Source organism: Mytilus edulis, chromosome 5 (assembly GCF_963676685.1).
Source record: "Mytilus edulis chromosome 5, xbMytEdul2.2, whole genome shotgun sequence".
Taxonomy (NCBI): domain Eukaryota; kingdom Metazoa; phylum Mollusca; class Bivalvia; order Mytilida; family Mytilidae; genus Mytilus; species Mytilus edulis.
Window position 1 is genome coordinate 34478809 of NC_092348.1, and position 144179 is coordinate 34622987.

Here is a 144179-nt window from a genome sequence, read left to right on the forward strand (position 1 = left end):
TACGGTATGATCACACTTCATGGACAATTCAATATAAAAAACTTGATACGGTATGATCATACTTCATGGACAATTCAGTTAAGAAAGTTTGTCCCGGGTCTCTAACACTTCATTAACAATTCAACGACGATAGATTGACCCGGTATTATCACACTTCATGGACAATTCAATAAAGAAAGTTTGACCCGGACAATTCAACAAAGGAAGCTTGACCCGGTATGATCACACTTCATAGACAATTCAAAAAAGAAAGTTTGACCCGGACAATTCAATAAAGGAAGCTTGACCCGGTATGATCACTTCATAGACAATTCAATAAAGAAAGTTTGACCCGGACAATTCAATAAAGGAAGTTTGACCCGTTATGATCACACTTCATGGACAATTTAATAAAGAAAGTGTGAACCGGACAATTCAATAAAGGAAGCTTGACCCGTTATGATCACACTTCATGGACAATTCAATAAAGAAAGTTTGACCCGGTATGATCAAACTTCATCGACAATTCACGAACGAAAGCTTGACCCGGTATGATCACGCTTCATGGAAAATTCAATAAAGAAAGTTTGACCCGGTATGATCAAACTTCATCGACAATTCACGAACGAAAGCTTGATCCGGTATGATCACGCTTCATGGAAAATTCAATAAAGAAAATTTGAACTGGACAATTCAATAAAGGAAGCTTGACCCGTTCTGATCACACTTCATGGACAACTCAATAAAGATAGCTTGACCCGGTATGATCACAATTCATGGACACTTTAATAAAGAAAGCTTGAACCGGACAATTCAATAAAAGAAGCCTGACCCATTATAATTTACACTTCATGGACAATTCAATAAAGAAAGTTTGACCCGGTATGATCAAACTTCATCGACAATTCAAAAAAGAAAACTTGACCCGGTATGATCACACTTCATGGAAAATTCAGTAAAGAAAGTTTGAACTAGACAATTCAATAAAGGAAGCTTGACCCGGTATGATCACACTTCATAAACAATTCAATATAGAAAGCTTGTTACGGTATGATCACACTTCATGGACAATTCAATATAGAAAGCTTGTTACAGTATGATCACACTTCATAAACAATTCAATATAGAAAGCTTGTTACAGTATGATCACACTTCATAAACAATTCAATATAGAAAGCTTGTTACAGTATGATCACACTTCATAAACAATTCAATATAGAAAGCTTGTTACGGTATGATCACACTTCATAAGCAATTCAATATAGAAAGCTTGTTACAGTATGATCACACTTCATAAACAATTCAATATAGAAAGCTTGTTACGGTATGATCACACTTCATAAGCAATTCAATTTAGAAAGCTTGTTACAGTATGATCACACTTCATAAACAATTCAATATAGAAAGCTTGTTACGGTATGATCACACTTCATAAGCAATTCAATGTAGAAAGCTTGTTACAGTATGATCACACTTCATAAACAATTCAATATAGAAAGCTTGATACGGCATGATCACACTTCATAAACAATTCAATATAGAAAGCTTGATACGGTATGATCACACTTCATAAACAATTCAATATAGAAAGCTTGATACGGTATGATCACACTTCATTAACAATTCAATATAGAAAGCTTGATACGGTATGATCACACTTCATAAACAATTCAATATAGAAAGCTTGATACGGTATGATCACACTTCATGGACAATTCAATTAAGAAAATTTGACCCGGTATGATCACACTTTATGGCAATTCAATAAGCCAATCATCGTCTCTTAGAGTCGTACACTGTCTTTGATTGAAGAAAACTAACATACTTGATTGTTTTTCTTGTGGCAATCTCTCTATCATTCTCCGAAACAATTCTGTAGTGATACATGGTTAAAACTCTGAAAGGTAACATTTTTTTATATATATTTGATGGATATTTACAACGTTTTATATAATTTCACAAACTAGTTCCATGCATGTGCACAAACTTTATTATCTTTTTTACTAAGAATTAAAGATGTCATCTAGAAAGTAAGAAACGTCAGAATGTCGGAATAAACTGAATTATATCTATTGAAAAGTAGATGAAATTCTTTAAAATAACTTTAGCGAATAAAAGACCATGGGGTTACTTGTATTATATTAGTATTTTTCATTGCAAGTAAAACCTAGTGAGCGGTAGTAAATAAAGGCAACAGTAGTATACCGCTGTTCAAAACTCATAAATCCATGGACAAAAAACAAAATCGGGATAACAAACTAAAACCGAGGGAAACGCATTAAATATAAGAGGAGAACAACGACATAACACTAAAATGTAACACACATAGACAAAATCCCACGAGAATAACAAATATAACATATATATATAACATCAAAACCAAATACATGAATTTGGGATAGACAAGTACCGTGACACGTCTATCGCAATGTGAATTTACACTCAAAAATAAGAGAAAACAAACGACACAACGTTATAATGTAATACACACAGAAACGAACTATAATATAACAATGACCATATTCCTGACTTGGTACAGGGAATGCATTCTCGACGTCTGCTCGAGATATCAGGGTCTTATCTCTTTGGTAACTTTAAATATTTTTAAACGTTTTCTATATTTTCATTAGATAATGAAGTATATTTATGTGATATTTATTGACGAAATGACATTATTGCCTAAGGACCTAAAGCATCATGTATAACATGATGTTGAAATACTTCCTTCTGCGATACAAGAACAAATGAGGTACAAGTAAAATTATGAATTAAATAATCATGATACAAGGATTAAAAATTAGTATACCAAACCTGTGTTTCGTCTATAAAAAGTAACACTAATGGCGCTCAAATCAAAAAATGAAATAGATCAAATAAAGTACAAAATTGAAGAGCATTGCTAATCCTAAATTTCAGAAGATTTTGCCAATGTGACTAATTACATATATTCCTGAGTTTTTTTTGTAATTATTTTATTTTTGATGATGAAACATGTGAAAATACATACTACAGTATTCGATACACATTTTAAAAATAAAGTAATACTTGATAAATCAATTAAGTCATATGGATATAATAAGATATAGATATAAATATTACAAAAAGATTTTGTTAATTAATCAAATAAATTAAATAAAAGCTGCTTCTAACAAATGCCATTTCTGATCCATTTTTACTTTTTGTACAGGGGTTAAGAAACATACAGAGTATTTTTCTATATTAATCAAATATTTTAAATATTCTACCCCACCACATTTTGTGGGGGATATGTTCTTACATCTACATTTGTATATATAATATTTGAAATACAACAAAATATTGTTAACTATTTTACTGTTGACAAAATCCTCAGACACACCTAAAATGACTTCTTTTGCACTGAAAGGCAGGAGAATGCCATAATTTTTAATCCAATCTATAACGGATAGCCAGAAGTTTTGTGATACATTACATTCCCAAAAAATGTGAAAAATATTTTCTTTAATTTCTGAACAAAAAGTACAAAGTTCAGTTTCTTTTAATTTACATTTCAATAAAAATGAATTACATGGTAGAATCCTATGAACAATCTTAAATTGGAAGTTTTGCAAAAAAGAGTTTCTGGTTATGATGAAGGGCATGGAATAAATAGCATTCCAATCCTCAATCTGCATATTTAAATCTCTATCCCATTTTTCACGGGAAGATAAAGATAACACTTTATTATCCTCCAAAAATAATGTATAGAAAAATTTACAAGATTTTGGTTCCTTTTTAACTTTATCTATTAATTTATTTTCAATATTTTCCAGTTTTGAACTACCTTCTATTATACTTTTCCATCTCTTTGGAATCGCACTTAAAATACTATAAAATTCTACAAAATTAGTATTGATATCATACTTTTTTTTAAATTCATCATATGAGAATAATGTATTATTATCTGACATAAGATCATTAATGAAGAATATACCATTTTCAACATATTTGAACCTCAAAATCATCTTGCCATCTATTTTGATGTTTGGATTCAGCCATATGGACTGGGTCAAAATTTCAGTATTGTTTTCAGCTTTAAGCTTATTTTTTAACTTGGAAAAATTTACCAGGATATCATGCCAAAATGGATTAACTTTTTCTGCTAAATAAAGTAGACCTTCCTGACTTAAGTGTAAAATCTTGTCCCCCCCAAATTTTTGTATATAACTAAGTAGCAAGACTTTCCAAGGAGAGTAGTTTTGGGGATCTAATAATTTATACAGCCAAGACATTTTTACACTATAGCAAAAATAATAAATATTGGGCATCTTAAGACCACCATCACAGTGTTCGGACATTATCACTGCCCTTTTCACTTTATCAGGTTTTCCTTTCCATAAAAAGTTAAAAAATATATTCTGAATCTCCCTCAAAACCCCTTCTGGGGGGTTAGGAAGGACAGTCAGAACTTGGACCAAAATGGGAAGTGCTAAAGTCTTAATAACTACAACCCTCCCAATATATGTCAGTTCTCTATAAGCCCAAGTATTGAGTAATGACTTGATACTGTTTATCTTGGCTGTAAAATTACATAGAGTTTTATCCATTTTAGCAAGTTCAAACCATATACCTAGTAGTTTAAACCTCCCAGAATGGTTCCAAACAAGATTTTTTTCTGGCAAAAGTTTTTCCATACTACCCTTTTTTGACCCAATCCATACGGCTTCGGTTTTGTCAACATTACACCTAAGTCCAGCACATTCTGAAAATTTATCAAACAAGTATAAACACTGATTTAGGGATTTTTGGTTACCATCCAGGACTACGGAAGAATCATCAGCGTATTGACTCAACAGAAATTCAGAGTCATTAATTGTTACACCTGCAACCTCAGGGTCATTTTTAATAGCTGCACTTAGTAATTCTAGCACTAAAATAAATAGGTAAGGAGACAGAGGATCCCCTTGACGGACCCCCCTTTTTAATGAAAAAAATTCTGAAATATAACCATTATTCAACACAGCACTAGAAGCATCACAGTAGCAAGCCTTAATCCAATTTATAAATGTATGGTCAAATCCATAAAACTGCAAAGCCTCATATATGAAAGACCATTCGACTGTGTCGAAAGCTTTTTCAAAATCGACTAAAAGTAAAAGTCCAGGAATGTCGTCTTCTTCCATCTTTTCCATTAGATCATAAATAAATCTAGTACATTCGCCAATATACCTACCTTTAAGAAAACCTTTTTGTGTTTGACTAATTATATTTACCAAGACCTTTTTAAATCTATTTGCTAGACTGGCTGTAGCTATCTTATAGTCTACACACAGCAGTGTGATAGGTCGCCAGTTCTTAAGATAAAACTTTGACTTACCCTCCTTTGGTATACAGGTAATGAATCCCTGTCTTTGAGTGATAGAGAACTTTCCATACTCTAAAGCCTCATTTAAACATCTTACTAGTGGAAATTTAATATCATTCCAGAAAAATTTATAAAACTCAACAGTGAATCCATCTATACCAGGTGATTTAAAGTTCTTCATATGTTTAAGAGAAGACAGACATTCCTGTACTGATAAAGGTCCTTCACATGATTTCACCTCTTCCTCAATAGGTTTTGTAATAAAAGGATTGTCATGCTGAAGAAATGTGCTCCTGTGAGTCTCAAGTAACAATGGGTTAGAACTAGTATACAATTTTTTATAAAATTGTTTTTGTTCATTTCTAATAATACATGGATCCGTTATAGTGCGGTGACTGAAGGCAGATTTTTTGGAACTTAATCTCCCCACCGAACACACACCTACATAATATATCATTGGAAAGAGGAAATCGTGTAATATAATAATATGCCTGTCGTCAGGACTTGATATGGTCAAATTTTTTTTAAATTGTGGTCAAAGGTCATATGTAAAAATTTGTGAAAATTTGGGTGTGTTTCAATTTTGACATTTTTTTCTATTTCTAAGCTCTACCTAAATACAAATGATACTGTTTTGGCTTTAGTAATGTTTGTTATTATACATAAACCTTAATCATTGAGATTTTTTTATCAAAAAAAATCATAAAACGACGTTATATAAACAAAACTTCAGAAATCAAGTTTTAAACCTATAAAATGTTAAGAGCACCCTAACCTTATGAAAAATATCAATTTCAGGTAAAAATCAAGTGTCATGCAGGACAATACTTTAAAATTATTTTTTAAACTATCATATTGGGTGAGGTATCAAACCAAAGCCATAGAACACTACAGTCAAATATGACCTCAAATTGAATTTGCGGATACTTCAAGTTTTTTATAGACTACTCGTTGCTTTTTGTTTTTGTTTCACAATTATTACTGCTACCACATAGTATTATCTTTTGTTGTGTATTTAACTCTGGTTAATATCTATTACATTATAGGTTTTGTAACTTTATCCCCCCTTTTTTCCCTTGCAACGTACCACAAACTTCAAAAGTATTCCATATAAAAAAAAGAAGATGTGATATGATTGTAAATGAGACAACTCTCCAAATGAGACCAAATGAGACACAAAACAATTATAGGTCCCGTACGGGTTTCAACAATGAGTAAAAGTCATACTGCAAAGTCTTCAATTCCCGAAACGAATAATGTAAAACAAACAAAAAATCTAACGGCCTGATTAATGTACAAAATAAATAATAAAGAAACTAATATAGTATATAGAAACAAACGACAAACACTCCATTACCGTCTCGTAACTTAAAACTGACACATACAGATAGTGGCGGGGTTTAACTGTTTTAAGGGCAACAATTCCCTAACCACGGGACTGGATTCGTGTGTACCAGTGCAACAAGTTTTATACCAAATCAACCCTTATCTCCATCATGTTCATTTTCATCAACTGTCACAATAACAATAACGGTACCATTATTTCTGCACCAGATGCGCATTTCGACAACACATGTCTCATCAGTGATGCTCGTGGCCAAAATATGTGAAATCCAAAGCTTATATTAAAGATGAAGAGCTATAATCCAAAAGTTCCAAAAAGTATAGCCAAATCCGTGAAATGAATCAGAGCTTTGCATGAGGGAGATACATTCCTTAATTTATAATAATTTCTAACATTTTGACATGTTTTAATATTTCTACACATTTCACTCATGGCCACAGGTCTGCACATGAAAGGTTCTGCTCAAAACAAACACGTTATTTTGAGTTTTTCTTTACAAGTACAGACAAGGTATTGTAGGAAGTCCGAAGACATTTGTTCCTAAAAAATACCAGCTTCAAACCATCCCTATCAATTCATCCAAGATTTAACAGAGATCTATAAGGGGGTTTAGGAAGGTGTGATGACATGCACATGCTTGTCTGCAAAGATGTTGGGGAAACATCATACGAGAAGTACACACTATCTTGAATTCGCTCAATTTCATGGTTGGTAACACATTATATAGCGTCGCACTTTATTTTAAGAAGCATAACATCCATTGGCATTCAATGTTTCAACAAGGTGTTTTGAACCAAACTCACGGTACATTTGTAAAGCCAATCCTAAATGAAAAGGAGTAAAACAAAAATGATTGCCTCAACAATTGCTTAGCATTTCCACAATTTCTCTGGTGCCATTTCCTGAGAATAGTCTTGGCTGTATGCAGTTTCATTGAGTAACCATAGAATGAATTGCAATAAATACGAAGGCATTGACTGAATTAAGAAGGAAGAAACAATTTATCCAAAGTTGGGTAGTCTTCTTTAGAGTTTCGATGTCTTTTCTAAGTAAACTTGCAGCGGAATTAAATATCTGTCCGTTTTTTGTGTCTATTACAGTTGACATTGAGATTTTGGGGTCAGTTTTCAATTGACTAAAAGCTTATATGGCATCTAAAATAGTTAATTTACTACTAAATAATATGTTATATTTGCCTTGAACTTGTTAAAGTTGTTAGACAACTGAATTTCTATAGAAATAAATGAGTTTAGACTGCATTTTACATGTAGACTATTTTAAATTAGAATCAGCCTGAAGAAATGATCTATATTTATCAAGTAACGGTGCCATGAGGAATGACCATTAAATCGTTGTCAATAGCCAAAATAGAATTAGTAAAAGCAGTATCGTGTTCCGAAATATCTGCTTCCACGGGTTTGGATTTATTTTTTTTCGTGTTTAGCAAATATTTTTTAATGCAACCAAAATGACAGAGTGCTTGAAGTTTAAAAGATGGACGGGAAACTATTTCAACTTTAACTTTATCTGACACGGATAAAACATTTTTAATGCGCTCATCTGATTCAAACTTGAGTATTTTTTTATCTTTCTAAAATGTTTTGTTGCAACAAAATATACAAGCGCTCCAGATGAACGACTGCATTCTAGAACGTGTACACTGAATACCGGAAACTGAGGGACAACAGTCAGATAATTGTATGTCGTCAAACTTCCTGCACGGAGTTCTTCAAATTAACAGCTATCGCATGAAACATCTTGATGTTCCCCTCATCCAATCTTTTATGCAATGCAGGTACAAAAGTCGACTTCCCTAAACTGGTAAATTGACTCAAAATTACAATCGAGGTTATTTTAAGCATATTTTTTATTCACTGAGTAAAATTTAAAGACTTTTGTCTGTTCTTTGGACTTAATCGAGCAAGTTGAAAAGGACTTGACATATCACGGAATATTTACTGAAACTATCCGTCAATTATTTTGATTTTACAATAAGACTTTTCTGACAAAGTATATTTGATGTTTTATAACGAAAAAACATAGAATATAAACATATACAAACAAAGTATGTGGCATATATCAGTGCACTTTGATTGAAAATATGTGTATATAATAGCGAAAAAGGTAGTAATTTCATATATCATTTGAGAGCAAATTATTGACTAATACACAAAATGGGACGGAAGGCAAGTGATTGAGTTCCGTGTTGAAATTGAAGATTTTTACTCCATTCTTTTTCCATTGATTTCTTAAGGTTTTTTTCATATTTTGGTTCCGAAATTTTTATCACTTATTAGTTTTATTAAATACTATATTCTTAAAATATTATTGGATAATTTTTATTACTACTATGAAGAAGAAACTAAAGTTTGAGTCTGAATTTGCAATTAAAATTACCTCAATTTTAAATAGTCTAAACTTTACAAATTTTATAGATTAGAAGAAAATAAAATACTGAATAGCATATTTTGACATGTAAAAATAGCTTCAGGAAAAACTATTTCAATTAAATGTAAGCAAACATACCCATTTTTTTCATTTTGAAAAAGGGGGGTTGAAACTCTCCAATATACTACCAGTCATTAAAACGACTTTTTAGAAAAAAGTGACCGTACGAAATTCTGACGACAGGGCAAAAACTAAAGAAGACATATTTGTCTTTAAATTAAGACCATTTTTAGCCGTGTGTTATTTGGGGAGATTAAACTCGCGATCTAGACGACTTTTTACACTTCTGTCACCGCACTATTATCTCAGATTCGTCCTCCAGAATAAGTTTGGGAATAATTTTTTCTGTATAATGTTTTTTTTCCAAATTACAAAAATAGTTACTTCCCTTTTCCCCCTCTACTTGCCATCTTGCCTTTGCTCTTGTAATTATCCCTTTAACATTTTTTTCTCTTATTACTTTTAATTCTAGTTCCAACCCTTCCCTTTCTTGTTGTACTGATGGCAAGTTATTCTCTATGAGTTTTTTATCTAATAATGATATCTTGTATAATAATTCTTTTTCTTTATTATTTTGTTCCTTCTTCCGGAAAGACGAAAATGAGATTGCAGATCCACGAACTTTCAACTTAATCATATCCCATAAAAGCTGATAGCTTATATTAAACTGTTTGTCCTCTGTCTCAATATCAATAGATGGATCAGACTCATATTCTTCAATGACAGTTTTGATATCCCCTTTAACTTTTTCAATAAACTCAGTTTCCTTCAAAAGACTGTTATTAAATTTCCATGTACCCTTCCCTCTAATTTGGCTTGATATATTCCTGAGTTAAAATTAAATATTCCAAGTGTTACGAAAAATTCTTAGTTTTGTAATTAACTAATGATTTATGATTACGACCAAGATAATTAATGTTAACGGCGGGTGCCACATGTGGAGCAGGATCTGCTTACCCTTCCGGAGCACCTGAGATTATCCCATGTTTTTAATTGGGTTCGTGTTGCTTAGTCTTAGGTTTTCTATGTTGTGTCTTCTGTAATATTATTTGTCTTTTTGTCTTTCTATTTTTAGCCATGGCGTTGTCAGTTTGTTTTCTATCTATGAGTTTGACTCTCCCTCTGGTATCTTTTGTCCCTCTTTTAACACTGTAGTACTGAGTATTGGGATGCACTCGATGAGAAAATCTCCATCAACAGTGCTACTGGCCAAGTTGTTGTAAATAAACTACTGATAAATACCAGGATTAAAATTCTATAAGCCATATTCTAGACAACCATTATTTATTTCCCACTTAGAACAAGTTATAAACGTAAACCAATATATTATGTTTGCATTTCTGGCATGGTTTGATTTTTGTTTAAATGTGACTGAATTCTTTTATTTAATACACACACACACACACAAAAAGGTCATCGGCAACTTTATAGGGGATAATTATTTGTTAATGTGATGTGCAGGTAAGTCGATTCAATTAAAAAGTTTATACAGTAAGAATATAAGAAAATATACAACTAAATTAGATAAGGTAATTATTATGAGGATAGGCATACCTTTTTAAGCTCAACTGGCCAAATGAACCAATTATCATTACCATTACATGACCAGAAATTAAGAAACAATCTTGGTAAAATTATCAATTTTTATAAAACTTATTCTAAAAGGTTGTCAATTCAACACTTTAATTAAATCTTTGAATATTTATTTATCGGTTTTATTAATGATTTTGTTTTCAGTAAATTAATAGCTAACTTTATATTATTATATACTGTCATGGATCTACAATTTGTCGATACCTCTATCTTGGCATTGCACAACGTCAAGTTTTTCTCTTCACTGTTTACGACGATTTATACTATCCAATCGATGTTGGATGTGTAATGATTGACAATTTTGTCGTAGATGCATGATTTGTTTTATTGGTTGTTATTGGCTTTGAACTAGTTGTCATTTATTGCAAGTACTCACAGATATGTACTTATTGTCTTTTTTAATGATAGGATGTACAAGTATCCGGACACGTCCACTCTGTGATTGTTAGATGTAATTCATATGTATCCATAAAAGTTCAGCCTTTTTCAAGTGATTCTATAGTTCGTTCTTATGTTGTAATAGTTCTGTTACACCACTGTCCCAGGTTATGGGGACCGTTGGGATCCCTCTAACATTGTTTAACCCCGTCACATTCTGTACCTATGTGCCTGTTTCCTATATGGAGCCTGTTATTCAGTGAGTGTCATTTGTTGCTGTGTTGCAAATTTGTTTTCTTTCAATTTTTTGTACATTAGTTAGGCCGGTACATGTAGTTTTCTCGTCTGAATTGTTTAACATTAGTCATTTGAGAGTCCTTTAAAGGTGGCTATGTGGTACGGGCTTTGCCAATTAATGAAGGCCGTACGGTAACTTATGGTTGTTCATTTATGTGTCATTTTGTCCTTTTTATATCTAAAAATATATATTGTACATACTATGGATAAATTTGAACATAAATAAACTTTTTCATACGTTCGTTCCAATAAAAAAAAATCTGAAATATATTAATCAAAGGGTTCAAGCAAAATCTACCTTAAAAACACTGTAAAATTCAGATGTCAACCAAAGACAGGAATAAATATAACTAAACAAACAAGCATTAATCGATAAACCTGCAATGACAACAAAAGTTTGCGCTGCAGAAACACCCTCCAAACTTTGATATTATATTTTTTTCAAAGAACCAGCATTAATCTTAACACTGAATTTGCACTACATCAGTTGCAAGTATTACACGGTAAGTTGCTTCAGATTTTTTTGTGTTAGTGTTTTTGTATGTATAGTTTAGCATGATAGGTCCAAGTCGATATTTTACGTATTCACGTATCATTGGTGTCCTTTTCTTTGTTCTTTATCTAATGTGAAGTTATTATTCAGATAAGGTGATTTTTTCAGTTCATGTTTTCAAATTATTTCTATTTGAACAAACAAGGGTATATTTGTACACTCATTATGATTTCTCTGATAGCAAGAAACTATAGCATGACATGCATATGATAGGTGAACTTTTATCCGTACAGAGCCCGTATTGAATCTTTCAAAGGCAGTATTTAATCTCCCTGACAACGCGCTGCCACATCTTATACACACATTTTTAGCATTTTATCTTTTTCTGAAACTAATCGTGCCGGCATTATTTCCTTCATACCTGAAAGTTTTCTTTTACAAAATTTCTATGCTTTGCGGATAGATGGTTAGTTCATAGAAAATGAATTGAATAATTATTGGCAGTACCAGATTTAAAAAGAGACTCTGAAGCTTTTTAAAAATGCAATGGTGTTAGGGTAAGTAGTAATTTCCTGAACTTCAAAACTATCATTTATCAGGTCTAACCAGCAGTCTAAACCCATCGCTCCTCAATGCCTATGATGTTTCAATGTTTGCGGAACAGTAACCATTGTGAAATTTCACCTTTATTTTTGTTTTTATGTTAACTTTTATTTGAGAAAAGGTTAGAAACTTGTCTTGTGCTTACAATACTATGCTTATAAATGTTATTTTCTAACATGTTGTATGTACAATGAGTAGCTGGTATACCAATCCTGGAATAAACAGGGTTGGTATACATTTTATCGACCTGAATGTTGATAATATTAGGACTAACATTTCTCAATATGTTTATTTCCTCCAGTAATTTTCTTAACTGAGCCAAATCCTTTTCATTGTACTCTTCAATAATTTCAGAAACAACATGAACACAGTGTTGCATACTTGAAGTAGAAGAAGCTGGTAAATTAGAACCAAGAAATAATTTCTGTATACCAGTTGTGCTGATAGCTATGTGATTTGTGCGACTTGTATGGATAGATTGATAGCTGCTGTTCAACGACCACGTTTCTTAGCGACCACCTCATTGTAATGGTTGAACATTTAAGAATAGTAAGAACGCTTACTGCAGCGAATCTGTTCTCTCCAGACAGCTCCTCTTTGCTGCTCTGTACTTGAATCCCATGCTATAAACCCAGTGCATATGGAGGTTATTTTTCTGTGTTTTATGCAAACTGCTTTCAACATCTGTTCCATGCCTTGACAACGATCCGAAGGAGTTGGCATTTTTTATTCTCTGATCTGAAGTTGATAAATGTTGCCAAAATTGAAACGAATTATTTTTTCTTTGTCAAGAAACAAATGTTTGGAAAATGTGAAAATTTTCCATTTTGAATTAACTCCTTTACTATAGTTTTTTCCTTAAATAAGCTTTTTGACGAAACCTACTTAGTTTAAGAATATCATTTTCTTTTTCCGTGTTTTTATATATTTAATATATAAAAACTGTACTCAGTTAAACTGGTAAAAATGTAATGGTCTAGAATTTCGAAAATAAGTATAATCCTAGCTTGCATTTTCTTCAGATGTTACATTTTAAGAATTGTATAGACGCATGCCCATTTCACAATAGATGTTAGAAAAGAGTTTTTTTTTAGCAATTTTAACTATTTTTGAAAGCTTAATAACAAAAAAAGTATTCTTACCCTGTTTTTGTTTCATTTTTAGCACATGTTTCAACTTCTGTTTCACTCGGAGGCTTTGGCCAAAGCACAAGAGCTGCCTTGTAGAGACAGACATTATTTGAACATTCTTTTTATGAAAAGATTAAATCCCGATGTAAAACAAGTCTTTTGGTTGTCTCACAAATTTGCCTTTTTCAAGCAGGTTAAGTCTTATTTCTGTATTTTAGTTTCTTATTGTATGGCTTGTTTTCTTTTTGAAATTTGTATTTACTTAGATGCCATGGGATTGCACCTATTTTTATTGTAAGAGTTGTTTGAAATGCACTTTATTCCAGTATTGTGACATTTAAACATCAAATATAGGACCCTACAACTAAACAATCATGATAAGTTATTTTGTTTATATCTAATGGAACTGAAGGTGACATCAGATGTAAGATTTTTTTTATATATAAATCATATAAAAATCATCATGATGGCTATTCACATTTTTTTTGTTATTTGACAAGTTCATTTAGTTTGACATCTCATCATTTTTTTTTATCTATGATACCTGGCTTGTTCGCTTAAACATAAACAGAAAGGAAATATAAGGTGTATTTGTATGTTAAAGAGATATTTTTTAAGCTCATACGACAAAGGTAAACTATAGCTATTTAATCAAAGCACATAAAAACACAAACATATAATGAGTTTGTGGGGTAGACAAAACAAATCATATATATATATATTGAATACTAAAAAAGCCTAATGAAAAGAAAACAAGACACTTTGCCGCAAACAGGGTGTATTTACTAACAGTACCATTGTTACTTGGTATTTTCTAATACTCACACAAATACCAAAAAGGATATAAGAATATTTTGACCCTAAAAGGGTTTTTAAATTCAGTATATGTTGCACTTTGTAAATCACCTTTTTTTGGGACAAATTTAATATACATATCAATGCTGCTTCTCTTTACATGGTTGATGCCATCAATGCAAAACTATTTTGTTTTTCATTAAGACATGATTAGAGAATTAAAAGGATAGATATAAAAATGTTGGTTTTTTTAAACTGATTTTTCAGGGGGACATGAAGACATTTTGGTGTTGAGTCAAATTTAATGGAAACATTAATTGCGATTGGCACTGTTTATAAACGAAGTTCAGTAAAACTTTAAAATAGGCTGAAATATGTTTGTATTGGTGCAAAAGAAGTAGTGCATGTTTCTTTTCCAGGAAAATATAGTATTCTCCTCAAAACATCATGAATGTATAAAACTGAATATGCATAGACAGTTTCAACGGGACATTGCATTGCTGCTTTTACACGTGTACAAGTACAACATTAAACGGCAAGAATGACCCTAGACTTGTTAGTACAAAGGACATTTTTAATTGGATTTTCCCGTCTGTTATTGTTACCTTAGAAAATCAATTGGCTTACGGTTGGACTTTTATTTCTTTTTATGAGTAGGTGTGATATCGGTTTCGACACAAAATAGTTGGCGACATTTCATTTGATCCGGTTAGTAGATCGTTAGAACCTTGATTTCTTCTGCATTTTTGTATTAGGTCAATAGATAATTTTTTTCCTTCCAAAAAAACAAAAGGTACAAGAACGTGCTTAAATACAACTGTGTTTGTTTTGAATCAACAAAAAAACAAAAAAAAAACAACGTCAAACAATTATACAATAAATTTAAAAGAGCAGTCCTCAGAGTAAATGCTGATATTCTTATAAGTCTTATTATTTACCATTTATTTGTATTGTAGTCCTGTCATTTTAGTGTTATATCTAACATTGCCATAAAAGCGGGAGATTTGGCTAAAACCAGGTTCAATCCACAATTTTGTTCTTAAAATGTCCTCTACCAAGTCATAAAAATGGCCATTGTTATATTATAGTTCGTTTTTATGCGTGTTACATTTCAGTGTTGTGTCAATCGATTTATGAATTTATAAATTTTCTGTTTACAAAACTTTGAATTTCGAAAAACTAAGGATTTTCTTATCCCAGGCATAGATTACCTTAGCCGTATTTGGCACAACTTTTTGGAATTTTGGATCCTTAATGCTCTTCAACTTTGTACTTGTTTGGCTTTATCAATATTTTGAAATGAGCGTCACTGATGGGTCTTATGTAGACGAAACGCGCGTCTGTCGTACTAAATTATAATCCTGGTAGCTTTGATAACTATTATACGCTAGAAACAAAATGTGTCAAGAAACAAACACCTGCTATATGTTTGTATCTTTTATGTTACTTTCTAATGAAATATGTATATTAATGTGAAAACCAAAAGATCGCATACATGTTTTGTGTACATGCACACAGCGAACTATTTACCATATGCATATATTTCAAAAATGAAGTCTAAAATCTAAAGTTTAAATCAAATGATACAGGATATATCTATCTTTTTAAACTACACACGCACCCGTAAATTGTTTTAAAATAGAGGCAGTCATCGCTACAATTCTTATCCAGTTTTGATCTCTGTGTTGTATTTCTTCACAGTCATTAATATCCAAAGGAATGTCAACCTGATATTCAGGTTCATACACAAACGATCAACTTTAATCACATATACCGTTGAGCAATGCTCTTATCTTTCCGTTCTCATTTTAACAATGTGTTTGTTTTTCTTTTTCAACGTTTCCATATCCATAATTGTTTCACCGATCTAGAACACAATTTTAGTTCAACCTTCGTGTTATTATTAGCAACCGATAAACACGAGTCAGATCCTTTCAGTTGAATTCTGTTATCCTATAAAGTAAAATAAAAAAAATATTGTCGAAACGCACATCTGGTGCAGAAAAATTATGTTATTACTACCACTGGGTCGATGTCTTTTCTGGTGGACTGTTCGTCCCCGATGGTATCACAAGCTAAAACCCAGCAGCCAGTACCGTAATGAAAATACGGATATTTTTTTTGTAATTCAATTTTGCTTCAAAAAGATGTTAGACATTATTTTAAATACAGGAATGTATTTCTCTCATGCAAAGCTCTGATACCTTGACCTGCTTTGGCTATACTTTTTGTACCTTTTTGGATTACAGCTCTTTATCTTTTTGATAAGCTTTTGATTATCAAATATTTTGGCTTCGAGTATCACTGAAGAGATGTTTATTGTCAAAATGCGCTTCTGGTGCAGAAAAATGGTCTGATCTTGATGAAAGCTGATATTTGTGATTTATTTTTTTAGATTTTGTTTTACAACTTCACTGATCATGAAATTCAACTGTATACGGAAATGGTCAATCTAATCTAAGCAGCTCTTAAACGACTGAACTTTGCGTTATATCCAGGCTTTATTAAACTTCAATACTTCTGGTAAAGTCAGTACTATCCAGACAATTCGCTTGAGGGCATTAAATTTTTTTTAGTCTATTTTCAAAGTTTTCGGTAGCTGTCAATTCAATAGAAATGAACTAAATAAGAGCAACATGTCTTGTACTGTTCACCAACAAAAACTTTAAAACTAACTGAATATTTTTAAGAGGAAAAGTATTATTCTCTAGATCAAACAATGAAGTTTTTATTCAGTGTTGTGTAAATATTATCTAGTACATCAAAATACCTTAAAATGTCTTAATCATCGCCGATATCCGACAATATGAATAATTACAAAGTACCTAACTATGGTGATAATGATATAAAAATGTATATAAAGGTCAACAATAAAATATATAGAGAATAATACATGGCAAAATCCGTATCATATGTCGTATCAGCCCGAGACATCAATATCAGCCCAAGGGCCTTTAGGCCCGAGGGATGATATTGGTCGAGGGTGATACGGCATGTGATACGGATTTTGCCATGTATTATACACTTTATCATGTATTTCAACAGAAGAGTATTATATTATATGAACTGATTTCTGATCCATAGCACTGAGTTACCTTCAGTTCTACTTTTGTCTTGTTTCAAAGGCCTTAAAAGAACTGCTCAATTACTTATCAGAAGCACCTGGGTTACCTTACAATTTGCGTGCTGTTGTTTTAAAAATATTTTGTTTATTATTGTATTAATTTGTGTGTTTTGTATTTTTCATAGTTGCATTTAGTGTGCCAAAAAATATGAAAACTTGACGTTCGTGACGTCACATACAATATGCAAACTCGACGTTCGTGACGTCACATACCAAACAATGACGTCATTCAAAACATTTACCTATTTTGAGGAAAATTTTTCTTAAGCAAAAAAAAAACCAAAACTGACTTTATGTAAAAAAAAAAAAAAAAAAAAAAAGTAGGGGTGTGATAAAGGGTATGCGATAAAGGGTAGGGGTGTGATAAAGGGTATGCGATAGAGGGTGCGCATCAAAGTTGCGCGATATGGATTAAACAGCAGGCTATTTATCACATATACAAAACTACTGTATTTACTACTAAACATATGATAAAATATAATAAACTCTGTATCCTTTCATGTCTTTTTGTGTTTTTGCTTTCAGTTCATTTAAAATTTTCAAAATCAGCATGGACAAAATTGATAAACAAAATACAAAAACAATGTACTGATCATCACATATATTGCAAAATCACCGACAACATGTTACTTGAACTGTTGAAACACCACTCATACCTGTTGACAAATAGAACAACTACATTTGTGAAATATTCTTACTTTTAAATAATCCCATTGGACACGTTTCTTAGGGCTGCAATTTTCGAACTTTGCTCTCTTAACAACACACACATAGTTGCGACGTAGCTCGTAATCCTTTGTTAATTCCCAATACTACAATTGTGAGCAAATATTTATTAAACTAACAAAGTGAATTATTGGTTTAGGTTTTGTCAGCTTAAAAAGGACACTAACGGGGCGCGGCCATTATTGTTTAGGGGAGGGATGGACTCCCCTTTTCAAATTTCAATGAATTCCTCAAATTTTTTAAAAAGCTTTCGATATCCTGTCATTTGTTATGTTTTGCATTGTACAATGCCATGTTTCCTGACTGTGAACGACAGGTGGACCACAAATTTGCTGATGTGCATGTATAATCATAGACAGTTAAATAAATGATGTTACGAACTAACTGTAACAGCAGCTCTTGCGTCGGTACTTTTTGTGTGGTTTGTTTTTTGTTATCTTTTGTTCTTGATGCTAATCTGATGAGCCTAACACTTTCCGGCTAAATCAAATGTTTTAAAATGATTTTGTTGCAGCGTTGTTCATGGTTAGGAATAAGAGTCAGAAACCTGTTTTACTCCATCCTTTTTAACGCAAGGAGAGTCTCATCTTGACAATTATTTTAAGAATCCCTTTTAAAAGATCATGAAAATTATTATGTTTATTGTGTTGTTTTAGTTTTTGCATTTAATTACATTACTAATATAAGAAAACAAATCTTAAGTGTGACTGTAAAGACGTTTTACTTTTAGATAAGCAAACATATCATTTTCAGTATGAATGACAATAAGTAACTTCGTAGTATAATTCAGTTGTACCTGATTTCCTCCCTGAGAATGGCAACGATACAGACCACCCGTACCACCATTATCAAGACACACGTCTGGCGCATTCATTGGCCTGATCTAAAATTAAAATACGATCAATTAAACATTGAAAAGTTTATCAATTCACAGAATCATTATTTATTTCAGTAATTCAAATAGATTATAAGAATACATCGTTAATGTTAAACTTCAAAATAAACCAAATATTGATAATTGATTTTATACGTCTTCAAATTGCATGGAACGCATGCTTGACAGGAGACTCTTATCCTGTCATTTCAATTAGTCTCTGTTGTTTGTTTTTTTTGCGTTTATTCGATGTTTCCAATTTGAGCATTTGTAAACTATTGTTTCCTTAATTGATTAATCACTCCAAATATGTGAATGTTCTGGCAGACGAAACAATAGCAAACCCTTCCGCCTCTCATAATAAACTTGTAAGCGTTACATATTCTTAAGCTTACAAATGTATATTGTTATATTAGAGTTGTCTGACAATGTACCGAAAGTTACGTATGATAGACGAATCATGCATAAGATTGTTTGAAGGATCCCTTATTTCTTTTAAATTTGTTTTATGTATAAACTATGACATTTCTGTAAACTTATTCAATGCTGACACAGGACAGAGATGGATTTTGGTCTAAATGTTTGTCTAACAAGGACTTTTACATTGCATGCAAAAACACATCAAATTTGTACATTTTTTTAATTTCAAATTCGAATTACTTGATTAACAAGCTAAACAAATACTACCATCAGAAAGAAAGGAGGATTTGACAAAAAATGGTAATCCAAAGGTCGTCTCCAGAAGAATAAAGAGCTCCATAAATCCCTAACAGATTTTGGTTCAATAACCAATTACAACACCCCCTCTAATTATGTTTTGTTTTTTTCAACTGTTTTTGCCTTTGTTTGGTTCTATAAACACATATACGATGCTTGATTTTCAAAAATGTATCAATATATACTGAATACACTAAGTTAGTGTTAGTGTTTTCAGTATTAAATACAAATACGACACATATCTCGTCTCGTACCTGTGGGGAACTTTTTGCCTTTCCCCAATCTACTAAGCCCCAAAATAATTATTAGAAATTTTTATTTTAACTTCTTATCTTTGAAACCCCCCAAAAAGTTAAAAAGGAAAACAAACCAGCCAAAATATATTACGGAGTAAGTTTAATAACGTTTTATAGATTTTCACGGCCATCCCTGGGTGTTTATACTTGTCGTTTTGTTGTTATCCCTAACAACCAAGTTATACACGGTTATCTAACCTAATCTATTAACACCATATATATATTGCAAACATTAAAATAACAAAAATACCAAACTCCGAGGTAAATTGTATACGGATAGTTTATAGCTAAATCAAAGCTCAAACACATCAAACGTATGGATAACAAATGTCCTATTTGTGTCTTGCTACATACATTTTCTCATGTAGTAAATGGTGAATTAAACCTGGTTTACTAGCTAGCTGAACCTCTCATTGGTATAAAAGAGGGACGAAAGATACCAAAGGGACAGTCAAACTCATAAATCTAAAACAAACTGACAACGCCATGGCTAAAAATAAAAAAGACAAACAGAAAAACAATAGTACACACCACACAACATAGAAAACCAAAGAATAAACAACACGAACCCCACCAAAAACTAGGGGTGATCTCAGGTGCTCCGGAAGGGTAAGCAGATCCTGCTCCACATGTGGCACCCGTCGTGTTGCTTAAGTGATTACAAATCCGGTAAATAGTCTAATTCGGTAAGTCATATTCATGAAAGGGAAGGGGATTGTAGTTACGACGTAAGGAACATATCCGATATCATCTGTGAAACGGTTATTCCATAACGGTCAACCAACTCGTGATGGCGTCCGTAAAATTTACGAAGGGATGATTTCAACTTCACCATTTGGAACTCTTGGTTTAATAGCTTCCTTGTGAGCAGCAAACCTCTATCAAGAAAATCATGATAGGAAATGCAAGCACGGGAATATCGTATCAATTGGGAGATATATACCCCGTATGCAGGTGCTGCTGGAATGTTGCTACTTAAAAATGGAAAGTTCACAATTGGAAAGCTGAAATCATCTCTTTTGTCGTAAAGTTTTGTTTTCAACCGACCCTCATTGTCAATTTCTAGATGTAAGTCGAGAAATGAAACCGACTTAACTGTATCTGTAGTATCCTTTATCTCCAATTCGATCGGATAGATGCGTTCCACATAGTCACCAAATTTTGAATTGTTTAGTGAAAGAACATCATCTATATAGCGGAAAGTAGAGTTAAAGGATATTGCTAACTTCTTATCTTTCTTCCTAAGAAGTTCCTGCATGAAGTCAGCCTCATGATAATAAAGAAACAAGTCGGCGAGTAAAGGGACACAGTTTGTTCCCATTGGAATGCCGACAGTCTGTTGAAAAACACATCTTCCGAACGTAACAAATATGTTGTCAATCAAGAAATCAAGCATCTTGATAATATCAGTTTCAGAGAATTTTTTGTTTGAATCAGAGTGATTCTTTACAAAGTAGGATTTATCCCTCCCTAAGACAAGATACTTGTATCTACGTTGGCCATTCTTTTTTATGAAGCAAAGTAATATCAACTCTTTCAATTTGTCTTTTAGTTTGGAATGTGGAATACTTGTGTACAGGGTAGAAAAGTCAAATGTTTTAATACTGTTACAAGATGAAAGAGAGTTAGATTGTATGTACTCTAAAAGATCTTTTGAATTTTTAAGTATCCACATCTGATTAACGCCACCCCTAGAATAGGCAGTTTCACAATAACTTTGAAGCCCGTCTTTGATTGCTGATAAAATAGATGTTAATAATTTAGAAAGAGGTTTCGTGGAGCACTTGGAAGACCCAGCAATATACCGTTGTTTGTAAGGACACTTATGTAGTTTAGGTATCCAATACAGTGATGGGAGATCCAGTTCTTCATCTTTGGTTGAAATTCCAAAGGAACATAGAACAGACCTATGATTATCCAGGATTTCCTCTTTGGTAAGTGTCGCGAGGGTATATGTTGAGTTTCCAAGTGAATTGTCAATACCTAATTCGTTTATCAAGCAGTTGATGTAGTGACTTTTACACACAAAAACGATGTTATTTGGGGCTTTATCTGCGGGGACAACAACATATTTGTCATGGAGGTCGGATAGGTGTTTTGCAACATTTGGGTCTTTAAAGATTGACGTAGCATGGGCATTGATGGACCCATTCAGTTTCTTCATTCTGATTTGTATCAACGACCTCACTGCCTTAATCCATTCGGAAAGAGTGTCTACGTCTTCCTTCTCGCGCTTAGCCCATTGCCTGGCATAATCCTCGACTGAATCCATCAAAATTTTAAAGTTGTATTTCCAATTGATGGATTTAGGCTCACGATATTTGGGACCTATCGATAACACATTTCGTAGAGAAGTGTTATTAACAATGTTAAGGTCACCGGTAATAACGTGGCCAGCAGGATTATATGTAAATTTGGAACTAGCACAAGTGCAATCAGGAGGTTTAGACTTGAAGTCGTCAATATCGAGATCCTGCAAAACGCGTTTGTAATTGAAAATTTTAGTTGCAATAGGTTTGGTATAGGTATAAGAAATTATTGGTACAGACTGGTCTTTGAAATAAGGAGGTATTTTAGATTGCACTAATTTATGATGAAGGATATTGCCTAGGTTAACGCCATCGAGACCTTTGTTGGCAAAGGAAAGATTAAGAAAAGATCTTTTCTCTTTTTCATCTTTTCCAATGTGAACTGGCTTGAAAAGTCTGTGACTTGCAATATCCGAAATTATAGCTTCAAGTTTGTATTGGTTTGAATGAGGGTTTGTAACAGTGGATTCCAAACATAAATTGAACAGAGAATGAAGTTTTGAAAGGGGTAATGAATAAAGTTTCGTGCGAATGTGATGAATACCTAACGGCTTTTGTATGAATGGCAGCAAGTCATTAATAGAGACATCATGCAGAGAAGGTGATGTATAATGACGATGACCATGACTGCGTCTACGTCGAGGAGTCGAGTTGAAAATATTCATCACATTCACCGAGTTACACGAAGGACTAGATAGAATACCTATACCATCAATTATGTCATTGCAGCCATAAGGTGTTGCAGTTCCCAATTGTCTAATCCAGTAGTCTTCTTTTTGTCTACGGAGAGTCGTTGACAGATTAGGATTGTTAGAGCTATGGTATATCTTTTCGATAATGCGAACTGTCATAGAAACGATGGAATGATCGGGATGATTGAAATGCTGGTATAGAATGTCGTTAGCATTAAGGTTAATGTCTGATCTATGACCGCACATACGTTTGTTAAGCCTTCCTTTCGTTTCACCGACGTATACCAATCCGCAAAGGTTGCACTCTAATCCGTAGACGACATTTATCGATTTACAATTCATAAATATAATGGTGGCATATAATACCATTATTTGGACAACAATGTGTGAACATAACAACAAACAAAATTGGTTAAAAGGTTAAAAATATGTGTACTGCCGTAAACATTGTTTTATAATCCCTATCGCTATAAAAACAAACAACTATTTCAGCAAATAAAAACAAAAAGGTATATCGACAAAGAATATTAGCTAAAACGAAAGACAAAACGACACAAATTAAATTTACATAACACAACCAATGACGAGATGTATAAGTACCGTACCATATCAAATAGAAACTTCCAACAGTAGACTAAACAGTAAATGTTATAACATGTATAATGTACATAAATATACAAGATATGTAGGTTGCACTTTGTAAATACAGGTGTTTCTCAAACCACGCCTCTTTTATGGAGATATAGAATATTCATAAATAATTTATTTTGTTAACATACTGGTTCCCAGGTATGATCTCTTTGTTGCATCTCATAGAGACATAACTTGGGAATGTTACCAGTTAATATACATGACTTGTGTATATTGGTTATATTGAAATCGTTGGTAACGCTTCAGTGGAGATAGCGGAAGTTTAGAAATTTAGTGTAACTTTAAACCCTTAGAAGTTCACATGTAAACGTCGAAAATATGCCGCACAGCCCTATAGTTTGACCTTTGAAAAAAATAGTATAGTGCATATGAACTTTCAATTTTGGATAAGATTTTCATAACTTCATAGTAAATGTGCTACAGTTTTAGCTGTTAAAGGAGTTCCTATGGGAAATTGCATTGTCAATATTTACAGAAATGTAACCTATATTGGGTGATAATAAGAGAAAAGGCGTTTTTAGAGAGTTTTCTGTTGAACAAATGTTTGTATAGGTTGCACTTTGTTTATACAGCTGTTTCTCAAACCACTCCTCTTTTGGGGATGATATATATAGAATATAGAATATTCATAGATAATAATTTTGTTTAAATACTGGTTCCCAGTTATGATCTGTACGTTGCATCTCATAGAAACATAACTTGAGAATGTTACAAGTTAATATACATGTGTATATTGTTTATATTGAAATTTGTGGTAACCCTACAGTCGAGGTAGGGGGGTTTAGAAATTTATTGTTACTTTAAACTCATAAACATTCGGGCATATAAACGTTGAAAATATGCTGCACAGCCCTATATTTGACCTTTGAAAAAAATAGTAGTGCATATGAACTTTCAATTCTAGGATTTGATTTTTTTCAAACCTTCATAGTAAAAGTGGTACAGTTTTAGCCTTTAAAGGAGTTCCTATTGAAAATTGCATTGTCAATATGTTCAGAAATGCAACTTGTAAGATTGTGCATATGATTTTGTTGTGTCTATATAAATGAATAAAACAATAAAAACATAATTAGCTGATTTTTAGTTAAAGCTACATGTAAAGGCGGGATAAAAGGCGTGATTCGCAACCGTGTGTCTCTTTTGCAGACATCAGGAGTCATAGCAATCTCTGAATTTGTCTTCTATATGCACAGCTAAGCAATAGAAACAGACGGTTGAAGTTACCACTTAACATAACATAATTTTCCGGATTGTTCAGTTAATTTGATGCTGTTGTTCTGTTATATTAACATTTTATATTTACGCCAGACGCGCGTTTCGTCTACAAAAGACTCACCAGTGACGCTAGAATAAAAAAATATTTAAAAGGCCAAACAAAGTACGAAGTTGAGGAGCATTGAGGACCAAAAGTTCCTAAAAGTTTTGCCAAATGCAGCGAAGGTAATCTATTCATTAGGTAGAAAAGCCTACGTTTTTAAAAAATGCAATGTTTTGTTAACAGTTAATTAATAATTATGAACATATATATCAATGATAACTCAAGTCAACACAGAAGTCTGACTGCTGGGCTGGTGATACCCGCGGGAAAATAAATCTCCACCAGCAGTGGCATCGACCCAATGGTTGCAAATAAACTTATCATAGATACCAGGATTAAAATTTTATATTTACGCCAGGTATGATTGCCAATGAGACACCTCTTCACAAGAGACCAAATGACACAGGAATTAACAACTATATGTCACCGGCCAGCCTTCAACAATGAGCAAAGCCAATACCGCATAGACAGAGCTTGTTGTATATTATGGACCACTTCTACATAACGTTCATATCGAACACTTTGGGTATAGATGCTGATTAACAATGATTTGTTGGTTAGTTGTTGTCTCGTGAACATGTACCCTGTACCTTATTACACTTTTATACATCAAATATGCTGACGCGTGTGTCTGTTATTTTTGTCCTTAAATTTGCAATTAATTTCACATACTCGCTCGTGTTAAATTCCGTAAATACCAAATGCACCACTGATCTATCCACAACTATAATATGATTTTAAAAACAAATAGCCCACTTTTTAAGAATGCGGCCCAATCAGTTTTTCATCTTGCATGTATTGAAGATAAAACAAATCATGACATTACTTGTGGGAGACGTGAACAAAGAAGAAAAGGAATGCATTATTCTGTTTCACGTTGTCTCAAACCAAGTGTTGAATTATTGTTTGTTAACGGTGACCTTTCAAATTAATGAAAAAAACATTATCATTTTTTGTCTTTCCCGGTTTGCTTTTTCAAGGTATCGTCTTTTCAGGAAAATCGTGATAACTCACCTTGACAATTTGAAAATGGAATTGTCATTAAACATGTTAAAAGATGTGATTTATGTCTTTTAATCTTTTATTGAAACGATACCGGTTGAAACATTTCGAAAATGCATGCTTCATTACATTCCGCGCATATGTGTGTCATCTTGGTTGACATAAGCATCATTTGGGACGTAAAACCATTTTTTTAAATTTTCAGATATAACATAAATAAATTAATGCAAAATGCTTTAATTTTCACAGATATAATTAATGCAGAAAAGATTGCCGTTTTACATGATAAAATATAGAATATGTATTTCGTCATTTAAATGTAGTGAGGATACAATATAGAATATCAGTGTCGTCATTTAAATGTAATGAGGATACAATATAGAATATCAGTGTCATCATGGAAATGTAATGAATGTACCCTTTCCCTTGGTTCGATCCTTTTGTCAAAATATAAGAAAACTTTCTCAAAACAGTGATGTTTATATAGTTGTTCTACATGATATCATGTGTAAGCTTAAAAACGATAAAAAGAAAAAAAAAACATCTTGTGTAAACAAAACACTCGGAATAGACTAAATAAATGAAATAATTGTACAATATACACATTTAAAGATCTGTAAATTTTAACTAAATCCTTACCATTCCACGTACTCTGGAGTCACCAGGAATATAGTAACCATCTATCAATGCATTGGCTATCTTGATATAATATTTAAACGGTCTACAGTTATTAACTTCCCTAATACGTTTCCTAGCAGCTACATCTCCTGTCTTCAGCAGCTGTAAAAATCAAGTTAACTACACGTATATACCTATATGGAGTTATTTTCTTTCAGAACGACAGGTCATTCTTTTTCAGAAACAACCCGGACGATACCATGTTTCAATGATATATGCTCCAAGGCATAAAATAATGACCTAAGTGAGGTCATTATTTTCTTTGATAAACATGCAATCTATGATTTACTTCAAAACTATTCGTCTTATCACTGCTAATAGTTTTTGTTGCCGATTTGGAAATTATCTTTTAAAGTTCAATCGATGATAGGTGTAAAAGAAACCGTCATTGTAGTCCCTTGTTTTAATTTTAGAAACATATAACGTGAAGTTTTGTTAATTTATCGCTACAATAAAGAAACATTATCATATATGTCAGATGAATTTTAATGTTGACTTTCATAAAATAAATCCAGATGTAAAATATTCGTGTGTAAGATTTTGAAAATCTTATTGATTCAAACTGAATAGGTTGATTGATTTTTGGTTGCTTGCTTAACGTCAAGTGGCAAATATTGCATGCATGTTCAGAACGATAAACACTGAATAGGAAATCATACAGTGACCTACATGTATTTATATTCGTCTTCGTGTCAGTTCTTAACTTTTTAAAATTTATGTAGACCTTTTACTCTATCAAATGATCAACTAATAAGATAATCTTATATTCTATTCAATGTCATTAACGTAACTCACGAATGGGTCGGGGCGGGAGGGTATATTTTTATATCCTGATTATCTTTTAATGAAATGTATTGCTATTCAAAAAACAATCTTTCTGAATTTTTCATTCGAATCAAGTAAAATTGTTAAAAACAATAACCACTTATATAAGTCAGATAATGCATATCTTAAGGGTTTTCTTGTCGTAGAACACACCTCGGGGTGTCAGGATTGTTCAAAGAAAGACCTCGCTCCGCTCGGTCTTTCATTTGATCAATCCTGACACCTCTCGTTTCTATGTTTTATTAAGCATTTTCTTATCCAATGCATATATTATCTGAGCCATTTTTGACTGACATATTTGGAATGTTGGGTCCTCAATGCTCTTCATCTTTGTTCTTGTTTGGCTGAGCGTCACTGATGAGTCTAATGTAGACGGAACGCGCATCTAGCGTATCAAGTTATAAGCCTGGTACTTTTGATAACTTATTGTCATTGCTTTATCGTTCATATTTATATTGATATAGTAAGACCGTTAATTTCATCATTTCAATAGTTTTACATTTGAATTTTATTTAGGGACATTTACACCATGTTATTCGGTAAGGGTTTTGTTCATTGTTGACGACCATGCAGTGACCTATAGTTGTTAATTTCATGGTCATTTTGGTTTCTTATGGAAAGATGCCTCATTGTCAATCATACCACACCTTTTGTTTTGTATTCCTTAAACATGATAAAGAAATTTACATTTATTTTTCAAAGTACGGCTGGTGCAAAGCGGGCAGATTAGCTTAGTGGCCCCGCGTCGACTCTGTTGCCTTCTCTCTCCTCGCTTCACAGTGCTTACATTTGGCCATCGAGGAGTCCGTCGCCCGTAAGACGCAGGCGAGCTGCCGCGGGTCTATCTGATACTTAACAAATGGCCTGGCGCTATACATATTTTCAATTCAATAAATTCATCCTATTCAATTTTCAGGTACTATATTTTGATGATTTTGAAATATCTGATATTGAAATGTCCTATTGAACTTTACATGAAACATTACGTGTCATAGTAAAGACAAATATTATTCTTGTTTGACATTGATATCAATAAGCTGTGGATTCATATAATTTGGTGAATATCAATTTTTTTGAATTTTAGTATAGTTATGGAGGTTTTGGGCATATACATGTTAGAGGTATGCCGCACAGCCGTATGGTAGTAACTAAAATATAATGAATTTGTGCATATTTCATGAAGGTTGAGAAAATTCTGGACCTTAACTATGATGTCTCAGTCAGCATAAAAACACATGGTTTAACCTGAAGCCCAGTTTGCAAAGTAAACTCTTAATTCATGCATACTTAAACTATTAGCAAATTTTTATTTTTCGCAGCCATTGAAACTGATAGATCTTTGATAAATGAAATATTGTTGTTGAACATCAGAATTGTTTAGCAAATGGGATGCCCCAGTTGCAAGAAAGACTAAAACAAACAAGAATGTGTCTATAGTACACGGATGCCCCATCAGCACTATCATTTTCTATGTTCAGTGAACTGTGAAAATGGTATTTTTTTTTAATTCGGCATTAAAACTAGAAAGATCATATCATAGGGAGCATGTTTACTAAGTTCCAAGTTGATTGAACTTCAACTTCTCCAAAAACTACTTCGACCAAAAACTTTAACCTGAAGCGGGACAGACGGACGAGTGAACGGACGGACGAACGGTCGAACGAACGGACGAACGAACGAACAGACGGACCCAGAGACCAGACCAGAAAACATAATGCCCATAAATGGGACATAAAAACTATATCTCTTACCCCTGGGTCATAAAAAAAGATATTTAAAGTCTATGATCTTAATAGCATATAGGTTTTTTGTATAGGATACCATCATTGTGCTTTAAAGTATGCCAACCGACTTTAGCAGTCAGTTCTATATTTTTTTAGTGAATTCAAATATTCACTGGTTTATTATTACATACAACTTTTTAAATATGGCATTGTTCAAACATTTATAGTTCACATACAGTTTTAGCAAACTGAATGTCTTACTTGGATGTTTGAGGCCGAAATTGTGATCTTTTATAGATAAATAAACATACAGTCAGAAGAGGACTGGAGACAGAGGCAGGTTCGGATACTTAATATAATCTTGAATATTGGAATGATTAACTACGTAACTTTACATTTATGATACTCTGAAAAACTTTCAATTTTCATCAGAATAGTTTTGTACAGGTTCTATGTATTTCATGTAATACAAAAGGCACTTAGTATAGACTGACATTTGATATCTTGATTTAAAATTAAATATAATTAAAGCAGTTGGGATATCATATATAAATAAATGTAAAATAAAAGATATAGTATATGTGCAACAATTTCTTTAAACTATGATTCTTAAATGTAAGTTCTGTTGTGATAAATAGTGTTTGCATATGTTCATTATTTGAATAAATGGTAGTATAGGTTGCACTTTGTAAATATAGCTATTTCAACAACCACGTCTCTTTTGGGGAGACATAAAATAATCATAGATATTTTGTATTGTTAACCATCTGGCTCCAAAATATAATATCTAAGTTTAAATTGATAACAGCATAACTTGGGAGAGTCACCAGTATATATAAACAAACATAGTAAACGGGTAAATTGAATTCTGAAAAACCTATTCAAAAGTAGGCCATAACACCTAAATTTGTTTTTGTGACCGCGGCATATACAAAAAATTAGCCAAAGAAAAACAATAGACTAGATATATAAATGGTTTGTTCTATTTTTAAAATGTACTAATATTCAAATAAACATCAGAATTATTTAGCAAATGAGAAGCCCTTATGGCAAAAAGTAAGAAAGAACTTCAGGGTCATAAAACAGATAAATTAACCTGTCAAGGCTATGATGTTTTTTTGTTATGAAAACAATAAGTGTACTTTCAAGTTATTCGTAAAAATATTAATGTTTATTTCAAAGCTATCAACATCAAATATAGTGAAGCAACCTTTAATATTGTAAACTTTAGATCACATTTAGATATTCAAAATCTACACAAGGAGTTCGTATTAAAACTCATAGCTTATGATAACTTGGTGATTCTAACGAAGTTCAAATGATGATGAAAATGAAATTCTATATTATCATTTCCCCTCCGTTGAATAATTTGTTAACTATTTAAAATCGACAAACAATAAAAACTCGATTCACATGAATTCAATATGCTATTTAGGGTTTATCGAATGTTAAGCTTACCTTGCCATCCCCCTTCTGCCTCAAAAAAATATTTTTATATTCATCAAGCCATACTTCAGCAACACGATACTCGTTTGACACGTTTTTTTCGTTGAGATGCCACGGAAGTACTCTATAGAGATGTGCGACTTTTGAACATGGTAAGGCATATATACCAGCCCCGCATAAAATATACTGCAAACAAAACACATTTTTGTTAGGAAAATGGTGACGTACAAGAAGTTTTTACAGAAAGAATTTTGGCATGTGCATTATTTATCTTGAAGTAAAAAATGTAAGTTTCTTGTTTTAAGTGATAATACCTACCATCTACACATACATATTATATTATTAAACGTTATATCATTTGACACCTTTACAACGTAAACACTTATATTATATCAGATATACAATTATAACATCAAAAACTACAAATTGCTCGCGTCGCATCCTACTTTACAATTAGTTTTGTGCTTCAAAAGACTACAGAAAGCTTCATACTTGTGTTCTAATTGTTTGAACTAGTTTAATAAGGTACATGAGACAAACATTGTACATTGCATTACCCAAAATGCCAATAAAATTTTCAAAGTTACACAGCACGGTGTAATGTCTTGTTTAAACCGAATAGATATCTATGTACGGCTTTTTATATTGTATTGAATACTGATTTGATAATATACAATTCTAGCCTTTGTGTGAGGTCTTTATAAGGATATATTACATATGGTGTAGCATTCTACTGTATTCATTGGATATTACGATCACGTGTTTAAAAAGGATATTTTACGTATCCGAAACCTTGTTGCTATTAAAGATATATTGACGCTTTGTTTCTATTTATATGGAACTTGGCGGTCAATATAAAGCAAAACCTTCTAAATTTAGATTAATGATGTCATGACGTCACACTAATGCTTAGAATATAAGAAAGCTAATGCAACAAGCTATAAAGTTGTTCAGAAAATGTAGATATTTTCAATAACATGTTAAAATTCTTGCAAAGTACAATTTAAAAATACACAGAAAGAATTGTGAACGTCTTTTTCTTAATACTTAATTTACATATTATGTAATATATAGATAAAAGACTTTCACTCAGTCAATACGTAATATATGGACCTGTTAGAGTGGATAGTTGTCTCATTGGCTATCATACCACATCTTCTTTTTTTATACTGTTAGTCTATGTATGTATATGTCAATATAATCTGGACAGGTTCATATATTACGTATTGACCTCAATAAAAGTCTATAAATGATAAATATTGACCTGAAAGACGAAGGTTGACTGAGGTCGATTTTTTGGGTCGATGTATCATGTATTGACCTCGTACAAATGCTATAATTGTTATATTATTAGCTTTCGACTCTATTTGTATCAAAATCATCAGTGCCATATATTCCTATTTTTATCGATATTTTAGTTTTGTTAATATCTGTTCGATATCATATAGACTCTTTGACAATAACAATATCATGAACATATTAGTTGTTATTTCAAATTTAAATTATGTTTTTATGTTATAAGTAAAAATCAAATCAATCGATCATAAATATACACTTTTTGAAAACTAAACAATATCATGCAATTCATTAGATGACGTCACAAAGTATATCAGTTCTTATATAGTCTAGAGATTACACTATTTTATATCACTTTTTATCTACCGTTTTCAATGGGCGTTTAAAGATATAGTTTAACATGTGACTATTCTTGACATCAGCTAAAACCGAATAATTTTCATAACAGTGTGGACAACAGCAATACTTAGGTTGACAATACAACTGAATGTTTTACCTTTAACTTATTTGCCATCGGCAATCGATAACATTGATTTTATGCTCATACAGTATGTCAGAGTCCTTCCAATCGGGCTTTAAAATTAATAAAATAGTACATGCAGTTCAACGAGAGAAAATAAGAAAGTTTAAAAGAGGGTCGAAAAATACCAAAGGGATATTTAAACTCATAAATTAAAAATAAAATGACAACGCAGAACAAGGTTACTTGTTGTATTCACAAATTAGGAGAATATACGACATTTGCATTTCACCAAACACTGGTCTGTTTAACTTTGAAAAACTCTCTATTAAAGCAAAAAGGAAATTCTTTTTATTGAGTTGCTGCGAAATGTCAAACAACAGTTACCATATTTAGCATTTTTTCCAGGTCATGACTGGGACATTTTGAATACTCATAAAGGAGACTCGTTCTCTTTAGACGCATTGGTTATTAATCCTTTTATTTATCTCATCAGTTTTGGTTTTTGTATTCAAAATCGAATTGTAACGTATCTGAATATTGGTTAATAAATGTTGTTGATTAGCAACCCTAGGAAACTCCAAAGAGGAATTACTTCACCTCAATAAAAGATAGTTATGTTGGTCAATTGTTTATATCATTTGTATATGTGTATATAAAAAGAAGATGTGGTATGATTGCCCTTGAGACAACTGTCCACAAGAGAGCAAAATGACACAGCCATCAACAACTATAGGTCACCGTACGGCCTTCAGCAATGAGCAAAGCCCATACCGCATAGTTAGCTATAAAAGTCCCCGATATGACAATGTAAAACAATTCAAACGAGAAAACTAACGGCCTTATTTATATACATGTATGTATTATCAATATCAATAGTATTGTTTACATACCAATATTTTCACGATAAGCACGGGATGAATTAAAATTATCAAAAAGTTTACCTTAATGGATAACTCCATCTGTTCAGCTCCCCAAATTTCCATTCCTGTATCAAATCCACCCAATTCATTAAAGAAAGTCTTGTTGGCAGCAAACATATTACCTATTATACTGGGTATTCTACAAGAGGATATGTCAGTGTTTAGTTATTATTCCAAATCACGTGATCGAAAGACGGGTAAAGTAATGCACGTCTTTAAAAAATCTTTTAAAATGCACAATATAGATTGACGAATTATACATAAAATGTCCTTTAATGAGAGATTCACATTAAACATAGTTTTCTATCAGTTTGTAATCACATTACCTATATTATAGTTTGATATTTGAGGTCAAATCTGTCCGAATATCAATTGCAAATTACATGCATTTTAATGGGTATTACGTAAATTTCATTACTACGTCGGTAAAAATTCTAGTGTTGCTTGTCTTAATGCATATGTGTTATTCGTTGAATGATTCGTTCAGAGAAAATGAATAACGACGAAAATCAAATATATGCATAATCCGAGTCAAGTTTGATCTTACTACCTTTTAACAATCTTTTCAATGTAAAATGTTGGATTCCAAGTTTATTAGAGTAGGCGTATTTTTTGCTCATACACAAAATGTTTACTACATGTAATTTGATGTCATCAACTAAATCAAACCAAATTCCAAAAAGAACAAAATTCTTATTATGTCTATTTTTTTCAATAAACAATTGATATCCTTCATTTTTTTCGAATTCATTTTTTCGATGCAATGTTATCTTTGACATTAATGTTGAGACGTTTGACTGTAGACGATAGCGTCCTGTTGATCTGGTTATTAGATATAGGAAGATGTGGTGTCAGTGCCAATGAGACAACTCTCTATCAAAATAACAATTTATAAAAGTAGACCATTATAGGTCAATGTGCGGCCTTCAACACGGAGCCTTGGCTCACACCGAACAATAAGCTATAAAGGGCCCAAAAAATACTAGTGTAAAACCATTCAAACGGGAAAACCAACGGCCTAATCTATATAAAAAACAAAACGAGAAACACGTATAAACTACATAAACAAACGACAACTACTGTACATCAGATTCCTGACTTAGGACAGGTGCAAACATTTGCAGCGGAATTAAACGTTTTAATGGTACCAAACCTTCTATGTCCTGAAATATTTTTGCTGCTCTTTCATTGTTATATTATAAACATTTGAGATAAGAAATAAAAAAAAAAGCATCTACAAAATAATTTTCTACTTCTACTTTTTACCTGATTGGAGAAGCCCAAAATTTTTCTCTGCTTTCTAAATATTCTCTTTTAAGCGGTAGGATGTATTGATCCAAATTGAAGTCAAACGTAAAAACATCAAAGTTTGTCTTATTAAAATCTTTCATATGGATATGGAAATCTTCACGACTAATTATACCAACATCTGGAACTACGAGTGCTCGTGGATTCTTTTTTAGGTGGTCAATTAGGGGTTCCAACCATACTACAAATACAATTTGTTTTTGTTATATTCTACTGTAACGAAGAGAACTTATTGTAAAAATATTTAAAAAAAAGACATAACATAATAAACATTTACAAAACAGGATTGTAGAACAGATAAAAAATACTTTTTTTTATCGACGAGTTTCCTATGCAATGAATCTTGTGACAAAGTACACGTGAAAACAGTTTAAAATAAATTCTCAAATTAGCAAAACAATGTAAACCATTAACAATGTAAAGACACATCTGCCATTTAATCAAATCAGAGGAAATATATATTGTAAAAAATCCTTCGGTTAGAGAAACGTTTTTGCTGCTGTCATCTGTCATATCATAATGTCACCTAAACCTTTAAGAATGAATTTCGCTTTGCAAATATGTAATATAGCCATGGACAAATGATAAGTAGATCGAAAATGTATTATTACAATTAGTTTTCCATGGGGAAAAAGGTATAACAAAGAATACTGAACTCCAATGGAAATCAAAAACGGAAAGCCCTTAAATAGTTATCAAAGGTACCAGGATTATAATTAGATACGCCATACGCATAAGACACATCAGTGATGATCAAATCAAATTAGTAATAGAAACAAACAAGTGAAAAAATGAAGAGCAATGAAGACCTTAATTCCCAAAAGTTGTGTCAAATACGGCTAAGGTAATTTATGCCTGGTATAGGAAAATCCTTAGCTTTTCGAAAAAATCAAAGTTTTGTAAACAGAAAACTGACAAAACCCAACGCTATCAATCATCGGATCAAGTGGAACAACGGAAAAGAACTGTTATATTCCTGACTATGTACAGACATTTTCTTAAAGAAAATGGTTTGGTAAACCTGTTTTATAATAGGCTTTGAATTTTTGGAAATAGTTTGCCTATATATTCCCCTTTACCACTAGCAGTGACTCTTTCCACGATCTTTACCTTTTATTTCATTTATTTTAGGATTAAACACATTTTTTAAGAGGTTATTGATGAATAAACTAGAGCGATTAACTCATAAATTGAATACAAGTTACTTCTTTGTTAAGTTTGTGATAAAGAGCCCCGGTTAACACATCAATAACCTTTAGAAAAAAAGTGTTTTATCTTTATAATTCTTAATGATGTTCGTTGGTCATGTTTTAGATTTTTTGTCTGATTTTCGGAATCCTCTGGGTTTATCAATTTGAATGCCTTCAAAATAAAATGCCATTGACCCCCATTTTTCTTTTTATAAATCTTTGACATTTATTATAATAAGCCATCTTTTGAAGTCTTTTTTTTAAGTGTTTGTTTTAATAGTTTTTGAGAACTTAAACTTGTCAATAATAAAGTTATGAAAATCAAGAGAGAACATTTTTCCGCCAACATCGCACATTGACCTATATCATTTTTTGGCTCTTTTGTTTCCTTTTATAATCCCCTATCAATATATACTAATGTTATGAACGCTTGTTATTTGAAACTGAGTAGCAAACCTCTTAAGCGAAAAATAATAACCATCAAATTCAAAATTAACAAATCATAATTAAGGTGTTGGCCAATATACATTGTATAGACTTTCTTAAATCAATAAATGTTCGATAGATGAAACATAATCTAAAATGAAATAGCACATACCTCAAAAATTTCATTTTTTATAGATTTTATCCCAATTAGAAGCATACAAGTAACGAAATAGTATTTCCTTTGAAATTTTTTATTCTTATGCCGTCGTCGTTTTTCCATGACGTAAATTGAAATACCCGTTTCATAGACGTATCGGATATGTTCCTTATGTCGTAACTAAAATGCCCTTCCCTTTTCACGAATGTGACCTACCGTATTAGACTATTTACCGGATTGTAATAACATAAGCAACACGACGGGAGCCACATGTGTAGAAGAAACCCGGTGATAGGTCTAATTCGGTAAGCCAAGAGAATGAAACATGTTCATATATCAAATATAAATACCATTTGCTACTTCATGATGAGAATCCATGACAACTATGATATCAGTGTGTGATTGGTCAATCCCATGCTGCTTTGCTATCATTAGTCCTGTTGATTTTTTCCTTCGCACAATACGTACTTTTCTAAGATAAGAAACATAAATGTCAAGTTTTCCTTTTAATGACTCTGAAATGGAAAATGTAGTCAAATAGCAATATCTTAAAATTTAACAAATTTCAGAAAATTTAAACAATTTCAGAAATAACATTTGTTCCTAAATCAAAAAGGTATGCCATTAAGACAAATCAGTGTTTAGGTACTAATTAACCTTTCCCAGAATCATCGCCAATTCGAATGGAGGTTCCCTCAAGAACAACAAATAATAGCACGTCTAGTAAATTAAAAACAAAAGTATCAAAATCAGTCAATGATTACCTAGTGCAGTTTGTTAATCAAAGAACTGGATAGTTTACATGCAAACACCTACAGCATGAAGGGCTCCTCAATCATATATTCGGTCCATAGAGAAAACAAACTATTTTTATGAGAAGATAGTTCGAAACGGAGAGAATATAAATGATTTAAAGAGAACATGAAAGTTCAAAGTCTTGTGAATACAGTGGCAAAGACATAACGATTGCAGTTGCTTGAACATAAATCCTTTCCATCAGTATACATGGTAAAATGGTTGTTTTTCTACCTAACGCACAATTGTAAAGCGTTAACTAACAAGAACAGATTTATTTTCAATAAGAATTTTAAGTTAAAACAGTTTACTAGTACTTTGGAAGTCGAACAAAAAAGCATCGAGCATTTTAGTTAGTGGATAGTTCTTGCACAGATCGGGATTATCGTCGTTCAAAATATTGAGGAATAATTGATTCATCAAGTACAGAACTGAATTGGTATACTGTTAAACATGGTTATTGCTGCAGGAGATGCATTCACTTTTTATTCCCAATTTTAAATGAGATTTATTGGGCAAACAAGTAAATAGAATATGCAACTGTTAAAAGTATCCTATTTGATTTCAAAATAAAATAAAAGTTGGTCGTTGACAGAAGGTTAAGCAATATAAGTTAAATGCATTATCTAGATTATAATCATAAGATATGCAGCACCATACCGTGCCATGAAGGCCGTACGGTAACCTATACTGGTTAATATCTGTGTAACTTCGGTCTCCAGTCGAGAGTTGTCTCATTGGCAATCATGCCATATCTTCTTTTTTTATATTTTAGAAATGCAAAGAAAAAGTAAAAAAGAAAGCCAACGGCGTGTTTCATAAACAAAACAATAGACCAAAACTAAATCAATCAATCAGATAGCAATCGATGACATTTACTGAAGTTCTGGTTATAAACGTAGAATGACACATGCAAAATATAGCTGTGTTCAACAAGTTTTTCCGAAAGTCTACGTATGCCGTCTTTCGTCGGTTAATTCTATATAAAGATCTAATTACCATCATCAGATGCATCATCAACCAAAATTATCTCGCTTAAAAGATGCGGCGGAGTTCTGTTCAAAATACTATGAATAGTTCGGAGAAGAACGCTCCAATATTCATTTTTGAAGGCAATGATAACACTCACTTGATCGGACACGGTGTATGTCAGTTGTCTACATCTGAAAAATAAAGTAATGAAAATTATATGTTTTCGACATCATTTCACTATGTGGGGATGAATATAAATAACAATAATTACCTTTAAATTTACTCGCATACATTGTTTTTTTTATCTAGACTTCGTGGATATATGATTTCTTTTGTAAAGCAAAGTATTACCGTTTGTGTGCTTAGTTTGCAGAGCCAACCTTTTTTTCAAATGAAAAAAATATAAATACATTCCAAACAAAATTGTCTGGTTAGTATCATAATACTTTGACCAACGGTCTGATTTACGTAGGACTTCAATAGTGATTTGACAGAAAATTTGGACACAACATTGTTCATTAAACATGGCTTACCAAGGATCACACGTTCGTACAACTATTTATTACGATCCATCATATCATTGACAGAAATATACAGGACTGGTGTCACTTTTACACCTATATATTGATTAACAGATAATATTGTATAGCATATGACCTAATGTTAATTTGTTATCACTAGAAAGTTTCAAACACTCAATATCTCTAGCACACCTTTAATACATATGCATTTTACTCAATATGACTACAAAACGTATGGATAGCTTTGCTTAATTTCGAAACAAGCGAGATATAAATTACAAAAGCTCCTTGTTTCATTTTGTGTTTTTCACAGTCATCTTATCATAAGGAGTATCAAACCTTTTGGAGTATCAAAGCTTTTTTCCACGGATAAGAAGTAAAACATTATTACAGGATTAAATATTGAATGCAATAGTTACTTAACTGTTCGTGAAGAAGAATTCCTGGTGTTCTGTGTGGAGATATCAGATCACTGACAAATGCATTGAAACCATATTTTTCCCTGAGGCTTTTGTATAAAATTCGTTCGTCATATGATAACTGATCTGGATTGATAACAATTCTTGTTCCATGATCGCCTTGTAGAATAAAACAAAATCATAAATGTAGTAGAAACACAATGGTGTTGTTACATCTGTCTAATTGGAACATGGGCTTTTCTGATAAAACTCTTTTTCATAGATCTTTTCTTGAGATCGAATCTGTGTTAATATCGTATGAAATTGAGAACTAAACAGCGAATCAAGTAGTCTAGGTCACTGAATACTGCGAAGGTTTGGACATTTGGAAACATTTGCTACCATAAATGTTAAAAAATCTAACTATTTATTAGATTTACGACAAATATAATATAATGTATGGTTTGAGACCTGTATATTGCAAGGTTATTAGACAAAGAAAGTATGTTTTTGCGTGTGTAAATAAGTTCATCATACACATTAACTCGCAGTTTTCATGCTAATATAAGCGTCGACATAATTTTACGTTAATAGAAAATAGAACAAAAGGATGTAGAAACATTAAATGTTAGTATACATGTAGTTGTAATATAGCCCACTCTTCCTGAGTATGTATACCTGCCGTTACACTCGCTTTATCAATTAGAAAGGTCGGATGGATCAGTATTTAAATTTTCGTGTACTGTTTTGCAGACGGTTGTCTTTTCTTTTTTCTTTGCAATGCGTGGTCGTTTTTCGTCGATTTATTTATTTTGAATGTTCCCTTGGTATCTTTACACACTTTCTGTATTTCTTACCTGGTCCCATGGATATGTTGATTTTAAATCCCTGGTCCTTTATCTTATTGAATGGACAATACATATAAACTATATAGATCAAAATGATCAATAAAACATAAAATGAAACTATGGCATACTTCATTGTGAGTTTCATTGTAGACGAGAATAATTTTTTCTTCTTCAAAAATATATTTGTCAACACACAATCATCAAGGTATTCATTTACATTACCATCCTAAACTAATCATTTTAAGTCAGAACAAAGTTATCTCGCCAATGGCTCTCTCATGTTGAATCTAAAATATGAAAAAAAGTTACATTATACATATATGTTTCTTAGTACATCTCAATGTCAAAATATTTCCGTAGGAAGTTTTCAAACATGTTAAATATTCGTGTATAACAAGAGGCCTATACAAGTGTGTTCATACCGTACGCATTTTCTATTCATTTCCGATTACAAGTACCTTCAGAACGATTGAACACATGCAAATGTCACGTCGAAATGTCGTTTTTCAAATAAATCGTATTCATTTCGAGTCGACATTTCTGCGTAGATAAATAAATAGAAAATCTAGATCCAGTTCATGTTTATACTGTACAATATAATTAGTGTTACTTGCACTTTTTCGATGATGCTGAATATTATTTTTTTCTATTAAATTTGTAAATTTTGCAAGACCTGAAAGAATTTATCTAATGTTCCTTCCCAATACGAAATATTTTGAAACATTTCCATCATTTCTTTTTAGACAAATATGGTTAATATAATACCACAAACACCTTTACATATATTTATTTCCGTGTTTGTCTTGTCTGTATTTCATTTATAATTATAACAAAACATCTAAGATTTTTCTTCATTTAGGAAATAATATGTATTTATGTTCTCAAACACATAGTTACCTTTGATCTGTAATGGTGTTGACATCACTCTTATGGACTTTGCTAATTTCTGGTTTTATGTGTTATGCCATCATTAGGTCCAGATCATCTTGATTCTTGATTCGATGTTTTGGATTGCGGGATGTTACCAGTAAATATGCTTGATTTGTATTAACAATAGTAACTGGTTGATTGCCCTGCTCTACATATGGCACACGTTGTGTATATAATGTTATTACAAACCCGTAAAAAAGTCTTATTCGGTAGGTCGCATTCTTGAAAAGGGAACGGGGTTGTAGTTAAGACATAACGAACATATCCGATATCATCTTTGAAACGGATATTCAATAATGGTCAACTAACTCGTGCTGGCGTTCGTAAAATTTTAGTAAGGAAGGAATGACTTCAACTTCACCATTCTGAACACTTCAGCAGCAAACCTCTATCAAGGAAATCATGATACGAAATACAAGACCGGGAATATTGTATTAATCGGGAAATATAGATTTCGTAGGCAGGCGCTGATGGAAGGTTGCAACATACAATGAAGAAATGGAAAGTTCACAATTGGGAAGCTGCAATCATCTCTTCAACCGACCCTAATTGTAAATTTCTAGATGTAAATCAAAATACGAGGCTGACTTAACAGTATCTGTTGTATCCCTTATCTCTATTTTGATGGGATAGATGTGTTAAACATATATTCACCACATTTTGAATTATTTGAAGAAAGAATTTGTACTGTACTTATAATTTAGATAATTGCTATAAACATAATTCCTTATATGTTTGTTCTCAGTTGAAAGTAGGTAGCAACCTTGGTCAAGTTGTTCAAAAGTGTGGTTAAGCTAACGAATAGTTAAGCCTAACAACTCGATAAATTTTAACATTGTTGTTAGTTAATTTCTGTGTTAAATTATGTTGTTCAAAAATATTTAACGACTGCGTTAACAAACAACTTGTTTTAAAAATTTAACAACTGATAAATTTAACATTTTTCCATGATTCCCCAAATTCCTCCACTTCCTGTTTAACAATGGCTGAACAACAAACCCCCAACAAGAAACTACCAAGAACTAGAGGGACTAACTTCATAAGTATTGAGGTAAATTTGATCAGTAGAAGAGTGATGGAGGAGCTACGGTTATTGAGAGGAAAATTTGGCCCTGACATAACTGCAGATGCAACAAACAAGATGTGGGCCAAGATAACAGACGAGGTGAATGCTCTGGGGGTCAGTTACAGGAAACTTTCAACTGTTAAAACCAAATTCAGGAATCTAACCCGAGATGCCAAGGAAAAGTTTACATACGAGAGAAACGAGAGAAATAAAACGGGGGGAGGACCAGCACCAAAATCCATAAGTATGGCAGAGGAAAACCTCATCAATGCCATGAAAGATACATCCTCCTTCAAGGGAATAGACGGTGGCATGGAGACCTCTGTAGGTTGGTATTTGAGAAATAGTAATATTACGGAATTGTCATTCCTTTGTTTCGCCTAAATTTGTCTGTTTTTATTGTTTTCTTTATTAAAGTTACAAAGAAAACCCCAAAACTAAAGCAGTCGTCTGCTATGACAATAGGATATCCCTTCTGAAGAAATTCCCTGCAGACGTCGCCAATGTTCTAAAAATAGATACATGTGTTTTGCGATTAATTAGTATGACATTCATGTTACCTTTCATTTATATAATTTATTTATGTCATATTGTTGAAAGAACCACCATCTACAAATCAAATTGTGGTTCAAGATGGATAAGATGGTATTTAAATGCTGAAGTTTGCTAGCCATGGCTTTATTATTGCGGTCAATTTTGCAATGCCCCTTAACTCATTTGCCCCATTGAAATTTTTTTTTTAACATAAAGTGCGGTAAAAATTCCATACATAATTTATTTACTTCCAGATATAATAACTATCAAATTAATATTAATTTGTTAATACCATCTTCAAGGCACTTGCAATGATTAATTTTCCACGTATATTTGACATGTCTATAGTCCTTTTCAAAATAGCGTGCAGTATAAAAACATAATTGAGTTATCTTTCTTTGTGCCTTATCATCTTAAAAGTTATGATTTTTTTAGGGATTTCTCACCAAGACACCTGTAACAGCAGACACTCACAAGGTGTGTATATATATTACATATTTTATACATATGACTATAAATTACTTAAGAAATTGTGTTTCATAGATATTAAGTAGATTTGGTCTGAATGCCTATGAGACCTTATTATTATTCATGAAATTCAAGTTTCTTCAAATTTAAGAAGTGCAATCAATTTGTCAACTGATTTAATATATTAAGCCTTGAAATAGTAACTTATAAACAGTTCCATATGCATGGTTTTTATAATTGTACAGCAAACATGCCAAATTATGTCTGATCAGTTCATAATGAAGGTTTATAGAAAGCAAGGATTGTTTAGCAAATTTCAATCACTATGTTATTTTACAATTATTCCAGATCTATAAACTGAACTGTCAAATAAATGTTTTATATATTGATATGCAAATTTGGGAAGAGAGAAACAATTGTAATAATTGTATAATTTGTTCTTTTATGAAGAGTATAATCTATCAATTCACTTCTTCAAATGAAATAAGTCTTTTTTACATTTCAGACAGCATAACATCTGACCAAATGTTTACAGCTGTAGCCATCTCGCCAGTTCCAGCTCTGAATGCTTTTCCAACATGCCAGACTGTTGATGGTATTTATTACTTAGATAATTTCATTAATGGTATAGTACTTTTTTTTATTCTGCATTTTATATTAAGTTGCAATGATAAAGCATAAATTTTGATAGAAATAAGTTGACAGAAATATATTATGTTGTGTCAAAAAATCTAAATAAGAAAAATCAGTCTTTTATTTTTATGTAACAGCATGTTTCAAGTTAATCCATCTGATTTTCATATATTTATAATTATTGTTCTATTTGTCACATTTATTGATAGAATTATAACTTTTATATATATTCAGCAATTCATTTTTACAATACCCTTCCCCAATCTATGTTGTTCAATTTATGTGTTTGTCAATTTATTTTGAATCTTGTACAATAGTATTTTTGAAGAGGCTTTGTGAATGAAGTGTTAGGAATGGGCATGTAAATAGTATTTGAATGAACCAAACATAAGGCTCCATACAGGGATCTATCTATATATATCTCTGTGTATTATAAACAACACATTAAAATGCAAATATGAATTAACTTTTAACTAGATACATACTAAACACATATGATAGTATACACTGATTTGAGCAAAATCTTTATGTAAAACAATTGCCAACTTTTTGATTTACCATCTTCAGTGGAGAGTATCTGGATAAAAAGACTGGAACAGGTTCACCAGAGAAATGAGGAGTTAGCACTTTCTACAGCCTACCTGTACCTGTACCTGTACCTGCACAAAAACAGACTTGCACTCAGCAACCACCACAACCCAGGTATGTGTTTCATATGTTAAAATACAGCACTGTCTATGATGTATTTACATAAGTTGTTTAGCGAGTCTGATGAGACTAACTTTTACCTACAGATTACAAGTTTGTTTTAAGACATTTTTTTGTAGGGATTCACTGAATCATGACTGGATTTGGCACCCCTTATGTCAGACAGTCAGCCCCCCTCCCCCACTTCTCCATCCCCTGAAGTTCTGGATCTGCCACTGATGACCATGATTAGAATGGGACAATTGAGTTCTCACAAGCACATTTACTATTTTCCGATTTTGTTAGTTCCTGTCCCAATTAAGGAGACTGTAAAACAGTATATAACTCGGGTTGTTGTTTGTTAAATTTTTGTTTTTAGCATGTGTCATTGATCATTTGTTTTTCAATTGTTCCACATTTGTGTTGTCATGTCAGTTATTTTAATAAGAACTAAACAGTATTGGAGTTTCCTCATTGTTAAAGGCTGGGAATAATGATATTATTATAATAAAATCTGTGTCATTTTGGCTCTTTGAATAATTGTCTCATTGGCAATGATATAATATTAACACATCTACTAAATATTTAGTTATATTTTAAAAGAAATATACCAACTAATATTTCAGTGAAAGGATGCAGAAGAAGAAAGCAAAGAGGACTGCAGATGATATGTATGAGCTGCAGTGTCTTGTTTTAGAAAGTCACCTGAAAAGAAATGAAATCCAGATGAAACTTTTCCAAAGACAAATGCAATTTTAAAACATGATGACCCAGAAGAAAGCTATTGAAAGTGAAAACATGATTTTATATGCTCTTCTAAATACAGAAGCTTAGTCAAAATTAATTTTTATTTATTTATTTTTCTGTGTTGATGAGTCTTGTTCTCTTATTCCATTGTTATTAATAAAAAAGTATTAAAAGATGTTGTCATGATTTATTTCTGATTTTAAATGATTACAAAATGTTGTGGAAATATGATATCTAACAGCTCTTCCATCTTGATGACCATTGAAATGTTCCCCAAGATCACCATCATTGCCTACAATTACTCCATCATCTTCAATGTCTGGTTCATTCAACAAAATGCATATATTGTGGAGAATAGCACAAACAATTATTATTTTGCATGCCTTGCCTGGTTTCATTCTTATCTGAAATTTTAAAAAAATCTTACTTTATTTATTACATTTAATAATTCTTCTCTTATCAGCATTTTGCTAAAGTTACCCTATGTACCTTTCTTTCGGGGTATTAAACCTTTTGGTAAAACATATGAATGCAAATATAAAAAAGAAGATGAGGTATGATTGTCAATGAGACAACTCTTCACAAGAGACCAAAATTACACAGAAATTGACAACTGTAGGTCACCATACGGCTTTCAACAATTAGTCACATTAAAAAAATAGTTTTCTTCTACTGAATACACCAACATTAATGGTCCCAAATATATCCAATTAGCCTAACCCCTGAAAAGATTTTTTTATCAGTGATAATTATATAAAAATTATTCTATTATACTTTACCTCTGAGTGTAATATATGGAACCGTCTCTTCAGCCTCCCAAATGTTCCCTCTATCACACTTCTGGTTGAACAGTGGCATTTGTTGTACTTTTTTGATGATCTAGTACAGGATTCTGGAATAGGGTCATCAGAAATGGTCGACATGGATAACCACTATCCCCAAACAATACACCATTTGCCCATCCACCGTTATCTCCATGTAGGTACAAACCTATAAATAAAGGTTTATATTTCTTTTTACAACAAATATTTTGTTAAAACTGCCATTTGTATAATGAAATTGATATATTCAGCTTTACAGAGGAGTTACACTAGAAAACCTGGCCAGTTTGCATTTATGTTTGTGAACTTACCTGCAAAATATAAAAGATTATATATATAAATTAAGCCATTAGTTTTCTAGTTTTAATTGTTTTACCTTGTCATTCCAGGGCCTTTTATAGTTGATAGGCTGTAGGGGCTTTGTTCATTGTTGAAGGCAGTATGGTGACCTATAATTGTTAATATCTGTGTCATTTGGTCTCTTGTTGAGAACTGTCTCATTCTTTTTTATATGTATAGACTCACAAATTATGACTCAACTATATTGTTTCAAACTAGGAAAAATGATATCAAAAGTTGTAATGCATGTTGCATAATGCATAAATGTGCTGATCCACATCAGAGCAACATCAAATTATAAATTGTACAGTAGGGTACCCTAGGTTAATCTTTCTTTCTTTTGGATTGAAAGAGGGGATTTAAGAAATGTATCTGAAACAGCAGTGGTGGAGACAGGGTAGGGAAACCTCCCTTTTTAGGATTATCAGTGTATTTGAATGGGGACATATGGTTAGAGCTCCCTATTCAGGATTTATCTTATGTCGGGAACCCCCTTTTTGGAAATGGCTGGCCCCTGAACAGAAATTTTTTCTCAGTAAAGAAAAAAATGACTAATATCTTCTTTTAATATTTGACTTACCAATATTTTAAGTTATCTTTAGTAGGTAAACCATATAAAACCCTAATCATGTCCTAGATGAACTGAGTGAAAGTGAAAGTGAAAGTAAAATTTTCTTTTGTGAGAAACAGACTTTAGGGGTCCCAGTCATACTGAAAAGTTGATTCCAGTTTATTATTTTACGAAGGTCAATGTCATATTAGATGAGAAATGTTTTACCTCTGGCATCACAAAGAACCTGCACATTTACAGAGTGTACCCCTTTCCTGTTAACAAATGATGCTTCATCTTCTTATGGAGCCTGGATACGGACGTGTGTCCCATCTATTGCCCCTATGATATTCGGGAAACCACTTAGACGGTAAAAGTCTCCTCTTGTTTCGTCCACATTTCTCGGCCACTTAATGAACTCATCCCGTTTGTAACATAGTAATGTCAACACATCAGTGACAATACGTGAGACAGTTCCCTTGTGCAAACCTGTAAACAGACCAAAAACATACAAATTTGGAGATCGTTTAAGAACAAAAATAAAATGTGTATTTACCGGCGTTTGTTTACATATTATTCGAAAATTAACAAATTGAAATTATCATTCAAACATCAGTCAAAGATCATTATAGCAGTTGATTATCACCATTTTACTAATGTTTACTTAATTTAAAATGATATATGATAAATATATTAATGAAATCTTACCTATTGTGTCTCCAACTACTTGCAAAAAACTGCCTGTAGCTAGAAATCTTAGGGTTACCATGACCATCTGCGGTACAGTGAGAGCATGGTTTTTCTTTGTTTTTCTTGTAATATCATCACTGACCAGGTTGGAAACGAAAGTAATTCCCTCTCTTCCAAATCGATACCGTTCTCGCAACTCCTCATTTGACAAATTCAAAGAAAGGTCATCTTTCAGTCGAAAATGCCTTTCTTTTCTGTGAGGTGGAACATGTACTTGCATGAAGGCAGCCATATTTAACAATAACTTAAATATTTAATCGACCTCCCAGAAGTTGTTAAAGTTAACGACTCGGTATTAACCTTTTTGTCGTTAAATTTTTTGAACAACAGTTAACGAATTAGTTAAATTTAATGACACTCTAACGACACTTTAACAACTGCGTTAGCTTAACAACACTTTTGAACAACTGGGCCCTGGCCTGTTTATAAAACCATAATCTTATTACTGCTTGATCAAGCTCAAGTGTCACTAATCAAGCCCATGAAAATATGGAAATAAAAACTTTATTCAAGGCCGTGAGTTCTACAGAAAGTCAAATAGTAGAAAATCACACCCTTTCAACAAAGTCATCTCAATCGAGTTCCTCTCCTGAATATTGGAACGTTTCTCCTTTTGACTACCCAAACTAAAAAAATGGCACATATTTTTTCATATCGACTTCTTATTTTAATATTTGTAGAATCCTTATATTAAGAAAGATGAAATTTGTTAAATGAAACTTTTTAATTTAAAATGGAAATCAGCGATTAAAGATTGTGTCAGCTGTAACTATAACACTTATATAATAATTATTGTATACATTAGTCCAAATCAAATGAATTCATTCGATATTTAAGTGAAACCAGGTTGTTTATATGCCTTTAAGTATCAATAAGTTTTATCAGCTTTTTAACACAATGTAGGTCATCTTAAAATTGAGCAATAGTATGCTTTTAAATCGATAACAGTCACAAGTTATGTTTCTATGAGATGAAACATAGTGATTAACTGGGAACCAGTTTGTCAACAATTCAAATTATCTTTGAATATCATATATCTCCGAAAAGAAGCATGATATAAGAAACAGCTGTATTTTCAAACTGCAACCTATAACATGTATAATGCATTTATCTCTTTATCTCAAACAATATTTCTGAATTAACTCTTTTAAAATGTGTGAATATTTTTTTAAAGAAAACATATAAAATCGTCGAGAAACGTTCTTTAATTTGTCTTATGATATTCAATTTTTAAATTTTAAAATTTGCTGTAATAAAATGTTTTAATTTAAGAAATAATGTAAAGCTCTGATCACGTAGTGAGAATTAGCTATATTTTATGTTGGGTTTTTGATATTTTGATATTTTGGCCTCGAGGTGTAATACCACCATTGATTTTCCCCTATTAGTCTTTGTTAAATTGGCACTTTTAACAAAATTGTACAGTATTTACCTTTATTTCAACCAAAGAAATACTTTGCATGGATAAAGTTTAATCCTTTCCAGTGCTACAGTGAAAATTTCACACTACATTTCATTGCATATAAGAAAATGAGGAGAAAGAGTAATAAAAAATACCTCAAAATGGTTAAAAAAAAAAGCGTTATGTCCCTTTGAATGCTGGTAAAAAAACAAATTTGGTAAGAATTATAAAATTTAAGTATGTGAGACTGGATTGATTATGATGTGTATAAATCCAAGGCAACTGTTTAAATGATGTTTAGTCGGTGCAAAATACAGACGGCACAATGGCAAATTGTGAACTTTTGCGGCCAAAACAAAAAGAAAACATGACATTAGTTGATACAAACCTCAATGCTAAAGTGTCATCTGCAGACCAATTCGCATATAAGATTTTTCAACAGAATGCTCGTCAGATCATGGTTAACACTGAAATGAAAAAAATCACATGTTGTATAAACAAAACTGTAAGGGTGATTTAAAATTTGACACAGAGGCTCACGTAAAATGGGGATTAGCATGGCAAGCTATAAGAAAGGTCTCAATGTAATATATGTATGTGGATTCAAACGTGTATTTCATATATTATATCATATGAAGAAAAAATAAGACTTCTCTTTAAAACCATTATTGTTTTACCGTTCTAAATCAAACAGTCTTGGTAGGGTTTGTGTTTTCGACACCTTGTTGGGTGTGTACCACTACAAACTTGGCGGTCTTGGTTGATATGAGACGGCTCGAAAGACAAGTGCTCAGGGTTGATGCATCTCTTCTAATGACACAGATGAGACACATCAAATTCCTCTGATAGGTCCAATTTCTCAGTCTGCAACATGTATGCAAATCTGTGACCATACAATGTTCTTTTTTTCTGTCCCAAAGAACCCTAACACTATACACTGAATACAGCTTTGTCTGTCCACCCATTTGACTTAGCAAACACCCGTAAACCCCCATGTCAAGGCAATTTTCCCTCAAACGTGCTTTCTGTGTCTCAATCCATTCCGAATAGTCCATTTTTACAACGTATGAACTAGTTTAGTAATAATTTTTAAAAATGAAAGTACAATAAGGTCCTTTCCAGTGCTACAGTGAAAATTTCACACTACATTTCATTGCATATAAGAAAGTAACCAACACCGGAAGTAAACAACCCAATTTTTACACTGTTATTTACTGGTTACCTGCTTTGGTAACTATGTAACCTTAACTTTCCAAAATATTTTATAAGACCATCAAATAAAAAAAGAATGATGCTTTCAGACACCCAACATACATGTTTATGACTCAGAAAAATTTATATGCATTGAAATGCAGGGTTGATTTTCTACAACTGTCAAATTCAAGGGAATATGTTTTTAGAACTACTTTCGTATGCAACCGGATGTGACGTACCATGATTTGGTGGTATTACACCTAAAGAACACCTAAATGTCAAATAAACTTAATGTAATTTTTTTCCCTCCAATTGCAAGTTATTTCAAGCATAACTGCCAAGTTTTGTCTCAGTCAGATCTATAGTTTCAGAGAAAATCACTATAATGTAAGGCCATATCCTACGGCGATTTCAGTCTAATTTCTTCGAAAAATCCTAATTTCAGTGTATCATTATAAAATGCAGTGTTGACTAATATCTGATCATATACTCATGATCTAAGCATTCAAACAATTAAATAGGATACAAAAGACAACTTTAAGATGATATACAATTTTATTGCACCTTTTAGAGTTCATTTGAAGGTCTGTTTTGGTCCATTTTTCCTTCTTCCTTCTTTTTCATCAAAACTTGATATCTTTTGCCTAAAAAATAAAACAAATGTAATTATTTTCCCAAAAAGATGAAAGAAATGCAATGTTAAATCAATAATTAAAGTGTTTTAGCTGAAAGAACTGTCTCTATAAATGTCAACAGTCTCCACCGAAGTTTCTATAAGCCCTTATGTGTAACTTGAGTTTTTGGTCTGTTCCCCGAGTGTGACAAACAAAGGTTCTCTTTCAGTCAATCATTTATTGTTTCTGATATTAAAGTCACTTCATTTATTTATTGCAGTATATTTCTAATAGATAAACACAAAAAAAGTCCACTTTATTGTATTTTACATTAGAAAATGAGGAGAAAGAGTAATAAAAAATACCTAAAAATGGTTAGAAAAAAGGGTTATGTCCCTTTGAATGCTGGTAAAAAACAAATTTGGTAAGAATTATAAAATTTAAGTATGTGAGAGTGGATTGATTCTGGTGTGTATAAATCCAAGGCAATTGTTTAAATGATGTTTTGTCGGTGCAAAATACAAACGGCACAATGACAAATTGTAAACTTTTGCGGCCAAAACAAAAAGAAAACATGACATTAGTTGATACATACCTCAATGCTAAAGTGTCATCTGCAGACCAATTCGCATATAAGATTTTTCAACAGAATGCTCGTCAGATCATGGTTAACACTGAAATGAAAAAAATCACATGTTGTATAAACAAAACTGTAAGGGTGATTTAAAATTTGACACAGAGGCTCACGTAAAATGGGGATTAGCATGGCAAGCTATAAGAAAGGTCTCAATGTAATATATGTATGTGGATTCAAACGTGTATTTCATATAGTATATCATATGAAGAAAAAATAAGACTTCTCTTTAAAACCATTATTGTTTTACCGTTCTAAATCAAACAGTCTTGGTAGGGTTTGTGTTTTCGACACCTTGTTGGGTGTGTACCACTACAAACTTGGCGGTCTTGGTTGATATGAGACGGCTCGAAAGACAAGTGCTCAGGGTTGATGCATCTCTTCTAATGACACAGATGAGACACATCAAATTCCTCTGATAGGTCCAATTTCTCAGTCTGCAACATGTATGCAAATCTGTGACCATACAATGTTCTTTTTTTCTGTCCCAAAGAACCCTAACACTATACACTGAATACAGCTTTGTCTGTCCACCCATTTGACTTAGCAAACACTCGTAAACCCCCATGTCAAGGCAATTTTCCCTCAAACGTGCTTTCTGTGTCTCAATCCATTCCGAATAGTCCATTTTTACAACGTATGAACTAGTTTAGTAATAATTTTTAAAAATGAAAGTACAATAAGGTCCTTTCCAGTGCTACAGTGAAAATTTCACACTACATTTCATTGCATATAAGAAAGTAACCAACACCGGAAGTAAACAACCCAATTTTTACACTGTTATTTACTGGTTACCTGCTTTGGTAACTATGTAACCTTAACTTTCCAAAATATTTTATAAGACCATCAAATAAAAAAAGAATGATGCTTTCAGACACCCAACATACATGTTTATGACTCAGAAAAAATTATATGCATTGAAATGCAGGGTTGATTTTCTACAACTGTCAAATTCAAGGGAACATGTTTTTAGAACTACTTTCGTATGCAACCGGATGTGACGTACCATGATTTGGTGGTATTACACCTAAAGAACACCTAAATGTCAAATAAACTTAATGTAATTTTTTTCCCTCCAATTGCAAGTTATTTCAAGCATAACTGCCAAGTTTTGTCTCAGTCAGATCTATAGTTTCAGAGAAAATCACTATAATGTAAGGCCATATCCTACGGCGATTTCAGTCTAATTTCTTCGAAAAATCCTAATTTCAGTGTATCATTATAAAATGCAGTGTTGACTAATATCTGATCATATACTCATGATCTAAGCATTCAAACAATTAAATAGGATACAAAAGACAACTTTAAGATGATATACAATTTTATTGCACCTTTTAGAGTTCATTTGAAGGTCTGTTTTGGTCCATTTTTCCTTCTTCCTTCTTTTTCATCAAAACTTGATATCTTTTGCCTAAAAAATAAAACAAATGTAATTATTTTCCCAAAAAGATGAAAGAAATGCAATGTTAAATCAATAATTAAAGTGTTTTAGCTGAAAGAACTGTCTCTATAAATGTCAACAGTCTCCACCGAAGTTTCTATAAGCCCTTATGTGTAACTTGAGTTTTTGGTCTGTTCCCCGAGTGTGACAAACAAAGGTTCTCTTTCAGTCAATCATTTATTGTTTCTGATATTAAAGTCACTTCATTTATTTATTGCAGTATATTTCTAATAGATAAACACAAAAAAAAGTCCACTTTATTGTATTTTACATTAGAAAATGAGGAGAAAGAGTAATAAAAAATACCTAAAAATGGTTAAAAAAAAAGGTTATGTCCCTTTGAATGCTGGTAAAAAACAAATTTGGTAAGAATTATAAAATTTAAGTATGTGAGACTGGATTGATTCTGATGTGTATAAATCCAAGGCAATTGTTTAAATGATGTTTTGTCGGTGCAAAATACAGACGGCACAATGACAAATTGTAAACTTTTGCGGCCAAAACAAAAAGAAAACATGACATTAGTTGATACATACCTCAATGCTAAAGTGTCATCTGCAGACCAATTCGCATATAAGATTTTTCAACAGAATGCTCGTCAGATCATGGTTAACACTGAAATGAAAAAAATCACATGTTGTATAAACAAAACTGTAAGGGTGATTTAAAATTTGACACAGAGGCTCACGTAAAATGGGGATTAGCATGGCAAGCTATAAGAAAGGTCTCAATGTAATATATGTATGTGGATTCAAACGTGTATTTCATAAATTATATCATATGAAGAAAAAATAAGACTTCTCTTTAAAACCATTATTGTTTTACCATTCTAAATCAAACAGTCTTGGTAGGGTTTGTGTTTTCGACACCTTGTTGGGTGTGTACCACTACAAACTTGGCGGTCTTGGTTGATTTGAGACGGCTCGAAAGACAAGTGCTCAGGGTTGATGCATCTCTTCTGATGACACAGATGAGACACATCAAATTCCTCTGATAGGTCCAATTTCTCAGTCTGCAACATGTATGCAAATCTGTGACCATACAATGTTCTTTTTTTCTGTCCCAAAGAACCCTAACACTATACACTGAATACAGCTTTGTCTGTCCACCCATTTGACTTAGCAAACACCCGTAAACCCCCATGTCAAGGCAATTTTCCCTCAAACGTGCTTTCTGTGTCTCAATCCATTCCGAATAGTCCATTTTTACAACGTATGAACTAGTTTAGTAATAATTTTTAAAAATGAAAGTACAATAAGATGCTTTCAGACACCCAACATACATGTTTATGACTAAGAAAAATTTAAGTGCATTGAAATGCAGGGTTGATTTTCTTCAACTGTCAAATTCAATGGAATATTTGTTTAGACCTACTTTCGTATGCAACCGGATGTGACGAACCATAATTTGGTGGTATTACACCTCGAACACCACTAATTTGACATTAATTAAATGCGCATCTTGGGCATTACCATTCATATCGTTAACGTTATTACAAATCAATAAATTTTCTTAGAGATAGATTTATTGTTGTTACAAAAAAATGTGTTTTAATGATGTTAAATATTATCAATTACTAGTATAGAATACATCTATGTGTATAACCAGTATCAATTCAATAGAAGAGAGTGTGGACGGGTTTTCCTCGGATCATGAATCTTAAAGTATTGTCCGGGTAAAAAAAAATTGTTTCGGTAATCGAAAATGTAGTTAAAGACTCATTTCCTCAAATAATAACAAAAACACATGTTGGAACACACATTGCGATACTATTATATAACTGAATATAAGTAAAAGACACAGTGACGACTACGTATCTCGTTGGCTTCATTCACATCATACATTTAACATTGCGTTTGTTTTACTTTGAAAGCATTTTTCAAAATTTGTCTTCCATAGGAACATTATGAATAATCTCTATTCACAATTTGACAACAAACTTATTATGAATGTTATCACACCTGTCATGCCATTGGAAGCTTATATTTTCCATGGTGTATTCTAGCCTTTCTACTTAATTTTGTAAATATCAAAATAAACCAATGAAATCTGTATTTTTAAACAGTCATCTGTTTTACTGTTTTAGTTTTATTTTTCTACATTGGCTAGAGGTATAGTGGGAGGGTTGAGATCTCATAAACATGTTTAACCCCACCGCAATTTTGCGCCTGTCCCAAGTCAGGAGCCTCTTGCCTTTTTTAGTTTTGTATTATTTTTAATTTTAGTTTCTTGTGTATAATTCGGAGTTTAGTATGACGTCCATTATCACTGTACTACCAAAAAAAGAATTGCAGTAATATAGAAAGTTGGTTCTTTTTCGACTGAGCAACATGTATCCTTTAGAAATACTTAACAAACTTTCCTCGCATGATATTAGGACCCGAATTTCAGTCTAAAAAAACAGAAAAGCATCTTATGAATGGTAATTCTCACATTGATAAACTATGTTTATATTTAGAAAAGTATGCACATTAATCATCATCATCCTCATCCTCATCCTCATCCTCATCCTCACCATCATCACCATCATCACCATCATCACCATCACCATCACCATCACCATCACAATCACCACCACCACCACCACCACCACCACCACCATCACCATCATCATCATCATCATCATCATCATCATCATCATCATCATCATCATCATCATCATCATCATCATCATCATCATCATCATCATCATCAACATCATCATCCATCAACATCATCATCCATCAACATCATCCATCATCATCATCATCCATCAACATCATCATCCATCATCATCATCATCCATCATCATCATCCATCATCATCATCATCCATCATCATCGTCCATCATCATCATCATCCATCATCATCATCATCATCATCATCATCATTTTTTTCTTCTTTATTCTAATGAATCATAATTACATCATCATCATCATCATTTTTTTCTTCTTTTTTTAATGAATCATAATTACATTGGATTTAAATATAAACAATCATTCTTATATCTGTCAAAACAACTGACTGTAGTATAAATGTGCAATATGTACTAACTTCGCTGGTTGGTTGGTTTTTTTTTTACTTTTATTTAAAATTCATATTCCTATATGCTTGTGCTTGCGCGGTTTTTATTGAGTTTTTCTTACACCAGTCTCAAGCAAGCGAACAATAAGAAAACATGCTAATTTTATCATGCCTTAAAACCGAAGACTTGTTATGACATGAAACGTCATCTGAAATCCGATGACAATCATTTCCAGTAGGAAGTCGATTTGCAATTTATTTTCAAAAAGACTAAATAGATTACTAGTAGATTTTTTATATGTAACAAACTAAAACTGAGGGAAACACATAAATATAAGAGGAGAACAACGACACAACACTACAATGTAACTAACACACACAGAAACGGACCAAGCATCAGACAAAATCCCACGAGAATAACAAATATAACATCAAAACCAAATACATGAATTTGGGATAGACAAGTTCCGTGACACGTCTTATCGCAATGTCAATTTACACTCAAAAATAAGAGAAAACAAACGACGCAACGTTAAATTGTAACACACACAGAAACGAACTATAATATAACAATGGCCATATTCCTGACTTGGTACCGGACATTTCTAAAGGAAAAAATGGTGGGTTGAACCTGGTTTTGTGGCATGCCAAACCTCGCACTTTAATGGCAATGTTAAATATAACATAGAAATGACAACATAATATTACAGGACTACAATACAAATAAATAGGAAAACGTATTAGACAAAGAAACACATGATTAATGAATAACAAAAAGCATCATGCCTCGTCCACACAAGACTCACCAGTGACGCCCAGATATAAAAGATCGAAAGCGAAAAAAAGTACAAAGTTGTACAGCACTGAAGATCAAAAGTTCAAAAAGGTTGTGTCAAATACGGCTAAGTTTGTATGCTTGGGATAGGAACATCCTAATTATTTAGAACAATTAATGCTATTGCAAACAGTAAATTTTAAATTTTATCAAATGAATATAACAGATATACATAATGAAACTGTAGTATTAACTCATTACATAAAACAAACACGAATACATAATGAATGACCAACACAGAATAGACACACCCGACTCAGTCCATGCCTCAACGCAGTAAATTATGAAAATGACGTCACATACGACGGTGAAAAGGCATTAAAAATTACGTCACATACGATGGTGAAAAGGCATTAAAAATTTGAATATATGAAATTTCTGAAACAGCAGAAAAATTACGTCACATATGAAAAACTTTATCTCAAAAGTAAGATAGAATTAGGATTGATTAAAGATTAAAATAGAACTAAATACTGATATTGCATTTAACACAATGCATATTGCAATACTTATTAATAGCAATTAACTATAATATATATATGTGCAGTTTGTTATGAATCCAACTTCAAACGTAAATTATCGTACAGATTATGTTGACCAAAATTAAATCTAATAAATGACGGCGGTGATTAATTTTTGTTTCCTTAACACATAAATATAATAGAAAAGACGTCAACACATTTGACAAAATCCGATGAGAATTACAAATATAACATTAAACATTTAAACTAAATACATGAGTTTGGGATAGACAAGTACCGTAACACGTCTTATAGTAATGCGAATTCACACTCAGCAAAACAGTCACAATCGGGAATAAGTCATGTTTGGTAATTAAAAGATTAGACGACGTAATGACAAACCACAATCTACCATGTGGTAAAAATGTAACACTGTTAAAGCCGGGCATCTCTTTTTTTTCAGATATCCTTTTTACTAATTCTTTTTCTTTTCAGTGTTTATTGGATTAGAAATGGGTGTGTCTTCTTCATGATAATTTAAAAAAAAATATCTTATTAATTGATACTAAACTAGTATATGGTGACCCTTACCCCTTCCTTTATCTTTCTTTCGTAAAAACAAGTCCCTACATCGAAGTTTTTGTCCACGTTACATGTAAATGATAGGCAATTATCTAAGGTTGCCTGGACCCAAAGTCCCAGAAACTTAAAGTTATAGAATTTCTATAACTTATGTCTTAATTAGGATATGACAACCTTTACCAAGCTCAACTTAAATCGTAAAGAAATACTTTCGGCAAGGTGACAATGATATGTCATGACATAAGGTTGCCTGGACCAAAAGACCGTAGTTGGTCAATTTGTAGAATTTCTATAACTGAGGTCCAACGTTGGGGTATGGCGACCCTTAACCATACCTACTTTAATTCGTAAAAAGTGCCTTATATTTTTACCTGATATGGGCAAGTTTGCCGCAAGGATTTTTTACAAATTAAAGTTTGGAGGGGTAAGAATTAAGATACCAATTTTTTTTTTAATTTATCTTTAACACAAACATTTAAAAAATGATGGAAAATATTAAATGAATAAGAAAGTTGTTATAGAATTATATATTGTCAATGGCATTCGACCACTTCAACAGTGGTTTAAGCAGAAACTGAAATTTGATTCCATTTCTGGTGTGTCAAGAGAAACAAATTCATTCAGAAAAGTAAAAAAGATCTTGACCTTTCCAAAAGTAGAAAAGTGACAATATAACACACACTAATACAAGAAAAACAATGTCTAATGTTCCAAAAAGTAACATTGATATTATTACAGTAGCTACTAGTGCCGATCCAGGCTTCCAATATCTGTTCGCATGGCCTCTTACGATATTTAGACGATCGGGCTCGGGTTCTATATCATCATTTTGCTCCCGTGGTAAAACCTGAAAAAGTCAAATAATTGTCGTAAGTTGCTTTTATTCTAAACATACAAAACGCTAGGGTAAATATAAATAAAAATAAACAAGACATGGTCCCTTTTCTAATTTTCTAATTATTTCGAATGTAGTGACTAGCAGTACATAGACTATAAATAAGTTTTTCGTTTGAATATTTATCATTAATGGGGTGTTGCCATGCTAAGCTTTCTATACGGTATACGTTTTGCTCATGAATTGGTGACATTTATTTTTTTATTTTAAACATCATTTTTCTCGTGTTGAGAGTTATCTCGTTGGAAAGCATACTACATCTTCTTATTTGTACATAAGAATAAAACATGCGCACTATTTACATGTATTAAACAATCCAAGGAAATAATTAATTTCTATCAAGTGTTTAATGACGATAGATAACATTTTGGGTTAATATACCTGTGTCATAAGTTGGAGGACAGGAACATCCAACGATGGGATTACAGTTCTAAGGTATTTGTTTGTAGGATCCACTTCAGAACAATAGTTATTAATCCGAACAAACCTTGTAACTGGGATACCCAGTAAACGTCTAAATTTTGTTTCTTTTTCTGTTACATCCGGGTTTGATGAGAATGCCTCTGAATGTGTCATTACACCATACACGGTTATGTCTAAAAGTTAATGTAAAATATAAAATTATAATAAACATATATTTGTAACCTTAACAGTACAATTACTACTATAATAGCGTTATGTAGCGTTTCCTTTCCATATTGCGTCGCTGTTCGAAATTACCTCATTCGATTAAACAAATAAGTATGAGTTCGTTTAACGATATCTTTACAATTTTACTTTTATTTGACAAACAATTATATTAATATCTATAAACCTTATATTTGTAAATTCCATATTTGTGCACATGATTTGAATATTGACAAAGGATGATTATAAAAAATTTGGTTTAAGTGAACATCATTCTTCCATTTTAGGCAACATCACTTCCGTTCCAATGTGCAGGTGGGAGAAAGGTCCGCTGATGTAGGCCCTGAGGTATCAGGTGCCCTCAGGTATTCGGGGTATTTGTCATCGATTAATTCGCACGAAAATATAGTTCCCCATTTGGATCAATCTTAATACATAATTTAAATGTGACTTAATACAAAGGAGAAAAACAGACACAATGCTTGGATAATAATCCTGTAATAAATTAATTTTTTCATTCTATTATAAATGTAAAACTTCATGGACGTTAAATTGTTTATGTAATGTATTTGTTGTTGTGAACTTAGTTAATTTGAGTTAAATTGGTTATGTTCGTTGTTTTTTGGGTGACCTCAGGTACCCCTGTAATAAAAGAATGATATATACATTGCTAGCTTATATAATTATGCTGTAATAAACTAATTTCTTTAACAAACATAACCCAGGTAACCTCTGTAATTAAAGAATAGACATATTATGCTATGGTGGAATAAACGAATTTCTGTATTCTAAATGTAGGACTTCATAGACATTACGTTGTTCATATAATGTATTTGTTAAGGTGACCTGAGTTTACTTGAGTTAAAAAAAATTGGGCGGTACTCCTATAATTACAGAATGGAAGTTACTATAATAGAAAACATAATTATGCTCTCATTCTAAACAAAGGACTCCGTCAACATGATGGACATTGCATAGTTTTTCATGTTTTTAAGGAGACCTGAGTTAACTTGAGTTGAATAAGTTATATTTGTAGAGTTGTTTTAGGCAAAGGTGACCACAGGTACGTGTACCCCTGTAATAAAAGAATAATACATTCAATGCTTGGGTATATAATTATGCTGTAATAATCTAACTTCATTTTAAATGGACGTTGTATTGTTTATGTTATGTATTTGTTAAGGTGAACTGAGTTTTGTTAAGATGAATTGGTCGTATGCGAAGGTATATAATTATGCTGCAATAAATAAATATCTTCATTCTAAATGTAAGAATTCATGGGCATAATGGATATTCCATATTTCATGTCATTTATTTGTTAAGGTGGCCTGGGTTAACTTGAGTGAAATTGGTTGGGTTTTTTTCGGGATGACCTCATGTATCCTTGTCATGAAAAAAATAATAGATACCGTGCTAGGATATAGAATTATGCTGAGGTAAACTAATTTCATTATTCTAAATGTTGGAATTTATGGACGTTTTAATATTCATGTTATGTAATTTTTAAGGTGAACTGAGTTTAATTTGAGTTAAATGATCGAGTTATATATGTTGGTTTTGTTGAAATGACCCCAGGTACCCCTGTAACGAAATAATAGATTCAATCCTAGGATGTACAATTAATAAACTCATAATAAGTCGGAACTATAAGTAATGTTGTGTGTTATAAGGTGGAATCTAATAATCATATGGAGTCAACTTGTTGGAATGATGAAGAAATAATTGCATTACAATGTCGACTTGCTAATATAAATGTAATAACATAGTAATAAGAAGTCGACATCATAAATTCAACTTGTAAACTGATTAAGTCGACTTGTTTATTTGAAGATGAGGTAAAACCACGTGACTTCTTTGGAAAAACATAGGTCTATTTTTAAATCGATTTCCATATTTTATGTGTTTAATGTGCTTCGGTTGTGTGAGTTATTTTGAATGAAAATATGAGAAAAAAGTACTCAAAAATTTACAATATTTCGTACTTAAGGGGGATATACCCCCACTATTTAGTCAGGCCGTTTATTTTCATATTTCTCAAATGGAATCAGTACTATACTAAATTTGTGAAGGATTCCACGGAACCTTCTATCTCGCCTGAGATTGATATTGACTCTAAAAAGTTCATTTTTTTCTGTAACATACAAGATTTAACAAATATTTTTTTTGTAGATGCTTTATCTTGATCTAAAAGATTAACTCATATACAACGATACACGGTTTATAACATAAATGAAGATTTACTTTATCAGGACAAAACAGTTTTATTAACTGCAAAACAAAACGCTCAGAATTGTACTTCGTGTCTGTTTGTTGTTGGGATATAAAAGTTCCCGGCCATGTGTACTCTGTGTATCATTTTTATTTGTATCCATCTGATGAGTTAAGACTTTTTCAATTGATTTTTATAGTTCACTTCTATGTTGTAATTTTACACCACTGTCCCAGATTAGGGGAGGATTAGGATCCTGCTAACATGTTTAACTCCGCCACATTCTATATGTATGTGCCTGCCCACTGTCAGGAAAACTAAGAAGATGTGATATTGTAACGTTTGTGGGTCATCGTAAATTCCCCTTTTTCTATTTTTAGATACTATATATAACTATAGTTGTCCGGTCACTTTTTCGCGGGGATCGTTTATCTCATGCTTGAACTCAATGTCCAGACTTGGATATTTAAACCTCGTCAGGGCAGTATTTCTTTAGATTGGGGAAAACTTTCGTACCGGTAAGTTGTACTTTAAAATTTCATTTTATTTTGTATTTTGATGTTTGACTTAAATATTTATTTCTTCTCATTTGATATATTTCTTTTCGGTCTTGTAGTCAAACAGTTCTAAAATATTAAATTACGTCTCCGTTCTAGAATAAATTAAGGGAATTGTACACTAGCTAGAGATTTTATGATTTCGGGTTTATAAAGAGATGGAGTTCATTTTGATAGCGATATTTAAACAGATGGCTAATCCGAGGGGTATTTTGGAGTAACGGTCGTCAATCTACGGAATTGTTCGTGCCTTACTCTGACCTAGAATTTTGTATTATCGCATGTTTTGGTTTTGGATCTTGAACTGGTCAATGATATTGAAAAACGTTTTCAGACATTGCTCTGGTTGGATTGAAAATTAAACAGGTATAGAGAAATGCGATGTTTTTTTATACTGGATCGATTTTTGTTCCCTAGTCATAGAATAATGAGGTTCATGATCTAGTCTAACAAAGTCGGTGGGAACCAGTTGGATAATTATTTTGTCTCGGAAGGTTGACGTCACAACTTGATTGATTGGATAATATTTTAGTTAAAGACGACTAGTGTACAGCTCTCAATATTTTAATAAAACGGACACCTCAAAATTCTAGTATCATATTATTTTATTCCATTAGATAGCACTAAGGCCAAACGCTTCTTGGAATTGGTAAACTTGTAATGGGTATTTTTCACCGCATCGTTTGTTCCAAAAAAAAGGTGAAGTTCGACAATGTATTGAAATTCTGAATTGATATTTTCACATGGAGATACCGCGATATTTATGTATTTATATTGTCTTTGTCTATTAAATATGAAACTGTTTTATGAATTTTGGTCATTTGTTATATGAGCAAATACATTGCTTGGCAAATCGTCATCACTGTCATATTTTAGGTTTCATATACCTGTCACTTATTGAATTTATTGTTTCGTTGTATTGTCAGTATGCTGTCAGAAGTCCTGGAGCGAAAGCACAGGCCGAACCCTCTCTACCAGTAGCGTAAACGGCTGAGCTAGCGGGGTAATGTAATGAGACAGATTATGAAAGAAAAATACGTTTACACACGAAAACCCATTTACGTTGCAATATGATAGCCAATAACACATATCTCCAAAACATACCAAATCACTGAGAAGTAAACAGCTATATGTCACTATATATGGTATTTAACAATGAGAAAAAAAGCTACTGCATAGTAAGCTATGAAAGATCCCGAAATGATAAATGTGAAAAAAAATGAGAAACATTACAATCTAAAAGACGAAGACGCCAACGCGATTATTATTGACGAATGCATAACTATTTGCTTTGTCTCACTTCCGCGATATTAATGTCGCAGGCTTGACACAAATCAAATGAATAGTACTAGTACTTTATTGTCAACAAATGAAACACTTTTAATCATCTCACACTCAATTACATGGAAACAACGGATAATATGTGTTCCAATTGTCGAAACCATAATTCCTTCCGCTTTTCCTCGAGGATAACCTACCATATTCGACAAAATCACTGGGTTTGTAATTTCACGAATATCATGACGACAGGTGACTTACGTTGAGCAGGATCAGCCAACTTTTCGAGATCTTCGCCGGATTTTGATGAATTGGCCAGTAATACCTGTGCATGTGATTTTTTTTTGGATGACCTCATGTAACCTCTGTCATTAAAGAATAGTACATACTATGCTATTGTAAATAAGCATGCTTCAATAAGCTAATTTCATTCTTTCCAGGGGTATTGGATGTTACTCCACAAAAAAAACCCACTTAACTCAAGTTAATTCATGTCACCTTAACAGATATATGACATAAATATGTCTCATTTCTACGAAGTCCTTAATTTAGAATGTAGAAATTAGTTCGTACAGCATAATCATATACCTAGCATTGTATGTACTATTCATTTATTACATGGGTACCTGAAGTAGCCCGAAAATAACCGTGTATTACAGAATACATTATTACATATTTTATTCCTTCATTATATAGGAACCTAAGGTAAAAAAAAACACAACAAATATAACTCATTTAACTCAAATTAACTCATTTCATATTATAAATACATGAAATATATTATGCAATGTCCATCATGTCCATGAAGTCCTCAATCTGAAATGAAGAAATTAGTTTATTACAATATAATTATATACCCTTTGGTTGTATCTTTTATTCTTTCATTAAAGGGATACCTGAGGTCTTCCCAAAAACACAAATATAAACCATTTAACTAACGTAAACAAAGGTCACCTTAACAAGTACATTACATAAACAATACAACGTCTATGATGTCTTATATTTTAAAAACTGAAGGAATTAGTGTATTACAGCATAGTTATATACTATTGGATTGTATCTTTTATCTTTTCATTAAACGGGTACCTGAGGTCATCCCCAAAAAAATAACAAACATAAACCATTTAACACACGTTTACTCATGTCAAATTATCAAGCACAATACATAAAAAATACAACGTCCATGACGTCCTAAATTTAAAATGAAGAAATTAGTTTATTACATCATAATCAAATAACCTAGCATTGTATCTATTATTCATTCATTCATTACAGGTGGTAACTGAGGTCTTCCCCCCCCCCCCAAAAAAACGAATTTAACTCAGTCTACATAAAAACAAATACATTACACAAACAATACAACGTCCATGAAGTCCAACATTTTAAAATAAAGAAATAATTGATTGTAGAATGATTATATACCCTAGCCTTGTATCTATTATTCACTCGTTACAGGGGGTACCTGAGGTAAAAAAATAAAACCTTATTAACTCAAATTAACTCAGTCCATCTAAACAATACATAACACAAACAATACAACGTCCATAAGGTCCGACATTCTAAAATAAAGAAATTAATGTATTACAGAATAATTATATACCCTAGCATTGTATCTATTATTAGTTCATTACAATGATACCTGAGGTAACCCCCCAAAAACAATACATTTAACCCATTTAACTCATGTTATCTTAACAAATATATGATATAAACTATGCAATGTCCATCATGTCCACGAAGTCCTACATTCGAAATGAAGAAACTAGTTTATTGTAGCATAATTAAATACCATAGCATAGTATTTACTATACTTTAATTACGGAGGCTACCTGAGGTCACCCATAAAACCCACAAAATACAACCAATTCATCTCCAATAAACTTAGTTCACCTTAACAAATACATAACTTAACCAATACACCGTACATGAAGTCCTAAATTGGAAATGAAGAAATAAGTTAATTACAGCATTATTATTTAACCTTAGGCTAGCATTTTATCTATCATTCATTCATTACAGAGATAACCAAAAAATAGCGAGCATAACCCATTTAACTTAAATTAACTCAGTTCACCATTACAAATACATTACATAAACAATACAACGTCCATGAAGAAATTATTTTATTACAGCATAATTATATACCCAAGCATTGTATCTATTTTGCTCTTTGGTTTTAAGTCACATTAAAATTTGATATTAAGCATGTTAAGATTGATCCAAATAGGGAACTATATTTTCGTACTTTTTAATTGATGACCAATTCCCCAGGATACCTGAGGGCACCTGATACCTCAGGGCCTACATTAGCGGACCTTTGGTCTACCTGCTGCCAATGTTGAGCATGTGGTTTGAAAGACATCATGCTATATTGCACGAATTAATCGCCAAATTATATTCTTATAATTGACAATCAGCACTCCTGCCATTAGGTAATTGTGATGAAGTACCTGCGGAACAAACATTATTTCTAGTTTTGCACAATGACGATCACTAAGACGCTTGAGGAACGTTAATAGTGCAGGGATACAGGCGATCCCCTCTATCTGGTAAAAGATTTTTCCGATGATGGACATAACTCGAAAATTGTCTATTTAAGTTGGTATGGGAGTCTTAAATAAAAATGATAGAATTTGTTCATACATTGCAAAAACGTAGTATCTATTGATATATGTTCAAAAATATAATAAAAAAGATAGGGTCACCGTACGTTATTTCCGGCTAAAATACAAAATATGAAAATTCCATATAGATTCCTTCAGAATGCACTGTTTTAGAGTTACCTCTCCTTAAAATGCCAATTCAAAAACATTTAAAAACAACCAAAAATAATCTAGTCTTGTAAAAATATTAATATATTAAGAAATTGTTCTTGATTTCCATTTTTAGAACGGTAAATACTATCATTTCTTATGAATCAAGCATCTTGCAATCTGATTGCCAATAAGACAGCTATTCACCAAGACTTAGTTCAAATAGATGCAAACAATCATAGGCAACCGTATGGCCTTCAACAATAAGAAAACCAAGACCGTATATAGAATGTAGTAAAGGGGGGTACGGAACACGGAAACACGTGAAATGTAAATCGCAAAATCGTAGCACGAAAAATAAAAATCGGGAAAAACGAAGCACGAGAAATAAAATCGTAAATATTAAGAAAAAAAGTACCAGAAGTTATTACACAGCCGTTCTTGGAGATCATGTAGACATTGTTAGTGGACATCAAGACCTTGTGGTCACCTTTTTGCGTATGTTACTTGCATCTGATTTGAAAAAAATATTATTATGATGGACTTTATTACATGTATAGCATACATATACAATAGAAAGTAGAATGGTAAAAATATACATCAATTTCTATTATATTACACAAGTTTCAAAAGGTACTATAACTCACTGAGTTTGAGTTACTTCCAATTCAGTTTTTAATCAAATGCGGAACGATGCAAGAACGAGAAATTAAGAGCACCGACACGAAACACGGAAAATAATTAAGGGGAAATACGAAGCACGCACATCGAACCAAACACGATAAAACGAGAAATAAAACACCAAATCACGAAAACACGTAAAATGAAAAGTCCGAAAACGTTGCACGAAAATAACCCTTTACCACCCTCTATATAGTCGACTCTAAAGGGCCCGACATGAAAATTATGAAACATTGCAACGGCTGAATTTAAAACAATACAATTTACGAAAAACAAATATGACAGACCTGAACCAACGACAACCACCGAACTACAGGCTCCTGACTAGTGACAGACAAATAAAGATCGTTCCTGGGCTATACTTATTATAATAAAAAAATTGTAGTATCATGTATAAGATAATTGATAATTCATTTTTAATGTAGTTTATGCTTCAAGATGATTATAATTATATATGAATGTTAATGAGACATGGTGAATTTGTAATTGTACTTGCTTTTGGAAAAAAGTATTACTTAAACTTACCTTTATCACTGGCGATGTCAGCTATCATCCCAAACAAATGGTCTGGTAAAACAGACTTAGGGTTACACGAACAAACAGCTATAATACGGTCTACCCGTTTGTTAACAGGTCTGCTGTTGTATTTTATTCTTAAGACATTTTCTCCATATTTCTTTCCGAATTGGACGACATCTGAGAGATGCTCATTCTCGGCCAATTTTCCTTTCAAAACTATGTTTAGAAGTTCTCTGTTAAGTTGGGAACCGTCGTCTTCAAATCCGGTCATATCTATGAACGTAGGGAACAACAAGTTATCCTTTTCTCTGTAATAGACTTCCTTTTTGAAGCTAAAATATTGAAATAATTTTGTTTACTTTCCTGTGGGGAACATCTTAAACCATATACTTTTTTAATATTACCGACATTTGACCATGAAGTATATTATTTTACGACAGTAAAGAACAGTCTCGTACTCGGTCATGTAAGACCGACTGAAAAGGCAAGCGTATGGCAGGACTGTGCAGTAACATTAAAGGGAGATTTGGAAATGCACAACTTTTCAAGGAAGGTTATGATAGAAGAGTCCAAGTGTCAAAAAAGTTCTCTATTAAGGTAGCACTACAGTTAGAATTTTCTGACTCCAACCAACAGTCTTTAAAGATTAATTTCTCAAAAACTACTCAATGGATGTTTAAAATCTTTTACTCATTTTAAAGCTGAAATATTACTCTTTCTTAATCTATAGCTAAATTAATTTTTGGTATAATAAATCTCAAAATATAGCTCATTAATTGACAAAAAAGTGGTCATCCAACTTGGATGAAAATTGCACATTGAGGTCAAATGGTAGTAAAATTTTGTTTTCATCCCTTTAATCAACCATTCACAATAAACAAAACCGTGTCTCAGATTTTTGATGTATGCCTCCAGTAAGATATATTGATTTAACTGCTGGGTGCCAAACCTCATTTCACCTTTCATCTTACAAGACCTATAAATTCATTTAGAAACAAATTATCCAAAAACTGGGACACGGTATTGTAGAAAATACTCCCTTTAATCACATATATCAAGGTCTAGCCAAAGGAGGTACCCATAAAGTTTCTACTTCCATTTTTTGCTAACAATTCTCATGAAAAATTGTTCTGAGAAATCACCTAAAATTTGAATTTCCCCCTTAGAACCCCTACAATTGCAACATAAATACAAAAATTCCACAGGAAACACCACAGGAGTGTTCTGACACCATTATTACATCAATAGAACCACACAGTGTGTGTCTTTGATGCTTTTATACTGTAAATTTTGCATTATTAGTGCAATGTCTAACACTAACTTAGCATTTGGCGGGAGTTTGACGTCACAGATTTGACCAACATCTGTAATGTAGTAATGAAATATAGACAAAGCTCCGCCTCTAACCAGGCAGTCTAAGATAAGGGAATAACAGGATTGACCAGCTGCATAATAATCATTATTTACCATCATTATTCTGGCTATAAAGAATAATTTTCATTTGTATTTTAAAAAGAAATAAACTATGATATTAGCTAGAACATTATAATTGTGCAAATAAAGACATGTTATTAAGATCAAGACCATCCCCTTCCTGAAAATAGACTTTCTCACATGATTTTTTAGTTTTATGGAATTAAAAATTTCACATATTAAAACTTAAAATTTATTAAAATGCCCAAAACTCCTAACAGAAGACATGCTCATCATTTTAATTTAGAAGAACAAAGAGACCATTTTATACAGGCAGTAAGAAATGTTGTTACACTCATATCCATAGTTTTTTTTTTTTTTTTTTTTTTTTTCTTTTTGGAAGATTTTTTCCTGTTAGTTTTTTTTCCTTTTCATATCTTTCTCTCCTTTTCTTCATTTACTTCCATATTATATAAATTACTTTTGTTGCAATAAATATTTATCTTGTGGTCAAGGATTAACAGCTGGACACTGGTATCAACAGATGATTGACATAATAGCTCCTCCTCTAAGATCATATATTTAGATTAATTACCATGTGCTTTTATTTACATAAGTTCATTATCAATTTACTCCCTGTTGTGATATGATAATGACTTTGGGATTTTAACAAACTGTGCAGAATGATATTTACTTCAAAATTATGTGACAAAACAAATATCTTCAAAAAATCATTGTTAGACTGTAGTGCTACCTTAAGTTTAGGTTAACAGGTAACACACACATTATGACTTTATTTGCAAATCATAGAAATATTACTATATTTCAATCATGATTGTGGTCGTAAGAAGGGCAACACAAAGCAGACGGACATTCAAACTCTTTGTTGACTCACTGGCACTCATACCACATGTTCTTTTATCTACCATAAAAAGAAAAAGAAGAAAAAAACGTCATCATGATGCCTAAAAATTATATAAAAAAACCCAACCATACAGACTAACAATAGTACCAAAACACAACATAAAATACGAATTTGAGTCCTTTCCAATAAGTTTTGTCAGTTTGCGTCTTATGTTGACGTGCTGTATTTATAATCAAACCTGATTTACGTGTCTGTCAAAAACTTAAATACCATGCCTCGAGATCTGTGAATTGTGTCTGGCATATTTCGTTTAATTTATTATTATTTGTTATGAGCATTGATTTCTTTATGAATTGATTCATGCCGAAGTTTCCTATACGGTATTGGTTTCTGCATATATAATTGAATTATGTGCGGTGACCTATAATCGTTAATCCTTGATCCCAGTCCTTTATCGCTCTGGGGCCTGTTTATCGAAACTATCCTAAGTTCCGTCCTAAAAATTTCTTAGGACAGAATTTAGGATAAAGTTAGGACCGACTTACGACACGTCTCAGCATGCACATCGAAGCTATCTTAGGAATATCTTAGCTAGGACGTCCTAACCAATATCCTAAGTATTGACGGAAAAGAAAATACAAATTAAATATGGGAAAAAATAAATATGATATCATATTTTATCAATAGTTTTTTTTTTAAATATGGTTAATCAAACCTAATTATAAGTTTTAGATTAAAGGAAAAAAATAATTATTGTATAATAATTGTATATTTAAACTGTATAAAACAAAACAGAAGACAAAAATAATAACTACGCATTATATAAGAATGTAATATACTATAATTGTAAACTAGATATATAATCGGTAAAAATCATTACATTTTTTTGAGTGAGTTGAATTCGAAGTGTCACGGTTTCATTCTTTACAGCTGAAAGGCAAATCTCGTGCATAAATACTGACATATTTCAACTATTTTACTACTGCTAAAAATTAATACGTGTGAAAATGTACAAAAGACGAAATTCGAATATCCTAACGTTAGGACCATCCTAAGACCATCTTAAGACACCTAAATTGGTATCCTAAAGTTAGGACAATTCCTGGGATTTTCCTAAGTTGAGACATGTTTGATAAACCCACTTAGGATTAAGATGTGTCCTAAATTGGTCTTAGGACACGTCCTAATCTTAAGAGAGCTTCGATAAACAGGCCCCTGGTCATAGGCGGATCCAGGGGGGGGGGCTCAGCCCTGGGGAGCCCCCCCCCCCCCTTTTCGTGGGAAAAATTTGGTTGATTATATAGGGAATCATTGAAGCATGACTGGAGCCCCCCCCCTTAAGTCAGTCAGCGGGCCCCCCCCCTTAGGAAAAGTTCTGGTCCGCCACTGCTGGTGCACGTTAATAATTGTCCTTTTGGCACTAGCATACCACATTTCTCATTCTTATATCAGTAATAAATACTAGACTAAGTAATTTCCAATTAGTCACCTTTTAAGTCGTCTAGTAACTTGTTTACCATTAGAACTAAAACTCCCATGTTTTGCATGTTCTATCCACCGATCGTTGCTTAAACTAGCTAACACAGTATTAAGGAATGCAGATTTCCCACAGCCAGGTGGTCCTAAAACTGCAATATTCAGAGGCCTTTTTCCTGGTAAGGTGGTTCCTAATAATTTTTTTCATTCGTTCAATAAATCTTGCTTTTGAACATACATAGGATCTTTGGTTGGATCATCATAAACATGGATAGTAAATTGGTTGTTTTTATTTGCCTCTTCGTCAGCATTCGAATTTAAATGATGGTCTTTATGATGCCCCTCAGAATTTGGCTTCCATTTGTCGACTTTTTCCTGTAAAAAAAATTCTCTCAAGTATCTCAGAAAAATGTTCCATAAATTTGCATTGTATTGTGAAAACTATGTTAAAAAACCAAATCGAATAATACAGTAATGGACGATATCTTTTATACATATAAAGTTATGAAATTCAAAGTGACCAAATGTTGCACTACGGCCAGATATAAGTTTACAATATGTGATCTAAAAAAACACACACAAAAAAAAAACAAATGAAGATCCCAAAACAATAATTATTACATTGTATATGGTCAATAAGACTATTATAAAAGTATTAAGTATATAATTAGATGTTTTGGTGAAGGGGGAGATGCGGATACAATTTGGGTATCCTTTTAGCATCTACAATAAATCAATTGAATAAAGTCCATGCTTCAGTAAGGAGTACCCAAACAAACATAATTATTTGTATAAGAGAGGTACACTAGTGTACTATGACATTATATGGTTAGATGCTGACAAAGTATCAATTAGTTATGATTAGGTGTTTAGGATTAGAAGTGAACACACAAGTGTGATATAGTGGGCTAGTGGTCTTTTATGACAACATCCCAAGTTGAAGGTAAAATCAACAACAAAAGCTTCCGACAAAGAAGTGGAATAAGAAAAAAAAAACATCGTGTTAATATTTTGTAAACGAGTATTTCATGAACAGTTGAAAATACAAAAGTAAGACAGAAGAAAAATGAATTGACGACGACAGACACACAAACAAATATCACCATATCACGAATACTTAAAAAAAAAAAGCAGTGATAAAATACATACTTTTGATTGTCCTTTCAATTTTGTTCACAGTTATGATTTGTCTACTCTCTGCACTACACTTCCACACAATCTTATCAATAATAAGTTTTCATATTTAATTGAATGGTCTTTTGAAAAAAATCATTGCAAATTTATTTGCTGCAACTGGTTTTAAGCCTTTTTCGGTATTTAAAAAGAAATATATGCTAGATACACTTACTGGAAATGTGAAGATATGACTGAAGCTTTACATTTTGAAAGCCTGGACAACATATGTGTACGTTTCGGCGATAAAGTGTATCGACATGTAGTAGGTATTCCTATGGGCACTAAATGCGGCCCTTTGATATCAGATTTATTCCTGTATTGCTATGATTCTCAGTTTATGACCAAAATCAGTAAAGACACGTCATTGTTACATTTGGTTGATACATTCAACAATACCTGCCGTTATCCTGCTGATACTTGTTCGTTAAATAATCCAGAGCTCTATAAATAAACTACCAAAATTTACCCAAAAGAGCTTTCTTAAACTTAATCCAACTTAGTTACAACAGTAGTTGTCCATTTCTAGATTTAGATATTTCAATTTAAAAAGGAAAACTTTATATTAAAATTTACGACAAAAGAAGCGGTTTTTCATCATTCCATATTGTTAATTTTCTTTTTAGAACGCGATGTTCCTTTTGGCTCCATCATACGGAGTTTATATATCCCCACTCGTTTGTAGTGACGTCATAGATTTAAGGAACGTTTTCAATGTATCACTGGTAACTTTTTAAGTCAAAGGATTACGTGAAAAATGTCGGTTCTCATTGAAGATTTGGTAAATAATTAAAATATGGAGGTTTCAACAACAACATAATCATGTTCATAAAAGATGAATGGTCGTGATAATTACAAATTGGTGAAATTAACTTGCCAAGAAAAAAGTTTAAAAAATACAAACTTCAAGGTTAATCAAAATAAACAGCTGGGCAATTAGCACATGACATGTACACGCTCGTCGATTTTTGAATTACACCCCAGCTCCTTTGTTCTACCAGGGGTGATCTGAGCCGGATCACTCAAGGTTGATTTTTTTTGTTTTATAAACATTCCCTTGTTTCAGAACATTTTGGCGGGAATGCCTAATCCACTATAAAACTTTGAATTATTTATTGAGAAAAGCACTTTCACAATTTATGTAGACAAAATCCATTGTCTATGCTGGGATTCGAACTCAAGACCTTTAGAATATCAACCTTTAAAATCAACCCACGACACATACCCCTACACCAGGTCGACTAGATACTAAATCTCAGTAATTTAACATATTTAAAGGAAGAAAGATATTTTCAAAAGTGGGTCGAATTGGCAGACCTTTATTCAGTAGTATTTTAACCCTTTTCGTAAATAAGCCGAGTTGTCAGACTGATAGTTCAAAGGAATTTTACCCTTTTTCATAAGTGGGGCGTTGGTAAACAGGAGTGGGGCGATTTTTTTTAGAAAGTGGCGATTAAGTTTGGGCCGATTGGCCAGTGGGGCAAGTTGACATGGTTTCATATTTTTAACATTCTGTTCGGGGGTCATAAAGGGTATATATTATATATTAAATGCGTTTTGTTTAAATATACTTTTTCACTTTTTAGGTCTAATGGAAAATGTTGTTTGTGCTGTATTTAGACCCTTCTACAATGAAATTTGTTTTACATGCACACGTATAAAAATGCGGTTTTTATCCAACGCAATCATAGGTTCGAACATAGTTTTCAATTTAGACTTGTATTATATATTAATATATATAGTGTATTGTAATGGTTGTGTGGCGATCTAAACTAGATTTTATGAATTGTAAATGTGCTTTCGTCTAATCTAAAACAGCAGGGATGTAAAATAGTTATCCCATTCGGACTTGGTGTGTCAGTGTTAGATCGCTCTATTGTCTCCGGCCATCGGTGTGATTTTACACAGACACACCGCGTCCTCATGGAATTAGTATTATACAGAATAAAGTTCTATAACTTCTAATTGTCACATCAGAAATTGAAGAGGAAAACACTGACACTTCCGGAGCACCTGAGATCACCCAAAGATTTTGGTGGGGTCCGTGTTGCTTAGTCTTTTAGTTTTCTATGTTGTGTCTTCTGTACTATTATTTGTCTGTTTGCCTTTTTTTATTTTTAGTCGTGGCGTTGTCAGTCTATTTTCTATTTATGAGTTTGACTCTCTCTCTGGTATCTTTCGTCCCTCTTAAGAGAGGGTATTTTAATTAAGATATAAACCAGTCACCAATGATTCACGACAAGTCCTTTGAAAAAAGCACTCTAAAGGTATTGTCTGAAAATTGGAAACCCATCCCCTTTTTATGAATAAAATCCCATAACTCGGTAACGTAAAATCTAAAATTTACGAAAATCGTAAGTGAGCTTACTTCAATCGATATAAACAATTAACCTAAGTTTCATGACAACTACTCGACGCATTTTGGGATGTTGTCAGAAAAAAGGAAAATTCATCCTTTTTATAGTATGAAACCCCATAACTCAAAAATATAAAATATAAAATATACAGAAATTGAAAGGGAGCTAGCGCTCATAGGACGGAAGACAGTACGGACAGGAGTATACCATAATTCGTTTACGTAAACGGGTGTATACAAAGGGGAAAACCGTGGTCTAGTGGTTGGTGCATCAGACTACTAACACAAACGATCCTATTTCGATTTCTGTTTCGGGATGAAAGATTCAGGGACTGAATTTTCGCCTCTCCCTTGATACCATTTGCGAGTATGGTCTTAAGGAAACGGTGATATTCCGTCGGAAGGGGACGATAAATGGCTGACCCGTGTTTATTATAAACTCATTATAGATACCAGGATTACAATTTTAAATTTACGCCAGACGCGCGTTTCGTCTACAAAAGACTCATTAGTGACGCTCGAATCATAAAGAATTTTAAAGGCTAAATTGAGTACGAAGTTGAAGAGCATTTAGGACCAAAAATTCCAAATACAGCTATAAGGTAATCTATTCCTGAGGTAGAAAAGCCTTAGTTTTTCAAAAATGCAAAGTTTTGTTAACAGTTAATTTATAATTATGAACATATCAATGATAACTCAAGTATACACAGAAGTACTGACTACTGAGCTGGTGATACCCTCGGGGTAATAAATCTCCACCAGCAGCAGTTAAGAGAGAGCCATATCTCTTGCACGTAAAAGACACCCTTGTAGATTTCGAAAAAGGGCAGGCTAATGCCGCTACAAGGCAGCACTCGCACCCGCAAAGTGAAAAGGGAGTAATATAAGTTGCACAAATTGTTTCCCAATCCACTATAAATAAATAAATGGGAAAACGTTAGACTTTATCAATAAAAGGACTGAAGGGAAACAACTGTCATACTCCTGACTTATTCAGTAAAATAAATCATGTTACCATTTCACATTTTTCAGTGCAGTTGCAAATTCATTCATCCTGTAAAACAAAATCTTATACAATTACACCCAAAACAATCAGGTTGGTTCAAATCAAACCAATAGACAAACAAGAATGTGTCCTCAGTACACGAATGCCCCACTCGCACTACCATTTTCCATGTTCAGTGGACCGTGAAATTGGGGTTAAAACTCTAATTTGGCATTAAAATTAGAAAGATCATATCATAGGGAACATGTGTACTAAGTTTAAAGTCGATTGGACTTCAACTTCATCAAAAACTACCTTGACCAAAAACTTTAACCTGGAGCGGGACAGACGGACGAACGGACAGACAGACAGACAGACAGACAGACAGACAGACGGACGGACGAACGGACGGACGGACGGACGGACGCACAGACTAGAAAACATAATGCCCCTCTACTATCGTAGGTGGGGCATAAAAATAAGGCCGTTGCAAAAGGATTGACTCATCGATTGACACGAAGCACAAAAAGCAACCACCCTTTAGAGACACAAAAACAGTCTTAGACTACACGCATTAACCATGTGTACTCAAAGCTGGTAGTTCAAAGCAAATCTCAATTAGTGCATGATAAATTAATAAATATTAATATGTTCTCAGACTAATTATAAAAGACTTACCTCTATCTACGTTGATACCTCGCTATGTGCCATTATGAACCGACAGGTAATCGATAATTCACACCCCTCTGACCTGCACAACACAATATGTTTATACTTTCACTTTTTAAACGAAAGATTCCTGATACTACTGCTTTTTTCACAATTTCACGATAAAATGAAAATGTTTTTAATAGTCCCTCCTTTTTTGTATATAAAAAATGATTTTTTCACACTCTGAATAAATACATGGTTGCATGTTATGATGCTCTAAGATCTAAATGTATGTTACATATGTTGCGTGTCTTTTATACTTTACTATTTGCATAAGATAATATTCAAATTTGAATATCTTTAAATTATAAAGTTACAGTTAGTTTGTTTGAACATTGATAAAGGAAAACATTTAAACAATGATAATGGTTATTACAAAACAGTAGGTTCCCTAAGTAAAAATTACATAACGTAAAGTCTGGTATGTTAAACCAAGAAGTTTTATATTTCATTTTAATTCCATGGTTATACTTTAATGAAGATTATTTAGTGACAATGAGAACCCCTGGTCATTCAATGTCTAAAAAATTCCTGCATAATATAAAAAATAATTGAGGGATCAGAGGAGGATGTCTAGACATCGTCCTGTGTCTTTTGACCAGATTTTTTGACGATGTCAACAATTTAAGCCATTTATTTTGGGAAAATCTTTTGATACCATCTGGGAAAACTTCTAGTCTTCTATGTTTACCCTCCGTAAATATAGAAGACTAGAAGTTTTTTCCACATTCCTGTTGGTCTCGTGTGTATCTTTATATCAATACTAACCTATATAATATAAAGAAGATTGCGAGATCAGGGATGGGTTCTAGACATCGGTCTGTGCCCTTTGATCTGATCTTTTAGCTGAAAAGTAACAATTTATAATTAAGCCCTTTTTAGATATCAAAGATGACCTTACTATGGAAAATACTTTTTGATACCATCTGTATATATACGTAGTCTTAAACTTCTTTAAAATGTATGTACATTGCTTAACCAGGGGTCTAACCGTCATTTAAGCGGTCTCCGGTAGGTTTTCTATATATATTTCGAATATCAAACTGGCACTTTGATCCCTCCGTTAACATAGAACACAAGAAGTTTGGTCTCGTACAATATTAAGGTGATTGAGAGATCAGGGAGGGGGTCTCAGCGCCATTTAAAAGATCTCTTGTATGTGTTTTCACTATATGGGTCATTTTCAAAAAATGTCGAATTTTGAAATTGAAAAATTTATTAAAAGTTACTTATTCAAACAACCTAAAAAGTACAGGTATAGGGGGAGGGTTGAGATCTCACAAACATGTTTAACCCCGCCGCATTTTTGCGCCTGTCCCAAGTCAGGAGCCTCTGGCCTTTGTTAGTCTTGTATTATTTTAATTTTAGTTTCTTGTGTACTGACAATTTAGAAATTAGTATGGCGTTCATTATCACTGAACTAGTATATATTTGTTTAGGGGCCAGTTGAAGGACGCCTCCGTGTGCGGGAATTTCTCGCTACATTGAAGACCTGTTGGTGACCTTCTGCTGTTGTTTTTTTCTATGGTCGGGTTGTTGTCTCTTTGGCACATTCCCCATTTCCATTCTCAATTTTATTAAAGAACAACATATTAAAAGATGCAATCTTAATAATGTCATACATGAATATCTTGAAACATTTTTTGATAGGTCACTGGTACAATATTTTGTCTCTCCTGTTACCATTTTCAAAAGAAATTTTGGGTTATTAAGAAAAGGTTTAGATAAAATTTTAAGCTTGTTTTACGTAGCCAATTAGATGTTTTTCAAGAGAATAAACTTCTATATATATTCATTCTGTAAAATAATAGATTGTTTGCCAATTTTCCAGGTTGTACTGAAAAATGCCTCTAAAAATTGGTTTTCAAATGTTGTAAAAATTACCACCAGTAATGCAAGTCTAAGATAGCAATTCATATTATTCGGAATTTTTTTCTCTCTTTCAAATAAACCCAACATCAAGTAAATCCCTCATAAGTTAGTTTACTTTTCTCTTTATTTCATTGGAAACAGGAACGTACGTTTATGATATATCAATTTATAAAAGTCTATCGATCCTCTTACCTTTTTGTCTATCCTGTTACCGATATAACTATTGCACCTGCAAATGCTTAATTGGGAAGAATAAGACGTTATAACTTTAAGATGAGTTCAAACAACGACATATTTCGTTCGTTTTGCAACTATATGTTAAGATAATTTTTTTGACGACGTTTCCAATTGTCTATCCTGTTACTGTAACCATAGCAACCATAGTAACAGGATAGACATAACAGGATTGACAAAAGTGATTATGGTTTTCTAATGTGAATTTGATTTTCAACACGTTATTTTACTTTTTACAAGTATACTGTTGGTGTAATTAATCAAAATTGTTGGTACATGTAACAGCATAGACATGAAAAAAGTACCCTCTATTTTTTTTCACTAAATGTCTTAAAATTTCTTTTCTCTACACTGTCGTTCAAGAAACGTGGTGTTTCAAGTGTAAAGGTAAATTTGCACTTTTGAAATCAACATTGACTGATTTGATATTCATAGGAAGAACAATATCACGGCTGATTTCAGTAGGGTAACAGGATGGACATGAACCTCCCGTACGCTGATTGAATTTAGTTAGTAGATAAAATGTTTCATAAAATGATTAAGAAGCTACGACTTTTCGTTAGAGTAATTATTAACGTTCTAAAAAAAAGTCCCTTTTGCAGATATCAAGGCGATCAGAAAATCGGACAAAAATCATGTGAAATGTGTTTTTCTGACACTGTTCGCACACAGGTACCCCAAACTTTGAAATCGGACTTAAATACATTTTCATCTTATCAAAATAGATGTAAATCGTGTTTATAATCGATGTTCTGAATTATAAATCCGACAAGCTTTCATTTAAACCATTACAACTGAAATTTCCATTAGATAGAAATACAAAATTTTAGCATGGGTGTACCGTGAAAATTCGACATCTTTTGAAAATGAACCATATATTTCTTTTTAGTTTGGCTTTCCATAACTATTTCTATTTATATTTTTAAATGCTACTAGAGTGATCGTTTTTTATATTTCTAGAAATATATCATATATAAAAGTTTATCTTTGATGTCGTTGTTGTTGATAAAAATCTATATTTTATGTATGTGCGATTTACACTGAACATGATGATGACGTATTTGAAGACATCGAGCGATACTTAATAATAGCTTGAACATGTTGTAAGGGTAAAAAAAAAACGATTTCCTACTGTTGCATCTTACAAGTATCACTCTTTTAAATATGCATGATATGAGTATCAAGCTTTTAATGATTTTAAATATCTTAATACGGATGATTTTAACTAAATTTGAATATCGAACAGACTTATAGCAGCCGGTTGGATATTGAATATCGAATATTCAATGAATAACGAACTTCACATAATACAGAAAAATATTATACTATTACTATGTTATAAAAGTGAAATAGATGTAAACAAACATATTGTGGTGTACAGGTCATACTAGTCATACTAGTGTGTAGTATTGATTGTATAGAGTAGTCTGTTAAAATGGCACAAAGCGAGATCACAAGGAGGAAAAAGGTAAGTAACGTGATGTATGCATTTATTAATATCAGTTTTGTACTAGTTTTCAGTAAATATGTTAACTTGGAGTACTTTAAGGTCGATCTTTGTGACTATATAGTCTTAGTCATATTATTGTTTGTTGCACATCAGTGTGCTTCGTGTCAATCGATAGATCAAGCCATTTCCAACTGTCTGTTATCTTTGTTTTTGTTTATTTCCTTATTATTAATCTGGCCCTTATTTTGGTGTAATTGTATTGCTTTTCGTTTTTTTTTTTATCGTAGCCTTTTATGACTATGAAGTTTGGGGTTTGTTTATTTTTAAAAGCCGTGCGTACCATAAATTATATCCACGTCATTTTGAACTATTATGTGGCAATAGCTATAGTGCTCTCATTGGAAATCATGAAACAATTTGTATGGGTTTATTCAACCTATGCCAACATTTTGAAATTTAGGTATAAAATTGTATGAAAAACTGTTGGCATAAGTTGAATAATTTGTATTATAAAGTGTTATAAAAACATAATTCTAATATGACGTGCTTCTTTCGCTTTATGAATAAACCCATGCCCTAAATCCAATAATTTGTTTCTGCACATGCGTACATATTGACTACTGCAAAATAATGAATGTTATCAAATTAGCATGCATTTGATATATTTCATGAACTTAAAACACTCTCAAACTCTTAAATGATGCACATGTTGTTACTAATTCATTTATTATGACTGTAATGAGTTGCATTCCGAAATTGACATAATTGACCTAGATACGACAACTGTTCATGCTGGCTGTTCAAAAACTCCTCCCTCTGGAAAATCACAGTGCCAGCTGTTTGCTTCTTTACAAACAACAAAGGGAGGTACATGGAAGGGCCAATGCAATCGCTTTACCCTTATACACATCGGACATAGAAATTACCTTAATTGTCCTAATCAGAATCGAAATAATTGATGCAAGCTATACTTTATTGGTTGTTTTAACATGCGGGGGCATTATATTCGTGTTATTTTAGCCCTCACTAACGCTCGGGCAAATATAATCACGAATATAATGCCTACCCATGTTAAAACAACCAATAAAGTATAGCTTGCATCAATTATTTCTTAAATTAATAAGGGGCTAATCAATTTACAACCAGTTTAAACCTACCGTTTAGTTTACTCAATATACAAAATCTTTTAAAAAGTATACTCAATATACAAAATCTTTTAAAAAGTGTACTCAATATACAAAATCTTTTAAAAAGTGTACTCAATATACAAAATCTTTTACGAGTACAAGTGAACATGTAGGTATAATTGTGTGTGTTGATGATCACTATTTCATATAGGAATTAGTTTAAAATTAATATAATCAAGGAGGTTATATTAGAAGGAGAGTGAACACTCTGCTTGATACATAATTAGCATCCCAAAGATAGCAGTTCGATCAGAGAAAAATGATAAAATTATAAAGAAACCGACATGTTTTTCACCCACTTGACATGGCCGTCTGATGTACCGGGCTGTTATCGCGAGTAGTTCGGACTATTAGATAAATCGCATATGTCAAGTGATTGTTATCAGTGACTGGGTCATTAAAGTTCAGGTGTATTTTTAGTTACAGTGCTATGCATAGGTGTTTATGATTTGGAAAAAGATTTGACGCGCAATCAGTTCAAAATCAACCGTCTGTCTACGGTGAAAAAAGATAAAGAAATGACAAAGTTATGAGGGTTTAAAGGAAAGTTAGTGAGCGATTTTTATTCAACACTACATTGCTTTAAACAAAGATTTTCTAGAATTGGTAGGTAATAATCATAGAAAATATACGAATATGCAAAGTACTATAGTTACGGTGACCGGTAACGACCGGAAGGAATATTTGCAATTGAAACCTAGAGAAATTTATCGGGAACATCGTAAAAGCAGAGACATATATACACAGAGATTGGCAACTGTAACAGTGGTCAGCGAAATCTAATCCAAAACGCGCAGAACACGAGACTTTAACGAGATCGCCATTTTTATTCTATCACGACAAGTACACCACCTCGCTTCGATTTTTATTTTACATCAAGCATTTCAAAACAGCATAATGTAAGTATATATTTCAATTTCGTATATGAATTACCTTGTTTTATTCAGTTTGTAGTAGTTATTAGTTAAAATATTGCGACGATTAACGTTTAATTGCAGTATATAATAAAGGAAGCTTGGCCGACATGCACGTTATGAAATTTTTTAACCCCTGTCTGTTTACACTTTATAAACTTTTCCGTCTTCAGAGAAATATTGTACCCAGCACATGCATTACTTTCCTATGACAAACTGGATTGGTATATATAGGTTGCTTTTTTCATATTTTCAACCACTTTGATGCAATTTACAATTAAAAATCAGTATTATAGCGGCCATGTTTTTTTTTGCTTCAATATCAAGACAGACCCCTGTCTGTTTACACTTTATAAACTTTTCCGTCTTCAGAGAATTATTGTACCCAGCACATGCATTACTTTCCTATGACATACTGGATTGGTATATAGAGGTTGTTTTTTTCATATTTTCAACCACTTTGATGCAATTTACAATTAAAAATCAGTATTATAGCGGCCATGTTTGTTTTTTGCTTCAATATCAAGACAGACCCTTGTCTGTTTACACTTTATAAACTTTTCCGTCTTCAGAGAATTATTGTACCCAGCACATGCATTACTTTCCTATGACAAACTGGATTGGTATATATAGGTTGCTTTTTTCATATTTTCAACCACTTTGATGCAATTTACAATTAAAAATCAGTATTAAAGCTGTCGGCCATGGTGTTTTGCTTCAATATCAAGACAGACCCCTGTCTGTTTACACTTTATAAACTTTTCCATCTTCAGAGAACTATTGTACCCAGGGCTTGCATTACTTTCCTATGACATACTGTATATAGGTTTTTTTTTCTTCAGATTTTCAACCACTTTGATGCAAATTAATTTACAATTAAAAATCAGTACTCAAGCTGTCGGTCATGTTAATTTTCTTCAATATAAAGACAGACCCCTGTCCATGGCTACAGTTTATAAACTTGTCCATCTTTAGAGAAAAATTGTACCCATCACATGATTTAATTTTACAAGACATACTGATACTGGATTTGGGTATAAAAGCTGGTTTTTTTTTTATTATTTCCACCACTTTGATGACATTTACAATTTTATATTTATATTTACATTCAGTATCTGACAGCTTTTTTTTTAACAGGATCATGCACGTTATAAAAGAACAAAGATGTTGATCAAATTTACCTAACAGTGCAGCATACAAGAGATAAAATATCATACATGTGCTGAATGTAGGACTCCCAAGTCTTTCTGATTGAAAATAAGACTCCCTGGCAAACAGGAACAACTATTAGTGATGACTTTATCCGAATGTGACGGCACTGTCATGTAGTGGACTGATTATTACTATCAATGTGATACTTAACAATGGTTTTGTAAGAGAGAAAATTACATGTGCTTATCCTGACTGTAAAAACACCATACTATTGTAGTTCATATGCCAAACTTGATGTAGATGTGTATGCGATTTTTGTGCAATTGATGGCGAGACCATTGAACTAAAAACAAATACAAGACTCTGCATTCAATCTATTGAATTTGAAGCAGAAGTGATACAGTGGCAGTTGTGCAGATGGATAAAAAATCAAATAAATATCTTGTGTTCAACTTCATTTGTCTTCTTTATGTTTACAAAGTTTACATGTACATAGTTTTTACATACATGTACATGTATAACAATATGATGATGTAGTATGATTGCTAATGAGACAATGATTTACATGTATGACTATCATTGGAAGGCCACTCTATAATATCTTTGTATATCATGAGAATGGAAAATGCTACCCTTGTACCCGCTCACATTGGTCACCATCTATGTTTGTTTCAGTCCTTTAACAAATTGTCAATGGTGCTTATTTATATTTATCTGTTTCAGTTTTCCATGTCCTCATTCTGTGATCACTATTTCACCTCTCCTGTTTTGAAAAAATGTTTATGCTAATATTTTCTGCAATAAATTGAAAAGGCACAGATGCTACGACTAAACAGAAATGTGAGGTATATGTCAATGAGACAACAACCCAACGACAACAATATTCTTTGCACATCTATGAATGTTTAAGAATTCTTGTGAAGGTCAAAAGCACATAACGTGTACTTATATATCCATAACCTGGTACATGTATGTACCTATTGATGCATTCCGTCCTAAACATAAGTTGTGTGAAGAGACCAAGCAGTTTATATGCTTATAAAAAAGCTGATATTAAAATGAATTACTGTATAACAAATTCCGGGAATGAGACTATTTTATTTAAAACAGATGACATCTGTTTTAAATAAAAGATATTGGTGGAAAAGGTTTAAACAGAAGCAGGAGATGTCAAGGGGCAATACAAAAAGTACAAGGTCGTGTAACACAGAGGAAAAAATAACAAATGAAAAGAAAATAACTGCACCGAAAATTACCTTGAACAACATAAACCCGCAAAAGATCAGATAAAACTTGTGCACAATTTTAAATCTTTCTAATTTCAAACTCAAGTTTCACTACCCGATAGGAAAGAGTAAAGATAAGAATGTTGTAGTACTCCGGTGATCTATGAAACAAAACATTAAAATTCTACAGTTCAGCAGGGCATTTTAATGTACTTATGTTATGATACAAATTGTTTTTAATCAGAGTCTGTTTATAAAGTCTTAAAAAAAACTACAAATAATGACAGATTCATATTCAATTTTTCATGGCAGCAAAAATAGTGATTTCGACAACACTATAATGTACGTTCATTTAGGAAATTTATGCAAAGGTTCCATAAATAATTTTATTCTAGGTCAATCGACAATTAAAAATATAATTAAATTAAAACAGATATAAAATCAGTTTCTCACGATACAAAATTCTACTGGCTACACATTTTTATACATGTATATGAAAAAGTTGCTTCATTTCTATTTTTGACATGTTAAACATGTTAAAAGACTTTTTGTTTTCCTGATTGAATACTATAGTATTGCCCAGTGCTTCTGTTAAAATAAAGTTTTGGTCATGGTTAAAATAATATGTCAGAATTTGTTCAGTTTTTACGGAAACGTATTAGGGACATAGAAAAAATAAAAGTAGTAGTGAACTTTTTTTTCAAAGTCGAAATTTTGACATTTCAAATCTTAAAATTTCGACTTTAACTCGAAATTTTAACTTTTCTTATCTTGAAATTTTGACTTTCTCAAATCTTGAAATTTCGACTTTTCAAAGAGTCGAAATTTTGGCTTTTTTAGAATTCGAAATTTTACCTTTATAAAAAGTCGAAATTTCGACTTAAACTCAAAATTTCGACTTTTTAAAAAATGGTAATTTCGGTTTTTTCTAAACTCGAAATTTCGACTTCTTTTTATCTCAAAATTTCGACTTGTTTTAAACTCAAAATTTCGACTTGTTTTAAACTCAAAATTTCGACTTGTTTTAAACACAAAATTTCGAATTTTCCTAAGTATTTATACGTTTGCGATTACCACATTCACAGTCATTTATATCAGCAAGCGGAGAGCCATATACATCATAAACTTAATAAGCACATTTTAATAAACTAAACCATTTTAAAGAGGTTATTTTAGAAAGAAAATCTTGCTCTTGCCGAAGAGTAAATAAAATATGTTTCACGTTCAAATACATATTTCAAATCTGGACTTCAGATATGTGTATCAAGACAACCACGTTATTCCGATACACCCATGTTACGACATACTTTTATTCAACAGTCTGATATATGAAGACAAGGGTTAATAGTTGTGTCATAAGAATGTCAACTTGTAGAGTTTAATCAATATTCGAGAAAAAAGAACCATTTATTTATTTCAAAATTCAAAACTAGAAAACCGAGCAGCTCATTTGTCGTCCTGAATATGCATGGCATTTTTGGCTACTTGATTTACCATTGTTTAAACAAGGCAAAGTCAGTGACTTGCTATTGGGAAACCAAACAGGCCTTTGAAACTGCGATGCTATATGTTCTCAGATATGACGATTCTATGACAGTGTCGTGGGAACTAAAACATGGAACAGAACCTATTTCAAAATATAAATTGCCAAAATGTGTTGATGACGCTTTAATAATATGCGTCCATGTCTACTCCTTCTAAAATTGTTATAACTGTGTTTGAATACTAACATTAAAGTTTTAAAAGAGATCAAAGTCGAAATTTCGATTGTAAAAAAAAATCGAAATTTTGAGTTTACAAAAAGTAGAAATTTTGAGTTTAAAATAAGTTGAAATTTCGAGTTTAAAATAAGTCAAAATTTCGAGTTTTAAAAAAGTCGAAATTTTGAGTTTACAAAAAGTCGAAATTTTGAATTTAAAATAAGTTGAAATTTCGAGTTTAAAATAAGTCGAAATTTTGAAATTTATAAAAGTCGAAATTTTGAGTTTAAAAAAGTCTAAATTTCGAGTTTAAAGCGAAAATTCCGACTTTTTGTAAGTCGAAATTTCGAGTTTCAAAAAAAGTCAATATTTCAACTTTTCAAAAAGTCGAAATTTTGAGTTTTATAAAAGTCGAAATTTCGAGTTTAAAGGGAAAGTTTCGACTTTTTGTAAGTCGAAATTTCGAGTTTCAAAAAAGTCAATATTTCGACTTTTCAAAAAGTCGAAATTTCAAGATTTTTGAAAGTCAAAATTTCAAATTGATGTCAAAATTTCGGGATTTGAAAAGTCAAAATTTCAAGTTAAAGTCAAAATTTCGAGATTTGAAAAGTCAAAATTTCGACTTTGAAAAAAAAGTTCACTGCCAATTTTATTTTTTCTATGTCCCTAATACGCTTCCGTAAGTTTTAAAAACAATTACCAAGTAATAATCCATATAGAACTTCACCTCCGGCAAAATTCAGGTGATCGGAGGGCAATAAATTGCGTAATCGCACACCTGTGAATCAACAGTCACAACTCTAAGGGACTAATTACCGGAAAATCGGACACACATAATTTCACTGTGTAATTAACTGATTAAGGAGCAAACTATTGCAAAGATATGCGGTAAAGAAAAGTTTTTTGTATAACAATTGATCATTACCAGATTTGAATTTTTAAATTATATGAAATGCAGAAAAAAATATTTTTCTCAATAAATACATAAAAATGAATATACAACGATTTCAAGTATTTTTTTTAGAAAAGAAATTATAAATAATCTGAAATAATTTTCCCATTGCTTTTCTTGATTATCTATCGAGGTTATTCATCCCTGACTTGATTACATGTTCTAATATTTATCGACGAGAATCTCATCCCGGGCCGCGATCTTTAACAGGATTTCACGGAGTTGCCAATCTCTGTGTATATATGTCTCTGGTAAAAGTGACTTTCTGTTATGACTGTTGATATTAACATTGACGGCAATGAGACGGATATTCGTTTTATTTCTATTGGTAATAAGTTTACTTTTAATATAAAATTTTAATTTTTAATTACTAAATAAAAAATATCACAAAAAATCTGATTAACATTTCAATAATTGTATATCCGGTCAGTTTAATATGACACCTCGGGAGTTTCCGTTCTTACTCGGGTATGTAATTAGGACAAAATCTCCCTCTGTGACAGAGTCGATCTCAACTAATTAACACCCACTTACAGAAAAGTCGGTAACATTTTATGTGTAATTATCGTCTTTCGTCCTCTCTCCTTCTAATATAACCTCCTTGATATAATGAAATAATGAGACAAGACAAGACAAGACAAATACTTTATTAGAGTCTCACCTCAAAATTGACATACATTTATACATTTATAAAATTACAGTAATATTTAAAACAACATGAGCCACTCTAAAAAGAGTTATGAGAGACTATAAAATTTCTACAAAACACATTATTATCTACAATTATATAAAATACCTTTTCTTTTTAATAATACATCATAGCAGATTTTGGCTAAAAAGTAACACACATTTTCATCAGTGAATAAAAATTTGAATTTATCATCATCAGACAAATTAACAAAATCACAATTAAAAGAGCTAGCATGTCTAAATAAAATAGCTCGTAAATCTGCATATACTGGGCAGTTAATTAAGACATGTTTCTCATCTTCAATAATGTTATTTTTCTTACATTGCTCATTAAAACATAATCTATTGTCAACCATAATGCCTTCATATCAGCCAGTTTCTATTCTCAGAGGTGCAACACCACATCTAAATTTAGCATATGCACTCTTATATTTTCCAGGCATATTAATACATAAATATTTTTCTTTATTAAAACATTGCTTAAACATTCTATACGTTCGCAATTTACTTCTTTCATTGTACATTAAGTCAGAGTACCACTTCTCTTTATATCTACAAAAATTTTCCTTTTCAATTTGTTTAATTGTATTTTTATCAATAGAAAAATCAGTATTACATAAAAACTCCATATCCATTTCTTTAAATTTCACATTGACTCTATAATTCCAATTTCTAAATTTACTATTACAGCATTTATTGCCCCATAAGAAAACCTTTTTATTAACTCTACAATGAGACATTTTAGTAAGTCTCGACCATAATCTAAAAATACATGTCCACTGAGATATAATACTGGGCATCCAACCCATATCTCCATATAAGGCTAAGTTAGGGGTGTATTTACCCACACCCATAAACAATCTCATTGCTCTATTTTTTACAGCATTAATACAAGAAAAATCCTGGTGACCCCAAATTGAGGCACCGTATTCAATGACAGACATAACAAGTGTATCAAAAAGTTTTGTAAATGTATCAAATTGAAAACCGCCATTAGATTTACATTTAGCTATTAATAAACCTAAAGACCTACTTGCAGATTTAGCTACTGCCTTAGCCATACAATTGTAGTCTAAAAATTCTGACAACAGTAAACCTAGATAAGTATAACTAGGAACAATTTCCATATCATTATTATTAAGTACAAAAGTAAAATTTGTCTTTGGTGTAGACTTAGTTCTGAAATGTACAATTTTTGATTTCTCTAGATTTACAACTAAATCATTTTTACAGCACCATATATTTAAAGTATCCAACATTTTTTGTAGATCTTTCTCATTTTCTGTTATAAATACAAGATCATCTGCATAAAGTAGTACACAATTTTTTTCATCATCAATTTTTACTCCAGTATCTAATTTTTTAACTTCATCTACAAGGTCATTAATAAAAATTTTAAACAAAATTGGAGACAGAATACACCCTTGTTTCAAACCACATTTAACCTCAAACCAATCAGTAAAATTACCATTTACTTTTACACATGAATATACATTTCTATAAAGTGAAAAAATAGCATTTAACATTTTACTACTTATACCTAAATTTTCCAATTTACCAAAAAGCAAATCCCTGTTTATCCAGTCGTAAGCTTTTTTAAAGTCTATAAATGCTACAAATGTTGATAATTTACGCAATTTACGTGTTTCTATGACAGTAGTCAAAGTAGAAATATGGTCTATAGTATTTCGTCCCTTTCTGAAACCATTTTGTTCATCATGGAGAAAATTAAGTTCATCAAGTTTAACGGTTAGACGAGAGTTTAATACACCACAGTAAAGTTTATAAGATACTGGAGCCAAAGTTATTCCACGGTATGCCATAGGGTCTCTTGGATCTGCAGTAGAGCTCTTTGGAATCGGAGTAATGATACCTTTCGACCATAAAGCAGGTATCTTACCAGAGTCAAAGCAAATATTAAAAATTCGAGTTAAAGCTATCAATGCAGTTTGATTCTTAAAAAGTTCAACCGTAATTTCATCACAGCCTGGCGATTTACCATTTTTTGAAGACAACAGTACATTATACAATTCTTCATATGATATAAAGCTATCAAGATAATCATCATACACATTTTCATTAAGTATGAATATATTCAACATTATTAAGATTATTTCTATTTAACATATTAAAAAATTCACATTTCCATTTATCTAATACTACATTTTTATCACATGATACTGACTCATCACTTAATTTCTCTTCCATTGGGATAAAACTTCGGCGTTCACTACCAACTCCTATTTTACCAATTTTCCTCCAAAATTCCTTTGGATTATCACAAGACTTTTACATTTAATCCACACTTTTTCGGCTTTACACACTTCATTCCACAATAAAGTAAGTTCCTCATTCCACCATTCTTTTTTACACCTTCTTCTTTTATTAATATTAAATCCATTTGATAGAACAATATTTTTAGCCGGTAATTTATTACACATTTCGGTTTTAACGATTTTCACAAAATGTTCATACATATTATCAATATTTCTTTGATCGGCAATTGAATTTTCTAAAAAAACAAATAGCATTATCAATTTCAGCGATAGTAGATTCTTGACACAACCAATCTTCCGGTAAATTTCTTGTATCATATTTTTTCTTTGTCTCAGAAGTTCCTCTTGTCTGTGTATTTATATAGCAATTTGAGTCAAAATTCAAGGTAAAATCCCAAGTTAGTAATGAATGATCTGGCATAGCTTTCTTCAAGTCGTATTTTCCCAATGCATTAATTTGTTCAACTATTGAACTTGTTCTGATTACATTAAAATTGTTAAAATTATCCAAATGTTCATATGGCAAAACACAATAATCCACCACACTCATTCCTCTAGTGGATACAAATGTAAAATCATTATGTAAAGTTTTTCGACCATTCAAAATACAGCAATTTACATCTGTTAAAAAGTCACAAAAAATATTTCCATATCCATTATGCTGAAAGTCTACCACATTTCTTTGTGGCAATTTATCTATTCCTTCAATAGAGTCCGGTAAATCTGAACAACGACTATTCCAATCACCACAAATATAAAATGGTTTTCCTTGTGGGATTGTGTATATGTTTGTCATTAAAATATCAAAAAATTCATGAATATTCACAGCCCTTGTGGAATTTTCCGGCGGTAAATATATAACACATACATAAAAGCAGTTATGTGCAAAGTTTTTATCTTCAAATTTTACCCAGATTATACCATCTGTGTTATCTTCTACGATATTAATATTAATTTCATCTCGCACATCATTACGAATTAAAATCCCAACACCACCAGATCCGGTTTTAGCTCTAATGTGAATTTCCTTTCGATTCAAACCAAACCATGTATATCCGTCTATATTTATACCAGTATTCCCTGTAAGATGGGTTTCTGCTAAACCCAGTATATGCAGATTATAGTACCTTACACATTCAGCTAAAAAGTTATATTTCTCACTATCTACATCCACCTTCCATCCATTGATATTCCAAAATCCGCATGAAACCTAGTAGTGAACACCACGTCTTTGATTATTTCCACCTCTAGTATTCCCACGACCACGATTGTTGTGTCTGTTATAATAGCCATGATTACCGCTCTGTGTATCAATATTGATTTGTATATCGTCTGGGTCATCACGCCTATTATGTGTGTTCGTGTCACGTGTACTTTTAGCGTAGTTAGGTCTAATCACCGAGCCTCTGATCTCAAGCTTGTCGTTTCCAATCGCTTTAACAATACTCCTCAAATTTGAATTCATAAGGCGCTGTGCTTTTGGAATAGCATTATCTATGTAAACATCTTTATAATTACGGGAGTCTTTAAGTTCACGTTTTTTTTCCATAACTTTTTGCTTGTCATCACTGTTTTGAAACTTAACGATTATTACTCCGTGTTTACCTGGAATTTTATTTATTTTTCGTTCTACAGCGGCAACCTGGATATTTTTTAAGCGTAATCCATTTTTGACTGAGTAATGAAAATGTGTATGATGATTATCTTGATAGCTTTATATCATGTTTTGATTAGTCCTCCCACTTTACGAGATGTATTTTCCTTTTCTGTTTCAGGAAGATTTTTTATAACAACTGAGAGTTTGTCTTCAATTAACGCTTGACTCTGATTTTTATTTTGTTTTAAGACATCAGCATATGATTGTTCTAAGGAACTGACTTTTTCCGTCACTGTTTTTAGTTCTGTTTTAAATTGTTCCTTAACCTTTTTCATTTCTTTCGACACTTTCTGATCGATCATTTGAGCCACTTGTTTTGGAATGTTAGTTTCTATATCCCCCATCCGTTTAGTTATAATATCACAAAATTGGTTCATGCTACTAGCTAATCCAACCACTAAACTCTTTAACTCACATATATCATCGTTTTTCTCTTTATTTTGTGTATATTGATGATCATGGGATGAAATTGACAACCCGTCAATCAAGTTTATACTGTCATTGTGTACACTATTTGGTTTAAGTTTTTTGGTATTTTCCGAGCAGGAATCGGACTCAGAATCATAATCAAGAGATCTTTTTAGACGTTTGTTATTACTCACAGTTTTATCATTATGGACATCTGCCGGTGTTATGAACTGATTTACTACAGACGTCGCCATTACTGAATCCACATACGATCCTGCAGATTTTGAATTTAGCGGGTTGAGGGTTGAGGGGAAAAAAAGAGTTTTATGGATTTTTATTAAACAAATGTTAAAGGAACAATCATCTAGTCATATTAAATATCTATCAGTGTCATTCTCTTGAATAATATAAAATATATGATCAAAATATCAAATTTATATAAAATAGTTTTCTTCTAATACAATGACATAATACACTATTGAATCTCGTGTATTTAATAACTACTGACTCGTATAAAATATCTATTATAAATGGTAACTATTAAAAATGTAATTCCAACACATACATAGAAGTAGACAAGTTTCACTAATTATATGATTGTCTCAAGAGTCATATTATATAATATGATATTATGCTGCATCCGCACAATCAAATGGTGTCATGTTATCCTTTGGTCTCGTGGGAAAGTTTCACAAAGATATCTCAGGGGTAAGACATGTCTTAGGATGGTTTTACGGTATATTCTAGTCCTGAGTGGGTTTCACAAAGTGGTCCTTTCTGACATTTTCTAAAGTTGGTCACAAAGTAAGGACTTTTTTTTAGTAATTTTTCAAATTATCTTATTAATAACTAAATTATCAATTCGGATGATGAAGTTCCAAATAAGAGACACAACATCATCATGTAACCATAAATCACACAACACAACATAATAAACAAAAACAAACACAGAGTACTTTAATGTTTACACTAAAAAAAAAGTAAATTAAGGGTGACTGTACTGTCCAACTGGAAAGTCGCTGCCTGTAAATGAAGCAAAAAATCATTCTATTTAATATTTATTTTAAATTTTATATTGCAAAATTAATTTGATTATAAAAAAAATCTGTTGACGTATCATCATGATGGTATATTTGTATATTTTATTGCTTGTTGAAGTATGTTACTGTAACATATTAAATACAACAAAATAATGAACAAAAATTATCATAAAAAATTGCACCAATGAAATAGCTTTTTAACTCTTGTTTTCTTAAATTGTTGTACTTTAAAAGTGTTTAATTTCAGAAATTCAGTCTATTTTTTTATTATGAAATTTATATTTTTTCAACAATATTTTGCTAGGATCAAGGGTTCTATTTAACCGTTTTTGTCCTTTTAGAATTTTTTTAATTATTCATTTTTTTGTATGTACGGTGCAGTCCGGTGTATCCACGCACCTAAGACTTATGACTTCACTTCATTCAACTGATAAAACCTATAATTGGATATTTATATTGTGTGAACAAATTCATAACATACTTTTATTTCATAAAATCCTCTGCTTGTATGGTTTCATCCTAAGATCGATTTTCTGTAATGTGTGTCCAAAATTAGGGAAATCCCTGTTCTAAGAGTTTCTCCAATGTCCGGTGACTTCGCGCATGCCTTCCAAAAATAGATTATGTTAAATAACGTTACTACGAAATATACATGTAGCTGAGTTTGAACCAAATACACTGCTAAGGATGCAGAGCAAAAATTATTTCAATCTCATATAAGTTTGACTTAAATAAAACAAATTTTATCTGATGATGTATTTTTTTTAATGGAAATATTGCAAATCACGGGATTGCAGTTATTAATTAACTCTTGAATTTATCAATTTAATTCTTTTTCATTCCCAACAATAACAAGAACGATTTTGTTTGTGTTACTGTTGTAATGGCCTGACCATTAAGTTTAACCGACGATTGGGCTCAAGCAACAAGACTATCAGGTGCTGATAATTTATTCTCAAACCAATCTAACAAATGGTAAAAAGCTGAAAAATATAAATAAAATACAATTTTACAATGTGTTCAATTAATGTTATTATAACGAAATGTCAAAGGTAATTGATAGCACAGAAAGTTGAATGCGAGAAAATGTTGTACTTTCAAGAACAGATAAATTCCAGGTATTTCACGGAGAAAAGGTTCAAATATGTAGAGAGCAATTTGAAGGGTTCAAATACAATGTTGTAGAATTAACTCACTCTGTGGTTAGCCACGAATTGTGTCCTAGATGACGTTTGTCCTTTGAAAAGTTCTCCAGAACTGGTATGACCTTGCAATGTTCGGTTTGAGATCCGTGTGAGCAGGGGAAAGGTAGCGATGATACAATGTTTTTACGTTCTTATAAGGTTAAAGATGAATAATCCTCCTAGACTGGAACACATAAATAGATTAAGAATATAATCAAACGAACTATATAAATCACGGAACGGTTTAACAGAATACTCCCCGTCTGATGTCTATCTGATATCACTTTTCCATAAATTTTTCGAATATGTATACAAGATTTACACAAATGAATTAATCCCAATATAAATTGAATATATACAGGTGAAATGTCCACTATTTCGTGTGAGAAATATCAGATCTCAACGATTTTTCACTATAAAGGTTCCTAATAAGTACGTTCCATGTGAAACTGGGTAGGCACAGTTTTTTGTCCTTTAGAAGAAGGGTGTCTCGGATGACATTGTTGTGTTCTGTAGAATGTTCTATTACTGCTGTATCGATGATGGGAACTGTTTTCTCCAACGTAGTTAGACGGCGATGACGATCGAAGATAGATCGAAGTATAACAAGAGTTAGTAGTTGGTTGTCTTCCGATTTGGCGATATGACACATCTTTGTGAGTATCAGACGAAATTAGGCGTTTCGTCATAACGTCCAATCCTGCAGATCTAGTCGCTCTATCTGTAGAGTGGCGTCCTCTATGTTTGATTTTGTCGTAGTAATGTCCAAGAAAAGGTGTTACTCTGTGACGATGTCCAGATAAGACTACTGGTTCCTTTTCACTTATATTCAAGTCAGATTTGACAATACTGCTTCCTCCTCGTAGTAGACGTTGCTCATGCAATGGCAGATTGAGATTGGCAAGAGGTCCTTCTTTCGGAATAGGTCTGTGAATGCTATTGATTTCCTCTCCATGAACTTTAGGTTCTGTTGATTTCGGATTGAAACTTTCTTTATCTATAGATTTTTCTATAGAAGTCACAGATTTTGCTTTTAGTGACGCGAGTGATGTCCCTTTAGATGAATTTGTGCGTTTACCAGGCTTGGTAATAGGTCCTGTACATTCAAGGGATTGCATTGAATGCGATTTAGCGACCTTGGCATTCGAATGAAAGTTTGTGTTGTTATACTGAACAACAATTGGATTCTTGTCCTTGACGGCTATTTCCGGTCTTGAGGCAAGACGTTGTTCTGATTCCGTGATTGAAACGTTAGTTATCTTTGTGTTGACTTGAATAGAAGTTTGCTTGTCAATGTATGTATTTCCAATTATGACCCAACCAAGTCTCAACTTTTGGGCAAATGGAGTTCGGGATGGTCCTAGGCGTTGTTCAAGGACGTGGTGTGCCTCTATAAGGTCCCTTCCAATAAGGAGAATAATTTGACAACGTTCGTCTATTGGTGGAATGCTTCCTCTGAGTTCTTTCAGATGAGGATGATGCATTGCAACTTCAGGAGTAGGAATTTCGTCTCGATGATTGGGAATATTTTTACATTCAATTAATGTAGGCAGATCAAATTGTACGTCACTATGTACAGATTTTATGACGAAATCTTTTCCTCTTTTCCCGGAAGTAGCTACTCGGCCGGAGCATGTCGTAAGAGAGTAGTTTTCAGGTTTCTCCCGAACGTTAAACAGACTGAAGAATTCAGGCGAGGCAAGAGACCGGTTGCTTTGGTCGTCAATAATGGCGTACATCCTGATAATTTTGTTTGTCTTGTCCTTGTGGTACACGTCCACAGATAATATCTTGGCACAAGATTTCTCGCTCTTATGATCTTTGTAGATCTCTGTGCAGATCGAACTTACAGAGGTTAACTTTGTTTCAGCTGACTTTGTCTGCTCCCCGCCGTAGGCTTGTCTGGATGAGCTAAACTGGGAGCTTTCAGATTGTTGTGGTCTAGTGATGTGAAGTGCTGTGGTATGTCGTTCACTTCCACACTCGTTACAACTGATACTTGCGTTGCAGTCCCGATTTCTGTGTGTGGTTGACTCACAACACTTGTAGCACACATTGTTTTGTCTTAACAGTTCCTTGCGTTCCTCGATTGGTTTGGCTCGGAATGCTCGGCATTCATTCAAGGTATGCTTTGTTTTGTGTAGGATACACAGATTTTGTTGTTGACTGCTGTCTTCAGTTTGCTGTTCAACAGCCGTCTTATGGACGTTGACTTTAGAGTACGTCTGAGGTGTGAACCTTGGCGTAGAGTCTTTTGTATTTGGTGTTACTTTTGATCCAAAGATGAACCCAGGATCGTTCTTAATTTTGCTCATTTCCCTGATGAAGGCAGAGAATTCTGTGAATGGCGGAAAGGCAACTTCATATTTGGACTTGTATCTTGAAGCCCTTGTTATCCACTTTTCTTGGAGTCCGTATGGTAGTTTTTCCACAATAGGATTTATACCGGACGAAGAATCGAAATAAGCAAGCAAACATCCAAGCTTGGGATTTTCCTTGTGATATTCGATTTCTGATAGAATATCAGACAAGTCATAAAGACGTGCGTTATCTTTGTTCGTCAAGGTAGGAAAATTGACGAGTTTACTCGTGATAGAAGCTTCCAACATTTCTGGAGCACCATATCGCTCATCCAGTCTTTGCCATAACCTCTGTAAGCCTCTTGTAGGGTTGTTGGCATTTGATGCCCTAATATTCATGTCATGTTTACCAGACTCTGGCCCTAGCCACTTTATCAGTAGGTCTATTTGTTCCGAGTCAGAAACTTGTAATTCGTCTATGACGTTTTTGAAGCTAGATTTCCATGTATGGAAGGATTCTGCCAGGTCATTAAAATTTGTTAGCCTGGAGAATAATAGGTCTTTGCGTAAAAGAAATCTAGTTATCTCCGACGTGGGATTGGTTTGTTGCTGGTATGCTACAGGGTTCTATTCTATTACGCCTTGTTTTGGGTGTGAAACAGGGATCTCTTCTATAACGCCCTGTTTTCCTATGATAGTTATTGTTCCCAGATCTGGGAATGCATTAACATCTAGTGACTTAGCACGTGTAGGCAAGACCTTAGGTGTTTGTGACGGCAAGTTCAGTGCCACAGATGGCACGAACGCTGGTGCTTCATGACTCAGCTCAATTTTAACAGGAATTTGTTTTTTCTTTTGAGGTCCTGTTACTTCCTTTACAGCAGTTGATACAGAAAGTTTATTGACGAAATCTTGCACACGGTGGAGCGGGTCTTCCTTTTCGTCAGGGAGATCGCTAACCGCTTGGCTATCATCGTATTCCAGGATACGAGCCTCGGCTTCTGCGGCTGCAGCTTCTCTCTGTGCTTCAAGAAGGTTAAATCTGGCTTTCAGCTCGGCTTTTTCACGGCCTACCCGTACGGCTTCATGTTGCATTTGAGCCTTCCTGTGCATAGCCTCTTGTTCTAATTGCACTTTACGTTGAGCGACTTCTTGTTCCATTTCAGCCTTTTTACGTGTGGCTTCCTGTTCCATTTCAATTTGTCTGAACAGGGCTTGTTCCTCTAACATTGCTTCCTGTTGTAGGATAATGGCATGTTTTTCTACAAAGGCTATCTTAGACTTTGCAGCCTCTGCCTTGGCACGCTTTCTCCGTGCCAGACTTGACATGTCTGACACGTTAGAGCTACCGCTGTGCGAGGTTTTCTTACCCTTTGAGGTCTTTGTTTTTGTTGATTTGGCCTTTGATAGGGCGAGGCGATGCTCGTGTAGTTTTTCCATGACCAGTTCCACTTTGGACAGACGTAAATCCAAAGAGAGTTTACACGCATCAATTTCTTTTTGACTCTCCAATGTTCTGGTCCTTTTCAGAAAGGCTAGGTATTCATCTGTGAGCCTACGATAATTATTACAGGCTTTAACAAGTTTGTCCTGTACTGTTAGGAGTTGCTGGAGCTCGTTAGGAGGCGTTGTTACTTCCAATAACTGGGATTCAATGTCTGCCCAGAGAGCCTCTAGTTCCTGACAGAACTTGTCACGTTTTTCAGTGAAAGCTCCTTGTCCTTTTTCCGTGAGGTCACGTACTCGCCTAGCCTCGGGATTTTCATCTGACTGTATAGTATTAGATGGATTTTGTAATAGTTCTAGATCTGGGACATTTCCCTCTGGGGGCTGTATCTCTTCTTGTTGTTCCACATGACTTGGATCCATGTTGACTCAACGTTGTTGGGTTGCTGCCTAGTACACACAAGTTATGTAGTCAAGGGATGACGCGTACATGCAGGGCTCAACAGGTAGGTTGTTATGTAGCTGTATAACTAACGTGGAGTGGCGTTATCTGTGAGACACAACAGGCAAGTTGTAGACTTTTTACTGTAATGGCCTGACAATTAAGTTTAACCGACGATTGGGCTCAAGCAACAAGACTATCAGGTGCTGATAATTTATTCTCAAACCAATCTAACAAATGGTAAAAAGCTGAAAAATATAAATAAAATACAATTTTACAATGTGTTCAATTAATGTTATTATAACGAAATGTCAAAGGTAATTGATAGCACAGTATGTTGAATGCGAGAAAATGTTGTACTTTCAAGAACAGATAAATTCCAGGTATTTCACGGAGAAAAGGTTCAAATATGTAGAGAGCAATTTGAAGGGTTCAAATACAATGTTGTAGAATTAACTCACTCTGTGGTTAGCCACGAATTGTGTCCTAGATGACGTTTGTCCTTTGAAAAGTTCTCCAGAACTGGTATGACCTTGCAATGTTCGGTTTGAGATCCGTGTGAGCAGGGGAAAGGTAGCGATGATACAATGTTTTTATGTTCTTATAAGGTTAAAGATGAATAATCCTCCTAAACTGGAACACATAAATAGATTAAAAATATAATCAAACGAACTATATAAATTACGGAACGGTGTAACAGAATAACTGTGTTGATATGACAAAATCAGCTAATGCGCGATATCACGGACCGCGCGGACACCGGGGACTCCACTGTAATTGCATTAATTACAAGACATCTTACTAGGTACAAAAAGTCATAATCATTCGACGTATATGAGGGTCTGAATGGGGGTCTGTTATTCTCTAAGCATTTAGTTTTCACCCATTTTTTCTCTAATTTTCAAAAAATTAACCCCTTTTTTCTCTAATCTTCAAAAAATTAGACGACGCATTTCTCTAATCTTCATTTTTGTTTTGACCTTTATTCTCTAATCTTCATTTTTTAAGGGCATTATTCTTTAATCATTTAACCCCATCCAAACCCTCGTGTATATAGTCGGTCTTTTTTCAGAAACAAATTTGATCAGAATCTGCATTGAATAGTCTATCTGAAACAGACACTGAACCATGATATTTTACTGAGAGGGTAATTTACCATTTTGGACATATCAAGACCATTCATCATTCATGAACAGGAATTTATTTTTTGAAACACGATGGGTTTTTTTTTCCAATAATCCTTATTGGGAAGAAACTATTCCCCTTTTCACTTTTGAAACAAATTATTTGTTTTCAAGACATTTAAAATCATGATACATAAACCGACAATAAGCTGGAACAAAAACGACCATAACAAAAACATGCTCCACGTTCGGCTTGTGTAAAAGAACTTTAGTCTGAAGATTGGTGAAAAAGTAAAATTAAGAAAAGTATTAACTCAAATCAAGTTTTATAAGAAATTCGAGAAACCTATAAAGATAAGCAGAACTTTTACAATTTATATAAAACGTTCTCTTGGTTTCTGGTCTTACTCCGTTTTACTAATTCAACCCAAAAAGATTTGGGTCAAATTGCACAAGACGATGGGAGGTGGTGTTTTGGGTTTTTTTTTCTGGACCCATACTATTAACGTAGGGGTCATCAAATGTCTCTTATCAAACCTGATTTTGGCTACTTTTCACATGTTTTTTAACCATAAGAAGGGCATTAGTTTGCACCTGTCCTAGGTCAGGACCTTGATGTTCTGTGGGTTTCGTGTGTTGATTTGGTTTATAAGTGTTTCTCGTTTCTTGATTTTTTATATAGATTCGACGTTGGTTTCCTGTTTGAATGGTTGTACACTTGTCATTTTTCGGGGACCTTTATATCTTACTGCATGCTAATCATTTGATTAAATCTGTTTTACATAGTTTACATAAACAAATTTAATGCAATTTAATGGAGAATTTTTATGAGTTAACACATGGCATGGGTAAAATCTCTTTGTTCTTACTGTGCTATAATCTGGATAATGCACAGCAAAGGTGTGCATTAACTACCTTAGATATACTGCACAGTTCAAATCTATTTTTACCTTTAGGGGCGGTTCCTGGATTTTGAAAGGGGCGTTATTCTATCAAATTAAAAAAAAAATATCACCGAGTGTAGCGAGACTAAAGACAATATTGACGATTTTAAGTTAAAACACGATACTTTGTCTAATCCAAGGGTTAACGACCTGTTCGCCCTACCCCCGAATCCGCCATCTGCCTTGAAATTACGACAAAGTTGAACTTGGTACAAACATCGTAGTTTCCAAATATTAAAACAAGATTTCTCATTCCTCTTCTTTTTTTTTTATCTAAGCTGGGACATAAAATGTTTATTATATTTAGTGTACAACGTAAATTTTAAATCAGTGTTTTAAAGTCAGAAAGATAGTTAAAACAATTTTTGGAAATTTCTGCAAAAAAAAAAAAGAAATGCATCTAAGAATATCCGAATAAAAGAAATCTGATTTGGATTAGTTTTAGACTCAATGGAATTTATAACGACTTGTTGAATATCTATTCCTATAAAGTGACTATTTTTGGATCGAATTTAATGAGGATCATATATAAATTTGTTTTAAAACAGGGGGATAAGGTGGAGATCAATCAGACTTCATTTAGATAGACGTGTCTTTAAAAGTAATATAAATGTAGTAGATAAAAAGAAAATTGCGGGGAGTAAAAGGTTTTGAAAGAGAAACGTATTTTCTGTTTCTTTAACATTTTAAATTTAGGTAATATAACATCTTCCTCGGTTCTTTTTTTCTCTAAGCATATCATTGAGGGAAAGAAATTCAAAAGCAATTAATCTAAACTCAACAACCCTTTCAGTTATGATTTTTTTTCATACACCGATTTTAAAGTACACAATTTGTCAAAGACTTAAAAGAGGGACGAAAGATACCAAAGGGACAGTCAAACTCATAAATCTAAAACAAACTGACAACGCCATGGCTAAAAATGAAAAAAGACACACAGAAAAACAATAGTACACATGACACAACATAGAAAACTAAAGAATAAACAACACGAACCCCACCAAAAACTAGGGGTGATCTCAGGTGCTCCGGAAAGGGTAAGCAGATCCTGCTCCACATGTGGCACCCGTCGTGTTGCTTATGTGATTACAAATCCGGTAAATAGTCTAATTCGGTAGGACACATTCATGAAAGGGAAGGGGATTGTAGTTACGACGTTAGGAACATATTCGATATCATTTGTGAAACGGTTATTCCATAACGGTCAACCAACTCGTGATGGCGTCCGTAAAATTTACGAAGGGATGATTTCAACTTCACCATTTGGAACTCTTGGTTTAATAGCTTCCTTATGAGCAGTAACCCTCTATCAAGAAAATCATGATAGGAAATGCAAGCACGGGAATATCGTATCAATTGGGAGATATTATATACCCCGTATGCAGGTGCTGCTGAAATGTTGCTACTTAGAAATGGAAAGTTCACAATTGGAAAGCTGAAATCATCTCTTTTGTCATAAAGTTTTGTTTTCAACCGACCCTCATTTTCAATTTCTAGATGTAAGTCAAGATATGAAGCCGACTTAACTGTATCTGTATTATCCTTTATCTCCGGATCCAATTCGATGGGATGTCACCAATTAAATAAAAATTGGGAATAAATTAAACGGAAACGATAATAAAAAAAATGCCATTAAATCGTAATTTTAGAATAAGTCCAAATTAAAAAAAAATATTAATTTAAAACTTACCAAAGTCGTATTTCCTCCTTTCTTTTCCCTACAAGAAACTTTCCTAGGATCCGTGGATTGCGGAATAAAGTCCACATTTCTAAAACGTTCACGTAAATTGATTGCGTCATTGTTCATTTTAGAAACAATCTGTGACACAAACAAATTTTGAATTTATGTTGAACGGAAACCAGTTAGATATTGTATTCAAATATATGTATCTTGGTTTAATATTAAATGAGTTTTTGGATTATAACGAGATTTTTGGATTATAACGAGATGGCGAAAATTGTAGCAAAATCAGCCAGCAGATCATTAGGTTTACTAATTGCTAAATGCAAAGCTAATGGTGGTTTTGAATATTCTACTTTTACTAAGCTTTTTGACACTGTTGTTATGTCTGTAATTGAATATGGTGCTGCGATATGGGGAAGTAAATTATACTCCTGTATAAATGCTGTTAAAAATAGGGCAATGCGGTTTTTTTATGGGTGTTGGAAAGTACACACTAATTTATCCCTATATGGTGATATGGGCTGGATGCCATGTATTGTAAAACAATGGACATGTATTTTTAGAACTTATAGTAGATTTACGAAAATGTGTGATAATAGAATAAACAAAAAAGTTTTTATATTGGCAAATAATATACGCAATAATAGACTGAAAAATTGGAATTTCAGAGTACACACAAAGTTTAAAGAACTTGATATGGAACATTTTTGTAATACAAATTTGATTATTGATAAACATGTTATAAAAAATATTGAGAATATCTGTTTCAATAGATTTAAAGAGCAATGGTATATTGATTTAATGTCAAACGAGCCGGTAGTAAACTACGTACTTACAGACTGTTCAAAAATGAATTTGGTGAAGAAAATTATTTATTAAAAATTATACCTGGTAGATATAGGAGTGTCTATGCCAAATTTAGAAGTGGTACTGCTCCTTTGAAAATTGAGACTGGAAGGTATGAAGGTATTTTAGTTGAAAATAGAATTTGTTATTATAACAGTATTTGTAATGAAAATCTTTTAATTGAAGATGAAAAACATGTATAATGAATTGTCCTGTGTATGAAGATTTGCGTTGTTATTTGTTTTATCAAGCATCTCTATTTAATGTTAATTTTATTCAATTGTCTGATGACGATAAATTTATATTTTTATTCACAGATGAAAATATGTACTTTTATACTGCCAAAATCTGCAATGACATTTTATTGAAAAGAAAATGTATTTTATACAGCTAATTTTAGTGTAAATACTGTATATACATTTTTGATAGTCTCTCATAACTCTTTTTAGAGTGGCTCTTGTATGTTTTATGATGTTGTTTTATCAACTGTTTGTATGGTTTATAATGAAGAGGTGAGACTTAAATAAAATATTGTCTTGTCTTGTCTTGTCTTGTCTTGTGTTAAAACAGTAATTGGCCAATCAAATCGGTATATGTAATTTAATCTGCACAGAACGAGATGACCCAATAACCCGAACTCCTACGTCGTTCGGTTTGAGCAGGGTCACTCGAACTGTGCAGATTAAATGACTTTTTTTTTACAGAAAAAAGACGACAAATGGAAGCCAGATGTTGAGGAGCATCATGAAGACCATCACTTTAATTTGAATGCTGACGAAGAAGCAATTAAAAACTACCAATTTATTATACATGTTGATGATGATCCAACCAAAGATCCTATGTATGATCAAAAACAAGATTTACTGGACGAATGTAAAAAATTATTAGGAACCACGTTATCAGGAAAAAGGCCTCTGAATATTGCAGTTTTAGGGCCACCTGGCTGTGGAAAATCTGCATTCCTTAATACAGTGTTTGCTAGTTTGAACAACGACCGGTGGAGAGAGCATGCAAAACATGGAAGTTTTAGTTCCATTGGTAAACAAGTTACCAGACGACTTAAAAGGTGACTAATTGAAAATTATTTTACCTTAGTAGGCATTTTCGGTATAGAATTGTTGCTCATAATTTTATTATTTTACGGAATTGTCTGAAAAAGGCTATTGACCGGTTAATAGCTTCAAAAACTATTTACTGGATATGAAAAATAGGAAGATTTGGTATGATTGCCAATAAGACAACTACGGGTATCCATTAGATACCAAATGACAGCTATAAAAGGCGGGCGTATGACATTTGCGCCGATTTTGGAAATTTTCATTCTTTCATTTGCGCCGATTTCAATATTTCATTTGCGCCGATTTTATATTTGCTCCTAATTAGATTTACAGGTAAGTTAATACTTGTACATGTACTATACCATTGGTAAAATCTGGTTTTAAATGTTGTTCACTTATGTTTAATTAGTTAATTTTGATTCATATTGTTCTGGAACTTCGTTGTAACATGATGGACATATTGCACATTAAAACTAAGCCGAGGAGTCAATTCTTTAATCCACGACGATCATACATATAGAAAGGTCAGTGTCCTAAAACATATCTTACTAATGCACCATACAATCGTGTAAATCCAGTCACCACGGATTCTGATAGTCTGACTATTATCAAAACACAAAACGAGCATAACCATGTGGTAGATGACCGAAAGTCAGAGGCTATGAACTACCGGTACGGTCAAGGAAAAAGTCTGGAGATGTTTCTTGTGGTCCTTCTTCCATCTCCCCGTGGTGAGCAGGGGACAACAGTCCCGGCGAGGGAAGAACCAAAAATTTGCGAAAGCAAATTTACAGATCTAACATTATTGGGTTGATGTTTAGACGAGTTGTATATACATTATGTACACAGCCATGTATCACCATCATTGATGGCGATCCGATGGATACATCTGTTGTAGAGTTGTCACTGACTCAGACGTACTTATAAATATAATTATTTTCTGTGACTGTATATTACATTAATTTGTAGGATCCTTTACTATAGATAATTTAGCTGATCTGTAATAATAACATCTTCATGCCTTATATATCATGTACTGTAGTACGCCGCTAGATTAAACTGACGAGGAAAGGTAACACACGGCCAGCGAAAGCTCTTTTTTAGAGAGCCCAGGTGGTCGTGTGGTCTAGCGGGACGGCTGTAGTGCAGGCTATTTGGTGTCACGATATCACAGTAGCATGGGTTCGAATCCCGGCGAGGGAAGAACCAAATATTTGCGAAAGCAAATTTACAGATCTAACATTGTTGGGTTGATGTTTAGACGAGTTGTATATACATTATGTACACAGCCATGTATCACCATCATTGATGGCGATCCGATGGATACATCTGTTGTAGAGTTGTCACTGACTCAGACGTACTTATAAATATAATTATTTTCTGTGACTGTATATTACATTAATTTGTAGGATCCTTTACTATAGATAATTTAGCTGATCTGTAATAATAACATCTTCATGCCTTATATATCATGTACTGTAGTACGCCGCTAGATTAAACTGACGAGGAAAGGTAACACACGGCCAGCGAAAGCTCTTTTTCAGAGAGCCCAGGTGGTCGTGTGGTCTAGCGGGACGGCTGCAGTGCAGGCGATTTGGTGTCACGATATCACAGTAGCATGGGTTCGAATCCCGGCGAGGGAAGAACCAAAAATTTGCGAAAGCAAATTTACAGATCTAACATTGTTGGGTTGATGTTTAGACGAGTTGTATATACATTATGTACACAGCCATGTATCACCATCATTGATGGCGATCCGATGGATACATCTGTTGTAGAGTTGTCACTGACTCAGACGTACTTATAAATATAATTATTTTCTGTGACTGTATATTACATTAATTTGTAGGATCCTTTACTATAGATAATTTAGCTGATCTGTAATAATAACATCTTCATGCCTTATATATCATGTACTGTAGTACGCCGCTAGATTAAACTGACGAGGAAAGGTAACACACGGCCAGCGAAAGCTCTTTTTTAGAGAGCCCAGGTGGTCGTGTGGTCTAGCGGGACGGCTGCAGTGCAGGCGATTTGGTGTCACGATATCACAGTAGCATGGGTTCGAATCCCGGCGAGGGAAGAACCAAAAATTTGCGAAAGCAAATTTACAGATCTAACATTGTTGGGTTGATGTTTAGACGAGTTGTATAGATTTGGTGTCACGATATCACAGTAGCATGGGTTCGAATCCCGGCGAGGGAAGAACCAAAAATTTGCGAAAGCAAATTTACAGATCTAACATTGTTGGGTTGATGTTTAGACGAGTTGTATATACATTATGTACACAGCCATGTATCACCATCATTGATGGCGATCCGATGGATACATCTGTTGTAGGGTTATCACTGACTCAGACGTACTTATAAATATAATTATTTTCTGTGACTGTATCTTACATTAATTTGTAGGATCCTTTACTATAGATAATTTAGCTGATCTGTAACAATAACATCTTCATGCCTTATATATCATGTACTGCAGTACGCCGCTAGATTAAAACTGACGTGGAAAGGTAACACACGGCCAGCGAAAGCTCTTTTTTTGAGAGCCCAGGTGGTCGTGTGGTCTAGCGGGACGGCTGCAGTGCAGGCGATTTGGTGTCACGATATCACAGTAGCATGGGTTCGAATCCCGGCGAGGGAAGAACCAAAAATTTGCGAAAGCAAATTTACAGATCTAACATTGTTGGGTTGATGTTTAGACGAGTTGTATATACATTATGTACACAGCCATGTATCACCATCATTGATGGCGATCCGATGGATACATCTGTTGTAGGGTTATCACTGACTCAGACGTACTTATAAATATAATTATTTTCTGTGACTGTATCTTACATTAATTTGTAGGATCCTTTACTATAGATAATTTAGCTGATCTGTAACAATAACATCTTCATGCCTTATATATCATGTACTGCAGTACGCCGCTAGATTAAAACTGACGTGGAAAGGTAACACACGGCCAGCGAAAGCTCTTTTTTTGAGAGCCCAGGTGGTCGTGTGGTCTAGCGGGACGGCTGCAGTGCAGGCGATTTGGTGTCACGATATCACAGTAGCATGGGTTCGAATCCCGGCGAGGGAAGAACCAAAAATTTGCGAAAGCAAATTTACAGATCTAACATTGTTGGGTTGATGTTTAGACGAGTTGTATATATATATATATATATATACATGTTATGATTGACAATTCATTTCATTTTTACAAGTGGCTAACCGAAGACGTCTATAATAATAAATGAAAAATAACATGACTTTGTTAGAGAGTTGTCTCATTGGCACTCATACCACATCTTCTTATATCTATTCACCTGTAATTTACCTGTAAAAAAATCGGTGCAAATGGAAAAAAAATCAGCGCAAATGAAAGAAAAAATCGGCGCAAATGAAATGCAGATCGGCACAAATGCAAAACGCCAATAAAAGGCATCGAAACGACAAAGTTAAAACAATTCAAGCGAAGAAACCAGCGTCCTCATTTATTTATAAAAAAAATATATAAAGATGATATACAACAACCACTGAATTAAAGGCTCCTGACATGAGCAGGAACATAAAGATTTTGAAAATATAAAGACATATTTTTATTTATACGACATATTTCAATTAATAGTATATTTATGTATTTATTTTCAATATTTCAGCTATAGAAAGGAAGTTTATTACAAAGAAACGGATACAGTTTTAATGCCTACGTTTATAGATATGACTGGATTCGAAAACGAGGGTTCAGAACTGAACAGAGAACTTTTAAACATAATTTTGAAAGGAAAAATGAAAGAAAATGAACTCCTCTCAGATGTCATCGAATACGGAAAGAAATACGGAGGAAATGCCTTAAGAATGAAATACAGTTCCAGACCTGTTTACAAACGGGTAGACCGTATTATAGCTGTCTGTTCGTGTAACCCGTTGTCTAATTTACCAAGTACATTGTTTGAGACGATAGCTGAAATCGCCAGTAATAAAGGTAAGTTTAATATGTAAGTCAGATGCTTGCAAATTCTGGACGTAAATTATTGCCCCTTCAATTGGAAGTATAGATACCATGATTACATTTTCTATTCTAAACAATATAGGCTAATCCAGGGGGCCTGCCCCCCCCCCCCCCCCCCCCCCCCCCCATTCGTAGAAAAAAAAAGTTGAATAAATAGGGAATCACTGAAGCATGACTGGAGCCCCCCTTTTTTAAGTAAGTCAGCGATCCCTCTAATGAAAAGTGATCCGCCACTTAACTGACAGTCATGTACATTGAACTTTAGTTCCAATATTGAAATCAAATTTCTTTTGGTGAACATCACAGTAACAAATGTTTTTAGATCTATTCACTTATTTGATGACATCACTAGACTGATGAATTCATAGACATGACAAATACATGTAATTTTGTGTTTATGATTATTTTTTCGAGGAGCGACGCAATACGCCAATAGGGAAAGAAATCGCTTACTGTATCTGACTGCATCAAACAATTTACAATGAAAACATTGTCCTTGATTTTGTTAATATTATACAACTATGATAATGTATAAATAGTTTAACTTACTAATACAGTGTATGTAAAGTGCGGATCCTAAAATACCATTTTCACTGTATATGCCACGCATTTCTGATGTAGAATGGTAAATAAACAGACGAAAAAGTTATGATATTTGAAGAAAATGAAGAAAAATAGTTCACATGTAAATGTTTAGTAATAAATAATACAAGTTAGACAAAATACGAGATGGGAACGGGTTTTTATCGCGACGAGAGCCATCCATACGTGAAATATATACCGAAATAGGTGAATATTTAGGACGTTTTACGAACAAATCGTGCAGGTGATTAAAAACTAGCAGGAAAGATGTAGTTGAAGAAAAATATTCATTTCAACACAATTATTAATGTTGTATAACGTAGAATAGCTTTTGTTATTCGGTTTGTCCATATTGTATTGAATTTTACTATGATGCTATCTTTATGCGAGTCATATTTACTGTTGAATAATGATACTTTACTTTCATTTTCACTGTAGAGCGATTCATTAGTATTGTATAAGCGGTGCATTTTCACTGTATGAATTTTATTCATTTTTATGCAAATTCAATAAATTCCTAATTCAGCCGACTTGCTCAAACAATAATTAAAGTAAGAAAAGGGTTTGATAGTGCTGACTTTGAGATGGAAAGTTTGATTGAACACTCCAATAAATTCAATAGAATTAATATTTATTTTATATATAATACATTGCAGTCATGATATAACAACATGTGGATCATTTAAGAGTTAAAAGTGTACTGTTTTAGATTAAAGAAATATATTTTAAAATGCATGCCAATTTGATAAAATTCATGTTTCTGCAGTAGTCATTATACGAATGTTCAAACAAATTTTGAGTATGGGTCTATTTACAAAGCAGAAGAAGCATGACTTTTTGTAATAGATTTTTTTTATAATTCATCAGCATCTTTATTTAAAATACAGTTATATTTATCCAATGCAATGACACTTCATCACTGAATACGAACATCTATCATGTCTATCGAAATAGAATGGGATAAAAAGGGATAAAAAACAACAAAGTTTTTCTAATTTTTTTTTATAAATCACTTCTTGACCAATTTCAACGAGGTTTTGACGTAAGATTTTTGATTTTGGGTCCGGTTTTAAATTAGCCCACAGGGTCCAAAATAAAACTTGAGGTTCTTTGGTAGGCTGAATCCATACATGATTGAGGTTATTATTTTTTTGGTCCATTTAACAAGTTTGTGGGGTCCTAACTGTAAAGAAATAAATTCTTTTGAATTTCAACAACAATTGAATATTTGGGGTACTTTGGCATGCTGAATCTCACCGTGTTTTTAATTTTGGGATTTTTGTATTTTGGGCCAAGTTATCGAAATGGTCCACATTGAGGTACAAAGGGTCCGATATTCAACATTTTCTTTATTTCATCAAAAATTATGTCTTGCTTAAATGTTGTGTACATACTTGCCCCAAACTGTTCGGGGTTCGACCTCTGCGGTAGTATCAAGGATGCTCTACAACACGTACATCATGTACCAATGCAACTTTATCAGTTTATATTTTTGACAGAAAAAGTTTGCCCTACACAACTTGAGTTGCATTTCACGCTTTGATGACTTTGGATAATTTATATGTCACATGTCGTTTCATTTTATACAGTAAAGAACATGCAAGCAATATTCGAGCTAAAACTAACTTTCCTTCAGAATATGAATATTGAAGCATTTGGGATTCTACAATACGGGAAGCAAGTGAAGATGAACCACAGAACTAAAGTTTAGAAGGAGGGGTCTTCATACCAATGCACTTATTGTCCTTTCAAGACAAAATGGGTAGCTAGTTTTCACAGGCATAAGAAGATCCACACTAATGAGTTACACAAATGTGGTCAGCGTGAATTAAAATTTTAAGACTTCTCAATGAGCATGAAAACTGATAGCATGGAGAAGGCCTGATTTGTACTCATTGTTCCAAACACTTCAAAAGCAGAACTGGGTAGTGGCGGATCCAGAACTTTTTGTAAGGCGGACCCGATGGATGACCTAAAAAGTGGGGGGGGGGACTCCAGATACGCTTCAGTGATTCCCTATATATATAATCAACCAAATTTGTGCAGGCAGTCCTTGATACGCCTTTGCTGGCCTGGCTCACCATATGAAGAAAGCAACAGGAACTTTTAATCACATCAGCTCGTTTTGTAGTTAAACATTTAAAATGCTTCGCTGACCGCAGAGGTCGAACCCTGAACAGTTGGGGCAAATTTGGACACAATATTAAAGCTTGATACTATCCGAATTTGAATTGTGAAATGACGTTATATAGGTTTCTGACACAAGCACAAGGTAAATGTGGTCGAAGATTTTACAAATCGTATGTGCAATACTGTGCAACTGAAGGTTTCTTCTTGAAACTTTTCAAAAATTTACAATTTAAAAAAAAAATAAAAGAGATATGAACCCCTTTAAAAAATTAGAATTTTGTTTTCCATCTAGGACCAATACCCATCAAACCCAATACCAGTCTTTCCTTTGTGGTAATGAACCTTGTAGTACAATTTTAGAGAGATCCGTACACTTTGTTTTTTGTCCCTTTTTTGTTCCTTCATTCCTAAACTGTTAGTACCATAACCCCCAAAATAAATCCTAGCCTTCTACTTGTGGTATTGAACGCTGTATTACAATTTCAGAGCAATCGAAATTCTTATACACAAGAAATTATCCTGAAACTAAAAAGAATGCTTCTTTTATGCCCCTTTTTCGTAAAAAGTTGGAACCATCATCCCCAAAATAATCCCAACCTTCATTTTGTGGTATTGAACCTTCTTTAAAATTTATATAGATCCATTCACTTAAATTGAAGTTGTCCGGAAACCAAACGTGTCTTATGACGACATCATAGCAATATACGAACCGAAAAAAAATTGCGGTCGTATAAAAACAACTCTTTGATGGCCAAGTCAACAAGCACCTAAACAACAAGCCTTATAAATTTAAGAAAGTATATTTTTTACAAACATAATTTGAAACAACATGCACCAAGAAAACAACAAAAAGTATCAGTGTGATTTGTGTAATCAGGAATTTGCAACTTCTAAAGACCTAGCGAATCACAAAGCAATGAAACATGGCAATACAGTTCACACATGTCAATACTGTGGGAAAAGATATAAATGGCCAGCCAGTTTTTATAGACACAAACAAGTTATAAATAGATATAAATATTAAAGCAATCTAATAAGTTTTTCATTTGTTGAGTCTAATTATCACATTAATCTACAATAAAAATTCATCGCATCTTCGAAAATTCTACATCAGAAATGAATGCCATACAGTGATAATTCATCGCATCTATAGTGAAAATGGATCGCCATTAATAATTGATATTCTATATTATGTTGCTTTTATAACACATATTTGAACTTTAATACATTTATTTTACATTAAAAAGACACATCATAATGAAAATATGTTAAAATTTAGTTTCAAATCAATTATTTTGGTAATTTCAAAACGTAAACAAATAATGTTTTCCCATGATCCTTTATTCTACAATGAACATACTCGCACACAACAGTGAAAATGAACTGACTGGATTCGCACTTTATATACACTGTAATATGTGTTTCAATATTTTTAGACATAACCGTGTATGGTGTCATGACACATGCGGATGCATTCTCAACAGGGGATACCATTACAGAAAAAGAGGCAAACTTTCGACATTTACTGGGTATACCGGATACAAGGTTTGTTCGGATTAAGAACTATTGTTCTGATGTAGACCCTACTCATGCATACCTTAAAACTGTAATACCAACGTTGGATGTTCCAGTCCTTAAGCTGATGACACAGGTATATTAATCCAAAATTATTTTACCTTAGTTGAACATCAAAAAATTTTAATGTTCAATTAATATTAAAAGTAATTCAATTTTGATTTAGATTAGTCATGCCCTTGAGTTGTTTATGTGTGCAAATTTATATGAAGACATGGTATGATTGTCAACGAGACAACTATCCATTAGAGACACAAATGTTGTAGATGATATAATAAATATAGGTCACCAATGAGCAAAACCTATACAGCAACGCAAACTAACTCAAGCATGAAAAAGGCCCCGAACTGACAAATGTAAAACAGTTTAAACGAGAAAACTTAATGTTATGGTCCATTTACTGCTAGTCTCTTCCTTTTGTTCAAAATGTTTTTAGAAAAAAAAAGCGATCTTGTTTATTTTCATTTATATCTTTTACATATAGTTTTCGTATTCAATAAAACAATTTTAAGTTTAGAACGAAAGCAATTCACGAAAATAATTCGACTCTTTCAGGTTTTACCACGGGAGGACAATGATGACGTAGAACCCGAGCCCGACCCTCAAGATATTAAACTAGACTACGTGTACAGATATTGGAAGCCTGCATCGTTACTCGTAGTAATAATACTAGTGTTACTGTTTGGAACGTTTAGCATTGTTATTATTATTTCGCTGATAATTATATCATCTCTAGTCTATTTTTGGAAAGGTCAAGAAGTACTAACTCAGTTAGACTTCTTTAATTGAGTTATCGAAGCCTAGACATACCAAAAGCGAATTGTTCATTTCTGCTTATATTATTGTTGAGGGTATGAATGGGGGTTAATAGGAAGAGAGTAAAGGGCAAAACATAAAAAGAAAAGAGAATAAAAAAAAATTAAAATAAAAAATAGAGAACAGTAACATATAATATTTATACAATTGTATTGCATGTCTCTGTAGAGAATAATTTAGTGCTTAAATATAAGAAATTGAGAAAAATGGTCAAAAAGAAAAGGGAAAAATGGCATAAAAAATAATTAAATACAGAATTGAGAAACCGCCAATCCAGACCCTAATTGTTGATGTGGTAGAAGCGCCATTGGCAAAACATAAAATGTCCATCGGTATTTGAATCGGTCTGATTAAAATCAAACCTCTCAGCGCTCCCGTCTCTGATGTGTCGAATGGAATATCTGTTCTTTGTTGTTTATTTGGATGTTGTGATAGTGGTCGTTTTTTCGAAATTTTGTTTTTTACTTTCTGACTTTGTTTTTGAACATGTTAAATTGTAAGCCTTTCGCACACCACATCTTGTGTCAATTCGATACTTTCTTTAATGAACTTAGCTCTTCTTTTAGTTTTAACACTTTTTCAATGTGTCTATAACATTTAATGCTTATACCATTATTTTGTTCATGTTCATGCTCAAACAGTTCTCAACCTTGTTGCCGGATGGTATAATGTCAGTCTGAATAAATGAGAAACCACAAATCACACATATATAAGAGAAGTAATAAACTCTTCTGGGGTGGCAGGACTCTTCATATCCATAGCAGTAAAATTCATTTACATGTATGATTTTAAGTCGAAGTTTAAGTATGCACATATTATAGATAGTAGAAGTCGCCATCCTCCATAAACAAGTGCTATCAATGACAATATATTTAAATAAGGTGAACATACATATTTGATCGCTACTCATATTAGTCAACACAACATAGCAAGAACATGTTAAAATTATAAAAAAATCTGCTACACAAAAAAAACGGAAGTAAATAAATCCGTTCGTAACCTCGTGTGGGATAGAATCATTGAAAGAAATTCCGAATGAATTCTTTTGACTGACGATTTCGTGGTAAATTAAATGTGTTACTGTAAAATCCCTTTATCACACGATAAACTTTCAAAATGTCGAACTTGAGAAGCATTTCCATTGGTCGAAAATACACACCTACGAGGTCACCTGCATGTGACCTCAAAGCGGGTTTATGCAGACCTCCAAGCGACATATCAGAAACGGGAGCGCTGAGAGATTTGATTTTAATCAGACTATATTTGAATACGTGAAAACAAATCTGTTTTTGTTTCAATTTTTTACTTTCATGTTGTCTTGATTTGATAAAAAATTAAGAACTGAAATGTGTTTTGTAAACAACGCTGTGCAGTCAATTATTTACAATTGCAGAGGATACATTACGTGCATGATTCCTTTATCAAAATTCGGCTTCATGTCCTGCAATTGATATTGGAAAACTAATCACGAGTACAAACAAGATATCTTTAAAAAAAAATACCAACAATTTGTTAATTTGAAAATCAATACATTTTTGTTATCTATGTAATATTAAAAAAAAAAAAAAAACTGATTTTCATACAAAGCAAACGATGATTATATGGATACAGTTTGATTATTATGAATAAACTTGTCAATGATTGAAAAATGTCTTGTTTTTAGTTTAACACCACGAAAAAGGACTTTCTTAAAAATTAATTCAGACACGGAGTGCAAGGTTGAAGGAAAGAACTCGCAGCACTTAAAACAGGACTAAAATGATCTAAAATGAAATTCATAGGTAATATTGCAGATGTTATTTGCAAAAGTATGGCCCTCTAACACCTTTTTTTTTAAACGCAATCTCGCCGCCAACATCAAACGCAGGACCTGTACCTAGCATTGTAAGATAAATATTTGGACACGAAAAAAATGTCGCGTGTGGTATATCTCAATGAAACAACAATCAGGACTAGTAAGACAAATAACAAAAACACAATTATGTACACCTGCCAATTTATCAAGCTGTAATTCAGAGTTAAGAAAAATTATGAATTAATTTAAAGGACAACCAACTACATTGTATCTTCCATTAAAGCATAGAGTAATGGTAATTAGTTGTTCAAATACTTAATTGGCTTTAACTGCTCCCGTTTTTAACTGGACTGGCCTTAAGAGCTAAGTGAACTTTTCTCATCACTTGGTGTTCTTCGTCGATAACTTTTACAAAAAAACCTTCCCTGAAACTACTGAGTCAAATTTAACCTTAAATTGGCCCTATCATCATTAGGGTTTCTAGTTTAAATAGATGGTTGACACGGCTAAAAATGGAACATAGGGGTAAAATTCAAGTTTTATCCATTATAAATAGAGCAAATTTGATGCCAGGAGCAAACATGTTTAAGATAGTTTCCTCTACCAATTGTCTCAATACGTCAAAATTGTCATTATTGCCCTTAAATGCATGAATTTTGCCAAAAGAGTGAGTAGACTACACCGGAGTTCACCCCCAGTTCTTTGTTGGGTTCGTGTTGCTTAGTTTTTTTTTATTATTTTCTATGTTGTGTCATGTGTACTATTATTTTTTTGTTTGTCTTTTCCTTTTTAGACATGGCCTTGTCAGTCTGTTTTCGGTCTCTGAGTTTGAATGTCACATTTGTGTCATGAATTATATTCTTAAAATTGAGAATAGAAATGGGGAATGTGTCAAAGAGACAACGACCCGATCATGGAAAAGACAACAGCAGAAGGTCACCAATAGTTCTTCAATGCAGTGAGAAATTCCCGCGCCCGGAGGCGTCCTTCAGCTGGCCCCTAAATAAATATATATACTAGTTCAGTGCTAATGAACTATACATGTTGGAGAGTGTTCTTTGTTAAAAATACATATTGAACAAGGTGAGCGACACAGGCTCTATAGGGCCTCTTGCTTTATATCGTTTCTTGTCAATTAATCTCTTTAAAACCGGTATCACATAACAACTGACTAACGGTTTTGTGATGCTCTAGAAGAGGTAATCCAGTACCCTTCTAGACTGACAATAAGATTTTTTTAATTTTTAATTGTTTTTACAATGTTATTTTCATGCATTTGTGTATATAATATTTAAAAATCATTAAATTCATGTATTTAGCAGAATAGTTTTCGACTCAAATTGCACACACAATTACATATTTGTATCCTTGTAAGATCTTGTAAGATCTCACCAAAGATGATTTACTAGTATTTGTTACGCTAGACACGCGTTATCCACTATTTATTATTAAATGTATTTTAATTTAAAGAAATGTTAAAACATACACACTACACAGAATTGGTGTATCAAATAAGCATTTTATTTAAACATGTTAAAATCGCTCACTGTTTTTCTCAGAAAGTAGCTGATACGACTACCCCTCGGATTCAACTGTTACTTGATTTACTGTTTGATCTTTGAATATTGGTGGTTAAGTGTTAAAATATTGAAAGGAAATCCTCCAATGTTACTTTGCACAAGCACACAATTTATTTACAGGAATGTTCATATCATATACATGTACATCAAGCACTCATATTACGTTGGCCAATATGTACAAAATGTAGATTTGATATTAAAAGCAATGTCTTGTTAAATCAAATCTATGAACTGTCGGCACTGATTTAAAGTAGTGTCTGCTCCATGACAGTCTTGAACATTAACACTCAATATTAAATAAAAGACGCTACTATTTTTTTTGTGTTTGGTACAGGTTGGCGGTCAGTGTGCATAACATAGAATCCCATGGGGAAAAAATGAGAACTCTTTTTAAAACACTGTCAAACATCCAAACATACTATCCACACTTATCTGTGTCCATATCTGACCTTTTTAAACAAATAAAAACGCATTCAAAACTGTTTTTGCTTGAGTCTGTCATTGTATTGAAGACATTAAATATCATTCTGATCCGAACATGCTTCCCACTAAATATTTAAAGGATACCGATCCTCCCCAAAACAACCTGACATTTACTAGAGACTATAGCACAAAGCTCCTCTATACAATTTGATAGTTATTAGACAATAGTTCAATTTTCCCTCCTCACAATCTTGACACTCGTTCAATCCTCCCCTAACTAAACAATCAGACATTTACTTGGTTCTAGTACAATTCTCCCCTTTATAATGTGACATTTACTTGGTTCTAGTACAATTCTCCCCTTTATAATCTGACATTTACTTGGTTCCAGTACAATTCTCCCCTTTATAATCTAACATTTACTAGACACTAGCACTATGCTACCCTATACAATTTTATATTTGATAGACAATAACTTGAAATTTCCCCCTATACAGTTTTGACATTCGTACAATCCTCCCTAAACAATTAGACACTTACTTGGCACTAGTAAAATTCTCTTATCACTAGTGTAATTCTCTCCTAAACAATATATCATTTACTTAACCTTAGTACTATCCGCTATACAATCTGACATTTACTTGACACTAGAACAATCATCCCCTATACAATCCAACATTTACTAGATACTAGTGAAATTCTCCTCTAAACAATTTAACATTGACTTGACACTAGATCAATCCTCCCCTATACAATCTGACATTTACTTAACACTAGTGCAATCCTCCGCTAAACATTCTTACATTTCTTGACACTTAGTCTAGTACAATCATTCCCTAAACAATCTGATATTTTAAATTACTTGATACTCGTATTTTAGATACAGATACAATATAGTGCATTCGTAAATGTAAAACACTTTTTAATAGAAAATTTAAAAGAGATACATCAACAGTGTTTATTTTAGAATTGCTCAAGTCTGTAGGGCTTATTCCCGATTGTCCCACTTTTTTTTAAATTAAGAGCTCATATTGTCCCACATGAAAAGTTGTGACTGGTCCACATTATTTTATGAGGCGAAATGTTCTTATCCCTTGTTAGATTGTCTCTATGGTTTTGTTTCAGATATATAAGCCAAAATCTACATTTTATGCGATGCTCTTTTTTTAGACATTGCGGCCATCTTAATTATTGGGCGGGGTCATCGGATACTTTTTTGAAACTAAATACCCTAAGGATGATTTTGGCCATGTTTGCTTTAATTTTGCCAGTAGTTTCAGAATAGAAGATTTTTGTAAAAATTAATGACGACGACGAATAATGAGAAAATGAGAAAAGCTCACTTAGTCCTATGGTCCAGGTGAGCTAAAAAGCAAAACGGACAAAAAGCAACAGACAAAAAGCAAAAGTGTCGGACAAAAAGCAAAATTATCGGACAAAAAGCAAAACGGACAAAAAGCAACGGACAAAAAGCAAAAGTATCGGACAAAAAGCAAAATTATCGGACAAAAAGCAAAACGGACAAAAAGCAACGGACAAAAAGCAAAAGTATCGGACAAAAAGCAAAATAATCGGACAAAAAGCAAAAGCGGACAAAAAGCAAATCGCGGACAAAAAGCACCGTATCACTCGTTTTAAGTACTACAAGATTTACAGACACAGAGTTTATTTGTTTCAACTCCTTTTCAGGTTCTAACCTACTGCCATAAGTATCATGAGTATTAGTGTGCTGAGTACAAAAATCACAGTAAAGAACCAGAACGAAATAAAGTCGATTGCAGAAGAAACATCATTCCAGTCAAATGCATGAACTCTTTCGTCAAGGTCAATGTTCTCCTTTGTCTGTTTGTTCGCTACGCTTTGCACCTGGTTTTCACTTTTACAGCAACGCCTTGAAAATGAAACCAGATACTTGTACGTTTTGTTTGGCTCCCTGTTCGGATCTCTATGACGAATGCGTAGCTGTATCGATGAGACCACTAGAGCGAATATACCCAAACAAATTTGTATCTGTATATAAACGGATAACATGGAAATATTATCGGAGTTTGCTGGTAACTGAGTACTAACTAATGTCAGAAATACCATAAAACCAAGCGCGACGGTAATGGAGTAAGACATTTTTTCTCCTGCATCGGCTGGCAAAACAAATACAAGTATATTTAAAATTCCAAGAAATACAACTGGTAAAATAATGGTGGAAACATAGTAGCTTGGCTTACGTTTGATATTTAGAGAATATGTAATTACAGAACGAGACCCCGTGTTATCAACGTTTTGGGATGTTGACTCGATCGTCCACAATGCGTTTGATGTGTATTCACCCATTATTATGTTATCCACAGTTGGATTGATACTAACTTGAAAAGTAAAGTGTGACCACATTGTAAATACGATATCACATGTTTGGGAATCAAAGGGAAAATAAGTCACATCTAAGGCACATTTGGTTTCAAATACTTGATAAGGATTCCAGGCCACATCTCCATCGACAGTAAGAATGACGTTATAAAACGAACCTCCTAATTCCTTGAACTCGGTGAATCCGTTGCGCAGTACAAAATCTGGTTTCCAAACTAGGGTCTGCGGAAGTGTAAATCGTCCTATAGGATAAGTTGAATAATCCCATGTCAAGAAATCATCAGTCCAAGCAAGACCAAGAAAAGCCGTACAAACCAATTTTCCCTCCAACTCGTCAAATTTATTGATACTTAGGAAATTAAATTTGACATCCAATGATATGTTTTGTGACTGGTCGTTTCTTGGACGTAACGTTTTGTCATACGATTTGATTTGAAATAATTCAGTTGTTAAATTTGACAGAATTTCGAAGGAATATGCTTGAACATCGTGAATATCATATATCAACAGGTACACTAAATACAGCATGCAACATTTCGCCATTGTTTGGGTTTTAGTTATAACCTATTCCAAAAGTTTTCCCAATATCCTAATTATAATAATTGTATTCCAATAACTTATTAAATGTTTGATTAAAACTGTAAAGGTTATCAATTACCAGTATAAATGGATTTAGTGTTCATTTCAGAGGTTCGTTATAGTGAGACCAAACACATTTAAATTCTTGACCTGTAAAATAAATCCATTTGTTTTGTACAATACAAGACATAAAGTAGGTGATTTAAACGAAGTTTTACATTGTAAAAGATAAAGAAAAGAATAAAAAAATAGAATTTCTTTTGTTTATTATCATGAACGTTTCATATTTTTTAACATAGTAATTAAAGGCAATAAGTTGACACGCTAACATAGATTTATAATATATATTATATATAAATATATATTGGCTAGAGGTATTAGGGGGGGGGGTGAGATCTCACAAACATGTTTATCCCCGCTGCATTTTTGCGCCTGTCCCAAGTCAGGAGCCTCTGGCCTTTGTTAGTCTTGTATTATTTTAATTTTAGTTTCATGTGTACAATTTGGAAATTAGTATGGCGTTCATTATCACTGAACTAGTATATATTTGTTTATGGGCCAGTTGAAGGACGCCTACGGGTGCGGGAATTTCTCGCAACATTGAAGACCTGTTGGTGACCTTCTGCTGTTGTTTTTTTCTATGGTCGGGTTGTTGTCTCTTTGGCACATTCCCCATTTCCATTCTCAATTTTATCACTTTTTTTATAGACTATTTCAGCTGAAAGTACATAAGAACTGTTTATATGAAAAAATAACACATCCGTTTAATTGACAAAATTTCTGTTTCTTACATTATTTGATACCACAAATTATCTTCATTCTAACTGTTATGTTCTATACTCAAATCATTTTTGACCGATTGTCTTATGAGCGCTCAATCCATATCATATACAAGGCTAAACCAAAGAATCCATGAAAAATATTAGTAACAATGAATTATTTTATATCGGTTAAGAATTAGCTTCTCTTATTAGATAACAAGGAGCAACATGGCATTCTTTATTCTTTAGTAAAAAGAACCATGCATTGGTCTTTAACAGAAAAAAAAACGTACAAGATCACTGGACTTTTTACATGTTAGTAACCAGTCAGTGGGGCGTAGTTTCTCTGTTTAGAGTGATGTCAATTTTTTTTTATTAAAGTTGTTTAATTGTTTACCAAATTTTTCTTTAATTATAAAATTACAGAAACCATTATATTGTATTCATATACTGAAAAATTACACTTAAATGAATGACAGTCACTTATAGTTATCACTATGACTGGTCTTAGCTCTTTCCTATAGAAGTTGTACTATAACTCAACTTTGCTTTGAAAAACTTGAATTTATGAGAACTTTTAAAAACATGGTTTATCAATGAAATAAACATAAAATTCCTAATCGGGATACCTGGACTACACGTAGGACATTGGTATTAACTATTATCTGAATTTCATAACATTCATCATTGATTAACAATTTTGAAATACAGTAAAAGTAAATATGACAATTTAATGAGAGATATTTGTGGCATATTAAATGTGAATCGAAATTAAAAAATCTCAAATTATTTACATACAATCATTAATTTTTTAATGATCTCCTCGAGTCTCAAGAATATAGCTGAAATGTTTGATCGCTTACTATTTCGTGCAATAATTATTTTTTGAAAGACCAACATTTTATACAATTTAAACCTAAACACTCCTAGTTTTAACACGTTATTTTCACATATGAAAAAAGCACTTTAAAACAGATATATATCTGATGGTATGTATGACTACACAACATTTTAACCCCTTAAAGGTCAAGATGAAAAAGTATCATAAATCTGCTTAATAAACATCTATGTATATTTCAGATAACAATAACATCCTACAGATGTTCAGGAGACATATTGGTATTTCAGATAACAATAACATCCTATAGGTGTTCAGGAGATATATTGGTATTTCAGGTAACAAGATCATTCTACACATGTTCAGGAGACATATTGGTATTTCAGATCACGATAACATCCTATAGATGTTCAGGAGACATATTGGTATTTCAGATAACAATAACATCTTACAGATGTTCAGGAGACAATTTGGTATTTCAGATAACGATAACATCCCACAGATGTTCAGGAGATATATTGGTATTTCAGATAACGATAACATCCTACATATGTTCAGGAGACATATTGGTATTTCAGATAACAATAACATCCTACAGATATTCAGTAGACAAATTGGTATTTCAGATAACAATAACATCATTTTAATGTAAAGGAGAAATAAACGTATTTCAGATAATAATAACATCCATCAAATGGTCAGTAGACATATTGGTATTTCAGAAAACAATAGTATCCTACAGATATTTAAGACACCTTTTGGTATTTTAGGTAACAAAAAAGACCTACAGATGTTAAGGAGACATATTGGTATTTCAGATAACAATATCATCCTATAGATGTTCAGGAGACATATTGATATTTCAGATAACAATAAAAGCCTACAGATGTTCAGTAGATAAATTGGTATTTCAGATAACAATAATATCCTACAGATGTTCAGGGGTCATATTGGTATTTCAGCTAACAATAACATCCTATAGGTGTTCAGGAGATATATTGGTATTTCAGGTAACAAGATCATTCTACACATGTTCAGGAGACATATTGGTATTTCAGATCACGATAACATCCTACATGTATAGATGTTCAGGAGACATATTGGTATTTCAGATAACAATAACATCCTTCAGATGTTCAGGATACAATTTGGTATTTCAGATAACGATAACATCCCACAGATGTTCAGGAGATATATTGGTATTTCAGATAACGATAACATCCTACATATGTTCAGGAGACATATTGGTATTTCAGATAACAATAACATCCTACAGATATTCAGTAGACAAATTGGTATTTCAGATAACGATAACATCCTACAGATGTTCAGGAGACATATTGATATTTCAGATAACAATAACATCATTTTAATGTAAAGGAGAAATAAACGTATTTCATAATATCCATCAAATGGTCAGTAGACATATTGGTATTTCAGAAAACAATAGTATCCTACAGATATTTAAGACATCTTTTGGTATTTTAGGTAACAAAAAAGACCTACAGATGTTAAGGAGACATATTCGTATTTCAGATAACAATAACATCCTACAGATGTTCAGTAGATAAATTGGTATTTTAGATAACAATAATATCCTACAGATGTTCAGGGGTCATATTGGTATTTCAGATAACGATAACATCCTACAGATGTTCAGGAGACATATTGGTATTTCAGATAACAATAACATCCTACAGATATTCAGTAGATAAATTGGTATTTCAGATAACAATAATATCCTACAGATGTTCAGGGGTCATATTGGTATTTAAGATCACGATAACATCATTTTAATGTAAAGGAGACATAAAAGTATTTCAGATAACAATAATATCCATCATGTGTCCATCAAATGGTCAGGAGACATATTAGTATTTCAGATAACAATAACATCCTATAGATGTTCAGGAGGCATATAGGTATTTTAGATAACAATAGTATCCTACAGATATCTAAGAGACATATTGGTATTTTAGATAACAAAAAAGACATACAGATGTTAAGGAGTCATATTGGTATTTCAGATAACAATATCATCCTATAGATGTTCAGAAGACATATTGGTATTTCAAATAACAAAACATTCTACAGATGTTCAGGAGACATATTGGTATTTCAGATAACGATAACATCCTATAGATGTTCAGGAGACATATTGGTATTTCAGATAACAAAACATCCTATAGATGTTTAGGAGACATATTGGTAGTTCAAACAACAATAACATCCTACAGATGTTCAGGAGATATATTGATATTTCAGATAACAACATCATATAGATGTTTAGGAGACAATTTGGTATTTCAGAAAAAGAATAACATCCTACAGATATTCAGTAGACAATTTGGTATTTCAGATAAGAATAACATCCTACAGATATTCAGTAGACAATTTGGTATTTCAGATAAGAATAACATCCTACAGATATTCAGTAGACAATTTGGTATTTCAGATAACAATAACATCCCACAGATGTCCAGTAGACAATTTGGTATTTCAGTTAACAATAACATCTTACAGATGATCAGGAGACATAACAATATCTTCCTATAGATGTTCAGTAGACGTATTGGTATTTCAGATAACAATATTACTGGTTGTTTATTTTTTCTTACAGATTTCTATAAGGGCTTCAAAATTAAAGACGGGATAGCAAAACTTCAAATACTGCACGCATACTAGCTTCATTTTGAGATATTGCTATTATTTTTAATACAAGAGTGGCGAAAGATTCCAGAGGGACATTCAAACTCGAATGTCGAATACCAACTGATAACACCATGACTAAAAAAGAAAAAAAAGTATTTACCCTTAAAGATATTTTGAATTTTCCCTTTAGTTGATATATTTTGTCAGATTTGATGGACTGTCTTATCTTTCAATGTTTCAGCAACGACCAGCTGGAATGGGGACGTTAGAATGGAGATTGCAATGCTTTCTGCACCATTGTGCACATTACATAACTAAGTGTTCAATAAGGGGTCTGTTGAAAGAATTTATCGCCCTGTCTATCATGCGTTTCTTTTGATTCAAATTGCAGTCGAGAATCCTGCTCTCATAACAATCTGGTAAAATGTGGTTAATTTGTTCTTTTTCCTGAATAAGCATGACATATTTGTCACTTTATGTTAAGCAAGCAACAACCAATTACATTTATTAAATCAAATCCGACTTTTTCCTAGTCTTATTTTTTAGAACGTTTTTGCGACGCTCGTCTATTCTCTATCCAGTTTGCTGTCGTGGAAACGCACTGAGATTTCGACTTCCAACGATGGCAAGCCGTTTTAATATTTATTCGAATTTCATGATATCTCATATAATATGTAAGATATCTTATTCAATATGTATGATATCTCCTTTAATATATAAGATATCTTGAATAATTTCAATTTTTATAGGATATCTTATATGAGATATCTTATATAGTTTATAAAAATGTAATTTCAAGTGTTGAATGCTTCTTAACGTAATTTCATAGGTGTGTAAAAGCGTTAACCGTGCGCAAAATTTTAGAATACAGCTCGTCCGCGCTTCATACAAAATGTACTGTACTTCGGTCAACGCGTTTACACCCAATGAATTTACAAAAAGAAGCATTCAATTCTCAATTGTCAAACTGCTATATAGCCAATGAAACCAGCCAAATATGTGTAAGTCAAAGTGCTGGGTACCTCCTAAGGAATGCATTGTTAAAATGTCATAAATACTGGTAGCTTAAGAAACTTAACGCATAACTTTATGATATGAGAAAGTTTTTTTATCGATTGTTACTTTTATAATAATAAAAAAAATAACTGGATAGACATTCATGTATATGCTTCGGTTATATATAAAGTTATGAAATATCCAATCAATATAAGAATTGATAAAGAACGATACATTCAAAGATCTACGTACACTACCGTATAGCTGGTTATTTTCGCAGGGTGTAAATTGTCGCTTATTTTCGCGGACAGAACAAAATCGCCAAAATAAATTCCGCCAATTTGAAAGTGTCCATACAAAGGTAATGATAAAAATGTTCAATCCGCCAAAGTAATAACAGGCAAAATATTTCGTATACCTCATTCAATGAAAATCGCGAAATTTTACACCCGCGAAAATAACCAGCTATACGGTATTTAATCACAAAAGGTCCGGTAAGGGCCGATTTTGGCCTCAAATTTCAGGTTCATCTAACGAAAAAATTTGGACACTTTTTAAACACTTAAGTGTCTATTTCAATTGATTCAATTAGTTTATGTGACATTTTTAACTGATTAAGTCATTAAAAACCCTCCGATTTAAGCTAAAATATGAAAAATCTATCAAATTTGCAAAACATCGTCACTTTTCAGATGGTTTTTGTCAAAAATGAAAGTGGCCGCATCTGTGTTCATCCTCAACCTTTATATATGTTATGTATTATCATCAAATGCAACTAACATTTCAACATTATGAATAAACACGAATGCGGCCACTTTCATTTAAGACGGAAACCGTCTAAAATTTAACTAAAATGCTAAAATTGTGAAGATTTCAGTAATTTAGCATGACTTAAAGATGTTAGTTCCCGATATATGTGCATTGTATAGTCAAAAACAGCCCATATTTATGTAGCAGAAACATTCTACTTCCCATAAATAGCTAAACGATAACATTTTTACAATTTTGCAAAACTGCTATATTTTAAGGCCAAAATGGGGTCTTACTGAACCTACTCCTTTCGGTTTTTATTGGTTCATGACTAATGTTGGCTTAATGTGTTTTGATGTAATTGTATGTATCATGCAGTACAACAGTGTGACGCTGTTTAATAATAGCATCAATTTCCTCAATGACAATTAAACAGATAGCTGGTTCAACCTGTAACGTGTACACAGGGTAAGTGCGTCTATTTCAGTTCTGGAGTGAGTTCGTTACCAGTTTGATACTGGATCCAAAATTGTTCTATTTAGTTATTGTAAAGTAAACTTCATACATAAATTAACGTCAATGAAGCAAAATATACAACTGGTACAAATTTGTACTATTACCAGTAACAAACTTGTCCTCCTGGCACAATTATGTATCCCACAAGTTGGTCACGCAGACTCACATTTATCCAATATGTACACTTAAAGTTGGTCACACAGACACACTTGTCATATACGTCACTCGTTATCTTGGTAAAATTATGTACCTTACAAGTTGGTCACACAGATTTATACTTGTCCTATACATGTTGTTACCCTTCAAGCTACGACTTATCTTAATGGTACAGTGTGGTACCCTACAAGTGAACACACATGTCTTGTACGGTAAACTTCATACTTGACAAACTACAAGTTGCACAAGTCTAAAGAACATGATTCAACCTTGTCCTTTGTTGCATTACATCATGAATGCAATTCCCTATTAATAGAGAATATCAACAGGCACCAACCTGTTCTTTATTACACTTAGTAATAGAAACTATATAAGAGACAACGATCTCAAATATCCTTTCTCTAATTATATCGTACCGTACGTATCATGACCATCGTTTTCGTAGCATCAGACGAATGACAAAGAGCTAGGACTCGCTCCTGCTTATATAGTCCAATGGTAGCCGTACCATTCTTGAAGAAGGGGTGTTCTTCAAACGTGCCTCATTACTCGTATCAACCATTTTTTTGTAACACCCCTTCACTGTTCACATCCGACCTGACCCAAGGTTTATCCGCGAACTATCTTGTTCTTTTCTATGTTAATTAAAGTATTATACAAATGTATTAAATAAGGCTTCTGCCAAACTGTTACTTATAATGTAAACAATCTAACCTAAGATACAAAATCATCACAAACTGATATTTTTAAGAACAATGCCTTAAAATTTGGGGTAATACCCCTCCCCCTAGTTTAGCAAGCACAAATTAAAGCAATGTCTCTTCTGCTTACTCTATGAAAAACAGAGAGAGGAAATTGTTTGCATATAAATAAACTCATCATAGATATCAGGATTGAAATTTCGTATATACGCCAGACGCGCGTTTCGTCTACAAAGACTCATTAGTGACGCTCGAATAAAAAATGTTAAAAAGGCCAAAAAAGTACGAAGTTGAAATGGATACACTTGGTTATAAATATATTAGGAATGATAAAATCTGCTCTTCAACATTTTTGACCTTCACCATAACTGATGTAAATATACCTCCAAATTATTATTTGTTTTGAGGCGAATATCATGTTGATGTTTTAACTATCTATCTTCTACTTTAAAACAGGGTTTTTCGACATATTTGGGATTTCATTGTAAAATCTATCCTGGCTATTACACATTAAGTGTAAACTAGTATGAAAGTATTTTACTATTGCCTTCAAAGTGGTTACTTTCAATGAAAAATCATCAGCTTAGAATACTGAATAGTATTTGTTGAATGCATGCTTGTTTTAAAATGTATAAAGAAATGATAAAAACTATTCTTCTTGATAAAAAAGGACAAAACACACTAACATGAATTAGAAATTAAAAAAAATATGAAAACATTGTTAAGCTTAATAACATCTGTTGAATGATAGACTCATGTCTTTATTTTCAAAATTTGTACAAGTTAATACCATTTTAAGCAATATTTTGTACATGTTATAACATGTACGAGGTGCTTTTATACATGCTATAACTTGTATTTTTGCAATATCAAGTTACAGCCATTTTAAGCTATGTGTTTGTACATGTCATAACATGTACAAAAACGCAGCTTTTACACGATGTATACACACATTAAAAATAGGGAGAACATCTGCGTCGCTTTTCGTCGTCAAAACCTAGACAATAACAGTTATTGATGATCATATTTGAAATACTTAAAGACGGCTCCCTATGCTAATTTTCCGAAGTATGACGAGATAGTTCTAGATTTTTTTTTATGTTCTTTTACAATTGTGTGGTGTTAATAAATATTTCTTTTAAATGGATCATTACGAAGTTTGGCCGTGCACCGTTATTTATAACTATAAAGTAACAATTTTGCTATCAAATTAATACACGTGATGTGAATAGAAGAATCAAATCTAGCATATTTATCTTTTTTTTATGACAGAAGATAGTTTTATGACTTTTATGTAAGTTCTTGCAAACAATAATTTTTACAGATGCTTCACAATTTCTCGAATGAAGCTTTAATTTTGATCGATTATCAAATATGTAAAAAATTGAAAACTACACGTTTAATAATTTCTTGCGTCTGAAGCGATTTTCTGGATTTACCTTCATCAGGAACGCTCAAAGCCAAACATTTGAAATCCGAAGATGTATAAGTACCGAAACCGTTGAAGAGCTATATTTCAAAAATACCTAAAAAAAATAGCCAAATTTATCTAAAGCCAACTTTACCTGGGGGAGTTGAAACCTTAGTTTCTTGATAATTTCAAAATTTAAAAACGGGAAATAGATAAGATCGTGTAGAAGAGACACTGTAGTTTGATAGATTTAATAATTTTGACAAATAAATGTTTCTCAAATATTAAATCAATTTAATAATATAGTAATACAGAAGTACTTTGCATCCGAGTAGCTATATATATATCGCGCTAAAGAAATATGCGGGGATTAGTAGCTTTCAGCAATTGCTTTAACCAAATGGTGCATGGTGCAATACAACTGCCGCATATTAACTTTCAAATTTACTTTTAGACTCCCAAGTGTCCATTATTATTTATACGACGTTGCATTAACACTTGTCCTATCTCTATGATAAATATGTTATTGGCCCCGCAGATTAAGCTTAAGACAACATCGATGTTGGGTGTAAATCGCATTGCATAAACTGCTTGATAAATAAATTGGGTATTGACAATATTTTGAAACTCAACATATACCCTCACGACACTTACCAAAAAGGAAATCCTGAATAAGCATAGGTCTGTTCTATATTGCTTTGGAATTTCAACCAAAGATATAGAACTGGGTCTTCCATCTCTGTATCGGATACCTAAACTCCATAAGTGTCCTTACAAATAACGGTATATTGATAGGTTTTCCAAATGCTAAACGAAATCTCTTTCTAAATTAATAACATCTATTTTATCAGCAATCAAAGCCGGGCTTCAAAGTTATTGTGAATCTGCCTATTCTAGAGGTGGCGTGAATCAGATGTTGATACTGAAAAAATCCAGTCTCTATCATCTTGCAATAGTATTAAAACGTTTGATTTTTCTACCCTCTACACAAGTATTTCCCATTCAAAGCTAAAAGACACATTGAAAGAGTTGGTATTGCTTTGTTTCATAAAAAAGAATGGCCAACGTAAATACAAGTATCTTGTCTTAGAGAGCGATAAATCACTCTGATTTAAACAAAAAATTCTCTGATACTGAAGATGCTTGATTTCTTGATAGACAACATATTTGCTATGTTTGGAGCACGTTTTTTTTTTAATTTCACAAACTATCGGCATTCCCATGGGAACCAATTGTGTCCCTCTTCTTGTCGACGTGTTCCTTTATTATTACGAGGCTGGCGTTATACAGGAACTTCTTAAGAAGAGAGATCAGAAGTTAGCCATATCCTTTATCTTTACTTTCCGCTTTATAGATGATGTTCTCTCACTAAATAAATCAAAATGTGGGGACTATGTTGAACGCATCTATCCCATCGAACTAGATATAGTTAAAAAGGAATACAAGAAAGCTATTAAACCAAGAGTTCCAAATGATGAAGTTGAAATCATCCCTTCGTAAATTTTACGGACGCCATCACGAGTTGGTTGATCATTGTAGAATATCCGTTTCACAGATGATATCGGATATGATTCTTTAAGTTATGTCGTTACTACACTCCCCTTCCATTTCACGAATTTGACCTACCGTATTTGCTATGACATGAGCCATATGTGAAGCAGAATCTGCTTACCTATCCGAAACACCTGAGGTTACCCCCAGTTTTTGGAGGGGTTTGTATTGTTTATTCTTTAGTTTTCTATGCTGTGTCTTGTATACTGTTGCTTGTCTGTTTGTCTTTTTCCTTTTTGGCCATGGCGTTGTCAGTTTGTTTTCAATTTATGAGTTTGACTATTCCTCAAGTAGCTTTCGTTCCTCATTTAGTGGACATAGTTGGACAAGCTGTTGGTTGTTATATTTACCAAGTGTGCATGGTTTTTTTTTATGGATTCGTATGACGGTTGATGCATTCATATCTGACTCATCTGGTAACACTTCGTTTGAATATAAAGGGATCATCTTTGCATTTACTCCTTTTTCTTCAAATCTGTACATTGACTTTTTAAACAGTACGGAATGAACTTACTCTCATAAAATTACTACATGTATGACCGTTAAATAACTTTGACCGTCAAAAACATTGAAAATATAAAGAGGATAAAATATAGTAACAGTCAGTTATCTGATAGCTTTTCGAAAACTTTGATTCTGTTCAGGATTTAGGTTGGTCTGGTTTGGAAAGAAAACGTAATTTTAAGACAAAACATATTCATAATTTTCATTTCATTTTAACAAAGTTACAATAAAAATAAATTCAAGAACATATTTTAACTTTAACCACATAATACTATTGTGTATGATTAAACTATGTCTTACTCAATCAACTCACTCAACTACATGATATTTGAATGTAGTTACGAATCATGAGCCTTCTGCACATTTATAAAAAGTAAATCTTGTCTTAACTACAAAATGTAGCAAAAGAAGAAATAATATGCAACTAATACAAACGATGATATAGATTAGTACTGGTTGTTCTGGCATGCCTGTTGAAAAGAATAAAAACATGAATTAAATGCATGGTTTACTTAATACAATTGTATGTTTAAATTATACAATTCTTGTTACACATTATTTCAATCAATTAAAATCCCCATAATAACAAGGTTATAAAACCAGAAACTAGTGAAACGATAAAAACGTTTCCAGAAAATGCCTAAGCATGCATAATTATGTCTGTATCCACTCAACAGGGAGAATATCATATTTCTACCCATTGAAATGCATACTAGTCTCGGCTTTCTTAATTTTGCCTTTAATTGGGTAGGCATTTATTTACCCTTCGTTTCTGTTATTCGAAATATTTGGATGCCACTTTTTTTTTTTAAATAAAAAAGTTGCCAATTTTCTAACAAGTAATAATCAACGCGCTTTTGGCATGTTTAGAACCCTTGGAATATTGTTTTAGTGATCCTTAGGTGGTCTGTATAGCAAGGTTAAGTCCTTTCCATATCCAATATACTCTACCTTTTTTAACTGGAATTAGTATTTTTCGCCATTCATTCATTTTGATTCGCTATTGGGGGAGTCAACTTAATTGTTGATAATATTTGAACAAAGAATATTGGGTATCCATGCATGACACAAAATCAGTACATGCACAGAAAAAAAACCCACATAAAAGCAAAAGAGCAGCTCTTGACTGAGAACAAAGTCCGCGGTCGATGTGCTTTCTATATATAGCTAGGTCATTATAACATCGTATTGATCTCAACCAAAGGCCATAATTGTTATATAATTTATCCAAACCTGTTGCATAAACAATGTTAAATTGGGGATTTCTAGAATGTATATTCATCAACATGTTGTATATGTCTTGTGAAATATATTTTTTTTTTTTTGGCATACGTTAGGCTAAACACAACAGTATTGGCGTACAATATTAGTAAATACAAATGTACTTGTGGTCAAGTTTTAACGAATCACAAATCCTTAAAAATATTCGATTATTGACATATATTTATAATGATTATAACCTAATTCAATGTCGCAACCAAACAGATATCTGCATGTATTTAGGGTTTTAAGGAACGGCACAAATATTGTAATCATGTTCGTCATCTTGCTCACTTCTTTTTAATGTCTGGTAAGGATTTATATAGTCATCATCCGTCTGGACTGTTGGTTTTTCTTCATTGTCGTCTGACGAACTTGTTTCAGATAATTCAATGAAGTTTGACATCGATTCAGTGTTTTCTTTTCTTTGGACGAGTAAACGATTGTTTTCGTCGACTTCATATCTTTTTAAACATTCTTTGATATCTTCACCTACACTATACTTGGCGGATATATCGTCTGCCGGATCAATTTGGATTTTAATATTCATATCTGAACTTTCTTGAACTTTCACTTTGTTATCATTGTCACTCGACTGGTTCTGATTTTGTCCTGCACAACAAATAGTACCAGTAGCTGGTAATGCTACTTGATATTCTGGCGAAGAGATTTTCTTCAAATTATCCGTTTGTTCTTGACCTTCAATGGTATGACACGGATTTAGATAAATGTTGTCACCATCAATAACTTCGAAGTATGGCTTATCTGAAGTTGGAGAGTTGTTTTGGAACTTCTTTTCAAAAACAAGAGATTGTTGTAACGAAGCATTCGTATTGAGTTTAATTTTTTCAAATGGAAGCATTTCGCTTTCACAGATTACTTCGTAGGTCGATGAGCTGTCTTCCGGTTCTAAAGAAGGCTCTTGAATTACAGCGACGCTGTTTACATTCGGAACATTGTTTTTTGTCGCCAAATTTTCTGTTCTGCATTTTCGATTGATACAAATATTACACACAATAGACAAACATAGCACCAACACAAGACCGGCAGCAACCAGTCCATAGAATAAAAACTTTTCATCTGATGAAAATCCTGTTAAAACATAATTGATTGAAAGAAATAATTGTTTGTCTAATTTTTATTCTGCATTTAAAATTTGCTTAAAAATATAACCAACAGACACAATCAAAGACAATAATTTTTGACACCCGAATCATGGCAACTAAATGTTTGTTACTGTATTCTGTAATTTGACGGCGTTAGCTGCTGGAAAATGACATTTGCCTTTATCATTTTTATTTTTTGTCAAATTGTGCGTTTTATTCCATTCTTATTTATCGACAGTAAATCGTGACTCTTTTTATAAGTTGTCTTTTCGCATATTTTTGCAGATATATATATATTATTTGTAGTACAATTGTTAACAGAAAAATTGATATGTAATATTGCCTTTAACCATCGGATGAATTAGCCTATGTATTATTTATTGCCTTATGCTATGATTTTAGACTTGTACAACGCATTCTCCTTTTTTTATTTTTTATACAGTGAATCAGACACGAGTGGATAATTTGAGCCTTCGATCCATTAACTATTACTAATCCATATACATGTATGTGAATTAGTTCTTTTTGGCAGTAAAACTTGTCGTTTTACAATGTTTGAACATATGGGAGGTATATGGTTCGGAAATAACAGTTCCATATGGTACTTTGATTTTCTTTTTATAAGCTTTAACATGAAGTATTAGCATGCCCACGTCTCATAAAAAAAAAGATTTATTTTCATTTTTTATTAAAAGATAGACGACAGGCGAAAGATACCAGAGGGACTTTCAAACTCATAAGTCGAAATTAACTGACAACGACATGGCTTAAAAAGAAAAAGCTCAGTAGACAATAAAGGCAACAGTAGTATACCGCTGTTCAAAACTCATAAATCGATGGTGAAAAAAAAAATCCGGGTTATAAACTAAAACTGAGGGAAACGCATCAAATATAAGAGAACTAACAATAGTACACAAAACATAACATAGAAAACTAAAAAATGAGCAACACAAACCCCACCAAAAACTGGAGGGGGGATCCTAGGTGCTACGGAAGCTCAACATATGGCACCCGTCGTGTTGCATTTTTTTTTTCTAAACTTCAACAGACAGACAGATATAAACATTGAAATTTTAGTCTGATAATATAAATTATTCATACAATAAAAAAAAATTCTAGATGTGAATCGTTTATCTGGACGATTTAGTGGAAAACATCTTTCAAATTCGACTCGATGACAAGAAAGAATTGTAATTGGTAGCAGTCGATCCTTCTCAGACTCTGTATGATATCTTTATATCAAGACTAATGCTATTGTGAAGAAAACAGTGCATTGTCTTTATTTACTAATTACATGTGCCTTTGGTATCTTTTGCCTCTTTTTTCCGATATCGATTCTTATAATGGCGAGACATATAATTATATTTTCTTTTTCCACCTTCCATTATTTTCATGTTGTAAGTTGTGGTATGACTTTACGTTTCGAATATTTAGAGAATAATGGATTCGAATGAATGCACGTTATATGATTTCTCTTAGAATACATTCGTCGTGTAAACACATGCTAAATGATGCAATTTTGTTTTCTTTTCTTTTACGTAATTTGTTATTTTAAAAATACATTATGTACTAAACATAAAAACATACCAATAATGTGCAAGAAACAACGTTTTTTAAATGGTGGTCATAGTGATGTTGTAAAGACAGTTACAATTTTGGTTTCTCCTTTCATGTTAAATCAATCTAAATATTAATTCTAATCTGATGCACTTATCATTATTAAAAGTTAATACCTCTGTCCGGTCTTGTGTCTTCATTTTTCTTGTCGATAGAGCTTGTTGATGGAATCTCCATTTCTTCATAAGAATAAAATTAATCTATTTGTTCAAATATTGTCCTGTCTTTGTGCACTTCATAGTATATTTGTTTAACGATATTATGCTTTAATTTGAATATATATCATATACAATGGTACACTATTCCTTTATCTATATTCATCAATGAAAACCTACAGAAGCTATCATTTACAATTATGCTATTCCAAATTTGTTCAAGATGCAAATATGTAGAACGATTAGTCTTAAATGCTTGAACATGGCATAATTTTGTGTTGCCATACTGAACGTATTAATGATAAAACGTCTGATCACATTCTTAAGAAAAGGGATTTAAAATTATGACTTATTGCATTATCGGCAATATATACTGTCTAAATGATTAGATTAAATTGAGCGATTTGATAAAGGATGTTCTTAATTCGTTGCACCTTGTTATTGATGTCTCATTAGCAGAATATGGAAAGCAAATATGTCGTTATGAAACAAAAAATCATTATGTATCACTCTTTGAGTACGGTCATAGATAGAAAACAACAGATTTACCTAATGCCTTACTTTCTCCTTTCTATTGTTATAAAAGAAGGGCGAAAGATACCAGAGGGACATTCAAACTCATAGATCGAAAATAAATTGACCACGCCATGACTAAAAAACAAAAGCACAAACAGACATATAAAAGTACACATATTAATCAGAAATGTAGATGTTACCTATTTTTCACTTAAACCATTTATAATGCCTCTTCAAAAGAAGAAATGATTTACCATAAGTTTCACTGATATGAACATGAGGTGTGGCATGACTACAATGAGTCATCTATCCACCAGAGTTCAAATGAATTGATAATAAGTTATTATTGGCCACCGAAAAAAAACAATGAGAAAACCTATCCCGGATAGTCGACTAACTAACTTAAAGTATACTTCAATAGTAGACAGGTACATTGTACCGTAAACGTACATTCCAATCCTGCCTGTGCATGAAATTCATATTCACAGATTTGACGGTATCAAAAGCTGTCATATTTAGGGGAAATCTAGTTTGTTTTAAATAGGATCAAAATAAAATTAACACTCTATGCACTTCATGCGTTAGAAGAGCTTTTCTGGATTTATCTTCATCATCAACACTGAAACCATATAGTTTTAAATATTATTATACAGAATTTAAGTTGATCATTATCATAAAACGATGAAAACATTTAATCACATACAAAATTAAGTAACTGTTACACAATTCGGCAGTACTTTTAAAATTATTCTTGTTATCTTCAAGGGTAAGTTGTATTTCCTAATCAAATTTAACATTTGTTGAAGGGAAATAAAAAGTAAAGTAATAAATAACAAAAAGGCAAAAACAGACCCCATTATACATAATTTAAGCTGATCATTATCATAAATTTACGATGAAAACTTATAATCAAATACAAAATTAAGTAGCTGTTACACACTTGGTTAGTGCTTTTAAAATGGTTTTTGTTATCTTTAAGGGCAAGTTATATTTCCTAATCAAATTTAACATTTGTTAAAGAGAAATAAAAAGTAAAATAATTAAAATACCGAACTCCAATAGAAAACAACTGTCAAATTCCTGACGTGATACAGGCATTTCCTTATGTAGAAAAAAAATGGTGGATTAAACCTGATCGTATAGCTAGCTAAAAATTTTTTGGTATAACAGCCGCAAAAATTCTATTATATTGACAATGTGTAAAAAAAACATACAAGACATTATAGGTAAAAATGTAGAAAATATAGCAATCAACATTCAATTTGTGTTATAATTTTAAATAAGTAGTAGTACTATAATATAAACAAATGACATATTGACAAAGCACATCAGCCAAAAAAAAAGAAGACAAGAACACAGGATGCATATGTATGCCAAAAGATTATTACTAAAAAATGGTTTAACAGTAGGATTGATAATTTATAAAAATAAAGCAAAGAACACTATAGCACTATAACTAACGTCTAAAGAAACACTTTGTGACTTCAATATATTTTAGATTATTTTGTAGATGGTATGTTCGATGTTGCCTGGCTATTAAGGACAAGAACTACTGTGATAGGTAAAAAGGGAACAATTAAATTTCAAACAATTGATATATAAAAGAAAAAAATAACCTTCCGATGATCCAGTCTAATCTCTTAATTGATAAAGAAAGCAATTCAAGGTATCATCCCAAAACAGAAGGAATAAAGACAGTTTTGTTATTTTTTGGTAACATTGTGTTATTAGAGACGTTGGGTGTAATAAGATTTTTAAAGCTTAATGTGGTAATTAAATGGCGCCTCAAATAACAAAAATTCTAATCAGCTGTTATAAATGCAACAAACACTTATGAAATAAGTAAATACAGGTGTATATGCCAGTCGTTCATTTTGTGTGAATTAGAAAATTGTAATTGTTACAACTTTTTTGAAAATTACCGATTATTAATAAAATGTAATTAAAATAAATTTATACACATTCGACTAACTACGTTACAGACGGCATATATTGAGGGAAAAGCATGGGTCATGAATATCTAAAATAACCTGGAGGTTTTTGTTTTTAATTGTTCTGCAAATGAACAGATATCGAAAGTCAAAACAGGCAAGGTTATCAGTTTGTTTTCAAATATAAAAGTTTTGCTTTTCTACATACTGCAATTTAAAGATTACATTTTGTCATAAGCACATATTAACTTTAAATGTACTTTGCTTGAATTTTTCAACACATCTAATGATATTGTTTATGATCCTGCTTATACGTCTGGACATTTTATCATTCTAGACCTTCCGGGAAATATAAAAGTACAAATAAACAACCAAAAACAATTACTCTAAACATAGTACTTCGTATTACTATTTTTTTTTATTAAATATTTCCCGTTTGAAATTATTTAATTTCGATACAATTTTATGTAATGATTGCTACGAACCTGTTGACATTTCCGGCTGAACAAACAATGTTGACTCTTCATTTCGATGGTTTGTACTGATCGCACCTGAAATACATTAGGAAAATCTAATATAGTGAATTCAATTCTCTCAGATAAAAAGCCACTTTATCATAAATATAGATAATTCACATAGAACCTCGCTTGCAACAGGTTGTAGAACTGTGATGCTCTGAAAGAGATTCATAATGATATTGTCAGTACATCTACTAATAGAAGTTTAACCCTATAATCAGTACCCTATGTCACAATTCCGTAGTATATGTGTAGTCTTTAGCCTTTTATGTTTTTGTGTATTGTGTAAAATTGTTAGTATGTTTGTCTTGTTCTTTTAGTAATGACCTTGTCAGTTGATTTTTGACTTATGAGCTTGAATTTCCTTCTGGTATGTTTGTCCTCTCTTTTAAGAGAATTCTTGATTGTAACAAATATCGCAAAGGTAACAGAAGACGTTATTAAATTGAATAATTAAAATCCTGCTATATGTTTATCTTAATACATATTAGAATTGAGTATGTACAAACTATGATACGATATAATTGTTTGAAAATTTAAAGCATAGATATAAAAAAAATACTTAGATAAGAATAACTTTTATTCAAGTTCAGTAAACTCTAGTGAAATATAAAAGTTAGTATTTCAAATTGATGCTTTTTATTTTTTATAACATATTTAACAGCAAAAAGCCATTACATGTTTGTTACAGTTTATGATAATCTACATATAATATGATGCGTATACAAAGAGCAAAAGCATTCATAAACCTCATTCACTGAAATAGATATCTACATATTGTGTCGAACTGGTGTTTTACAGCTACGTTTTCAAATTATAGATACCACAATTTCAAACTACAGGACTTCAATATACATGTACTTATAACCTTGCTTTCGAATTGTTCGCCTATATACCATAATTAAAAATAATGAATAATACAAACTATGTGGTGTTGTTGAATTGGCGGTGTCAGTATTGGATGCCACAGATACATATCTTGTAGACGCTTCATCTAGAAAAGAAATTATTTTTACTACAATCTATATACATAGTAGATTTACTCTTTTAAATACATATACATTTCGTACATATGTGCATTTGATTTGCCTGGAATCAATTGTTCATATAATAATTACTCGACATTGACACAGATTGACAAATTAAAAGAAGTATTGCCAATTGTGTCATCACAAACAGAGGTTAGTTGGCCTATTTTTCTTCTACGTTTCTTTTTTATTTCCTTTTTTTTTGTTACTATTTTTCGTCCGTACATTTTGTTCGTTTGTAATTGACTGGACGCAAGCTGATGAAACTATACAATAATGTTAATAACCATGTACAGATGTGCAATTGGGGGTGGCATTTTCAAGAAGGCTCCCATTGCCACGGAAACAGCAAGACATAGGTAAACTTGGTCTTTTATGTAATGTATTTTGAAGATCAGTATTTCTGTGAATCAATGTACTTTTCATGCCGAGAAAAGTTTGATTTCGATTTTTTATACTTAACGATACCTTTGACTGTGTTTTGTTCTGTGTATAGATCTGTGACAACTGTAATTATATTATCTGAAAAAATAACAATATGAATGTTAAGCAAACAAAACTGATGCAGATTTAGAAAGAATACAAGACACCAGATATGTCAGACTAGCGTTGGGTCTACAAAAGACTAATTAGTGGCTCTCTCGAATCAAAACAGTTAAAAGTTCAACTTAAAAAATACAGTGGAATACCATTAAAACCAATCATTTTCGAAAGATTGTACCAGACATAGCTTCGACAAACTATGTACATGTAAACAGCTATAGGTCAAGTTAAAGCCTTCAACTGTCGTATAGTAAGGTCTGATATGACTAAATGTAAAATAATTCAAATAATAAATAGTTAGACGTTATGATCATGAAGGAAAATATGACCTTGTCGAATGTAGGTCAATAAGTGTTCATTATGGCATATGAATACGTGTTTGGTAATGTTATGAGTTAATGTTCGTATAAATGTTAATTTATGTTATGCAAAAGCATAATTATTTGAATAAGATTTTAACGGGTACAGCCGAAATTCCAATCATAATGTTTGCATTTATCAGCAAATTTAGCTAAGGATTTCTGTAATTTATAGAAACGAAATCTTGATTTACCAGTGACACGTTGGTTATGTTCATCGAAGTTTATAACGTTACTGCAGACAATGACAAAGCAAAGGAATTTGGATACATCAAAAACGGATAATATGATGCCAAAGCAACATCCCCGTCCAATAAAAGAAAATAACGATAGAGAACGAAAATCGTTCCCTTTGTCGTTGTTTCCTGCTTCGAGTTTTCCGATGACACGTATCAGTGTTTATTTCATATTTGTTCAAATTAAGCTACTTTTGTTAAATGTTATCAGTAAATTACTAAGCTAGAACATGTCGTCTATTGGTGTGGTATAAGTGGTGCACATAGGAATTCCCACAACGTGTCGATAACTATTATTACTAAAGGGCCATAGAGGTTTGCGAAAAGTCAATTTCGAGCTTTAACCATCTACTTATATATGTTATAACTCCAGTAAGTGTCATTACCATTATCATAACAGAAGAAAAATGTGTATGATTTGCTTTACTTTGAATAAATTCCTTCGGCTAATACTACTTTCAGACAAATATGACATGCTTTCAAATGTATCACATAGAATGGGAAGCAGAACACAACGAGTAACAACATGTGATTTGGTTCTCACCTGCAATCTTCAAAACGACTTTATTCTGTACAGCAGTATTTCTAATTTGGAATTCATACCAGTACAATCCCAAATCACTCTCAGTTATGTTAGATATTTCCAAATTGTACTCTCCTACGGTTCGGTCACCTATAATTCTGAATCGTTCTATTTCGTTGATTTTAGTGTTAATGAGAGAACCATCTGATATGATATTATTGTCATTCCTTTTCCAAATTAAAGTGGACACACGCGAATCTTTGAATGGAAGAACTACTGTTTCACCAAGACTGGCATAAACTGTGTGTTCTTCATAGTTAACACTATGAGAAATGTCTAATAAAAATAAATATCATCAATTATTATATATATAATATATTATGTGCAAATAGATAACTGAGATCTGCAATTTGTATAAATATAGTTAAAGTCACAAGAAACCTCAAATTAAAAAACAATATGCATATGTTTTTTATAACTAAATGGATAGTTTTCATTATACAACTTATGGACATATACTTTTCTGAGGAAAAATCTTTAATTTGTCCACATTTAGAAGAAGTTTACTTATTTTTAATTGTTTCCTTCCAGGAAGCAATTCGCCGACATATTTTCCGTATTCATAGTGACCTGAGTGTAACCCTCCTCGTAAAAATCCGGTGATCGCAATACGCATGGATCTGTCATTAAAATAAACAATTATATGATTGTACAAGTTAAACACGTGCTCAATACCCATGCTATTTGTTTACTATAAGATGACAATCGGTAAACTTCGGCTTTAAAACACGGCATTTAATTTGCAGCCATATTTGTTAAATCATAACAGAAAAAGAGAAAAAAAATGACGATTATACGATATACTTGCGTAAAAAATGAGAACATCGTACACAGAGGACTAAGTTTATGTTATATACATGTATTGGTTCAAGAATTGGATAAACATTGTTTTTCACCACTCACTCGTTTCTTATGACTTTAAAGAATGATTTTTTTTTTCATATTGTTTCGTATTGAACATATCAGTTTTTTGGTTTTTTTTATTAGAGTATTTATTAAACTATATTGAAAAGGCAGTTTTGCTTGACACTTTTTACATAAGTCGGTGAAAAACATTTCTTAAAATTCTTTGAAGCAGAATTAAATTAAAAATTTATCATATGATCTACAAGTGACATTTAGAGTTTCAATTTACGTTTTGTATATCTTTTGCTATCTTTGTGAATTCAATATTAACTAATTACAAATGATACATAATTGTTCTATGTATTGCCTTGTCATATACAGCTGTTATAGAGTTGTTGGTGTTACCGACAAATTTTATATAGTCTGTTTATGTTACCGGCGCATAAATGAGCAATTTCATGGATTTTTATTAACTATATTGGATCAAGAGCATCTGGAAGTGAATAAGATTATGATCAGAATATAGAATGTAGAATGTTTAAAATGTACGCCCTTAAGAAAAATAATACAATAAAATTGAATAATATGAGTTTAAAATTCCTGTTCTTAAAAAATCTAAACTGCTGAACATTTTTTCTACATTTACGACATTTTGACATTTTCGTGTGTTTTGGGTCCATTTGGGTCCATTTGTACAATGTACTACTATTATGTCCTTATTAAATTTAATTACCTTGAATCCAAACTAATATGTTTACCATCAAAACACATTTCATTTCACTGCTTGGTTTCTGCAAATATAAAGATAAACAGTGAAATAATTATAAAAAAGGAAATGCAGATTACAAGTCAATGCTGTGATGTCCACCTACTTATTAACCATGGTTTCTTTTTAAGGACCAACGGTGGCTGCATTTATATTTAATTGTACGCTTTGTTCATTTTAAAAATTAATCAACTCTGGATCTAGGTAAAAAGACCAAAAGACAAACAATTTTAATCGTTGACAAAAGTAAAGACTGAACAACAATAATCTCACTAAGATACCGGTGGTGATGTCATTGACAGGTTCTCCGTAAGGGTAAGTAGTATATCCTTTCCACATGTGGCACCAGTGGTGTAATTGGAGAATTTGATAAAATTATTTTTCTTGTAGTAAGTCTTTTAATGGAAAAATGTTCGAAAGCGTTTTTTGTATGAATACAATTTTATTTCTAAAACTGGTGGTACTTTTGGATTGACAGTACTCAAGAGCAGTTTTGGTGCTTTCAATGCTTGATGCGCGCACTATGAACAGTGTCTTCAAGGTGGTTCCACTATATCAATGTGTTTTATGGAAAATGAATTTAAATATTGTGGGGTTTTGCTCTTTGGAATTTTAAAACACTTCTTGTTGTTCTCAACTTGTTTTGCAACAATATTCATTGTCTGATAATTGTTAAATTTCTTGGCAGTAATTGTTCTTTTGGACGTGCTTTTTTGTAAATATTCGTCTGGTTCTATAGCAATTTGTAGTCTTCTGTTATAAATCTCGCAGCTTGTTGATGCTAGTAGATGTGAAAAATTTCCATACGATTGCTCCATAGTCCATTGTGGACCTGACCAGTGAAATATATGCAGTTTTCTTGCATTCTTGTTGACAATATCTCAAAATCCTTCTCAGGAAGCCTAATGTTGATTTTGCCTTACCCACTTCGTTGGAAATAAGGGTAGTCCATTTTAAGTCCTCTGAAATTAGTATAGGTTATGTTGGACATGATGAAGACTATGTCCATTTGAAATATAATAGAATGTATGGCTCTTGTTTTTTATGCTTGTAATATAGCATTTTATTTCTTTATTTTGTCAAAATGGATAAGTTTTTGAATGATATTTCCTATAATGAAATTCATACGATTTTGTATTAACATTCGGCTGCGATCTAAATAATCACTTTGACTGTATACCTCTTATGAAAAGAAAATGAGTGAATCATTTTGAAGAATAAAGTGTTTATTTAAGCCCTTGGTAAAGTGGTCTAATAAAGAAAAGAATTGTAAGATGGGAAAGTCGTCGAGGCAAATGATTAAGTACGAGACACAATGTATTTTACTACACTTCACGTTAAATGCCATATTTTGATTGGCTAATACGAAAGTGTTAATTTACTCTATTGCATGGCTGAGAGGGTGACAATTTTTTAAAGATTACGCTCTTGTCTAGACCAATAAAACAAATCGAAAATTTAAAGGACAATGAATTGAATTTCATCAGGTAATTGAATACAATGCTTACGTTTTACGTTTTAGCACAGATTTTATATTTAACTGTCAAAATAAAAAAATAAAAAAACATCTTGCTTAATTTTTTTTTCTAATACCCGTAACATTGTATGTACGTGAAGTCATAAAAATATACTTTTGAAATGAAATCAATCTGTAAAAGACAATAATGATAGGACATTCAGTATGATAAATTAAATAACACATAGCTGAGATTGTTTCGCCGCGGTTGACAATGTTTTCTCGGGGTACCAATCTGCTCTATCACCCTCTCAGCTATGTGTTATTCATATAGTGTTCGTTTACTTGAATCAAGAAAGTTGAAACTCCCTAAAAAGTGTGATTTAGTTTAGACAATATTTTATTTTTCAAAAAATGCACAATTTAGAATTATACAATGGAAATCAAGTATTTCGAAAAAACAAAAAAGAATTACTCAGTAATATAAATTCGTCACCCTTATAAAATGATATCGTTGAGACCATAGTGTAATAATTTGATTTTGAATA

General features: G+C 32.5%; 6 protein-coding genes and 1 long non-coding RNA gene across 9 annotated transcripts in view; 2 read left to right on the plus strand and 5 right to left on the minus strand.

The window, feature by feature from the left end:
- Positions 1-15843: 15843 nt before the first annotated feature.
- On the minus strand, positions 15844-40485 carry LOC139522378 (polypeptide N-acetylgalactosaminyltransferase 5-like). The gene is made up of 10 exons (XM_071315905.1): positions 39239-40485; positions 38321-38484; positions 36877-37041; positions 34712-34934; positions 33467-33584; positions 30779-30952; positions 26733-26873; positions 19031-19117; positions 18207-18320; positions 15844-16337 (listed from the first exon to the last, which is right to left on the minus strand). Exons 3-10 carry the CDS (start codon positions 36956-36958, stop codon positions 16218-16220), a joined length of 1059 nt encoding a protein of 352 aa, XP_071172006.1. The 5' UTR covers positions 36959-37041; positions 38321-38484; positions 39239-40485; the 3' UTR covers positions 15844-16217.
- Positions 40486-41972: 1487 nt separating this feature from the next.
- On the plus strand, positions 41973-45075 carry LOC139525064 (uncharacterized). Its single transcript, XM_071320243.1, has 5 exons — positions 41973-42384; positions 43026-43067; positions 43564-43683; positions 44259-44393; positions 45005-45075. The coding sequence occupies exons 1-5, from the start codon at positions 41973-41975 to the stop codon at positions 45073-45075; spliced, it is 780 nt and encodes a 259-aa protein (XP_071176344.1).
- Positions 45076-45298: 223 nt separating this feature from the next.
- Positions 45299-47823, minus strand: LOC139522379 (uncharacterized). Of its 2 annotated transcripts, none has more exons than XR_011664403.1 (3): positions 47064-47823; positions 45905-46115; positions 45299-45529 (listed from the first exon to the last, which is right to left on the minus strand). It is a non-coding gene; the product is annotated as an uncharacterized lncRNA (long non-coding RNA). The 2 variants fall into 2 exon arrangements; XR_011664404.1 differs by lacking the exon at positions 47064-47823 and adding an exon at positions 46866-46928.
- An 8917-nt stretch (positions 47824-56740) lies between these two features.
- On the minus strand, positions 56741-71397 carry LOC139522380 (uncharacterized). The gene is made up of 4 exons (XM_071315906.1): positions 71038-71397; positions 67277-67602; positions 59028-59242; positions 56741-58598 (listed from the first exon to the last, which is right to left on the minus strand). The coding sequence occupies exons 2-4, from the start codon at positions 67539-67541 to the stop codon at positions 58368-58370; spliced, it is 711 nt and encodes a 236-aa protein (XP_071172007.1). The 5' UTR covers positions 67542-67602; positions 71038-71397; the 3' UTR covers positions 56741-58367.
- Positions 71398-79507: 8110 nt separating this feature from the next.
- On the plus strand, positions 79508-113359 carry LOC139523517 (uncharacterized). Of its 2 annotated transcripts, none has more exons than XM_071317583.1 (5): positions 79508-79823; positions 103682-104043; positions 107682-108007; positions 112183-112397; positions 112877-113359. In XM_071317583.1, the coding sequence occupies exons 1-5, from the start codon at positions 79791-79793 to the stop codon at positions 113108-113110; spliced, it is 1170 nt and encodes a 389-aa protein (XP_071173684.1). In that variant the 5' UTR covers positions 79508-79790; the 3' UTR covers positions 113111-113359. The 2 variants fall into 2 exon arrangements, with proteins under 2 accessions (XP_071173684.1, XP_071173685.1); XM_071317584.1 differs by having other exon boundaries at positions 79686-79823; positions 112183-112291; positions 112877-113056.
- Positions 113360-116432: 3073 nt separating this feature from the next.
- On the minus strand, positions 116433-120001 carry LOC139523518 (neuronal acetylcholine receptor subunit beta-2-like). The gene has a single exon (XM_071317585.1). It carries the CDS (start codon positions 119837-119839, stop codon positions 118628-118630), a length of 1212 nt encoding a protein of 403 aa, XP_071173686.1. The 5' UTR covers positions 119840-120001; the 3' UTR covers positions 116433-118627.
- Positions 120002-130910: 10909 nt separating this feature from the next.
- The window catches only part of LOC139523519 (uncharacterized), a 14478-nt gene continuing 1209 nt past the window's right edge, over positions 130911-144179 (minus strand). Inside the window, exons 2-9 of the mRNA XM_071317586.1 lie at positions 142143-142200; positions 140525-140839; positions 139311-139364; positions 138740-138808; positions 137782-137847; positions 134811-134873; positions 132172-133063; positions 130911-131181 (exon numbers count right to left, since the gene is read on the minus strand). Of these exons, the coding sequence (XP_071173687.1) occupies positions 132219-133063; positions 134811-134873; positions 137782-137847; positions 138740-138808; positions 139311-139364; positions 140525-140839; positions 142143-142185 (1455 nt within the window). The 5' untranslated portion in view covers positions 142186-142200 and the 3' untranslated portion in view covers positions 130911-131181; positions 132172-132218. The remainder of the gene's footprint in view (positions 131182-132171; positions 133064-134810; positions 134874-137781; positions 137848-138739; positions 138809-139310; positions 139365-140524; positions 140840-142142; positions 142201-144179) is intronic.

Excerpts from the sequence above, each read along its gene's own strand:
- LOC139522378 (XM_071315905.1), bottom strand. The coding sequence starts at position 36,958 with ATGATAGCAAAGCAGCATGGGATTGACCAATCACACACTGATATCATA. Across the intron at positions 30,953-33,466 it reads AGATGGAGTTATCCATTAAG|TATATTTTATGCGGGGCTGG; the intron begins GTAAACTTTTTG and ends TTTTGTTTGCAG. Across the intron at positions 16,338-18,206 it reads TCCAATGGGATTATTTAAAA|GATAACAGAATTCAACTGAA; the intron begins GTAAGAATATTT and ends TTTACTTTATAG.
- LOC139525064 (XM_071320243.1), top strand. The coding sequence starts at position 41,973 with ATGGCTGAACAACAAACCCCCAACAAGAAACTACCAAGAACTAGAGGG. Across the intron at positions 43,068-43,563 it reads TAACAGCAGACACTCACAAG|ACAGCATAACATCTGACCAA; the intron begins GTGTGTATATAT and ends TTTACATTTCAG. Across the intron at positions 43,684-44,258 it reads CTTAGATAATTTCATTAATG|TGGAGAGTATCTGGATAAAA; the intron begins GTATAGTACTTT and ends TACCATCTTCAG.
- LOC139522380 (XM_071315906.1), bottom strand. The coding sequence starts at position 67,541 with ATGACCGGATTTGAAGACGACGGTTCCCAACTTAACAGAGAACTTCTA. Across the intron at positions 59,243-67,276 it reads TGACATCGCCAGTGATAAAG|ACATAACCGTGTATGGTGTA; the intron begins GTAAGTTTAAGT and ends ATTAACTTTTAG. Across the intron at positions 58,599-59,027 it reads TCCTCCAACTTATGACACAG|GTTTTACCACGGGAGCAAAA; the intron begins GTATATTAACCC and ends TGACTTTTTCAG.
- LOC139523517 (XM_071317583.1), top strand. The coding sequence starts at position 79,791 with ATGGCACAAAGCGAGATCACAAGGAGGAAAAAG. Across the intron at positions 79,824-103,681 it reads AGATCACAAGGAGGAAAAAG|AAAAAAGACGACAAATGGAA; the intron begins GTAAGTAACGTG and ends TTTTTTTTACAG. Across the intron at positions 108,008-112,182 it reads TGAAATCGCCAGTAATAAAG|ACATAACCGTGTATGGTGTC; the intron begins GTAAGTTTAATA and ends CAATATTTTTAG.
- LOC139523518 (XM_071317585.1), bottom strand. The coding sequence starts at position 119,839 with ATGGCGAAATGTTGCATGCTGTATTTAGTGTACCTGTTGATATATGAT.